The sequence below is a fragment of the Microchirus variegatus genome, assembly GCF_963457635.1.
Source record: "Microchirus variegatus genome assembly, chromosome: 3".
In the NCBI taxonomy this organism is placed as follows: Eukaryota; Metazoa; Chordata; class Actinopteri; order Pleuronectiformes; family Soleidae; genus Microchirus; species Microchirus variegatus.
Genome location: NC_139804.1, coordinates 26,402,770 through 26,546,948, shown reverse-complemented (window position 1 = coordinate 26,546,948; position 144,179 = coordinate 26,402,770). Strand labels below are relative to the sequence as shown.

The window sequence follows — 144,179 nt, the reverse complement described above, 5'->3', positions numbered from 1 at the left end:
TAATAAATAATAAACATGTATTACCAAAAAGATAGAATATATAAAGTACAATATATAAAGATATTAACACTGACATTGTGCTGAATTTTTAATTTTACTCAGTAACGGATAGGATTTATAAAGTAACTAAGTACAATACTTGAGTTAATACGTACTCAAGTAAAATACAAAATCCTGATTTTAAATTGTACTTTTAAAATACACAAAAAAAGTATTCAATACAGTAACTTGGGTAAATGTATATCGTTACTTTCCACCTCTGGATTTGAATGAACTTGGGGTGAACTCCGCTCATGATGTAGATCGTGTGGCTCTGTGTGGAGGACTGGTCTCTTGAGCTTGAAAGAATGAGTGGAGAACTAAAATACAACATAGCTGAGCCATGATGATAAGCTCCATATTCACTTTGAGATGTTTGGTGCTTATTTCCCAAACTCAGGAAACATGTGAAGATTGTTTATGACTCATGACTCATGCAGTGAATCCTACGCTTTGAAACACAGCTGAGACGCACATTCATCACCAACGTCTGACTCCCTGCTGAGGTCAAAGGAACGAACGACTGACTATCTATCTATCTATCTATCTATCTATCTATCTATCTATCTATCTATCTATCTATCTATCTATCTATCTATCTATCTATCTATCTATCTATCTATCTATCTATCTATCTATCTATCTATCTATCTATCTATCTATCTATCTATCTATCTATCTATCTATCTATATTGCATCTTTTATTACAGTATTTGACAATATTTGACTGTGCAGACCAGACAGACATTTTACAGTAGTACAAGATAATATTTGAGCCATTATATATCGAACATATTCCAAGGTCAATGGAAAATACATAATTTATCAACATGACCAGTCATTTGGAGTTGTTTCTAGTCACATGATGAAGTCCAGGATTCATCATTTTCGGTTTACTTCCATGGTTCACACTCTGTTTTTGGTCTCCACCGAGCTTGTAGAGTCCAGAGGTTGTTTTGCTTTTTTGAGTTTCTATTGAAAACAGTGATACGAGAGCAGTGACGTTAAATCAACATCAGAGGTACAACTGTAGGTCAGACTGAATCCGTTATAGCCACTTTACTACAGTTAGGTTTTCGCGCTAATGTGCGAGGTCATATGATTAATTTCCAGTACATGGTGTGTAATGTGGAAACACTTCATTTCATTGTGACTGGAGTAGATTAAGTACACAGTGAAGTAAAAACTACAGCATGTTTTTCTTGCGTAGAGTGTGGCCTGTTGTTTTTACTGTGGTGAGTGAGTTGGTATCCGGTCAGCAGTCAGTGTGTCCTCCCTTTGTCAAACATCAACGTTTAAACGAATCCCTGTTAAACATCATGTGCCGGCTCACTTAAAAAACCATCAATACTACAATACTTTAACAGAAGAACCTGCATGTTCTTCTCAGCAAATGGTTTAGATAATAAATACTTGTCAATAATTCACTTTGAATGTGTTTTTTTTTTCTCTCGTGTTTTCAGTCGGGTGTGGTTTGACGAGACAAGTGACTGAACAACAGGAGGTCAACTCGGGACACATGTGCTTCACATGTCTGGATGCATCAGCTTCCACTGGAGTTTTTAGAATGTTTGCCTTGGTTTTATACACTGCAGCAGCAGCAGGTGCAAACTCTGGCCATGTGCAGACTAAACTTTGAACCCCCGACAGCAGCAGCAGCAGCAGCAGCAGCAGCGGTGTATGCAGCAGAGTCATCTGCCCAGTGTGTGTGTACGAGCAGATCAACCCACCCCTGCAAATATTTACCTCAGGTCCAAGTCAGCACAGAGGGCATTTGGCAGAGAGAGGGAACACGAGTGTTTCCCACACTTATTCCACCCGACACGATGAGCTGTGAATCATGAAACATTAACCGTGTACACACTAGGAGTGGGTGATATATATATATATATCATCGTCCTTCCACGTGCAATAACAATATATTGATTATCACAGAACCGTTGTATCGTGATGTTATTGGTATGGTGGACCACCCTGTGCTCCCTCTCTCTCCCTGAAGGAAATCCAATAAATAAATGAACGAATGAATATCCTTCTTCCCTTTGCCTAATTTGCTTGCCGTAAAAAGGTCTTGACTCCTGAAAATGAACATGTACAAGAACCACTGTTTATATCATGTGAATATGCAGTAATACTTATACTTCACCTTTGTCGTACATACACGACATACAGTACATATGGCATTTCCGTTCTCTCTGACCCACAGTGCAAATATATAAATATACAATATTTTAAATAAATAAATATAATAAACACTCTCAGGTAAAAAAGAGAGTATAAATAGAGAAATGAACAATCAAGGCACTGTTAATATTTACAAAATTAGTATGAGTATTCGAGTACTACACTCTTAGAAATAAAAGTGCTATAAGGTTCTTCAGGTTGTCCTCATAGGAGAACCCTGTTTGGCTTCAGGTTGAACCTTTATGAAAAGGAACTCTTTTGGAGGGAAAGGGGTTTTAAAGGGTTCTCTGGATCAAAATGGTTCTTACTGGAACCATTAGTGTTACCAGGAACCCTTGAAAAAGAAGCACATGGTTCCATGTAGAACCTCTGCCCTTGTAGAAGGACCCTTTTGGAACCCTTATTTCTAAGAGTGTACATTCCATTTTATGCAATGTTATTTAATACATTGTAAAATAATTTCGTGTTTCCATAGTTGCACAGCTGACTAAGAAAATGCAGTTTATTGAACTTTTTAGGTCAATTTTAATTTAACAATTTCAAAATAAAATGCAAGCTGACCTGTGGCTTAACTTGTACTGTGTTACTCACGTTTACCTGCAGTTCCAGGTTTGTATTACATTCCTCTTCAATTCTAGTGTTTTTAAAGTTAATAACAGGTGATAAATGTAAGAAATAAACTTGTGGAGTGGAGTAACGTAATCACTTAAGTAAACCTTGGTAGAGATTTTAAATTGTCTCTGTTAATGAAAAGTGTTGCTGTTCTGGAGGCTTGTGGTTTCCCCCAACGTTTGTGTCACGATCACCATTCGCTATACCTTTAAAAACAAAACGTCCAGGTGTCACAGAGGCGCTGAGGTGCATGATGGGAGTTGAGTCAGTGCTGGCAGCTGCAGGAGTGCACACAGAGGAAATGAGGACAGGGGAGATAGAGGCAGCAGAGTGAAGTAACATAATCGCACACAGAGCATAAAGGTGACCTGACAATCGAGTGCCAAAAAAAAGCCCCAACTAATCGCGTACGACCGCCATGGCAACGTGCTCTAAATTCCTCTCCCCTCTGCTTTAAGTGCAAGTACAAATGATTGTTAATGCATTATTCACAAAACAGAGGCTTCTCCCCCCGATTTCCCTCCACTGATGTGCACCCTCTCTTGCCTTTGATGATATAACCACAGTAAAAGGGCAGAAAAGTGAGCGAGTACAGAAGCTATGAGCAGTTCAGAGGACCACTTTTCTCCCGGGAGCTCTACGCCCTCGTCCCAAAGGGGTAAAAAAAATAAAGAAAGGAACAAGAGTCTGACTCTTCCTGTCGACCAGCGAACAACAAACAGCAGCATTTACATATCAGTCGCATCCTCGTCTCTGCCCTGACTGCAGCTACACACGACACAGTCAATACACACTTCAATAAAAGGGGTAAATGCAGGGTATTTACACGTTTTTCTGCCTGTGTATATGTAATATATATATATATATATATATATATAATACTATTTTAATGTAACATGAAAACAGCCAGAGAGAATAACCTCAGACAGGCAGGGGATTTCTTTGAACTCGTGGATTGTGATACGGCAGCAGCAGTAACAATTGGATGAGCACGTTACGAGGGAAGATGAAAGGCAGTCAAACTTGTGGACGCTATAATTGGGCTGAAGCCTTTCATGAATCATACTGAGGCTTAATTTTTTTTTTTTTTACTGTTCAGTCGATGCAGTGATCCCCACATGTTGAACAGGCTTAAAATACAGAGCATCTCTGGATTCTTTACTCAGCTTAGCAGCGGATGATAAAAAAGCCAATTAACTTCGCCCGACTCTTTTGAGCAACGGGAGATTTCGGAAACATCCGTCGATGCATCGCGCACCTGACACAGAGCGGCACTTTTCAGTTTAAAGGACTCCATATTTGGAAAGGTTTAATGGTGGAAATGGCAATTTCGTGAAATTTAATCAAGGAACAGCTGTCTTTCTGGAATATGAAGGCCACAGTTTGTTACAATCTGTAGTCGGATCTCAAACCCTCTGACTCTGACTCACACGAACAGAAAACGTGAATGATAGATTGTGTTTTTGAGTTAAAAGATAATATATTCTCTTTTTTTGTTGTATCCCACTATGTAAGATGTTAACGGCTGAGCTACAGTATTTTTTATTTTTAGCTTAGTTTAGCACAGTAATCCATCCATCCTCTACCCAGTGGAAACGCACGTAAACACGATGAAAACATACAAACTCCACAGGCTCCTGGCCAAACTGGGAATTATATCAAGGACACTTGAAGGACAACGTTTGTATTAGTTATGGTGTTCATAAGGTTTATGAGTTTTTAGTGTTTTGCACGGCATTAAAGGATCAAAACAGAAATCACACCATAATAATTAGTGATCTTTATTTGCGTTTGTGGTCAAACGTGATCAGCTTTTGAAAGAACCAGGCTTAACTTAGCATTGATTGATTGATTGATTCATCTTCTACCACTTTATCCTCCACATGAGGGTCGCTGGTGCCAATCCCAGCTGACACAGGGCCAAAGGCGGGGTACACCGTGGATCACAGGGCCACATATAGAGAAAAACAACCATCCGCTCTCACACTCCAATTTGCCTCGTTGGCAAATCTGCAAGTTGTTAATTTGTCAAATTTGTGTTTAATATGTCAACAACTGCTTTGAATATTTGTTTGATACAAAGTATTGTGTGTTTACAGAGTATGACCAGATGAAATGCTTTCTAAACACTGATCCTCGCTGCTGTCCCAGCTCATGTTTCTCTGGAGTGTGTGTGCATATGCCCAGTGAGAAGCATGTCAGCTGTAAACAGATTAAAGTGTGTAATGGCCCAAAAAAACACCCGTGCGCCACTCTGCCATGCACGGGTAATTCACTTCAACCAAAAACTATGAACAGTTTGCAGCTGTTGGGTCTGACTTAAGGTCAGATCTTTGTATATTCTGGGGACGTTTATGTTCATTATGTTTGTTTGTGTGTCTAATTATGAGGCACAGACAAAGACAGCACACTGTATAAAAGGGCACATTTAAACATAGGCATGAGTGCAAAACGTGCGCATGAATACAAACGCTTGTGTGCATGTGTGCCAAGGTGTGCAAGCGTGCATGTGTGGGTCTTAATAGCGAGCAGTCACAGCTCCATAAAGGAGCCTTTGAATGGCCTGGCTCCCGCTAAATTCATAGCAGATGTGGGGGGAAAGAATATCCACCCAGGTTGAGTGGCCCTTCACTGTGAAGGCGACAGGAGTCCAATCCAGGGGAGGCAGACGGATGGCAGACGGGAGCCAGGAGACACACACGCACGCACACAAACACACACTGGGTGAACTCCAATCAGCCATGAGGGAACTCTGCACAGCACAAAGCAAGAGAGACAGAGAGACGCTTTTCTTTGAGCCACTCTCTGTTTTGAAACGAGAATAATTCTCCCTTGTTTCCCCCCCAAAGCGGGCAGGGTTTTCCATTCCAGCGTCTAAGTTCAGCCCAGGTGTGTATGCTTCAAGGATGGCCCTCCACAAAACTGGATCGTGCCTTCTGGTTTCCCCAAGACCCAGGGAGTCTGGAGCACTCAGAGGCCAGGCTTTGTGCCACCTTTCCTGGCTCCCACCGACGCCGGAGGAGGCTAGAACTGTGGCGTCGGTGAGACAGTGAGAGTGTGACTGTGCTCTCGTAACACTTCTTAGCACAGAGTCTGACAGATCGTCAGGTGGGATGAGACTTATGAAAATGTAACGGTGTAGTTTTTAAATATAAACAAACGACTGATACTTTAAAGCCGGCGTCAAACGAGTTCAAGCCTGTCAGCTCCAGACAAGTCTCAGTTTAGCAGTGTTCAGATCTTGTGCACACAGGAAGTGATTTGTTTTATGCTCAGATAAGTGGAGGCAGCAGCTCACTGTTTATACACAACGGGAATCCATTGAACTCCTGCACTTTTATATTTCAGCGTTCTTTTATCTCCCTGTTTTTATGAACTGTGACGTGTGCTGCTGCCTTTCAAAAGTTACACACTGCAGCTTTAAGTTATCCACGCATGTGTCACCTGGGGCAAGTATTTATTTTCAGATCGACCTTCGTCACAATATAAATCTGTACAAAGTAACAGCAAATACTTTGTGTGATGAGTAAAAGATGACTTAAACATACACTGTTTATACCAAACGAAAACAAAGCCAATGCCATAAAAGAACAGTCTCAGTCTTATCATTTGTTATAGTCTGACTAATACAAACAGACTTACAGTGAGTGAGTCTGACCTTTGTGAAATTCAGGACAAAAAAAAGGCAGACTGGCCTACATTTGCATTTTTTAAAAGTTGGAGAAAAACCTGGAGCCTTTATCAAGTGCGGATATTGACGCTCATTCACACACTTGTTTCTGCTTCCTAAAGGTAATTACAACTGATGGATGGGAGGTTTGACTTTATTATGTGTGCTGTTTTACACAAGGTGTGAGCACAATGAGCTTTTTTTGTCCTTTTCTTTTTTTTTAGTTTGAAGTGATGAAAAGAATCCATGCGCCATCTCATAAATGAAGGCCTGGCACTCTGTAACCGGAGGTGGCTGGTAAACACAGCATGACCTCGGTCTCACTTGTAAAACCGCTGCTCTGACTGACTGAGACTGCATTCAGGAGGTACTTACACAAATGCATCTTTGTGTTTCAGGGGAAAAAGGGGCCGCAAGATAAAGACATAAAAAAACAACAAACCCAAAAACGGTTGAAAACCACAAAACAGGATGAATTAATGCCCTATAGTGATGCCCTGGTTCCTTCCTGTCTGCTCTGATCCAGCTGATGATCTTCCATGCAAGGGTGCTTCTGGAAAACCAGACTCTGGAGAGTAAGCAGATTTTTTTTTTCTGAAAGCAATACGCCCTCCTCTGTGTGTGGGGGGCAACATGCACTCTGTCTGTAATCCAGGCTGTTCCATTTGACTGCAACTGAAAACAAACAGCAATAAGAGGAAGGCTTTCACACCCTGAGCACCTCCTCACTAGATAAATGACTCTTCTCCTTCTGCCTCTGCAGTTGTTTGTCCAGTGTTCTCCCCCGCTGCACACTGTCATTTGCCTCCTCATCTATAGTTATCCTTTTCCCCACTTCACTCCACGTTCACATGAAGCTCTGCGGATAGACAAAGCTAAAGGAGCGGGGAGGGGGGGGGGGCATCGCTTTCACTTTTAATTAAAACTTCACACCCAGATAAATGTAGCCGAGTATCACACCCACTCATATCACTCTATGAAAGGAGCCCACTGGGGCCAGATGTTTGTCTTAGTGAGGATAAATATCTAAGTGGCAGCTTTGTCTGTAAGAGAATCTGCTCCCTCTGTAGTTTTGTCGGATTAGCCGGGGTAAGGAAAACATGGAGATCGTGTTCCATGCGTTTCCCACTCTCTGGCTGTGCAGCATAAACACCACCAGTTCTTGGCCTTCCCTCACATCCGGCTTCTCAGCTCCTCCGCCGCTCTCCCCTGTGCCGGGGCTTCCAAGCGCCGGAGTTTGTTTTAGTAGCACGGCCCCAGAAGAGTGTTTGGTTGTGTTGTGTGTCACACTGGGTGAATGTTTGATTATGTTGAGTGTTACACAGTGCGAGTGTGCATGAGCAGAAAAGGAGGGGAACTCTAATCCCTCTCTGCTTTGTCCTCTGCTGCACAGCTTTAGTCTTCGCAGGACACTTCACACGGAAGCTGTGGAGGAATTCATGAAGCTGCTGCTGCTGAGAGACAGCTCTTTGAGCCGCGAGGGTCCTGTATGGTCTGTGTGCACAGAAAGATGAATGAGGGGGAAAAAAGGCTCTTTGAATGTGCATGACCAGAGAGGATGAATCAAGGCCACCGTCTCTGGGCTGGAGCAGCCTGTCTGTGGAGACTGTGTGCAATGAAGTTCATTAGAAAGGATACAGCTGTGATCACTGATATTGCTTTTTTCCATCAAAAGACAATACACTGATATATCTTAGTCCATCTATTATTTGTTTTTAAAAACTATTCAGGATGCTGGATCATTATGAATCCTTCATTTTTCCCCCCATCATAATGAATGTGAATTTTTACCAACACCGAATGATGATAACCGAAGCACTATTTGGGAAACGTGCTAAAATGTCAAGCTGCGCAGCAAAATAATGATCTAAAAATGGATTAAGATATTTTACATCCTCTGCTCGACACTGAGAGCAACAGAACTAAAAAAGGAGCTTAATTGTCGGTTTTGATCTTCTTTATCAGGATATCACATGTGGTGTTTGTGTGAGGATGTTTTTATTGTAATGTGTCATGAACACCTGGCCCAGTTGGGTTCTGGTTTGGGGTTACAGTCTGGCCCCACTCATAGGCACTTGAGCCCCCCCACCGTCATTAGCCTACAACCATGTTCCACTTAATGAGGCCGTACCCTGCGCTGTAAACAAGCCCAGATGCAACCCCAAAAAACACGCACAGGAAATGTCTCAAGACCAGAACAACACTTAGATCCTGCCAGCTCATGCATGATGGGGTGTGAACAGGAAGGCTGATCCTTGCAGGTTTTCTCCCTCTCTGCTTCACAAGCACTTATTATCCTGAGGGAAAAGGCCGCATGTGGTACTGCTGCTCCAGCGCTGGCTCTGCATGCCAAATCCTCACCGGCCGCCAAGATCATCACAGACCGCGCTTGCCTCGCTCCTTTTCCACAGCCTACAGTTACAGTATGTACACAAACCACAGTTTATTCAGCACTGTGTTGGACCTGGCATGTCAGCTTTGACACGCCACAATAGGAACAATGTCTGCCTCTGCACAAAGAGGATCTCTCATGCAACAAGGTTTTTTATTTTACTTGTAGGGGGGCTGAGACCTTGACAAAAGGTCCAGTGTTGGAGTGAGTGTGGCCCCAGCTGGTTTCCTTTACTACAGACTGGCTAATGTACAGTGATCAGCCTGAGTCAACAGTCCTGGCCAGAAAAAGGGGGCTTAATTGATGATAGGAATTTTTTTTCTCCTTTTTTTGTAGTCGAATGTGTTTGAACTGCCATGAAATGTCTAATTGAATTTTTTTCGTCCACAAAACACAAACAACCCTGGACAACGTCGCCGACATAATGCACACAACATCAGTTCATTAACAGGTTGATTTTGGAGAAGAGCAAGAACAGAAAGCAGCGCTGAAAAATGGTTTCCTCGGTTCATGTTATGATGGGTCCCCCCTACACACACATCACTCACCCCACCTCAGTCCACACACACACACACACGCACACACACACACACACACACACACACACACACACACACACACACACACACACACACACACACACACACACACACACTCCCCCCCCCCCCCCCCACCCCCCCACCCCCACACACACACACACATACACACACACACACACACACACAGTTCTCCCTTAATTAGACAATTACAACAGCCATACAAAGTGTGGAGCCGCCTCACAAAGGGCTTTTATACCTTCAGAAAGGCTCAGTCTGTTTGAGACCACATGTCCCAGGAATAGTTTCGCATCTTTGGACGCACAGCGCGGTTCTTGTGTTTTTTATTTAGTTTTGCAGATCAAATTTTCCTCCAATGTCATAATAGAGTTGTCCCTAAGACAAAACATTTGACAAAGTAAGATGAAAGTCTTCCCTTACACCGTTATTGGCTTCCTCTGTCTTTTTTGCAAATGCTGAATTATTGAAATCAGGTACATCAGCTGCTCAAAGTGATTACATGGCTGCTCCAAAGCCAACAGTGCCAGAGTGTGTGTGCACCACATTAGCCGGAAACAGTCAATATGAAACACAACCAAGTGTGAGTAAGAGGTAGAAGAGAGAGACAATAACAAACTTCAAAACTCCAACAATCAAAGACGGTGAAATGCAGTGGAGAATAGCAGATCCTTACACTGAGCCCGGGGGGTGGGAGGAGGGGAGGGGATCTCTGTGCATCAGCTCTGTGCCGTGGGGTGAGCCTTTGATGGCAAAGCGTGACATGAGCACATTTGGGCTGAGGGGGGGGTGCAGCAGTGACAGCGTGACAGCAGACACACTTTGCCAGACAAGTGAGCCAAGGATCTGAGTGGTTCTGATCCACTCCGGTACCAGCTGACAGACAATTTGTGCCAAAACTGTGACTCACATCAACTATCTGACTTCTGCTTGTTTTAAAAAAGCTAGAATCAAGAGCTGAAAGATGCTCAGCTCCCGTACTCTTACACCAAAATCATGTTTCCCAGCACGCTTTTCTTTTTTAAAGGCTGAATCTGAATCTGCTCTCTGCTGGAACTGTGTGACTGGTTCAATCGTCATTTAATTATTCAATCAGTGGCACAAGGGTTTTAAAGATGTTGAGGAGGGTCTGAGCAGGTTTCAGCGCTGAACTTTAGACCCACGTCCTGTCCTTCCACACTCACTCCCTTTAAAGTGTTTCTAAAAGCAGCCCTTGCTTGAGTTTGTGCTCTTTGTTGATGCTGTTTTCACTTTTTTCCCCCTCTCCCCATCCTTTGTAACTCCTGCTCCCTCTCTTTTTTTCTCCGGGGAGAGACTCTTTGGTACAAGAGATTAGAGCGGGTGCTGCCTAGCAACTGAATAAAAATGGCAGCTACAAAAGGGGCGCTCTCACTCTCCAACGTCTGACCTACATAATCCCGAGCCTCTGATCGTGCATCATAACAAAATGATGAAAGGCGTGCTGTGATTTAACCCTCAAACAAATACTTGCCATCGCTGACCCTCTGGCTCAAAGAGCCATCTCGCCTCCTGCGAAACACCAAAAGGTGACTTCTGAAATCTTGACGGCGCCTAATTAGAAAGGAAGAGGAGGCAGTGAACACTATTGGAAATAAGATGAATGCATTTGAAGAGATGGCAGCAGAGTGGCAAAAGAGATTAACTGTGATCACAGCAATGCTGTTGGCTTCAGAGAGCGCGAGCGAGTGGCGGAACCTCCCTCTGTTCACTGATTCATCTCTCCTTCAGCCACAGGCAGACAGAGCACAGGAATGAGTACAGAGGGACGAGAAAGCTTTACTTCAGCTTGTTGATCAAAGCACATGAAAGAACACATAGGGACTCGCATGAAATAATAATAATAAAAAAAAGATACAGCGGGGAAGAAAAAAAAGCTGGAAACTTTGTCTTGAAACTTCTCTCCCCCTCTCTCTCTCTGCAGTGTTTCATAACACGACTTGAACTGTGTTTAGACGTTGCTGCCACTTTGTGTCGAGCCACAGCTCCTGGTTTCATTCGACCCGAGAGCATCTTTGACTTCACTGCATTTTAACCAAAGTAACTGTGAAAGTAAGTGCATTTAATCTTTGCAGAGGAACCAGATCTAGATGTAATCTAGACACGTGTGTGTGTCCCTATGAACCCAAACTAAGATGTCAGTCAGTTTGGAAAGTGCTCTGCCAGTAAACTTTTCATGACATTCACTGAAATCCATCACAAAAGCTTATGTTTTTAACTGTAAATGTTGCCACTTTGAACTCAACTCGAAGTATAACATGTCAGTGTTGCTATGATTTGCCAATTTGCACATGGAAGTGTGATCCGTGAGCTTTATTTCATGCACCGTCCTGATAATGTGTTTGTCCTGAGATCTTTTAATTTCGAGCTGATCCCATGCAGAGCTGCAACTAACGATTACATTCATAATTGAGTAATCGTTTGGTCCATAAAATGTCATAAAACGTTAAAAAATGTTGATCAGTGTTTGTCAAACCTGGAAAAGATGATGTTCTTGAATGTCTTGTTTTGTCCACAAACCAAAATGATTCACTTTTAATGATTTCTTTGTTATATGGATCAAAGAAATTCACATTTAAGAATCTGAAACAACCAGAAATCTTGTTTTAATCATGAAAATGTGCTACTTGGATATTGACTGTGCAGAGACTAATGCAACAAGCTGTCTCTGAAAATGTAAAGGTAAACAGTGAACAAACAACCAAATCATGAACACAAACTGATTCTCCCTTTCTTGGTCCACAAGTGACATAAACCCCACAAAATTTCAGCCAAATCCATCCTTTACTTTGCTGCTCACAAACAGACAAACACAAAAGCACAATCTCTTTGGCTGAGGTAAAAACCAGATACACAAAGAGGACGATACATCTTTTGTCCAGAAAATAATTGCATTATTTAAACGATCTGTGTTTTGTTCGTTCACATTTACATATTGATCTGAGTCGATTCATATTCACCATCCTCGTTTATTTTAAAAAGGGGACATTCCTCTCAGCTCACAAAGTCTTTACCTTTTTGGACGGAGATGAAAGGAAAACGACATCTGGACATCTGAGGACGTCTGTCCTTCAGCTCACATCAGGTACAAAACTTACAGTATTTCCACTGCAATACATCACCACTGACCCAGTCATAAATCTGTCAGTCACTGAGGCTTCAGGTCTTTTCATTTTGTTTCTTTTTGTACGTGAACAAAAGCTGACTGTGTTTCGAACACAAATGAGCACATGTTAAATAAATGAATGAGACGTATTCATGTGAAGCCATTTGCTTTATTTTGATGCAGTGACACAGTGAATTAGGCGCCGAGTAGAAAAAGACAAAATCAGGTCAGTAACTTCAGGATCTTAGAGAGAGAAAATCAGAGGAACATGGGGAAGCATTTCAGTGCATTACACTGTATATCAGAATAGATAACACATGACTTTAAATGGAACAGAAAGTATTTCTTCTGCAGTGCTGCTGAACAATCCTCTGTCTCAGCCTGTGAGTGTGTGAGCTTTCATTTCCCTCATGTGATAAATGCTGCAGAATAATTTCAGCTGCTCCATCTCTTCAGCCACTTGAAACTATTTCCTCTTTTTCTGTGTTTTGCACCAAAAAAAAAAAAAAATCAACGTGAAGCCAAATTTGACAGAGTTTTAACCTCCAGTGCTGATCTGTCTCAGCTTTTCCAGTGTAAATGTTAATGTGGTGACATGGGTCAGCGTGTGTTTCTCTCTCCGTGTGTGATTTTACACGCGCTTGTGTCCGCTTTTAACAGCGGCGGCAGTGGCAGTATAGCGGTGTACTCTGTCGTCTGAATGGGAGTCTGGTTGCGAGGAGTGCTGAGCAGTCTGAACTCTGGTGCTCTCTGACTGCTGCATTTTCATGGAAAGCATCTCTTTGGGGGCCTGCAGGTTTTCAATACGCTCATTTACACATCAAAACAGCACAGGAAAGGGATAGTGCTCGGGGGGGGGGGGACTGCAGGAGAAGGGAGGGCAGTGTAATGAAGGATGCTTTATTTTCTCCCTTTTCCCCTCAGGAGTGGGCAGGGGGTTTAAGTCTACGGGGGAGGCTCATTGATGCCATAATGATTGCCTTTAATCAGACTCATGACCAGATGGAGGGGTTTTCTCCTCACTAGACAAAAACACGGCGCCTGCGTGCAAAGCGGGAAAAACACAGAGGTATTTATGTGCCCTAAAAAAAACCGAAACAAATTCCACCAATCCTGAGTAAACAGCCGTGTTCTCCGTGTTGCTGTAGAGTCAACAAATACAGGCTCACAATGAAATATCCCTGAGAATGTTGTGAGGAGAAATCATGTTGCCTTCTCTGGGAGTAGTCTCTCACTTTTGGCCCGACAGACAAACTCGCTGCACAGTGCGACTGACGTTGACACTTTTAACCTCCCTGAGCCAGAGGAGAAGAAAAACAGCGAGGAGACGCGGCCAAATCTTCTGAATGAGACTGAACACACTCGCTCCTGAGATGGGACGTTATTACTGGAAAAGTGGGGTCTTGTTGATTGGCTGGCAGCAGCACTGCACACCTCAGGTGTGTGTGTGTGTGTGTTGTGGTCAGGTATTACTGAGGACATTACTATGAGGACATCATAAGATGACATGTTTTAATCTCCATGTCCCTTTAATATAGGGTCATCTTTGGTTTAGGTTAGGTGAGGGTTCAGGTACATCTTTGCAAGGACAGGTTGTGAGGTTATAAAAAAACCCTGTCCCTTAAAACATACAACAACATAGGAAGCGAGGGCATTTTGATTTTCTGTCTCTCCATGGGTTAAGAGCTGGTTTTAGGATCAGGGTTAGGACTAGAATTAGGTTTAGGTCAAGGGTTGGGGTCAGGCATGTAGTTGTGATGGTTGAGTCCAAGAATGTCCACACGTGTCCTCACTAAGATAGCTGTACAAGAACGTATGTGTGCGCTTGTGGGGTGTGCTTATAAGGAAGGTGTTCCCGGCAGCCACATCTCTGGCGCCAAAACGAACCACAGCTCAAACAAACTCTGTTTTTGGACGGAGCCATTCTTCCTTTGCCTCTCTATCTGAAGCTCTGTGCAGCGTGATTCCTTTCCTCTGTGAGAGAGGAGCTAAAAATAGCCGCCAGTGACCTGGAAATGTAGTGACAGAATTCATATTTGTAGAAAAGGGAAAAAGAGCAATGTCTCAAGTCAGTCTTATTGCCATTTTTTCTTTTAAAAAGAAACAAACATTTGTTAGTCATATTAAATTATGAAAAGAAAACATTTTAAACAGAATGCTCAGTGGGAGGGAGGGAGGGGGGGCTCAAAGGTAAAAACAAAGGTATTGCTAAATGAAGACAAACTTGCCCTGGGTGACACCATCATGTCCCTAACCCTTTCCTTCCTATCTAATCAGTGCAGGTGGAACAAGCTGGTTTGTGTCTCACACAGCAAGTGTGTTAGGCCTCTCTGGGTCGTGTCACTGGAGTGCAAACTGGGGAGGAAGCACGCGTCCCCCCACCCCCCCACCCCCATCACCTCGCTCAGGCAATGCACCCATGAACTGGAACATGTGGCTGAAAACACCACCGGTCGAGTCTCCGGCTGAGATCGTGCTCCAAGCAAAACAGGCCCTTCTTAATAGTTAAATGTGATCCACACTGTGCTGAAGTCCAGGACAGGCAGCGCTAGCTCGGCCTGCCAAAGGCATGGACAGCGTCTACAGTGGCTGAGTAATGAAAACAAAAGCAGGGGGAGGATGTTGGTAGTTAACCCACATCTTGTTCTATACATCATTTAATTTAACTTAAGTGTCGCACGGATCCACGCAGTGGTTGAGTGGAAACGTGGTTCATTTACTACGGAGAGGGTCTTTGATTTGAAATGATGTGTGTTTGGTAAATGAATACTAACATGGAACGAGCTGCAGCGCATGAATCTTACTTTCTTACTGGAGGAATGCAAATGGTGGAAAAAATGAAAACAAAACAGCTCCAGCAGACCCCTCTGGAGATGTCAGTTAGCACACGCCTGCTTCACGCTGAGGCTGAGCTTCCTCTAATGTAATGTAAACAAACTCCTGGTCATCGCAGTCTTTCCATACTATCACGCTCCCTCTCGTGCTGGTGTTGCTGCTGGTGACACGGCGCACAGTTACGCACACTCATAACAAACAGTCAATTATCCCACTGTCAAACACAGTCATTTCTAGTGTGTTTGCCATGGAATTACTCTTTCTCTCTCTCTGTGTGTGTGGCTTCAATTTACATTACCACTGAAAATGTTACAAGTCATGTGATGTAGAAGCTATTTATTTTCACTTTTTTATGGACCATCTGAGAACGTGGTGGCTCTCGTGCACAGTAAAAAAACGAACTTTACTACACAAATGTTAGCTGCGAGTACCCAATTTAGAGTATTTACTTAATAAAAAATAATGTTATGCATAGTTTTTCTGTGAAACAGCCTGTAATTATTTGTACCTCGTGGTGGTTTGTGCAGGATTTATTGGCTGTATTGTGTCCATGGCCAAACAAAATGCCTTAAGTGTATCAAATTCAAACTAAAAAACGGAAATCTGGACCTTTTGTGTGCAGGCATCCCCTTGATTTATGTAAAAAAAAACAAAAAAACCACAGCCTCCAAAAGCTACAAACCACATAGAAACTTTGATATCAGGTTAATAATCCATCGACTCAATGAACAACCGCAATTTTGAGTGCCTGTGCTGAACTTTAAATCTGTCAGTGAAACCATGCAACGTGGCTGAAATCCACTTCAGCTTTTTGTCGTCTCGGATCAAAGCGACGAGTGTTTGCTCGAGGATCAAATGGAGCAGCGAGAGGGCGACAACAGTGGATCTGTGCGAGGATTAAAACAGCCATTAATTAAATATATTCCTCTGCAAGCTGCCTCTGCCAATTCTGAGAGCATGATGCAAACATGATCACTTGCCATGGTTTGTCACTCTATTCATCAGCGATTCTCTTTGAGGATTATTATTGGGGACGCCTCTGGGATGTGTGGCATGCACTTGGATGAAAACACGTTTGGTGGAAGACTCTCTGACACGCTCGCACACACACACACACACACACACACATGATGAAGAATGGCAAGGAAATTGGGCAGAAAAAAGGCTGGAATGAGCAATCGTTAGAACTATTAGGTCTCTGGTCGAGACGGTTGAAATGGTACATTTTCACTTGTCAGTCACTGGGAGACACATTGACCACAAAATAACACCAGGCAGAGAGAAAGTTGAACATGAACTCCACAAATTTATTTCATCCTCCAAAAATAAAAAGGGCCAAAAACCAGAGTTCTTATAAAAGGCACTTCATTTCCCTTGACCTTTAATAACATGTATCTAAACAACAACTCTGATAAGAGACAAGGGGGGGACTTTAAATTAAATATATTTACAATAAATAAAACATTTATACAGATTTATACAGTTTTAGCATGCCACTTTCAGGAAGGAGGTTATGCTAATATTTTCAAAGATGCCTCCTCCTATAACAGTCTATTTTTTTTCTCTTTTTTTGGGCTTTGCAACACTGGGCATGTCGACTGTGCGGAACAATAATGTGGAACAATACTGAACAAATTCCCTTTATGCTTTTCAATGCTGTTTAGGACGAGTTTCCCATAGTGACGCCTGTACCTGTGTGTCCCTTGGCAGCAGCAGAACAGTAAGCGACTGTTTGATTCATCCACTCTTCTTATAAAGTCTTTAGCAGCTCCTTACACAGGACATTATACGTGTATGTATGTGTGTGTATGTGCTTTCAGCATGTGTGTGTTGACTCTCAGACGTGCGTGGGGTTGTCGGAGTGCAGGTCAGTCTTGGCCATGTGCAGAACCACAGCAGGAGATTTGTAGTGGCAGTGTGTGCTACCGCAGCTCACGCCGCTGCACGGCTTCCTACTACTAGTCCTGTCCGTCAGCTTCCTGCTGCACAGGCCCTGCCAGGTCTGCAAGGTCTTTGAGCTCCACACCCACACGCCGCTGGTGATGCCCACCACCAGCGACATGAAGATCTTCAGCATGAACACGGCCACGGTGGGCACGGACTCCTGCAGCGAGCAGTCGCCGCTGTGGCCGCTGAACGAGCTGCACTTCAGCTGCAGCCCCCTCAGCTTCCAGTAGTCCATGTTGAGACGCTCGTAGAAGTAGCAGACGATGACGCAGGTGGCGGGGACAGTGTAGAGGATGGAGTAGATGCCGATTTTCACCATGAGCTTCTCCAGCTTCTCCGTGTTGGTGCCCTCCGTCTTCATCACCTTGCGGATGTGGAAGAGAGCCACGAAGCCTGTGAGGATGAAGGAGGTGCCGATGACCAGATAGCAGGAGAGAGGGATGAGGACGAAGCCGGTGAGAGCCCCAGAATCCATACTTCCTACGTAGCACAGTCCCGTTAGCTCATCCCCTGCCACCTTCCTCATTGTGAGGATGATGATGGTCTTTAGGGCAGGGATTCCCCACGCAGCCATGTGGAAGTAGTTGCTGTGGGCTTCGATAGCCTCATGACCCCATTTCTTCCCCGCAGCGAGGAACCAGGTGAGGGTCAGGATGACCCACCAGATGGACGACGCCATACCAAAGTAGTAGAGGATTAGGAAGACGATGGTGCAGCCAGTAGACTCCAGCCCCTCCTGGATGATGTACAGCTCGCCGTGCTCGCGGTCGCAAGCGATGTTCTCAGCGCCGGCCACCGAGCGAATGATGAAGGCCACAGAGTAGACGTTGTAGCACATGGAGAGGAAGATGATGGGCCGCTCCGGGTACTGGAAGCGGTGAGGCTCCAGGAGGAAGGTGAGCACAGTGAAGGCAGTGGAGACGAAGCACAGGATGGACCACACGGTCATCCAGATGAAGGCAAAGTCCTTGTCCTGCCTGGACCAGAAGACGTCCACAGCAGGGGAGCAGCGCGGCGCACACGACTGGCTCTTCTCCACAAACTGGAACTTGTCTGCATTCTCACAGGAGCCCATGCTGCCCGGCGAGCGGCCGCTGCTGGTGCTCGGCTGCCTGGGGCGAGGGGGCACAGGAAGCATGCCCTCGCCTTTCTTACCCTCCGTCCTGGTTTCGTTCTCGGGGGCCTCCATGCACAGAGCGTTGGGGTCGTTTCTAGTGGGCAGCTTGGAACAGTCAAGCGAGTCGGGCCAGGTGTAGCTGAACTTCTTCATGATGGGCGCACACCTCTCCCTGGCCTGCTCGCACATGGGTCTGCAGGCTGGGATGGAGGTCGACACTTTGTCCGTGCACATGGGGGCGTAGAGAGAGCACAGGAAGAAGCGGAGGTGCACGTCACAGCCGTACGCCACCAGTGGGGCAAACTCGTTGAGCTTGATGGCAGCCTCCTTCTGGTCATCGTGGTCCATGAAGTTGGGCATCCGGGTCAAGTTGTAGCCGATGCCCTGGCACATGGGGATCACGATGGGCTCACACTTGGCCGGTCTGCCTCGCTCCAGGTCATAGGAGCCAATCTCAAAGCTGGAGCCAGAAATCACCAGCAGACACCAGAGGAAAACAGACGCCTTTAACAGACAACCATCCATGCTCAATGTTTCAGGAGAAGCCCAGTGCTTTCTTTAAAAGACGACCATGAAAAAAGTCAAAATCACGGGGTCGGTTACAGTCTCAGATCCCCGCTATTTCCCCATGCCGAGGGGCAGGTCCAAGTGTTGCCTTTACGGTCCGTCAGAAAAACACTCCAAAAATAACAGCTGCACTCTCTCCCTCACACACACACACACACACTCACTGAAACACTGCTTAATAATTCAGTCTTAAACTGAGACGGTTAATCCCACGGAGAGGCGACAGTAAAGTCCATGACTGTTATCGGAAACTTCGACAAGCGACGGAGAAAGAAAAAAAAATCACCAAAAACAGGGAGAGTAAATCCTCGCCGCGGGTACAGCGGTTATCAGAGCGGCTGCAGCCCGGTCACAGAGCTCCTTCAGCGGCTCTCTGTCTCAGCGTGTGCCCGTCTGACGGACTGACTGTCTCGGTGTCTGTGTGTCCGTGTGTCTGCTGGCTCACACTCTTCGTCCTCCGCTTTCAGGCTCCACACTGAAGTTTGAGAGCCGCTCACAAGGACTTCAGTCAAGCAGCAGAGGAGGAGGAGGAGGAGGAGGAGGAGGCGGCTGCTCCGTGACGCTCACATTTCAACCGGAGCCGCACACACAGGAAAATTATCAGACAGATGCTGGAGGACGGTCAACATACCTCTGACATTTCTGCCCTGAATATCACTGACACACAACCACTGAGGCAGCAACACAATGTACACTTTACACCGAGTACAACTGTACCTACAGTCACAGTCACTGCAGTTCAACACTTTTACTCTAATACTTACTTACTAATACTGTAGGCCTGAATGTAACTGACAGGATAAAAGTCCTGTAAATGAAGTGGAATTCACCAGTCAAATAAAGCTAAGAGATAAGAGTAGATAAGATAGTCCTTTATTGTGGGGGAATTTACCTTGTCACAACAGGAAAGACAATAAAGATAAAGCTAAAGATAATAAATAAGATCGACAGTTACCAGCATATATACAGTATGGGTTCCATACACATTATGTACTTATGTAAAGTATATATATATATATATATATATTACTTCTTCACACTTTAACTCTACTAAATAGGTATACAATATTAGTAATGTGTCTACTATGCTATACGTATAATGACCTGAATATATGACAGAGACAACTGCAGCAACACTATGTACAATATTCAACAACAGGATTTTTAATGTTTTATTTACGTCACTATGACAATTCCATCCATAATTCAATACTGATACTGTAAATCTTTATTTCTTTCTTTGATGTAGAATGACAAAACTAAACTAAGTTATGTATACATAGTAAGTAGAAAGTATAAATACATGAAAATATATTTTTATTATTATTATAAAGACCTACAGTAAACAGGCAGTCTATACGGACGACTGGAAGGAAGATGAAGATTTTACTTATACATCAGTGTAGTTACATATTAAGTAATCATATTACATGATAAAACATGCATAATATTAAGTGGATACTGATGCATAAATACATTAACCACATTTACATAGTGTTGGGTAGTTCTTTTTAATAGTAATACATACAATGTATAACTTCATTCCAATGTGTAAAATGAACAGCAGGGTATACAGTGGTTACAAATGGAAATACTGTCAGAAAGAATTCACATTAATGTACATTTTAGTCTTCGTGATACTCCTGAGCAGTGACTAGTATGAATATGCAAATTGTAGTTTTTTTCGAACAATGAAGTGGAATGATGGTAAAGTATATAAATAGAAATAATATATAGAATTCAGTATAACGATCTCTAGGTTGGAGCAGATTACACAATCAACACAAATTATTGAATGGAAATAAAATTAATATTATCCAGCTGCAGCTGATCGGGGTTTCGCTGCCTTGCTAACGGCACCTCAGCAGAGGCCGGGTGCCTCAGGGTAGATCAGATGAGTAGTGATGCTTTGCAAAATCATCCCCAACACTGCAGGAGGATTTGCATTGCGATGATGAAAAAAGACATAACACGCAACAAATGAATGGAAGAGTGATTGTGCCGAGCAGAGGACTATTGTTTCCATCTAGTGGCAGAATAAGGAGAGTCTATAGATCTGCAGTAGAGTATTTGATCTTTTCTCAAACAGGGGAGGAACCCAAGGATTTTGGCCTCTCGCCCTGCAGGACTGAATTGGCTGCACTCATTTCATTTAAAAAAAGGGGATAATTCAGGTTGCTTGAAATGTGGTTGTATGAGGTAATGACACACCGTGTCAGCACCGACTCCACTGAGCGCGCTGTCATCTCCAAGAATCAGCCTCTACAATGTTTACAATTCAAATATTAAGCTCATGCTGTACATATTCTGGGTATTCTATTAATATTTGATATTTATATATATATATTCATGATTATTAAAACCTTATCTGCTGCAACAACACCGTAGATTTCCCCATTGTGACACAATAATAAAAGGACTATGTTAAGCACAATTGGGATGGGATTAGTTTTACATGGGGAGGTGGAGATTATGTCATTTTTTAACCACAGGACATCTGTAATATTAATGGCCAGTTTGCACGGTACACAAAATCTCCATACAACTACCAAAAGTGGGAGGAGTAAATGGATTTCCGCACCGCTGTAACCTCATGTCGTCATGTGCGTTATGCGGCATAACCGCACCATTTGGGAACAGATGTGTTTACCCATCGAGTGCTTCTTCAAGCACCTCCAAACCACTTGTAAATAGGATATAACAGAATATTTACTGCACGTCTATTCACGCGGGATTAGTATTACCTGGGATAATTTTTGCAGACCCTTTTACATAAGGTAAAAATCACAGAGAAGCTCCGATAATAATTACTTTACCCCGCCTCTTCATGTAAAACCCGTCCAAACAGGGCTTTATAGTGTCTTATCTTATCTTATCTTGGACATGTACAGACACAGGTCCTCGCCGGTAACATGGCTCCAAGCAGAGACACAAAAACAAACAGAATTTAGCCGCCTAATAAAATAATGTATATGCTTCAGTGTATGATATGTTAAAGAAATATATATATTTACTGCTTCTTCTTGCAGATGGGCAGTCTTTCCTATAGCTGAATTTTACAAATTGCTTACTCTCGTGCACCAAAGTCCATGCCTGGAAGATCAGCGATTTTACATCAGGGCACAGAGGAATTGTTGATACTGCTGCCTCCATCAGTAAGTTTTATCCTGTGACTTTGGTTCTTCAAATACTTTGTTCAGCTTTACCCGATGGACACATGTTAACAAAGTAGCTGGTTATTAGACTCCTTTTTTAAATCCAAACCACTTAATTTATTGATTATTATCAAGAGAAATTCAACAAATAAGATAAGAACTGTTTTTGAAAATAGTTTGGCCTGGTCAAACTTTCAGCAAGAAAGAGATTTTTTGTTTCCAAATAGTGAAATCTTACTTTAAGATGGCTGAATCACACATTATTTTGATCTTGTCCATTGGAGGGTGGAAATACTGGTGGTTAACTACTGCACTTTGCACTATCAGCCCGTAAATTTACCCCTGCCTTATGAAAGGAAATCTCCTTGTCTTATGCTTTCTTGCTGACAAATTGAGCTAGGTGAGGGCTGTGAGAGCAGCTTTATCAGATCTGGCTTCAGGTGGAAAAGAAAATCCCCTTCTACATCAAATTGAGCTTGATCAGGTGGAGGGGGGAGGAATACATTCCAGACACTGAGATGATATCTCATTGTACACCAACACTGGAGCTTTTGGTGAATCAAATAGAAACACTTTGACTGAAGGTCCATGACTATTCTTCCACTCTAACATTCTAAAATTCAACACTTCAAAGACAAGGGTTTATTGGAGAAGACCCAGAGAAGGTTGAGTGTGTCCTTCTAAGGACTCATATCATTATCAGAGCGAGATCTTTCTCCAAGGTATGAAGCACATATCACTATACATTATCATCCAAGTCACAAAGCCTCTCAAGGTGGGAGCACCGGCAAATCAAAATTTGACCCTCAAAGCAGTTTGGATCATAGTTAATGATGCTCTGTCTGTGTCTGTGGAGGTCAAACTAAAACAGTCACTCTCATGGTTTATTTACTCAAAAACGTTCTAAAATATTGGCAACAAGAAGGTTGACGTGGCCTCCATATCTGTATCTCTGTAGGTGAGGACACCGTCTTCCATTTAATTCAGCTTAGCTTTTGCAAGCTTACATATGCTATAGACCAGTGTTTCCCAAAGTGTGGGCCGGGTCCACTGATGGACCTTGGAGGTATTGCAAGTGGGCCATTCAGATGTGGCATCTAAAGCATTACATACATACAGTTAAACATGTTTTGTTTCTAAAGGAGTACCTTTATAGTGGAGAAAAGTAATGCAGTGCCCTATAATGGTGTGTTTCCACCATTTTTGGGTACCCTTCCCTTGGGTTACCAGAGTAACGGCACGGTATGGTCAGCTGATTGGGCGAGAGAAAAGACGATTATTCAACGTCCGCAGATTATCTTCATACAAAGCTTGACGTCTTGTTGAGCCAAACGGCCACAAACCCGAGAAGAGAAATAAAAGAGCTGCTGGAAGTCCTCCATTGTGGTCTGTTGTGTCGCTTTCGATATCGTTGTTCATTGTCGGGTCACAGGTACACAGGTTTGCTGTAGACACATTTGGCCAAGTACAGGAAATAAGCACGCCACCATGACTGCAGTGGCATACTGCAGTGCAGTGCAAGCGCTGCTTAGAATGTTCAATTTTCTACTCTTATAACAAGCTCAGACTACAGGTTTCCTCCTGTTTCCAGTCCATACAAGGCCTCAAGCTTTACGACAGTGATATTGATCGTTTTATCTCACCAACAACTGCAAATTCCCAAAATATCAATCAATTTCTTTAAGGTAACTAAAAATCTAAAGGCTCTCTAATCGTCCATGTATACCACCGTTTCAAGCCAAGTCTGTCACAGTCAGCTGTTTGTCCCTGTTACTCAGCTAAGCTCACGCACAGCTGTAGCATCAATAAGTATATGTCTGAAATGCTGCCTTTAAACCATTGGGCCCTCCTCTCCCTCACTGGGTTAATTTCAAATATTAACAGTTGAGTACATTGAGTGTAGGAGGCTTTTGATTTGTCCCTGCATTCCTGGGACGACGTGCATAAAGAATCAATGGCACCGTGCTGCTGATTAGTTCAGGAGACATAAGGTCTGACCGCACCACGGCTCTGCGTCCTGAGTCCTACAATAAGATACTATTGTGCTTTCTTTGTGTGTTTTTATTTCACCTAATTGTGTTATTTCTTCTTGACCTGAACAGAGATGGGGAAAGAGTATATGTGCAAGTATTTTGTGTTTTCATTTGGACACTCACTGGCTTCCACCACGGTTGTTTTAAGGGGGTCAGTGCTATTTATTTTGCCATTTGGTGGAGGAAATTGATATATGCTATTTATTTCTTCTCCTGTTAACATTCTCCCGCTGCCGTATGTCAAGCCTCTGTAGGTCTTTGTAATGAGTAGCCTCCACAAAGAACCCCCCGTCTTTTATTTCACGCATTCATCATGCAATCTGGTGCAGTGTGGGCCTTGTAATTACAACCTCTCACTTATTGGTTATCATATATCAGGCACAAAGCTATAAACATGGAGTGTAGAACAATGGGAGAGCCTGGCCACAACCCGGCATGACATTACTATGCCAGAGACACGAGCTGTCTGAGATTGTTATGGGTGTAACAAGAGACACCTCACACTTGAAGCAATGCATCTGAACCAGTGTGCTGCCTTTGACGCGGAGCATAATGGCAAATTGTTCAGCCGTGGATCATGCAATTACCTCTTTGTTCATATTGTGCAGTAATAATCTGTAATTTATGCAGTGCCGGGGCAATGAGCTGACACAGGAGACGAGTGAAAGTTAGCAGCAGCTGGTTTCTTGTTTTCTAATCACGGCTGCTATGGAGTCTGTTTAAGTGACATTGTTCACTTCTTTTTTTTAAATCCAGTTTGTTACTCACTGTAATGAGAGGACAGTGTGCACCGAATGTCTCAGTTTCACCGTTATGCAATTTTATGCTGAAGCTATTAGATGACTGAAGTGGAAGGGCCTGGTTCATTACCGAAGTCCATCTGTGTTCCTCATCCTCGTCCAGTGTTTTGAAAACAGATAATCTCATCTACAGCCTGCAGCAGTTAGTAGTGACACTGCTGCCATGCCCTCAACATATCAAGATTATGGGAATTAAAGGTTCATTGTGTAAGATTTAGAAGAGTTATTTCCACTGGCAGAAAAAGAATGTAAAATAATTATTCTGATGTTTTTGTTCGAGTTTTATATCAACTGAATATAAACACTGTTTTCATCACCACCTTTTAAGTTTTAATAACTGAAGGCTTTCATAGGTTCTCCTTTGCTTGGAGAAAATCTATTTATTGGCCATGCATGTCTGACTCCGCCTCTGTAGGTGGCGCTGTAACTCTCTATAAGCTAGTGCTTATTGAATCGGTTTCCTGTTGACCTTTACGTCACAGAAAAACATTGAGCGGCGAGCTGGACGATGATATGGATTAGGCTGTGCTTCTCTATGTTTCGTACCTGTTGTACATGTTACGTCGTCTCCTTCTATGTCCGGGTCAAAGATCAGGGAGGACACCAAGTCCGACTCAAGTCCGACTAAGCGCATACATACAGGAGTAATCGGACTATGAATCGCATTATCCAGGTATGTTAGTCAGACTAAGGCTAGCTCAATATTAGTCGGACTAACGTGTTTACATGACATGACCAAGTTATGGTCTTAGTCTGACTAAAATCTGACTTTTTTACCACTTGAATAGTTGATGTGTGATTCTGGACAGTGCAGTGATTGATTCAGTGTGTTTCCAAACACATAACTCAAAGTCATAAGTAACTGGAAAACGCGTGTGACAGCTATTTGTGAAATTACAGATTTCATACTGGCACTTTTGCCAGTTAATCTGTAAATGTTCTTTATTGTAAAAGGTCAGGTTTTGTTTTTACAACAGTTGTATAAAGAGTACAGTGCTCTTTTATCCAGACATTTATAAACTAAGCTTTCAACACTTAAGCTTTACGTTCATGTAGCGTGCTGAAGTCAGCAGTTAACATTGTAACAGCATGACTTTCAAGGTCAGTCGCTACTTGTTGCTAAAACAGTTTTTGCAAGTTGCCAGAGGTTGGCTGGTTTATAAAGGATATATTTATATAGATCTATGTTTGGAACAGAGAAAGGTTGCATAGTACTTAAGAGAAGTGAAGCACATCGGATCCTAACAGGGTCACGATTAGTGTAGTATTAGACCAACGTAAAAGCTTGGTCTACCAAGGTTTCACACCATGATTAACAGTGGTTATATTTAGACACAAGCCTTGAGAAGTTCAGGGATGAAGCTCAAATGTTTAGACTTTTGGTTCGACCTCCAGTTAAGATGTGTTTAGTGTCACGATGAAGGTCCCGGCGCTAACCTTTCCTCTGATTCCACAACCTGATATTCTCCCATTGCATTCATAACTGCATCAGAGCATCACCTGCCTGCACACCTGCCCTTTATTCCCCCCTATCATCCACCCTCTATTCAACACCACAGCTCACAAATGCCACACGATCTGTTAAAAACGTGAAGCACTGATATCAGGTTCTCTCTGACTTTTTTTTTTTCTAGCTCGCCTGCTCATTTTTGGTCTTTGTTAAATTTCCTGATATGTTAACCAGTTACTGACATTGGTTTTGAATCAAGACCGAGTAAAATGCTTTTTACACTTACTTCACAAAGAAATCGATTTTAAGCACACACATGAAAGGGTTGCCAGGTTTGATGGTAATCGCTGAAAATAAAGTCAGAAAGTATGAGAATATAGAATTACTTCAGCTATTCGTGGCAAGGATGTCTTGTAAAAATCAATCAAAACCAGGTGATAGTGAGATAAACTAATGTTAAACTACTTTCATGAAAACACAATGTGCCTATGATTCAAATGTATTAAAATACAATTATAATCACAATCACAAGCTTTACAAACGTATGTGCTGTGTATTATACATTAATACATCGTGGAGCGTTCACTATGGATTGTTATCTTCAGTTCTTCAGCCATGTCAGGAAAAAAAAAGGAATACACTTATGATGTGCTAGTGTATTTACGTACATTTGCGTGCAAAATGCGGATGTGTGTGTTTTCACTGGAAGGCTGACGCCGAACGGCTCAATTTTGGAACAGTTAAAACATCTCAGCTTTGTTTTTAAAGGCTGAAGTTTCTGGGCACACTCAGGTCCACTCTCACACGTCCTTGGGGAGCAATGCAGCCGAAAGCAATACTACCGCGCGGTCATAGTGGAGAGAAGTGGGGGTGTTTTGAATGGCTGAGGCTTTGCACAGAGGGAAAGTGGGGTCAGAGGATTTAGAAATATTTTAAGATAAAGTTTTTAAGGGGGGAAAAAGCCTTAACAATGACATTGTGTTATTTCAGTGGTCAGGATCTCTGTGGGAGGTCATGAGAAGAAATGACGTCTGTTTGCCAAATTTTACCAAAGGACGATAACGTTATATTCTCCAAGCTGGTAAGTGCTGGGATTTGACTGTGTTTCACTATGGGTTTGTGTGATTCACTTTAGTTTGCTCACCGGCCTGGACGAAGAACTAAAAATGGACTGAGGGGGGTGGTGGAGTGAGCAAGGTTAAAGGAACAAGCCGCATGCCTGACTTGAAATAACAGTTGCACTGACCGTTTATTTTGTCAAGGACTTTCCATTTAGGTTTACTATAGAATTTAAAATATGCTGTCTTGGCATTCGAGTTTTCACTATGCAAAATATGTGGGCTTTTAAGATGCAGCTTAAACTCACAGTATGCAATTTCTGTGTCTGAGTGGCGTCTGTCAATCAGAACAAAAACAAAAGACTTGGTTTGATGATGACAGGAAGCAGCGTGGAATCATGGGAACTGTTGTCCTGTTTCCTTGTTTTGTTTTATGGGGGACAGAACACGCACCAGAAAATGGCAATGAGTATTTGTGATCCACTGGTGATAAATACACACAAAAATACACACAATAAAACGAAAAAAAAACATGTGAGAACACTGGCTAACTAGTACTGAATAATTCATTTAATTTCTTGGGGGGTTTGCGCTGGACGACATCATTAAAAGGTGACAAAAATGATAACTTTAATAGAAATACAGATACTATGGAGCGTTTGAAAGGTTTTGGTTGATGTCAGTACATTTGTATAACAGTAGTTTAGTTAGATATTTGAGTACAGGAAATGCTACATATACCTTTAACGGTGACTGCACATTAATAATAAACGCTGCTGTAAATGTGTAGTCCCTGGACAGATGTTAAAATGTCACTCTGTGCCGAGTTAGGAATACTTATGTTACATTCAGAATAAGTTTTAAGACGATATGTTCAGCTTGAAATGAATTGTGTTGATGTGGACAGTACAAAGAAGATTATTCAATTTGTACACCATAGCTGCTGAAAGCTCAGAAATCACCAGTTCTGAAGTTTTCAAAAATGGCCGAGCCCATACGACCATTTTTTTAAGGGTGGTGGTAAGTTGATATGTTGTATCGAGTTTGTAAGCGTATAATTGGTCTTTGAGCACCGAGCATAATTTGTTAAAACTTAATGTAAGTGCACAGGTCTCGCCATGCAATGGCATCAATCTTCTCACCTCCCTGCGAGAAGGTTTCTACCACACAATTTGTCTGCAATTAAATCTAAAGATAAATCTCCAGAATCCACTTATACATAATCTTGAGATGGATAATAACTCAACAAGAATATATGGCAATGCATTTTATTTCAAATCAAAATAACAAAGATTTGATTGATTTGCACAAACACACTTAAAGGCCACACTTAAGTTGTTTCTTCAACTTTCACTAAGCAGCAAAACTCACCTTGACATGTTATTATGATAATTATCATTATGGACTGATTTGAAACGTTGATAATGTTTTTGGCCTGTGTTGTCCAGCTCTTGCAGTATTAGATTCTTGCGACCTTGATTTTTCTTCCACTGTGAAGGGAGTTAAGTTGTAGATGTTTAATAAATGTTGGTCCCAGTGCACCAGTGTGGAAAACCCTGCACGGAGCATAGGTTCAAATGCCAGCTCCTGCCAGACCCTCACATTTCTCCCTTGTCCTCCTCCTCCTCCTCCTCGGAAAAACCAATAAAAGTGAAGGAGGGTGGATTGCTCGGTCTTCTTTGAAAAGAAAATGGGGGAGAGGATTACTCCTCACAGCTGTTAATATTATATTAATACTAGTTGATTGTACTGTTATTGTGACTGCCTCTCTTCTTTTAGCGTCTCCTACTCCTACCTAATTCCCACTATTTTCTGCATTCTACATTTCTGTGATGTATGTGTTATGTTCCCACTCTTGAATTTTCTGTACATGTGACTCAACGTCGATCCGTCCCGGGAGAGGAATCCCTCCCGTGTGGGCTCTTCCTGAGGTTTCTCTGCATTTTCTTTCCCCCTGTACAAGGGTTTTTTTGTGGAGTTTTCCTCTCCCTCGATGAGGTGAGTGTCTAATGATAGAAGGTGTCACTTGCTGTACATACAGACATTAAAGCCCTTTGAGGTAAAACTATGTTTGTGATGTTGGTCTATATAAATAAAATCGTCTTGACTCGACGATGCACAGTCCTGAGGCCATACCGAAGAAGCCACACAGCCAGAGAGGTCACCTCCGTTACAGTCTCACACCATCCTTAAACCAATCACTTCAAGGCTGTGAATAGCAGGCCAATCAGCTCAATTAACACCAAAATGCTTTGAATCCGTGCCCTTCTGCTGCCCGTCACCACCTCTCTGATCTCAAGACTTGAGACGACACCGATGGTCCCCCGACCGACCACTCCTCCCCGCCCCAGCTGCAGCCCCTGCAGCCGTGCACAGCCCCTATCGAGCTATAGCCGCATAACTTCAGCCTAGACTCGCACACACAAAACAGCCCGATGCCTATTTATACATCACATCCTGGCAACGCACATGGGAAAACAAGACCCCTGCACTATCAGTGTATCCAGTGTTGTCTGCGTCTCACTGCTCTGTCCCCCGTCTGATGTCGGAGGAGACATGAGATATAGCTGCTTAGGATAGTTGAACGATGGCTGCTTTACATAGATGGAGATACCAAAACAACTTGATTATACATTTGGCAGCAAAGGAGCAGTTGTTGATATCCCAGACTCCGTATTCCCCCGCTGACATTCCGGTGCGTGTAAAAGGTGTCTGTCGTGTCATGTTATCAAATCATTATCAAGCTGGAATAAAAAACACCAGACTAGAATGATTCAACTCTGCCCTGCAGTGCTTTGTGCTCTGCTGTGAAATAAAAACACCTAAACTATTCTTTACCCACTCGATCTTTATTTGGATCATGATTCAAGCGAGACCTCGGTTCAAAATAGACTTTACAACACAAATAGATGGAGCAACCTGATAAAAATGTGGTGGCACAATATCAGGAATACTTAGCACATGAATAATAATTCTGTTTCTGTTCAGGAGTGTTAACTTGGCAGAAATAGATTGTAGTGATTAGATCAATGTACACCACATTTATAACAAAAAGAAGAATCTACCAAGATGCAAGAATAACTAAAATACAAATACAGTAAATTATACTGTACTGAAACAAATAAAAGCACAAATATACTTGTTGAAAGACACGACACCTGCCATCTGCCAGGCACAGAACATTTAAGACTCCCAGTGAAAGCAGAAACACTCTTCAGGCACTGGGCAGAAAAAGAAACCAGTCTGTTCACAGAGGGATCTCCCACCAGGACGGTGTCGCGTTGCAGACGCACATATGTGCAACTTGTTGCTCATGTTTCGTTCTCTCACTAGCAAATGACATTTGGTTTACAACAAACCAAAGAATATTCTGTGATGATCATGATGATGATGACGTACGCTTGTGATGTGTTTGTTTGTTTTGAATGTCAGTCCCGTAAGTTTTAGGAAAATAATCTGTTCAAAAGTGTTTGTATGTTTAATTTTGAAGTTGTGAAAAACCATAAGTACACACACTACACACAGTAATGTAACAGTACCATTTAAAGCTGCAGTACGGAACTTTTATTCACTTTTTTGATTATTCTGCCTCTATTTTTGGATGCAGCATCACATGCTGAGCAACACTGACAAACCTGACTGAGGGAGCGTTTGTTTTTATACAGTGGCAGCGCAGGGGTGGGTGAAGGCACATAAAATTCACTCCTGTTGTCTCACTTTACTATCTCAATGTTGTCTCGACATAAAATAAATCACATCCAGTGTGAGACGAGATCAAAACATGTGAAAGTCAGAGTCGCACAGAGCCATAGTCAGTATTCTGTAAACCGAATTGTTAGTGGTTGGAATGTTGCAGAAGTGTTTTTTACTAAGTTATATAAAATAAAGATTACATTATGCTTATAGATTTGTGGATTATAGACACCAAGAGATGCACCCAGTTTTTTTTTGTTTTTTTTAATCAGTGAAAACTGTAAGGACTAACTGTTGGTGATCAAACCCAGGCCAGTGGGCCCAGCATGGTGCAGCCGCCTGTCTAATGTTAATCACTGCTCTATATCTGTTTCCTAAGATAACAAATCCTGCAACAGTACACACCAGGAAGTTTGATCTCCCCCCCGCCCCAGTTGTTTAGTTTCAGAGGTGGACCAGCGGTGACGTTCAAACCCGAGTTGGGTTTAAATTCAATTTGTTGTCCTCCACTCACTGAGACACGGCCACGTTTGATTGCGCTGATCTCGCTTAATCTCGCTAATCTGCATATCCCCTTTCTCAGGGACTCGTTTGACGGGAAACACAACACGTGCGGGCCAAAGAGTCACCAGTCATTGACTCATTCTGTGCCACAGCCAAGTGTGTAGATGCCCTCTGTGGGGGGAGGGGGGAGGGGACAGGGTTTGGGGTTTCGTTATAATTATGATGATGAAGCACAAATATCTGCCGCCTTTTGCCGAGTGTCCGAGCAGTTTGATTACAAGCCGAGAGAGAGAGAGTCTGCAATGATGATGATGAAGCACAAATACCTCCAACCATTTGTCATGATTTCATGCGTTTCACCATTTCAATTACATGCCGTCAGCTGGAGAGAGAGAGAGAGAGAGAGGAGGGAGAAAGAGCCTGAGAGATACAGAGCGCATGCCAGAGAGAGAGAGTGCGAGTGACACATGTTCCACAGAGTGAGTGAGGGAGGACACATGGTGGGCCGACACAGGGATACACAGTCAGTCAGAGAGAGAGAGAGAGAGAGCAGAAGTGCATGTGTAAGAATTAAAGCTGGCAGTGCAGATAAAGTTGGGGGTTATAAAGAGAGTGAGAGCAGTTGGAGGACACACACACACACACACACACACACACACACACACACACACACACACACACACACACACACACACACACACACACACACACACACACACACACACACACACACACACACACACACACACACACACACACACACACACACACACACACACACACACACACACACACAGGCATATCAACTATCTCTGACCCTCCATTGGCTTCTTCCCCTCACCCCTCCTCCCCCTTTAAACCCCCCCATCTGCCTGTAAGCCTGGTCACTGGTTCGTTAAATGAGTCCTAAATATAACCTGTGGACAGATGAGGGAATCAGGTGCACTGTCCTCTGGAAACACTCCACATCTGAAGGGTCTGTGTGTGTGTGTTTCGTAGAAATGTTTGCATACAACTCTTTTGGACATTTTCTGGCATAAAAAGTGTCTTTGTCGGGACCGGGCGTGAAGATCAGCGCCTGGTTCTCATGAGGCAGAACCTCATTTCTGAGGAACTAGTTATAGTTAATGTCAAGGATAACACTTTGTTTAGGCTGTCCAGATTAATGGAAATCAATGCAGTGTCCTCAGGAGAAGAGCTCCACAAACCTGTGTGTGAAGGTTAGGTTGAGGGTAGGGTTAGGGTAAGGTTTGGGTCAGGGTCAGGATTAATGTAAGTCAATGTAATGTCCTCTGAAGTCATGGAAACCTTACAACCTGTGTGTGTGTGTGTGTTTTGGGTCAGAAATGACCATCTAACCCACACAATTCTGTCTCACGTGTGTGTGTGTGACTTAAAATTCACCATCATTAATCTATATTTTTTTAAGAGCAGTTGGAATTAAGGCAGGATCAATATAGAAAATAGTTGTCGAGTTTGCATGTCGTTTTAAATTCTCATGCTGTGGGATCACAGCTGCTGAGCTTATCTAATCACACGGAAACATTTGTTTGACATGTGACCTGAGGGAATCTCTCCATACGAAACTGCATTTATTGTCTCACTGTTTTTGACCCTACCCTGTATAGGTTTTCTTAAGGTCCTGGTAAACTTCTGCGTGTGCGGACCCAACGTGCATCGTGCAGCCCAGATTTTGGAATCATCACTTTAAATCTCAATATCAATAAACATACATGAGATTATGATGAATATTCCATGTACTTAGAATGGATTAAAAGTGAACATCATCTCATGTGAGAAACTGCTCTGATGTCCCTCTGGTGTGAGGTAAATGTTCATATATTGACAAGTGTAAACACATTCCAGACTTCTTCCACACTGCACCTCATCATCTCGTCTTCAGCCGGTCCCTCCTCCTCTTCCTCCTCCTCCTCCTCATGGTCACTACAATCATCAGTCTGTGGTGTAAGGTTAAACCTGTGCTAACAGTGGACAGCTAATAGGCTCATCCATCACAGAGGAAATGAGGCTCCCTCTCTCAGTCAGATCTTGAGCTCAGATGCACTCACACTCACTTACAGGCAAAAATGACTGCAAACTCCTCCACCAGGGTTTCCCTGTCTTTGTTATTCTAACTGAACAAGGGGGCCCTTCATAGTCAGTGTGATTTATCCAGTGTCTCGTTTCGGAATAATAATAATAATAATAAAAAAAAAAAGAAGGTCAAATATGAAGCGAAAAGAGCGCAGAAGGTTGTTTTAGTTTGAAACCTCCAAACCTCAGGCCTTGCTGAGCAGCATGAGCATGGAGCCCAGGCCAGGAGGTCACGAGGAGGCCGAGGAGTCCAGGCAGTGTTCAGTGCATTTCAACAAAAGATGTACATTGCTATGGTGCGTATGTCATGTGGTAAACATAAGGAAGAAACTTGCCGAGCCAGTCTTAATGAAAAATGCTTATTTAAATGTTTGTGTAGAAACCAGGATGAACAGAATAAATCCTCTGTATGTTCAACTCTTCTTCCTTATTATCTCTTTGACTAAAACTTTGCCAGGTTATTTGTTTTTGAACAGTTTTGTGATTCTTTTCATGGAGTATGAAACAAAGGCTCATGGTCCTGCAGTATTTCTCTTTGTGAATTTGAATGATCACACGTTTATTTTGGTTTATCACATCTATAAACACTAACAGGACCATGATCATGCCAAATAATTAACATCTAAAAAAGAAATGCTTCATATATTTTAGGGATTAGATTTTTGAAACGCAGTCTAAGGCTACGTTTACACTAGCTGGATATTTTTTAAAAACAGATATTTTTCCAAAATAACTACCCCAAGCCTGTGGATGGCAGTGTAAGAAGAAGGAGAAAGCCATACAAGCCAATCAGAATCCTCATCGACAACAACAATGACTGACCTCTGACCCTCTCAAAATTCTCCCACCAGACAGCAGTCCGCCCAAGTCGGACCCAAAACCGGCGATACTGACGGGGACGCGGTCTGGCTCACCTCCGAGTCCTAACGCGTCTCTGCTCTTCTACGTAATATAGGAGCTGTATTTGCGAATGCAAACATGTAAAAATGATCATAACCAAATGTAAAAAGGTTGCATTTTTGGAGCGTAGATTGCCTAAAACTCAGATTTTCTCTGTTTTTCTCCGTTTACATGCAAACACGAAAACAGAGTTTTTTAGAAAGAATGGTTTTCAGAGGTGAAATCGCCGAAAGGCACAACGCAGGAGAAAGTCTCCTTTTTTAAAAATACCCGTGCTAGTGTAAACATAGCCTAGAAAGAGGTTTCTGGGGACATTTTCACTTCAATGCAACACCTGCCAATTTGATGCCTGGAATCTCCCCGTGTTTGTGCATGGGTTTTCTCCAGGTTCTCCGGTTTCCTCTCACAGTCCAAAAACATGCATATTTGGGGATTAGGTAAATTGGACACTCTAAAGTGAGTGTGAATGGTTGTTTGTCTCTATGTGTCCCTGTGATGGACTGGTGACATGTCAGCTGGGATTGGCAACAGCGCCCCCACGACCTTCATGTGGAGGATAAAGTGATTCTTTATTGGTGATATTTTGATTTGAATGGGAAAAAAATAATACAATTTTTGTTTTATCACTGCACAAAAAGTGATGAGAAATTTTACAAAGACCTTTTGATGGTAAAAGGCATCTTTGCTTTGGTGCCAAATGCTGTACCCAGAAGTCTGTATGTTTTCCTAAAGAGCAGGAAAATCGCAAAACGTCGGCGTTCCTAAATTACTGTCACTCAAAGACTTTCTTTCTCCTTCTCTCTCTCCGTCTCCAGTCACCTTTCCTCCCACAGTCCCGCAGTCTCCGACCCTTTCCTGCTTCCACCAGCAGCAATGGGGGCTTTCTCTTGTTTCCTGGTGCTGGCACTGCTGGATAAACACACAACCTCGCCTTCATATAAAGGCTCAATTCTTCTCCATCAAGTTTTAAATATGGATACAAAGAGAAACTTGTATGTTAATTTTTGGCATATGGTGGTGGGGTCAGGGTGGGGAGTGTGTGTGTGTGTGTGTGTGTGTATAGGGGGGGGTGGGGGGGCGCTGTACAGGCCAAACAGAGTTCTGCCTTGTTCTGATATTTCTGATACTGCTTTTTGTTTCATGCAAGACCAGACCAGTGACTGACTTAGCGACTGAGCTGCAGTTTGTCTTTGAGCGTGCCGGAAAATGTGCAGTTTGACTCACATTGGCTCCGTCCAGTTACATGCTGATATGATAAGTGCTGGCAGGCTCTGCTGCGGCATAAAGCAGCTCTGTTATGGGAAGTTGGGCGACATGTGGAAAACACAGACACCAGCCAGCGATTAAGCAGCGACTTAATTGGAAAACTATAATAAAAAGGAGATCGCTTCTCCTGTGTGATGGTTTTCGCCGTCTAGTCCTCGCTAGGATCTTTCATCTTTGATTTGATGGTGTAATGGAGGTGAAGACAGAGCCTGGCTCCTGCGATGGAACATCAGAGATGACACAGATACTCTGGATGATTGTGATGGCCTCTAGATCACCTTGCCGCCCCACTGCCAACGGCACTACAGAGTGCGGAGTGGTGTTATCTTGTGCCGATTATTCAGAGGATTCAACAGCCTCCAGTAGAGTTGTTGCTTCAGACTTCAAAAATAAGACATGAGTGATGCAAACCCTGCTATAAAAATCAAGTTATATTTAGTATCATGCATTAATAAGGAATAGGTTTATGAGCTACTGACTGCTTTTTAAATGCCTTTGAATATATCAGCTATTAAATCCCTTAAAGCTGCAGTGGGTAACTTTGTGTGATTGTTTTTGTTTGTTTGTTTCTGACATAATTATTCTGCATCAGACTGGTCTTGAATACAATGGAAACAATGAGTGCATGTACATGCATGTTAAAAAGACAATAATTCAGTTTTCTTAATGTCATGTTAACATAATAGCCTGACTAAAATCGAGCTGGTCTTAGTCAGACTAACATAACTGGATAATGTGATTTATAGTCAGATTACTCCTGCATGTATACAGAGGATGATTGTGATGGCCTGTAGATCACAATCATCCTACAAATTAAAGCCAAAGTTAACGTGACGTCGGTATTCATGAAATCCGCTAGCGCACGTTATTGGCATACTCCCATATGCTAATAACGCGGACGGCTCGTTCACATAGCTGCGAAGCATTATGTTAGTGACACTAATGTGCACGCTATATGGGCCCCATAACCCGAAAAAAAACGCGGAAGTCAAAAACTTTTTTGGCATATGGGCTGGGTGAGCATTTTCATAGGAATGAACGGAAGCAAAGGGGCGGTGCTCTATCCAAACTCTGGTCCGCCTAAAACATAGGTCTTGGTTTGCTTCAATTGAACCAAATGCAGGGAGCGGACTGCAACGCAGGGCATTGTGGGTAAACACAACCAGAACGATAGCCGGGAGAAATGTCTGAGCCCACTGTTGCAGTACGTGTCGTATGTTCACATAAAACCATAGGATTTGCTGCAGCTCCATGTTTTGCTCTGATGTGGAGGAAACAAAAGTTGTCCTGCATTAACCAATCAATTAGCTTTCTTGTTCATTGTGGTCTTGTCTTCTCCTTCAGTCATTTTTGATGCAGCACCGCCTCAGGCAAGGAGGGGAATACAGTATTCAAAAGGTTTGGTTCGTTTCACTTAAGTGCAACGTGAAAGCAAACCTGACCGGCTGAATTTTGCATAATACCAATCACTGTTCTACTGAGAATCACAATTTCAGCTCATATTTCTTTAAAGGGTTCTCAGTGTTATAATAAACCACCAGGTCACACTGGCATTGGTTGTAGTTTGTTAGGCGCATAATCGTGCAATTTTAATATAATCTTGAGGCATAAGAGACTGAAGAACCTTACCAATGCAGAAATAGTGCAATTTCCTAAAAATGTTTTTATGAAATTGACAAACGGAGGCATTTGAAATGTGTAGTGAAACTGTTTTTTCACCTCATGAAGCTTTTTTCTGTTCATTTTTTTTGCACAGGTATGAGTTGGATATAGTACCTGATGTTTATCACCAGTGGAAAAGTTAGAGGAGGCAGCATCAGATAAGCGCTGGCTCCAGGAGTCTCTCTGGTGTGATTTTGCTGATAAAACAGGATGAGATGGGATTTGAGCTGGATCGAGAGTGTGACAGTGAAAATGGAGAGGGTTGAACTCCTGCTAAAAGAGATGGAAAAGTCTGTTGTCTGTGGAATTGATGTGAGAACAAAAATACATCAGTGTGCATAGTGTTCCCTGTGTACAAGGGACTTGATTAGTCTTGGCAGGTGACAGAATGACTATGAATATATACCTGTACTCTACGCTATAGAGTGGCTTTGCAGGCGTGCATAGGGACGTCTATGATGACTGGCAGTCGAGTGTAGAGGTAATAAACCCATTCATCCTCCTGTCAGTCAGAACATAGAGCTCACATTCAGTGGCCGCCAACAGACGCAGCCAGTCTGCTGAAGAGGACACATAAAACTGCTGTTTCTTTTGTCATCGTCCCAAAAGCCTATTTGATATTTTAATCCCATCTCACGGTGACGTCTCCCAAAAAACGAAAAACTCCAAGGACCTGGAAAAACAACACAAGTTTACATTTGGCTAAACTCTTTCCAGTTTGACTCGTTCCAATGAGAATGTTTGTATTTTGGTTGACGAGGGGGAAAAAAAACAGAAAAAAGTCCACATCGAATAGATCATAATTACTTAAGCCCAATCCAGACCAAACTATTGACAGTCACAGCTCCATTTGGATCCTTCAACTAGATTTCCTACCAGATAAAACTACAGACAGAGCTTTATTCAACAGAGCAGGTGTTTCCCTGCATATACGAAGTCTACGGATTATTAAAAATGCAATATCTGACCTTCATTTATTTATTTTCCTTTGTGGAAAAAAAACAACCTCTAAACTTAAGACTACAAAGTCTCCGTTTATTCATCATCACCATCATCATCATCATCATCCTTCATGTGCATTGACACAGAGTGGCTACACTGTGTATAAATATGTCCCAGATAACAAACACCAAAGGCCTGTTTTATCTGTGCAGTGACCTTTTGTAGCATTTTACCCACATTTAATCTGGTTGTAATTACATTCGTGCCGAGCAGAGAAAACGCCTTTTAACTCGACTTATTGTGCGTGTGCATTGGGTCAACTCGTTGCCCGCATCAAACACCGAGACATGTGGGAGTTTAGGAGACATACTGTAGGGAGGGTGATGTGCGATAACGCACCCCTATGACAAACTGTAAAACCAGAAAACTGATCTCACAGATAATAAAAGATCTAAAAACACTGGATTCAAGCTGGCAACTGTGACTCATAACAACCTCCTCCATGCAGCGGGCATGAAAGAAAAACCTTGAATGAATTTGATGTGCGGAGGAGTGAGAGATAGGGTCAGTGAAACACATCGGGATGGAAACAGACAAAGCTGTTAGTGTTTTCACTGAGACTCGTCCGGAATTTCATGTTGCAAATTTGGCAGCGAAAGCTGTGTACACAAACTAACACATGGCTCCGGCCGGCAGTTTTACAATTTAAGGGTCATGATTTATGTAATCACTCAGGATATTGGCAGATATTTTAAAGGAATAGCCCACCTTTTTGGGATTTTTTATTTTTTGCCAAGACCCCCAATTCAAGCATTTATGCTAAAACACATGAACTGCTTGCTGGCCATGTATCCAATATACAGATATGAGAGAGTGACGATGGTAAAAATGTAAAGGTCTATTTGGTCAGTTGATTAGCTCAACATATTGGCTGAGATTAAAATTCCTTAACAATAGAAACTAGGAAAGCACTCGGAGAGCGTAGACCTCCGCCAAGGTAGAGTTTAGATTCTCTGCCCGAGCCAAGGGTCAGGCCTTGATCAAGCATTTGTGTTTTTTCTCCCTCGTCTTGTTCTGTGGTATATTATAGCACGTCGTATTGTGTGAAGGTGTAAAAACCTGTGGCCATGAACGCATCATTAAAAAACCAGAAAGTGTATCGTCATTAGCAACATATGTGTTCATGGAAGCGGATCTCAGCGGCTCTGTTGTTGTAAATTAGACTGTGGCAGCAGGTACAACAAGCTCCTGCTGTGGGGAGGACGTGGTCGTACGTGTGCATTTACGGCTCACGTATTAATAAAAATGTCGGGTTTAAATCGGGCCCGTAATTACAGTTAATGTGTCAGGCCGGGTCGGGCTCGGACACAACGTGCACGGGCTCGGGTCGGGTCAGGCTTGATTTTTTGGGCCTGATCTAAGCTCTACACCAAGGCAGGTCAGTGCCTACAAAATACACCCTGCCGGCATGCCTGGGTCAGACAGCGAGTGTTGTAACCAGTGATAGCATCCACGAATCTGCCATTGTGGACATTTTCTGAAAATTTCATCCAAATCCATTTGTAACTTTTCGAGTTATGTTGGTCACTAACAGACATACAAACTCCGGCGAAAACATATACAGAACCTCCTTGCCGGAGGTCAACAAGAGAAATCTGATACCACATAATATGATTTTTGTGGAATATGTATCAGCACTGGGTTCAAATAATCCCACACAATGCTCCTGGTTTGTTCAGCCATCATTGCAATTATATGTAAAATTGGTGGCAGCGGTCAGAATTTTTTCCGCCGTCTTGTTTCGAGTGCACATGGATCGAAGGCAGCAGTAGAGAAAGCAAAACGTGCAGAGAGAGAATTTGTTCTGTTTTTGTTGATATCAGTACCTTCACAGTTGTGCTAACGTGGAGAATGTCAATAGTTCAAAGCATTAGCAGACAATTTACCCTCATATGGAATAATTAACTGAATCTCCTCACCAAACGTGTGGAACAAAAAGAATAGAATTTAGACATTAGCAGAGAAGAAACAGAAAATCTGACTTACTGGATTTTCCTTTAGTCTGCCAGCTTTGTTCATGCAAAGATACATATGTACTAGCCTTGAAACTACAGTTTTTGAGAGTTTGATTTACAAATTGCTGCAGGTACAAGCAGTTTATTTAAAGAAAATAGGCTCTTTTAGGCTCATGGCTATACAAAATTTAAAACACTTACTAAAACCAACTTGGTTAACTCTGTTTTAAGGTCAGAGCAAAGAACTGCGAGCACCGAGCTCTCGCCTAAGCATACAGATGAATATGCTCTGCTTCTTGTCTCGACATGTCAGTGTAGTTATATGATTTTGGGAGAGCGGCCTTTGTGGAGAGCATTAATAAACCAGAGCTGTCAAAATTCAATAATGTGCTTGACTGTGTTCTTGATCCTGCAAAACTCCAGTCAGCAAAGCAAACCCTCAGCAGTCCCAGCAGCAGCAGCAGCAGCATGGAGGATGAGCTGAAATACTGATTGCTCTCACTTCACATAAATCCCTTTATGCTTCATCTACCATAGGTTGTAGGAGACGCTTATGTCTCCAAGACGGAGGAATGACATTAATGTCGAATATGAATTTATGATAGATAACCATGTATTCGGAAAGTAACGTCCTGAGTTACAAAAAAGAAAAGGAGATGCAAATAAGATAATGCAACTTTTTAGCATGTGTGAAGATTTTGGTCAGAGATTGTCATATCCTTCAGATAAACAATTGTTTATCAAGCATGTTCACCCAGTGGAGCAGGTATAGCATCCCTGGTTGTTGTCGCCTGTTGATTTACAGCACGTGCCTAAAGCGTAGCCTCCTCCCGCCGCAGAGTCCCGGCCCACGGCTGAGGAGCTCTCAGCGAATCAGGGGCCTAAGAAGTCCGTGCAGGTCAGGCTAGGTGACACGATTCCACAGGGAGTAATACTGATGTCTAATAAAGCTCCAGCAAGTCTGAGAACAGAGAGGCCCCAAACCATAGGGGGGACTCAATCTGTCATGGCCCATCAGTGTAGCTCTAAAGCCCTGAAGTAGTTGCTTTCCTAACAGCTGGCTTTAGTGGTTGTTACTGTGCAGGTCTATGCTGCAGTGCCTGACTGATGAATGTCATTTGTGGCTCAGCTCCTTTGTAAGAGAACTTATGTTGTGTTAAATGACAACCAACAATATGGAAAAGTTAAATGGATTCACTAACACAACAATTCTGTAAAACAGGAAATTATGTTAGCGTTGGGGGGATTTATAGTGTGTAAATTGTATGTTTAAAAAAAAAAAAGTCCACTGACTCATAAAAAGCCAGAAAGTAAATTGTGCCAGGAAGCAGTTATGATGTGATTATGGTTTCTTGTCAGGGAGAAGTATAACTCTTAATGTAAATTTAACTTCAGTGGCTCTGGTCAGTGCAAATCCCCTAAAGAAGCGTTGCAGAAAGCGAGTACCTCGTCAATTCTGAAATTAACGTGTCACCTGATTCAACCATTGGTGGCTGAATGGCTAAAAATGAAATATTTTAACCAAAATTTCATTCTGTTCCGTCCATTTTACATCATAATGTGTGTGTTTTATGGACAAAGTGTGTAGCACACATGTAACTCTGGAAACCGTGGACTGTAAATAACAATGAACGCGTGACCATGTACTCTGTGATTAAATCCCCCATTCATTAAATGTGATTAAATCTATCACACAGATCCAAGGAGACAATGACTCAAATGCAGGCTCTGAGCATTTAATGCAAAGCTCAAGAGTCTTGACTGACAGATTGAGTAAGGTACAAAGGAATCAGTGCAAACAGCAAAGGCTCTAAGTGTGAAAAGCTGCAGCAAAACCCAGTAATCAGAAAAACAGTCAAGAGAGACACTAAGAAACCCCATGACAGACACAAACAAAGTGGCACAGACAAAGAGAGAGGCAGAGACTAAATAGACTCTGGGAGGGAAGACACAATTAGCAGCAGGTGTGATGCATTAGGGCAGGTGCAGGTAATCGAGGAGGAGGGAAACTCAGGAGGGCAGAGAGAGAAAACCACTGAAATGAGTCAAGATGTGAATTTGAAATTAAAACAGGAAAAACAACACGAAATAAGAAATATAGATAGATAAAAGTCAACTTAAATAAATAGGGTTGTGCCAACTTCATTGATAACATTAGGAAATTCAATTCAAGCCTTACTTGACTCCACCAAACTCTTTGTACAGGATAGGGTCATCTCCTGCTTCGACTAATGCAAAGTCTTCTGGCCTCTTTTCATGTAACTGCAAATGATCCAGAATGCAGCCGCCTGCTGTTCTGTAACAAACCTGAATTGGCACATGGTCTCTGAACGTCCATCATGGCAGTCTAAGATAGGGCACAAAAAAAGAACAGGACTGGTGCTGGATTCAACCTGTCAGAGTTCTCTGCACACTTTAAATCCATGGAGATTGACCAATATATCACAAAGCTTGACAGACTGAATATATCTTAACCTTGTCGTGTCCCTGCGTGCTTTTTACGAGTTTGGAAAGAGGCTATTACTCCAGACCTTCAGTATCTAATCCTGACATCTTCATCTTCAGAATAGCTCTAGGTAAATCTAGTCTGAGTCCATGATTTACCAAGAGCTAACCATGAAATCCGTCGCTTCGTCTTCCCCTGCTCGCTTTGAGCATGTTTCATAGCAGAGATTCACCTCTGCTGTCTCTCTGGATCTGTGGGGATCCAGCAAAAGGCTTTCCCATGAGCCTCTCTGCGGCTGTTTTGGCACACATGCTCACCACCTTCTTCACTTTTACGATGAAAACAGCTGAGTCGTCTGACATATTGCCTGATTTATGTGTTGTCTAGTATATACACATCTATAGAGGTGAACATGTTGTTTCCTTGCCTTCAGAATGACTCCTGGCTCTACAACCATATACTAAAGACTTATTTTTAACAACTTCATAATTCTTATGCTCCTTCGCGACCACTGCGTCCAGACTGTTCTGCTGATCGTGATGAACTCACTAATGCTATCAGAGCAGTGGAGTCTCTCTCTCTCTCTATCTTCAAGAAACCCTTGGACTCATCTATTTCAAGACCACCTTCTCTCCATAGCTGTGTTTCCATCACGTTATGTTGGGTTTTGTACATTATGGTACGATTTGAGATGCTAAAGTGCTCGGTCGGGCTTGTGTTTCAACGCAGAACCTTACCTTTACTTGGTAGGCGGGGTGTGCAGCAAGATACATAGCGTGATGCATGATGTCAACAAACTACGACATCGAACAATGACATCGAATGCGAAACAACAGACAACAACGGAGGACATCCAGCAGTGTGTTTGTTTTCTACTGGGTTTGTGGCTGTTTGTCTCAACAAGACGTCAAGCTTTGCACGAGAATAAACTGCCAGTGTTGAAGAAACACCTGTCACAACGGAATGACTGTTTTTCTGTTGCCCAATCAGCTCACAGTCGTGGGTCTAGCTCCACCCGCACCGTGCCATTACTCTGGTACCCCATGGGAAGGCTTAGGCTACCAAAATAACTGTCTCCAACCGTTCCATTTTCTGGTATACCTGGGGTACCAGAGGAATTATTTCTCACAGAAATGCAAAAAAATGTGTACCGTACCAAACAGAACTGTTCCACACTAACAATAAAAGACTTATATTTACATTCAAACTGAATTCTTTTCACAACCAGTAGAGTTGCTCCCTGGTTGCTATTCAGTATATTCTTACTTCCTGGTTAGCTGGTTCTTCCACATATTATGGTTTTGTCTGGTTTTTAAAAAAAACAACAAAACAACATGATATGGTCCAAAAATATCCAAACTCTTAAAACATATTAAAGGCAGTGATGCCTGGTTTCAGATCATTTACACTGAAAAACAAACTGCAAGTGGTTTCAAATGTAAACATAAAGGAACCACGTAAAAGTGCTTTAATAGACTAGTCTAATGCACCTGTAACAGCTTCTAGTCCCCTTCAGCCCTGACAAATGCTTTGCTTAATTGACTTTGTTAAAACCCTATTTAATTTAGTCACAATGGTGACCGGCTCTCTCTGCACTGAGTTTAACCAGCCAAGTTTTATCCATGTCGATTCCTAATGTGTTCTGTCATCAATGGATGGTAGAGCGACCACAGAGGGAGTTTGGCTCTGCTACACATTTCCTCCCATTGGCTCTGGGGTCATCATTACAGCCAACTGAGGACTTGAAAAATAAAAGGCAACTAGAGTGACATCCCAGGGCATTATGGCTTACCTCAGGTTTTATAACATGTTGTCAGGGTCAGGAGCATATGAACTACATCCCAGCGCAGAGGAAATGAAGAGCAGGATCTCCGGCTATCCGCCACAGCAGGACGATACGAGTCTCCAGCAGCTGACAGGTAGTGTTTGTATTCCAGCTGCTCACCAGCGCCAACTTAAACCAAAGCACTGTGCTGCACTTTCACCGGGGCCAACAGAAACATGGGGGCAGTTAACTGAGTTTTTGTATGGACTGAAGCTGCATTTTGATATCTGATACATTTGTCTTTTCATTTTCAGATTAATCACCTCAATGTGTTAATAATTTTCGGTGACGTACTTTGCTCATGATGTCTTTGTTTTTAAATGAGCCCTATAAATAACTTGACTTCATTATAATTCAGTTCAATGTGGTTATAGAGTCTTTCCATACATTACACGTCCAGTATAAATACTTCAGTGCCACTAGAAAGTTTCTGACCAAAATCATCCATTCATTATCTACTGCTTTATCGGAGGGTCGCGGGGGTTGCTGTGCCTATAACTCAGCTGACATTGGGCGATAGGTGGGGTCACACCCTGGTTAGTTCACCAGTCCACCGCAAAATGACCGAAATCAGTGTTGTACAAATTCTTTGTTACTGCACTTAAAAAAAAATCACTTTTGTGTTCTTTACTTTTGTATTTATATTTCTAGCAACCTTAACTCCACTACATTACCTCTAACTAACTTTGTTACTCGTTACTACCAAATAAAATCAGAATAAGAAGAAGACTTGGTAATTGTCTGTATTTATATACACTCTTAGAAATACAAGTGCTAAGTAGAACCATATATGGTTCTTCGGGTTGTCCTCATATGAGAACCCTTTTGGCTCCAGGTAGAACCACCTGAAACCCATTTGGAGCGTTCCACCAAGAACCCTTTTAAAATCCTTTATTCAGGGAAAGGGTTTTTCAGAAGCAAATGATTCCAGGTAGAACATCAGCCCTTATTTGGGACCCTTATTTCTAAGAGTGTAGAGCTTACACTACAGTTTTGCCATTCACCTATTCACACACAGCAACGTGGGATTGCTAGCAGAGGAATTGAACCCGCAGCCTTCCAGTTGACAACTCGCCCTACCACTGGGCTACTATGGCTCAATCTTTACACTTTTTTTATACTTTGACTTTTAAAACTTAAGTATATACCAGAAAATTATTTTTGATACTTAAGTACAGAAAATATAATATACTTTAAGACTTTTACTTAAATAATATTATTTAAAAAAGTGACTTCAACTTCTACCAAAGTAAGTTTCTGGTAAGATACTCAAGTATTCCTTTGAGGTACTTTATACTCAATCTTCAGGCTCAGTGAGAGTGGAGGGAGAATCAGCTCACTGCAGTCAGGTGTGTGTGCCACTGATTGGTGTTGATGAAGCCCAGGTGTGAGGAGTGTTCATATACTCTGAGTCTGCAGAAGCTCTGCTTCGACTCATTTGTCTCTCCTTCAGAGGCAGTGAGAGGTTCTCCCTGTGGCTTCTTATGTTGTTGGCGTATCTATAAACACCACCTCAGAACTGTGTTTGATGTCAAGTGCCACTTTTCCCAGTGTATAACTTGTGGTGCTGGAGAGTTTGTTGTGATTTCAGCCTTTTGGGTTATCATAAGTCTACTGGGCAGCTTTTCTGTTTCTTTTTGTGGTATTTTATAAAATACAAAGGCTTTCTGTCACCAATGAAGACACACGTAAAGTAATGTACCTGTCAAGATACTTATGACTTTGATTAAAAATAACTAGTACTGAGCCGTTTTGTGGAGCCAACTCTAAATCGCTGAAACGTCAGACCATTATGAACCCTCTTATCTCTCTCTCTGTGTGTGTCTGAAGTCATTTTAGCCAAAGAATTAGCTTTTTGTAGAAGTAAATCCAGAGAGTTGCCTTCAGCCGGACGATTTGAAATACTTCACTGTTTCTACTGCTGCATCCAAATGAAACTCGTGAACTCGTACTGAACAGATACATGTCATTTTACGAACAAGCAGAATTAATTAACTAGAATGTTGCATCTTTGATATTTCCCTTAGCAATCACTGTGAAGTCATATTTCAGAGTGTACATGGGACATGCCGTGAAGATTTAATATTCACTATGAATTATATGCTTACATTTCTACCTCCATACAAATCTGCTTTTTAGCTCAACAGCAAACACGTTTGTTTATTAATTAATTTATTTATTTATCGACTACTTGTGCTTGTAAGGTTCAGTCCAGCAGGAAAACATATTTCAGATTAGAGAGTATGCTCTGATCTCATCCTTCCATGCGGATTGTTATATTATATGAGATTTTAGGGGTGATGATGAGCACAAACATGATTGGGGCCTACAGGTGGATGCTTGAGTGGTCTTGGGGCTGAAGAACAGACAGAGATGTGAGAGTGACGCATGTATGTGGCTCAGTTGACGTACACGTGTTGCTTCATTCATTCAACTTTGTTTAGCTGCAGATTTTCCCCTGGTTATCTACTGTACATCCCTCCCTCTGTCCCTATTTTGTCTAATATAACCTGCTGCTCCTGGAATTCATGTCTGTTTAGAGCGAGTAAGCTGGAGCAAAAAAAACACTGACAACATTTAACCGATTTCTTCTCCTTCCTGTAAAAGTTCCACTTGTTACTCACTCGTTCCCACAAGTCTTGTTTTCTTACCCATTACTGACATTTAAGTACCAGCATGAAGAGGTTATTATTTTATTGCTGTCCGATTCATATGACCTTCTGTAGTAGGTCTCGCTGCCACCGCGAGTTCACCCAACACAACACAGAGAGCGAGGTAATGGCCGCTCACAGCTGTAGAAACTTCTGATAAATTGCTGCTACACACGTAAACAACAAACTGAAACGGTGCAGTGCTTTTGTCTGGGCCTCTATGGCCTTCACGTGTGAATTTCTTGGCTTGAGTACTTTTAAAACTTCTTTCTCTTGCATGTGCAGAGAAGAGAGCACATGATTACAAACCAGCACCACCTGTGTCCATCAGCTCACCTGCAACTACTTAATGACTCTACAAAGACAACATGCTCACCTCCACGCCATCATGTAAATCACAGGCTCTGTAACAACTTCTTTTGTTCTTTTCCTAAAATGCAACATAACAAAGAAAACAGTTTTATGCATTGAAATTGCCCTCACCCCCAAATTTATTCCAGTTCTTACTTGGGGATCTGGTTAATGAGTTATATTCTATTTCAGTCCTTTTTTTTAAAGGAAATAAAACCTACACTACACACACAAATTTAGGGATATTCAACAAAAAATATCCCTATGAAAAGTTCATGCTACAGTGACATTCTACCGTGAAAGCAGGTCATTTAAGTAGAATGATGCAATGGTAATTTCTTAATCTCAAACAAGGGACAAAACATCTCAATATCTCAATAACTTGATCAATTTTAAAGTGTTGTCTTGGTCGCATGTTGTCAAAATTAAAAAAGTAAAACACAAAAAAAGAAACATTGAACAATTGGACATGTGCATTCAAACGTTTAGAGAAGGTTAACTTAAGTTTACCTGTAAAGGTTATAGTGCATTCTGGAATTGAATCCAAAAGCTAAACATCCCTAACTTTTAACTAATGCAGAGATGTGTGTATAAAGACACATCTCTGTATTAGTTACTGTTTACACGTCTAATCTTATTAATCGAGGCAAGCTGGGACCATAGTGGAAAAGGGCCATAAAGGTACATTGTTTGCATCCTTATCCCATTTGATACAGATATCTGGTATGGCTCTATCATATGTTTGTATTGCAGTAATTTCAGGTTGGTATTAGTAGTTCTCATTTGTGCTTTAACACATGCCTCCTCCCACTCTTCCATTGAGATGTCTTCACAAAGGTCCTGTCTCCATGCCTTCCAGCCTCTCCACTTATCCATCCATTCATTTTCTACCGCTTTATCCTGCCACATTAGGGTCGCAGGGGGGGCTGTGCCAATCTCAGTTGACATGTGGGGTACAACCTCAACAGTTCTGACACGGTGTATATAATCAGAAAGAGATCTCATTCCAATTGTGAGCGGTGGTTTCTGTTGATCGTCATTCAGATCTGTGTTTATGTAAATATAAGCTATCTTTCTGGTTTGGCTTATCACATGTCTGCCCTTTTTGTAAACGTGATATGTGGAAATGGATATAAACATGGTGGGAGAAGGAGCCAACATGGTTTTCTTGAGATTTTAAAGGTATTCCAGATTGTTGGGTTGTAAATTAAATCACACTAAAGCACTAAAAAAACCGAAAGGAGGGACCGCAATGAGCAGAGGAGAAATAGATCTCTCCTGTGACACTTTATATACATGTCATAACAAATACCCTATTTATGACCACGTTAACACAGATGTTGTAATTTCTAATCAGACGATTATTTCTAACATGATTTAAATCAAATTGTAAATAAACTTCACAGTCAAACCTCTCACCCACAGATGCCAGCACAGGATGACCAGACCTCACTAATGCATGCTAATTAATTCAGAGTGGAACATGTGTTGTGTAAGGCATATCTCTTATTCCGCATATCGATACTAATGTTTAAAACATTTGACCTTCGAGGCTCGATAACATCGCGGAGCAAGATTAGTTAAATCTGGCTTCAGTCACTGTGATTGGACCAGCAACAAGGCCTCTGGAGCACATGTGCACCGCGCATCACGGAGCGTATTTGCAAGGGATTATCTCAATGATCTGCGATAAAGTTCTCAACTGTTTTCCACACACTGCTGTCATGGCCACAAGGGCATTCAGAGTTGGACAGAAACGGAGACGCAGTGCTAGGAAGTGAGCGAGACAGAAATAGTAAGCGAGCTTGACGAACACATTGACAAAGAGTGACAGAGGAACACTGAGACAGAAACAGAGGGAGGACAGAAGGCCAGGCTGAGGGAGAAATAAGCAGTGGTGGGTAGCGACAGGCTGCGGGTATAAGATGGCAGAGAGGGAGAGTGAGAGAAAGAGGAGAACAAAGAGGATATTGTCAGTACTGGGCGATAATCGTCTCCTCTTAGGCTGCCAGAGACAACAGGTGAGAGCAGTTTGACTCCCTGCAGGCTCCATGAAGCTTTCAGGGCTGTGTGTGTGTGTGTGTGTGTGTGGGGGGGACCTCAGGAGAACTCTGCCAATGCCAACTCAAACGGCAAATGAGGAGTGAGGGCCGCACCATCAAAGGCTTCTTTTCAGACATGCCAGTGTCTTGGCTGTGTGTATGTGTAAAAATAAATGCATATATTCACTGTGTGTGTAGCTATAGTGCTAACCCATCCTCCAAAAAAGGGCTCAATCACCTCACACTCGCAGTAATAATAATGGTGCAGTAGGTGCTCAAAGCAACAACAGAGGAGACTGCACTGGCTGAAAAAAAGTACACCTTTTGATGTTTTGTGTGTGCGTGTGTGTGTGGGCTTATTATGTGTTAACAATCTGACCGAGCATGTGATCCAGAGCAGCTGTTTGCAGAACTCTCACCTACAGGACCACGGAAGTGACTGCAACATTTCAGACGGGAGAGATTATTCTAGGAAATGCCAGGAAAGTGTTCTCACTCACAATAAATTCCATTATACACTGCTGTTAAATGACAACTATTGTTGTTATTTGACTGGATTAGTTTGTAATTGGAGAGAAACTGTGACAGGGAGTACACGGATGGTACAATACCATTTTTCAGTATCTGATATCACAAACTTGAATATCTGCCGATACGGATAATTGTCCAATACAGTCATGTTAGACTATTTATGAACTACGACGATGTTAACACCTTTGTGCTGAGTCATTTCAAAGACGTCATTCTCCAAAAGAAGAAATAAACAGCCCAACCATGACTCAGCTAAAAGGCCTTTGCTGTTTTTCATTTGCATTTTTACAGTCTGTGGATAGTGAAGCATCCACATGCTAATTCATTCAGAGTGGAACATGTGTTGTGTAAGGCACATCTCTTATTTTGTGATATATATAGTATATTAGTGATTTTGACCAATATCGGACCGATACTGACTGATACTAATTCCCATCCCTAGTATAGAATCAGTCAGGGTTAATCAGCCTTAGGCCTGGGTTATGGACATTGGTCAATGGTCAGCCAACACAACCAAACTCAACCTAAAAAAAGTTGCACATTAGTTAATATCTCGTACATTCTGCACCTGCTGAAGAGGAAACCACTTTCCCAGCAGGTGATACAAGTCTGTATTCATCATTGAAACTGGAAAAGGGAGACTGCCATCAGAGTCTCCAATCTGAGTCTCTAACATGAAAGAAAAAAAAAGATGAGTAAAAATGAGTCCTCATTTTTTCTTGACCTCTCAACTGCAGAAAAGAACCAATAAATCACATCACTGTGTGAGCTGTATGTCCTGTAAGTCCACTTGCATGAGTAATGAGACTTTTATAGCCTATATAACAATAATTCTATTGTCCTCACACAAACATTTGACAATGTCTTTGTCCATTTTCAATAACTTATGTTTGGTTGGACATCTGAAGACACATTTTTAGACATTTCAGTCACATTTCTTGTCTGTTTGCACTTTTCTGCAAATTAAATTTAAAAAAAAGTCTGTTTGTGTCTGTGTGTGCAGAAATAGAAAACAAGTTATTCAACATTTATTTTACAAAAACACCTCTGTCTCAGGTCACGGTACAATGGACAGTAAAACAAAAAGAGAATTACATTTTCAGTGTCTGAGTCCACAAAGCTGATGTTTACTTTTTTCTCTCTGGAACTGAATAGAACCAGAATACCACATCTCAGCTGAGTACAGACAAAGATTTCTGAGCTCCGATCAGATTACAGGTGATTTATCTTCAATAAATCAAGATTATTTAATGTGTCATACACACTACAATACATTCATATAAATGCACAAAAGGAATGAAACAACAATTACTGCCATTTCACATACACTGGCGAGTACTGCCATCTTCACCATTTTGTTCCTGTTGTGGTTCAGATGACTGGAAATGGAAAAGAGCTCCAGTGGAAAAGTGCAGAGCTCTGTTGTACAGGACATGGGGAGTGAACTATGCATGCATGGATAAACAAATGTCCTGGACTCACTGCAGACCATGTCAAGAAACATCTGGAGCCAGTGTGTGCATGTATTTATCCTGGCATTTTTGTGTATATGTGCATGCATTTGTGCAAGGGTGCTCACAGACCACATCCTCATGATCAACACGGGAAAACCCAGCCCATTTATCCTATAAAACGTCATTCTCCAAAGATAAAAATAAGGCTGATAAGGTTACAGTGTGGCATTTTTAGATTTGAGGCGTGTTACTCGCTGAAAGCATTCTCTATAGAAGTTATGGCCGCTGTAACTGGACTGGCAACTTGAGCTCAGATAGATTTCAAATGCCAAGAGATGGCCGCAACAAGAAAGAGTCTAAAATAGCACTCCCTAAAGTAGCCTGTCTGTTGAAATGAGATGTAACTGAGGATGAGATCAGAGATCAGACAACACAATACAATAGGTGAACAGTTTCACAACAACAACTGTGTAATGCACCAACATCAACCAAACTATTCTGCCTGTACCAGGAGCCAGGTCTGCTCTATGAAGGCCACCATGCTTTTTCAAGAGCCAACAATGGACAAACTAAACATCTTTTGAGCTTTGACGCAAACTGAAGGCTACAAAAGTTCTACAACACACATGGAAGGAAAAACTCAGTAGTAACATGCAAAATGTTGCTTAATTTACGCTCTACATTTAACACACACTCTCACCTGCAGCTTGTAAGTGGACAGTGGTGATAGTTAAATCACTGCCCGTTTTGCCCCTGACCTCCAGCTTCTCTTTCCTCTGTTGCCAAGCGACATCTGTCTTTCCCCTTTTTCCACTGATGTCCAGAGCAGTGAGGAAGTGACCGATGCTGCAGAGAGGCATCTGCCACTAACATCAACAGGGACGAACCAGCTTCCTTCCTAGGGAAAACATCAGCGGAGCTCTGCTCTACAACTGCTTAAGACATCTTAAGACAAACGTATAATGAGTTAAAGTAACTTTAAAAGATGGCAGCGGTGCTTCAGACAGTGTGCACCATTCAGAGCTTGAAGTCATTATCTTGATAGATGTATGAATGAGCCAAATAGATTCCATAGGGGCTTGCAGGACTCTAAACGGCTACTCACTAATGGAATTGTTCAGTATGGTACATATTGTTTCACGTTTCCATTAGGACTGATACCAAAATAACTGGCCCCAATCGTTCCATTCTTTGGTACCCTTCCCTTGGGGTACCAGAGTAATGTAAGGTCCGTGAGGAACTAGACAGGCTCCACCCATGACAGTCAGCTTGATTGAGCGACGGAAAAGCGTCACTCCCTTGCGACTGGTGTTTAACGCACACAGTCTCTTCTCATACAAAGCTTGACGTCTTGTTGAGATGTAACTAAACCAGCTACTAAACAAGGGGAACAACCATGATACACTGAGAGCTTCCTCTCATTAAAACTTTTCATGAGCACACCTTGGTTCATAATCCAACAGGTTGCAGCTGTCTTGCACGTCAATCACTTCCTGTGTGCAGTGCGGGAATGGTCAAAATATGCTATACTCAGACACACAAGCAGAGAGAGTCGAGTGGAACTGATGGACCAATCAGCATTGTCTGGACTACTTTGGCAATTACTTGAACGTCAGGGAGCTTTCACACCTATAGTTCGATTGCTTTGGTCCGCACCAGACAGAAACACTTTATAATGTAGCAAACAGACGGGGGTACGGTTTGCTTTCACATATGCATAGTTCTAAACGAACCAAAATAGACAGCGAAGAACCATCGGCACTGGAACTGGACTAACCCCCGATTTCCACCGGGCGTGTCACGGGAGCTGATCGCTGGTTTGCTGAATACGGCTGGCTCGCAAGGCAATTGATGCAGGGCAGAGGACGGCAATTCAGGGTAATCCCGTATGTAACGTAATTCCCACATGGCAAAAACCTAAACAGCAGCACTGAAGCTTTATCCTTAAACCAACATGCAGGTCAGCATGGTTTCATCTAAAAGGTTTGAAAATTAATACAGAATGAGTGCATGTGACAATTATTATATTTTAGTATGTGTAATTTATTTTAACTTTTTTGGATGTATAACCAAAATGTTTTACCTGACAGGCGTGTGGAACTTTAGTTCCAGTTTCCCTTTCTGAAGTGCCATGTAAGGAAAGCGGGGCTCCACATGCATCTAACTATTTTCTTGTTTTATGCACAGTCTTAAATAGAGACGACCTCAAAGAGCGCTTGTGGCTTGGTCTTCACAACACAGTGCAGACCCTGTTACACCACGAGTGACACATACAGCCATGTTTGACAGCACAGGAAAACTTACAACTCCCCTGAGATAAAGTTCAAAAAAACTCTTCCACGCCCGGTTGCTGCCTCTCACTCACCTGGATGGGGACATTTTCTATGATTTACGGACCCATAAACATGACATAATCTGAAAACAGCAGCGATGCCAGGCTGCTGTCACCATAGAGGGCTCTGTCCAGACTTCAGACTTGTCATCCTGACCATACAAGTCTTCTGCTCGGGACAAAATGAGTCACGGTATGAGGAGCGAGCGTGCAGCTTGGTTACAGTTCTGAGAGTAGTTGTCTCAGTTAATACATAACAGACCCGACCTTTGTCTGTCAACAAACTGTGGTCAGTTTACACACATCCTACACTTGTTCTAATTACAGGAACATACTGTTAGCCATGAGCAGCTGTGTGTGCGTGCACTCCAGATGTCTACAGATGGTGATGGGACACACAGACATGAGTGATATTGAGTTTGAAACACATAGCCGGAGTGGAAGTAGCAGGTTTGGGGAACACACAAACCGCAGAGATGGATTTTATCCTTTTTTTTTTTTTTCCTGCACCAGCTGTCACACATGCTCACAAATTACCCAATAAATACCAGCTAATTTAATCAAACTAGATACACACGGGTCTTTCTGTCACCATCCAACACTGGAGTCAATTTCTTTTATGCCACTACACACACACTGGCAGGCACAGATGTCCACACACAGCCAAAACCCACTCGGTCAGTGACCCTCAGGCATCATGTTGTTAACACATGCAGCCCCCCCATCATAGCTCAGAATTACAGGTTGTAAAGTGTTTTCCTGATACAGTATTCTGTATCACTTTATCCCTCTCCCTTCCTTTGAAGTGCTGATCCTTAGTCGCTCTGTAGCAGAGAGCTGAGGGACATCAAAAAGCTGTCGGCCGCCACCAGCTCACGCTCCCGGATGCTGCAGCTCATTTGAACTTTAAGCTGTTTCCTTGGGAATTTTTTCTCGAATTAGGAAAGTTTATTTCCTTGCTTTATTCCTAATGACAAGTGACCGGGGATAAGTGGCAAAGAGCTGATGCAGAAGCTGTAAAAGTTAAGGATAACAAAGGATTCAGAGGTTTCTGTTTTAGGCCCACACTCTGAAATACTGCAGCTGGCAGCAGGGTATGTGGAAAGATTGTAGAGCAGTTTATGTGATAAACTAGTCTCCCCCTAGTAGTTATTGTATTTAAATGTTGTAAATTCCTTGGCAAATCTGTAAATAATTAAGTATATTTACAACCAGCTGATATATAGTAGAGGAGAGTAGATGCAGTGTGGTTGCCTGCCTTTGTTTTGTTGGTAATCTGATCTTGAAAGTGAATTTTGACAAAGAAGTTTTTAGAATACAAAAATGTACCCTGAAAAAAAACCATGTGGCCCCCACCACCACACACCCCGCATATGAAAAATATTTTCCATTCATTACTGAGCCGTATAATACCACGTTCATGAATCAGGTGAAAACAATCTGTTAATGAAGTGAGATCACTTCCACTTCTTCCAATCCAAATCAACTCATTTCTTGAATTCTGCACAAGCACATCATGTTCCTGATTCTCATGCCAGTTCTGGTTCAAGACATTGATATTATTTTCTAGCAACAAAGAAAAAAAGAGTCTATGCGGGATTATATAGGGATTATCTGGTCTCACTGGCAGCAATTTCTTCTATCTTGTTAGAATTACATATTGAAGTATGAGAGCGAGATAAAACGACATACTTTTAATAGGAAGGGCCCAAACATGGTGAAGAGAAGTCAGCGAGACTGTTTACAAGTGCACACACAGTGTGTGTCTGTATGTACAGTATGTGTGTGTGTGTGTGTGTGTGTGTTTGATTGGGCTCTATCCATGACGTTGTCCAGCCCCTGGCAGTGAAAGGGGGTCTGAGGTCTGGGCGCCTTGGAAACTGCCCATTGGGCCTCAGTGGGGAAGAAAATCATGCACACACACGCTCTGTTTCTGTTGGACCGCCCAGCAGGAATTCACTTATTTGTGGAAATGTGAAGAATTCAAGCAATGAAGCTTAGAAAACTGAACATTAACCAAAAACTAAACACTTCCTGAGCTATCGCGGGGTCAGCCGGGTGCCTCGGGACAATGAGGATGTCGGGCATTATGATCCAGCTTTTGATTATCTACATTATTGTGAAACTAAATGGCATTAAGCACTGCCTCAGGGAAAAGATTTCAACAGCTGAAAAACAAGATTAAAAAAAAAAAAAGTATTATATCCGTGGTAAGTACGAAGCGGCGAGCAGCAAACCTCTTCCTCCTTCAATCTCTCTCCCACATGGCTGGCTCTCACTTTCCCTCGGCAGACAATGGCCTCTCTGTCTCGACCGGTTAACTACTTTCTCACCTATCTTTAATACTCACGCGCACTTTCACAGACACAAAAGCACATATATGGTCAGAAATCAGTGAAGTTTTAGCTTTTTTTCATCTATAAATACACCCAAGCGCATATGTGCGTACACAAACACATCAGTGGTGTGAAAGCTGAAGTGTGGCACATGTTCTTTGATGTGAATCCAGAGCATGGGCATGTAACAAATGCAGATAACACATTACAACCTGTCCTGCTTTGATCTCTAAACCCCAAACCTGCTTCTACACATGTACTACCATGTGTGTGTGTGTGTGTGTGTGTGTGTGTGTGTGTGTGTAGGCTGTGTGGACCAACTGTCAAGCAAACCTATCTTTATGAGGACATTTTGGCTGGTCCAGACAACTGTAACAGGCTTTTTGTGGATTAAGACCTGGTTTTTAGGGTTAGGGTCGGGCAATTAGTTGTGATGGTAAGGATAGTGGAATGCATTATGTCTATGAGTGTCCACAAAAAGGACGCAAGACCAGCATGTGTGTGTTTGTACTTGTATTTGTTGCCTCTTTGGGACATTTTCTGGCATTAGCGTTGATCTTGTCAGGACCAGTAGCTCCTCCTGGAGACCAAAACCTGGCCCTGATGAGACAGAATCTCATTTCTGAGGAACTTTAGGGTTAAGATTACATTGGTGGTGAGGTTATGGTTAGGCATTGACAAGTCCCCATAATGTAAATTACTACATTTCAAGGTGAAGAAATGTTTTAAAGTTAGGTTGAGGTCAGGATGAGGATTAATATTATTAGGATAGTAGTAATTATGGTTAAGGTTAGAGTAAGTCTCCAGGAAATGACTGTAAGTCAATGCAATGTCCCCTGAAGTCATGAAAACCTCGTGTGTGTGTGTGTGTGTGTGTGTGTGTGTGTGTGTGTGTGTGTGTACTGAGTGTACTGAGTGTACTGAGTGTACTGAGTGTACTGAGTGTACTGAGGGCTTATTAGATGTGATGCTGATTATTTATGCATCTTTATCAGCATGACCAGACACACCACAAGCGTGGAAATATGATCTGGCTGCATGTGTATCCACAGTATCTACATGCACAAAATATGCTGTGCATTGTTTTAAATGTTTCTTTTTTTGTTGTTGTGTTGTTAGAATTTGTCTTATTTCCCCTTGTCAAACATTTTTCTTTTGCATTCATCCCCCAACTCCTGTTGTTTTACACAGTAGGTACAGTACTTTCTGCCGCTAGTCATTTCTCGGTTAAAACAGTAAAAAAAAAAAGTTTGATGACAATGGGGGAAAACACATGATCTTGGTAATTGTCCACTTGTTGTCTTGTATGATTTTGCTGTGTGTTTGTACTTTATGGAGCTACTCCCACTCAACAAAAAAAAATATAACATTAATGTCATGTGGAAATGTTACATATCATAGCTTTAACTGTGATGCACACAATGTGTATCACTGCAGGCACAGTCTGTGTATTAGAGGGCAGCGTTAGCGTGTTGGGCCGTGGGGAACTAAACCCTGGTAGTGGCTTGTAAGCGCCTGGTAAAAACATGTTCCTGGAGACCCTCTAGCCGAGTTTGTCTTGTCATCACGTCGTCCACGGTGGACTCCCCACTCTGCCTTCACAGGCGACGGTGATCGAGTTGCGTCTTGGATTTCGATCTGAACTACCCTCTAATCTCATGACAGTCGAGCGTGAAAGGAACCACTTCTCAGGCCTGTAAGGTCAAACCCCCCCACACACACACACTCCTCACAGTTATTAGCACAACACATGTTTATATGTCCCTCATTATCTAAGTGGTCCATATCAATCAAATACTAGGGTGACCTTGTATCGTAATTCTGAACATACTCACGTGGTCCCTGCCACTTGTCATGTGAGAGACTCGGAGGATACAATGTAAAGAGTGATCTCTCTAAACTGTTATGTTGTAGTTCAAACATTTAATACACAAAAACATTAGAATGAAAAATATCAAAATGAATGTATAAATATCACAAAAAAACCTGTAAAAGAAATCATTACAAGATCAAATACCTTGCAGAAAATGTTAGGAAAAAGCATATGAAAATTACGTTCATATGTTACAAAAAATGAGTCGTATGATTGAGGTATAGCCCAGAGGTCAGAGGACACTGACCATGTAGTCACAAGATCTGCAGTTTAAGTTCAAGTTCAGTGCCATTTGAACCTTTTTCTTTCCTTGTTCTGCTTACACTCAAAGGCAAAAAAAAAAACATAAAAAACAATAAAAGTTGAAGTTTTGTCTATCATCCATCTGGAGATGAATAACAAAACATTACTCAAAGGTTTTAGCAGCAGCAAGATTCTAAGAGGACACACTTCTCTCTCCCTTTGCCTGAGTCTTTTTATTCATCGGAGAGAAAAATAAATCCATATGGATTTGAGATTTAATTACCTGTGGAGTTGAAATAAAGCTTAAACAGTCTATGTTATTGTGTTGCTATGCCTAATGTTATTTAAGTTGTGTAGAGCTTGTAAATTCGGCCTGATTTGTGGGGGTAATAAAGGAGGTTGGCATTGTCTTTTTATAATTTTAACACATGTAAGTGGAAAAAGTTTGTGTGTACGACAATTTGTCTCGCAGCACCCCCTTGTTAAATCTAAATAAGTCATCTGGTGCTTGTAAATGGACAAAGGGGATGATGAAGAGCACTGCGGGAGGTTGAAAGCACTTTATGGATGTCTGGCGTCACCTAGTGGTAAATGTGTGCTCCTGAGAGACTGAGCAACATCCGTGTGGCAGCACTGAGGTCATTTGAGACTGTCCACTCATCTGAGCAAAAGGCATTCATGGCATCTGTGCGGCCCCCTGCAGTCCTTCTAACAAAGGTGGCACATTACTGCAAATACTGATCCTAATCCTGCTGCTATTCAGTGACACACAGCCATTTTGCAGCCTGTTTACAAACACATGTAAACACTTAGGCCTGCCAAGATGGCTGAGTGATGTAATGGAAACTATGAATGCACTGGGATCTGCTGTCTCACCAGGAATAGAGGGCAAAGTATAAAGCAGCCGCTGCAGCACAATGTCGGCATGTGTTTCCACTCGGGCATTAAACTGAAAACAAAAACTGTGGTTTTATTTTACCCCTGAGAAAAACACATGCCCCCATCATGTATAGTTGTGACAACATTATAATAGTATCCAGGTCTTTGTTAGTTCACTTCAAAGAGGATTTTTCTTTGCTTGTTAAAAAGACACTCATTGACCACTTTATTAGGTACAGATGACACATAATAAAGTGGCAGGAGTTGCACCTGCTGTGGTCTTCTGCTGCTGTAGCCCATCTGCTTCAAGCTACAACTTCTTGTGTCCCACATTTTTTTTTTAAAAAAGAAAGAAAATTTAATATTCGACAAAGAAATTGATAAACGTGTATTTAAAGGCACTTATCTGCTCAGTGGTAAAATGAGCAGCACCTGAGGTCTCTCTGTAAACGTCCTTATTCACAGAAGGTCTGGTTGTAACGAGAGATAATTTGAGTTAAAGTTGCCTTTTCTGATATTACTAAATCAGTCTGGCCATTCTCTTCTGACTTGTGGCATCAACAAGGCAATTTTAACCAGAGAATTGGATATTTTCTCTTTTTCTGAACCACTCTCTGTGAACCATAGAGATGAGTGTGTGTGACAATCCCAGTAGATCAACAGTTTCTGAAACACTCAAACCAACCTGTCAGGCACCAACAACTATAAAGTTACTTAAATCACATGTGTCATTTGAACTTAAGCAGGCCGTCTTGACCATGTCAGCATGCCTAAATGCATTAAGTTGCTGACATGTGATTGGCTGGTTAGATTTACGTTAACGAGGAGTTGAAAAGTTGTACCTCAAAGAGTATTTCAAAGCCTTGTGCTGGTATTATATGTGAATTGAAAATGGCAGCAAAGTACTGTTCCATCACTAGATGTGAAACCTATAATATTATGCACATCTTGGATTTCCACCCACTCGCACAGTCCTGGCCATTCTGTGTGGATTTGTTGAGCTGGTCAAACACTCCGCTGTCAATCATCTCCTTCTGCCAGTGGATAGAGACGGCGCCTGTGCTGAACTCGGTGTAAAACTTCTCATCCTTGTCTTCAAGCTCAATTTCCTGGACCTCAGAGATGTTCCTGAACTTGTCCATGTCCTTGGTGTAGACCATGTTGGACTTTGGCACCCAGGGTGGTTCCACCAGCCCCGCCTCCAGTCGATGGAAATTGGTACTCTTGAAAAACACATGGTTTCGTGGGTCGTCGCCACTAATATTGGAAAGACAGGATACAGTACATGTTTAATGACTGGACTTGGATTCAAGATAAGATTCCTATCACTTGCACTTAGGGACCAAGCTCTGAGCCTGTGGTGACAGAGCTTTTTCCACAGCTGCTCCCTCCTCAAATACATCAATGACTGCACCATATTATCAGCGAAATTAGAGGAAAGCGTCCTTGCAGCTCAAGTTACACATGCCCAATCAGACATCTCCTCAAGAGATCTTCACCGATAACTCCATCACTCCAATTTTAGTGTCAGTGTGCTTTCAGCTCGCTAAGGATAACATCTCATTATCCTGGTCAGCCATAATAAATCAATAACACGTGATAAATATGGCCATTCATAAGCCATTTCTTTCCAGATTTGCCAGGAAAGAGGTCAGCAACCACACTATCTCCAAGATTTAGAGCTTTTAACTGTCTCTGGGGTGATGAACCTGACCTCTAGACGTGATGACCAGAGGTCCAAGAAATACATGGCAACATTTTTATTAACTTGCTATTTGTAAGTTGTAAACAGTGTCAACAATTAAATAAATTAAACTAAACATTGAGTGAACTCAACAAGTATGTATAAGATAAGCAATTCTTTTATGACCCCTTCAAATTGCACTGCCCTACACTCTTAGAAATAAGGGTTCCAAAAGGGTCCTTCTACAAGGGCTGAGGTTCTACCTGGAACCATTTGCTTCTGAAAAACCCTGTCCCGAAGAAAGGGTTTTTCAAGGGTTCTTGGTAACACTAATGGTTCAAGAAAGAACCATTTTGATCCAGAGAACCCTTTAAAAACCCTTATCTGAATAAAGGGTTTTAAAAGGGTTCTTGGTGACCCTCCAAAAGGGTTCCAGGTGGAACATTTAAAAAAGTTTCTACCTGGAGCCAAAAAGGGTTCTCCTATAAAGACAAGCCGAAGAACCTTATATGGTTCTACTTAGCACTCTTAATTCTAAGAGTGTATATACTTCTAATTTACTCTCCTCATTAGATGTATCATATCAAGAATACAGCATTTTTATGGGTACAAAGTAGTTTATGTTTTATGACCTTTGAGAAGAGTTTTTACTTACCAACACCCAAGGCGTTGCTCCACCCTCCTCTTGAGTAATTGGCTGATGATATCTTTGGTGGGAGCGTCAAATCGCTTGTGTTGAAACTTGCAATCGTCCTCCAGAGTGCGGCGAGTCACCTCCTCCTTCTGCACCTTCTCTCTAAAGTCTTTAAAAGGCAAACGGGCAGCCACCATCTCATAGATGCTGCAGCCCAGAGCCCACCAGTCCACAGAGGTGCGGTAATACTCCTGCTTCAGAACCTCAGGAGCCATGTAGCCGGTCGTACCTGCCTGACAACAAACGGCGAATTCACAGATACATCTTGGTTAGAACTTAAACAGTAATAGTCATGGATTAAAATTCAGGTGGCCAGGAGGAAACATGTAAAATAACAGTCCCACTGGGTCCTGATTCGGCCTCACAGCAAGAAGGTCAACAGTTTGGATCCCGCTTTGACAAAGGGCCTTTCTGTGTGGAGTTTGCACGATTCCCTCTGGGTACTTCAGCTTCCTCCCACAGTCCAAAAATATGCAAATTGGAGATTAGGTTACTTGGGCACTCTAAACTGTTTGTCTTTGTGTTTTGGCCCTGTGATGGACTGGTGACCTGTCCAGGGTGTACCCTGCCTTTTGCCCAATCTGCTCCCCCCGTAACCCATACAGTATGTGAAGGATGAAACGGTAGAAAATGGATGGACGGGTCCTGATTCGCCTCCTTTAGGCCAATTATTTCAGCACAGCCTGTTATTTCTGTCCCTATGAAAAAGAGGTTTCCAGTGATGTCAGTGCCCACCTCTAGTGGAGATGATTGCAGCAGTGTAGAGCAACAATAATTTCAGCATAGACATTCAGCATGGCCCCATTCGGACCAGTTACTCAGAATAACTTGGATGACTACTATGATTCTGCTTTAAAGTCAACCATTAATGAGATAGTTAAGGTTTAAGTCTGCTTTGTGCTAATCTGGTTCACTTCTTACCTGGGTAAATCACCTTAATCTTGTCTTGAGAATTGCTAGAAGGGGTCACAACCAGTAGACATGGTGCAACTGGCCATGAGAGGTTATAGCTAGACATTAATTTATTTTGAGTGGTCACAGGCCTGGAGGGTTGGGAACTGCTGCTATGAAAAATAAACATTATTCCCAGGCATTAAAAGTCTAGTGAGTAAGAATTTGTGACAAGGAGAGATTGGCCTCCACTTAGGCTCTGTTTCCCAAGTGCATTAGGGACCTACAAAGGTCTTTGCAGACCAGAAAAGTCAAGTAAATTATAACTCTAAAACGCAAAACCCACACTATGGCTGGTTTTTGCAAGGGTCTTGCCTTGAACACAAATCCTATAATTTATTTGCTGCACTGTCATGAGCCAGTGAGCTGTGAATGTGTACCCAGGGGAATTAGAATAAAGTACATCCTGTGACTTTTACTACTGTGACCAGATGAGTGATGCAAACATGCAAAGAGAAATTGCAGCCTACCAGTAAACCATTAGTATAGCCAGGCTTGCGGAAGCTATATCTGCTACCAGTAAAGCAAAGTTCATCCGGCTAATGCTCACACCTGCGAGTCAATCTTCCATATAATTCTAAAGAGGCAAAGAGACCTCCAGCTGGGTATAAGGTCAGGAACCTTTTAATAGGATTCATTTGGGTCACACAGGGGTTGTCTCTGTGTGCTGTCTTTCAGAGCAGGGCTGAACAAATCTATTCCTTCACGTCAGTAATGGAGCATGTTACAAAAGATAACTTTGGTCTTGTTTCATTTATGTGCCGGTTTAGTCGGTTAATCCCACCATCACACATCACACTAACCTTCTGGCAGATCGTTTTGCCCTTGGTTAGCTCCACAGCCAATCCGAGGTCTGACAGCCGACACTGTCCTTTACTGTCCAGCAGCACATTCTCAGGCTTCATATCCCGATACACAATGTCCATGGAGTGCAGGTGGAGGATTCCAGTGGTTATTTGGGCCACGTAATGAACAACGCGGTCCATACGGATGCCACGCTCCCCAAGCTCATAGATATGAAACTTGAGGTCTCCTCCATTCATGAGGTCCATGACCAGGCACAGGTGGGTCTTGTTGGCGTAAGCATAAACCAGGTTTACGATGAAGAGACTGTTGACCTTCTCCAGAATCCTCTTCTCCAAAAGGGCCATCCTCTCGCCACCTTTCTTCTTCAGATGCTTCTTTTCCAGCTTCTTGCAGGCATACATTTGGCCTGTGTGTTTCACCTGCACAGCACACACCTGCGACACAGAGGAACATCGCTTCAGAGCAGGTCTGTTACTGTATATGCCTGACTGAAAAATACCCCTGCTGCTTTTTGCTGTAACTTTAAAGTGCAAGATCACGGCCACAGTAGCCAATTACATTTTTTTAAACTTCAGCAACGCTTGTACACAAGTGTAACATTTGTATACTGTGTCCTCTACTTCCATGGCTAAATTTTTAAAACCACTTCTTATGCAGTCTATGGGTAAAGTTTTAAATTTTTATCAGTTGGACATTTTTGAACATATTTCTCAGCTGTCCCCATTCACATTAAGACAATGGATGAATCATGTTCTAGTTCGTTAGATCTCATAATACAAACAAACAAGTGTGGAAAATACTGTCTCATGTTCACAACACACTGAATCTGCCTCATTAGATAACTAATAATTAAGATGGACACATAAGACTCAACTCAACCGTCTTTAGACTTGGAAGTTCTTGTCTGGTGAAGAACTTGAAGAAGTTCAACACCTATGAGAGACTTGAGCTCTGCAGATGGAGGCATTGTCATGATGTTTCTCCACTAAAATGTCAGATTGTTCCCTTTATTTTGTGACATGTTCGTATTTGTCAGGTACCTACCTCACCAAAGCCACCTTTTCCCAGAGTCCTAAACTCATAAAAGTATTTATCACTGATCTTCTGCATTTCATACTCCTTCCACTGCAAGAACCTGTAAAAGAAGGGGCTTTTCAGGTACTCCGAGAAAGGTTTTCCTTTCAAAAAGTCTCTTGTGGCTTCTTTTATTTTGTCCATTATTGCCTCATCGATGTAATTGTTTCTCAGAGCACTGTCGCCTTTAAGATATGACACAATGCCCCTGGACTCAGGTTGATATAATTTGGTGAGGATGCTCTGTTTGACCTTCTCTCTGCCTTCATTTTCAGCAAAGCTCCAGCCACTCAGCTCCTCCACGAGCTGAGCTGCAACCACATACTGTGGGTCAGAGGACAAGAGGAACTGCCTGAACAACTTCCTTCCAATCGGCTGCTGCTGACACAGTGACTCGTACGGGTCTCCTGTAGCTCTCAGCACAGCAGAGGACTTCATTGGTCTGGGCAGTGTCAGGTTGAGCCATTGCTTTCTCAGCTCATTGCGATCTATGTGCTGAGCCTTCAGGTAAGCTGTGTTGGCCACCAGGTTGTTCCAACCCATCGGGTCATCCATGTCGGATGAAGTTTGTGGCATATCAGGAGGCAGTTCAGCAACAAAAGCACTCGAGTCTTCTCATCTGCATGTTCCGTCAGTAACATGCCCCGAGCATCAGCGTCCTGATCTTCCTCCACCTCTCTGAGCATTGCAAGTACCACTGTCACTGTAGGGATTTGTCTTTGCATGCTCATTTGTATATACCACTCAAGAGAAAGCAACCTGTGTGGTTTAACCTTAAGAGGCTTTAGGCTGGTCTATATTTAGGAGCTGCAATTTGCCTGTGTACAGTTACTGGTAGCATGACGTGATGAGGTGGCAGATTCTGGCATTAACATGTAAAAGGTGAGTCTAGCTTTTTATGAAATGAAGAAGCCACTGTAGAATATGCATAGTATGCATAACCCAAGCTCATGACACAAATAAATCATAAAAACACGACTAGTGTAGGCCTAATTGGATCTGTGAGCAGCTGAAATTTGAGATAACTGAGCTTGCAGGTTAATGAATGAAGGCAATGCATTAAATGTTAAGTTTGCTGGTTGAGACACTTCAAGGTTCATTGAGTGGCTATTCTCAATATGCTAGACATATGCCAGGCAGATATAGACTTGATGTAAATAAGCTTTTCCTCAATTAGTTTTACAGTAACATCTTTGCATTGCATATTGTAATGCCATCAGCTCTACTGGGTTATTTTTGGATAGATAAGCATATGTTTAAGAATGCATTAGGTTTCTGATTTTGTGTACCTGAAATTTGATAATATGAGCAGTTTATGGTTCGCTGAAAAACACACTGACATAAGGACTGGTTCTTGCTCACTTCCCATTTGGTTAACAAGCTTGCTGAAACGACCTTCCACTCATCAGCCTCATGCCTAAGTCAATTACCTCATCAGTCTTTCCACATTTACAATATACCTTCTCGACAAAATGGCTCCCAGTAGCAATTTAGAGGGAAAACTAAGCAATTCCATAAAACATGTTCTCCATGTCAATGCAGTATTTATGCGTCAACAAAGGGGGAAAAAACCATGAAACTTAATTCCTTGTCATTATTCTACATTTCACAAGTGTATCACATTAAGTCGGTTACATTTTTGACTTTTACAATTACACTGAATACATCAGAATGAACACATCAGAATGAACAAGGGGGTTAATCCTGAAACTGTCAAGTCTCATGTGGTATACTGGTTAATTAAGATGGCTGGCTTCTAGGCAGCCAAACTAGTCTACTTATTGACTTAGTGTAGTGGAGCCTTGACTGGTTTATTTCCATGGGTGTTTGGTGATTGTTGAATCTCTCGTCAGATCTATAGATGATGTCCTAAGCTAAAACCTGTGGAATATTGAATATAGCAGGAACAGAAGCACAATTAAGGTTATCTTGAGTGGATAAAGTACAGTCATCTGATCTCTGGAGACTGCTAGGAGGAGAACAATTATGAGCAGGTAACACCTCTCACCACTGACCGTGTCAGGTTTTTGAGTGGATAACATCACCCAAAACCTGTTTCGGATATCATTTTGTTGAATAAAATGAATTTAATGTGAAAGTTCTGTATGTGGACAGTTTGACAACAAAGCACAACATGTAACCCTATGATACACACTGTGCCAATTAAAATAATTTGATGAAAAAGCAAATGTTGACAGCTATTCACAAGTCTTTATTTTTAAAAAGACAGTCACGTGAGTTGTGCAAAACACGGCCACAGACAATAATATAATGTGACCTAACACTGCAACATGTTTCATCCGTTTCTTCGTGACTCCCGATCACACCAGCCACATTAACCAACGACTCTTCTGTGTTACTTTAATCTTGTCCATCGTCCTCTTTTGACACCAGGAAAACGCTATCATACATAGGGGGACAGTTGTTGGTGTCGGTGGCTCTGTGTTCCAGTGATCCTTGTCAAGTCTCTCACCACATTTGGGTGCATACAGGTGTCTTCTAGAGTCAGTCTGCCTCAATGTGGAACTCATTTGCCGATTCTCTGAACCACCCAGTCCTGCTGGCAGAGGGGGCAGCGATTGTTCTGCTTCACCCAGAGGGACATGCAGCAGTTATGGAAGGAGTGGTTGCACTCTCCCCAGACAACTGAAACATAGGGAGCGAGGTAATGGTTACACAGTTATGACCATATTTCACTTAATGGTGAACAAAAGTTAGATTAAAAAGTGAGATTAAGTGGCAGACATGTTCTTAAAGTCCAAATAACATGGTCCTCAGTGTGATAGGAGCTTCCACATATTTACAACAAGCTGTAAAGGAAGGGTCTTGTTCAGTAAAAGTTAAGTCATGAAAAAAGAGGATTCCAGGGCAGAGTATTATATGATATTGGGAAAATTGCTTTGATGTTATTAGGTTGTGTATGGGAGTGTAAGTGACATTTCAAACAATGTACTAAAATATTGATTTTGTCACCATGGGGGCTGAGCTATCTTAGACCAGGGGTCTGCAACCTGCGGCTCTAGAGCCACATGTGGCTCTTCAGCCCCTCTGCAGTGGCTCCTTGTAGTTTTGAATGAGATGAACACCTCTTATTGAGAGATCAAGGCGATAAATAATGTCATAATACGTTGCGCGTCACATCTTATGTCTACGTCAGAATGCAATATTAAAAATCCTCAACAAACTTGTGTGTGAAATATATGGGAAGCCATTCCCGACACTTATACGAGTCCTGTCTCAAGCATGAACCATCCAAATATTTCTCTATTTAATTTACCACTGTCATTAATATGCCACAAAATGGCTCTTTTCATCCTAAAGGTTGCAGACTCCTGACTAACACAAACATTGATATTTAACCTTTTATTTAAGTCTATTTTCCCCCATGTGCCTGCTAGAAGCAATGTTTTCAATGTGTTTCAAATGTGAGCCTCCATGTACCCACACTTTAAATAACTTTTACATCTGCTTAAAATTGCAGGTGGTAAGATGGTCGATTCTACTGAATAGGTTGCATCTCTTTACCAGTAATAATGTACACTCAATGGCTATTACCTTATACCTTACTTCTCTGAAAAAGACAAATTAATTATGCAGATCACTTAAATGAAAAACAGGCTCCAAACCAGTACATGCGAGATGTACCTAATAAAGTGGCCGTGAGCGTATGTATATCATTTCACTGTTTATATTCTGTTCAGTTAACCTGAATCAGTGCAGAAATCATATTAAAATGGGGGAGTATTTCAGAGGTAGCGAATAATGATCGAGTTACTGGAGTCACAAGTAATTGTACTCGGCTGCTCTCAAGAACATGGTGTTAAATGAAGACGACTTGACGACTTAAGAAAAAAGAATTGACACTCTGTGGAAGGTCCATGTTAGTTGAGCAGCGGGTTCAAGATAAACAGAGAGCGTTTCGCCTGGTAAACCACAATGACAGCTCGGTCAGAACAGCTAGTATTAGCCGAGCTGTGATGTGATCCTGAAAGGGTCTTACCAACACAATCCTCCTGTTTGTTTTCCGCCTGGCATCGGAGACAAGCGTCTGCAAAACAACACATATGCGTGTCAGTGAACTGGAATGTCGGCTACTCGTGGGAGTGGGTGTATGTACGCTGTTAGCTGCATAATAGACACTAGCTAAGCTAAGCTAAGTTAGACGTCTGACTGTGCCACTCACCCATCACCTGCACCCGACAGATGGCACAGGTGTCACATTCAACATCCCAGCTCCACATCGCTACAGCGTTCCACTTCTTCAGGGAGAACATCTTGTCTCCGCTCGACTTAGAGCTCGTGGAGGTGTTGTGGGAGAGGACTATACTCGGTTCGTCACCGTCATCCATCTCTGCTGCTCAGTACACAAGCTAGCGTTAGCCAGGCTCGGCTAACTATGAGCTAAACAAAATGGACGAACTAGCTCACCCACAGATTGGTAGTGCTAATGCTAGCTGGGATATCAACTGTCTTATGCCCGGAGTGACAGGAGGAGGCGCTGTTTTATAAGATTTGTATCAACACACCTCAAACTATTAACCCACAGCACTTTATTAGGCACATCTTACTGCGTGAAGAGTCGGCATTTACAACAGTTGTTTTCTATATTAGCTGTTCGTGTGTGTGTGTGTGTGTGTGTGTGTGTGTGTGTGTGTGTGTGTGTGTGTGTGTGTGTGTGTGTGTGTGTGTGTGTCCCGATTTGTTTTTTATAATGTGAAATATAGTATATATGTATATCTGTATATAGAGATATATATCTATATGTAGTTAATAATAATATTAATCTCAGTCAATTAAGGTAAAAAGACACCAACATAATATTATTTATTTATCTATGATGATATTTCACCTAATTTCAAAATAAAACTGTTTATTTTGATATGGAATGATACATTGTTTACAATACAAACCCACTTATGATGCAAAATGTAATATAATAAATACAAAAACATACATAAGTAACACATAACTTGACATAAAGTGGATCAATACTCCACATCCTTTTCCAAGTATGGCCTTATTCAGATTAACATAATCATAAAAGGCTACATACAGCATAAACGTAGCTGTCATGCTTCATAAAGTAGTCCGAGAAGACTTGCATATGTGCATCGTGAAATAGTTATTTATCTTACTCGAAGTAGTCATTAAAAGATGGGAAATGTGTCCAAGAATTAATGCATATTATGTGACTAATGTCTTTCCATAGCACTCTAAATCAGGGGTGGGGTACCTACAGCCGACAGGCAAATCAATTTGTGAAAACAAAAGTGCAAACACAAAAACTGTGATTAAAGAAAACAACATAAAACAGCAGATTAACACGTCCTTCAGGGTGGTCAGGGTGTGCACGCCTGCCAGGTCACAGTCAGGGTGAACGAAATGCATCATGGTGGCTGTCAAGACAAGAAATGTAGACGTTAAAGGTTAAAAGACAAGACAGTGTGGTTAGTTTGTGGCTATGCTGTAAAGACGCCTCGATGAAGTTGCCAATCTTTAGGGTTCATTATTTATTGGTATTTAAGCATAGCTGCATAGGGTGTTACAGACCAACAGATAACCAGCAAAGAAAAATAATATCATCACAAAAACTGTTAATTAAACTCATGGACTTTATAGAGAAATGTGCGTCTTTATTTTGGATGACCTGCTGCTGCTGTGAGCTCCTTACAAAGCTGACACCTGCACAGACTCAATTCTATGCAAGAGTCACTGACCCAAACCAAGAAAAGCAGCTGCTCATCACTGCATTCAGTCATCACATACCTCACCAATGAAAAACTGTTGAAGCTATGACATGAGAGAGGTTGCTGTGATAAAAGTGGGCTTAAATCTGACACGTGGAGCATTGAGTGGTCACAGACTGAAAAATATACATAATGAGAAAACATTTAACTAGTGTTTACTAGTGTAAATGCTAAAAGGTTCGTAATGTGGAAAAAAAGGGTACTTACCCAAGACATAATAATGAGATGCTAAGTCATTATTATGAGATACTATTTAGAAATTATGACTTAGTATCTGGTTGTGATTGTTTGTATGCGGCCCTGTGATGGACTGGTGAAATGTCCAGGTTGTACCCCGCCTATAATAATAATAACTTAAAATTACTTGCGTACCAAACCCACAACTATCGACTTCGAGAGAGAGAGGCACACACACACACACACACACACACAGAGAGGCACACACACACACACACACACAGAGAGAGAGGGGGGCAGGTGTGTGTGCTCCTCCTCAGCAGTGATAAAACATCGCTCTGAGACTATCATCATTGAAGTGGATCCACCATGAAAGTACAGATCCTTGGAGCAGCGTTCCAGGACAGACTGGAGCCAAAGAGCCAAACCACAGGTACAGACTGTGCAGTGATGTGGGGAGGTTAGTAGATGAGATGGTTATCTTACTGTATAAAATGGAGACTTGGACAGCAATAATTGTATAAGTGTATATACTGTATTAAATATATATAGAAACGTCAGGTACAAGAGGTGATTCCACATGCAGTTGTATTTGATATAGATTAAAAAAAGTTAGACATTTTTTATCCCTGAGTGAAAGGTGAAGAAAAAAATTGTGTTTTGGAATTTTTTATGTACTGGTGTTGCCAAACACTTCACAAAACTGAGGTAAAAAACATGTAATAGCAAATATGTGTTGTGTCTTGAAGTGCACAGTGCATTAATATTATCTACTGTATATTATGTTAAACCTTTGTTATATTGATACTATATGTTGTTTTTTGAGTTATTACCCAGTCCTACTGTATATGTGTTTGTTTTATTCTATGACATTATATCCTTCTAACACTATTTATTAACACTATTTTGTAAGAGTATATCAATATATACTGACATATCTCCTGACATGTAAAAGTATAGAAAGTGATGTTTAGTCCGTGTTAGTTTGTATGAAGCAGAGTGGGTTTATTAGTTACAGTTATACTGAGTTTTTAGAAGACATGAACATTAGATATCACTTTATTGATCTTAAGGCACTACAAAAAGTTAACTGGGCTGATTTTACTGACTTCAGGTATCAAGTGAAAAAGGCACTGAGACTTTGACTCAACTGGTCCATACTTTAAAGAGTTTAAAGCTTGTTATAATCATTTTTAGATGCAAATGAATGAAATAGACTTATAAACTGACAGTTTTGTGTGTATTTCTTTGTGCGAGAGAAAAGTTCTTTGGGGCAGTCCACACAGTTGTGTTCATCTTCCGCTCGGCTGCATCAGTGCAGAATAATTTCTGATGGTGATGGGTTCAGGATTAGCATGTTTGAGGAGGACAGGTTCACAGAAAATACATTGTCGTCCTTCCTCAATACAATAATCGATGCGCCAGGGCAAATATCAGTAATTAATTAACTTAATCATTTGTTTATTAATTAACAAATGAAATAATTCCTCGCAGCAGTGCTGCTCAAATGAATGAGAGGAAACTCAGTTACCTTAAAGTTACCTTTAAACTTTCTAATTTACATTCATGGTATTTGATCTGTACCCAATGGAGACATGGGGTTGGAATCATATCATGGCTTTTTAAAATGACATGAAATTAAATTTAAACATATTATATTAGGTTTATTTTGTTGCTTTTGAAAGGAAACATCCAGGGAGTCTGCCAAACCCTGAGCCCAGGCCAACATATGTTGTGGATTACTCTATTTTTTTTTTTTTAAATCTGCCAGTGTGTCATAAAATACAACTGAGAGTTTCTCTCTCAGGGACAAAGATGATGAGGAGGACGACGAGAGCGCTGTGGCTGGTGGTGGGCAACATCATTCTGTCTCTGCTGCTGGTCGTGCTGGGAGTCTACACGACCACACGCACCGAGAGCCTGAATGTGACCGGGTACATCCCTGGAGTTATTGTAAGTGGTTCTTTACTTGTTTAGTCTTTCAGATTACACATTTTAAAGGTCCCATATTATGCAAAATCAACTTTTTAATCATTTAAATCAATATATTTGGGACACTGGAGCCCCTATCAGTCGGCAAAGTGTGAAAAAAAATGACGCACTCATGTTTTTGTGGTCCTAAGTACAGGAGATAAAACATGCGATGTTGAGGGTGATTGAACTGCTGTGGTGCTTCATTCTTATAGTATTTTGACCAAAGCATGTCACACATGTTCATTAGGACACCAGGGAACTAGGTTAACTTTTTTTTAGAAATAGGGTATAATATGAATGCTTTAAAACTCATAAATGTCGTGATTAAATTAGCAGCTGCCAGAAAACCATCTGAATCTGATGTCTATTATGAATTTAAAGCTACAGTGCTTTAATCTTGTGGTTTTGATCTGTGCATTGTGGTCATTTTCCAGATGTTTGAAAATCAAAAAACCAACAGATTTTAAACCGGCTGTACGACTAACTATTGATGGATTAAATCAGATGTCAACACACCTGACTTACTGGCCAATCACAGAGCAGCTCAGAGAAACAGCAGAAAAACCTTGTACTAAAACTACTCTGCGTACCTTTGATGGAAAGATCACTTCTCCAACATTTTCATTCTCATATGACAGAACAGAAATGCAAATATTAAAAAAAACCATCAACTTTTTTCCCTCATAATATTTCCAACTACAACTTTAAGTCTAACGCCCCTGTGCCAGTGAATTTTAATATGCTATGTGTAGCTGTTAAGAGTGAATATTGTCATGTTTTTCATTTTCAAACGAGAACCAAAGGGACAACAAAGTGTTCCAATTAAAAAACACACCATGCTCTATTTCACTACATTACATCAAACCTGCTGTTCTCTTTTTCTCGTCTTGTCTGCAGCTGACACTTGGATCATTCCTCGGACTTTTGGGACTGTGCCTGGAAGAAAACCGCAAGCAGTTGGTACAGTATTCTGCTCGTCCTCCTGTATTTAGGCACACCGACACACTTTTCATCTTTAAAGTTCCCCCTCATGCTTCTCTGAGGTGAATCTGACTCAGCATCTGAGCAGTACAATCCGTACAAAAGCTGTTTGTTTGGTAAAGGTGGAAACCCTTTGTAAATAGGGCTGAACAATTTTGAATAAATATCCAATTGCGATTATTTTGAGAGGAATTGATTGCGATATGATTCGCAATATCAGAGAGAATGGTAATTTTTACATCATTATTCCCACTAGTGCAGTGCCCGTAGGAAGTATGTATTCCTATAAGACAATCCTGACAGCGCCCCTGCCTGGTGTTGCGTGATAAATCAGCGAAAATTAAAATTACTCAAAAAAACCGAAAATCAAGGATGCACACCACCAGGCCATGCTCAACCCATATCCAAAATCTTAGGTCGATCTGACTCAGCGAGATATGCCCGTCACAGACACAACTTGCTTTATAGATAGATTTTCATTTGGGAAACATATTTAAAATGATTACCGTGTGATATTTGTGCAGATCTGTGAGAGACAAAGATGTTCTCTTCAATCTGTAGAATACGACGTGTATAGATCTACACAATAATTCATCTAAAATTATATTTTGACACATTTTGGCTTTTTTTGGGAAGCTGTTTATACTTGGATTTAACTTTAACTTTTGAGATAAGAACTTGAGTTGGTCTTCCTTGAAGAGGAAACAGATCCAGTGTGGAATAATAGTAATTAATCTATTTGGCATGTTTCTGAAATGTGGTCAATTCATATTATGATTAATGAAGAGGAGGAATTAAGAGATAGAGATAGATAATTTTCACAAATACATGAATGAAAAGTAAGCAAAGCTTGTGTCGAAAAGATAAACCAACAACTTAAAAAAAAAAAGTTGTGGTACATTCAATAAAAATAATACTTAAGCTTAATGTTAAACATCTGTTGGAGAAGGGCACACATCAGCAGTGGGTCTTAACTTACAAATATGAAGCCAAACTCTACATGCTTTTCCCCGTGTTCCTCCTCTAGCTGACAGCTGCGATCATGTTCCTGAGCTTTGGGATCGTCGCTGCTTTCCTGTGTCTGGTGATTGATGGCGTCTGTATCATCTTAAACATGGTGAGTTACACACACTCACATGTTTACACTGTGACACGAGAGATGCTCTGATCTCGACTGTGATGTGATGACGGAGACAGACTCTTATGACCCCGCGGTGTGAGCCAACACCACTCTGTAGGCTTCACTGACACTTGGACACATGGGAGATAATGGTTCAGTCTTCAAATCAAACAGAAACGGATTTTCTTTGAGAAGCGGTGATTCATTATCCATCAGTGCAGCTCGGCACCTCCAGACATGATGACTGAGAATCTTCAGACACAGTAAATGTGATGGATGATCAGGCTGAGACACAACAGAGTAAACTCAAATCTCATAAAAGCACATAACTTCAGATAAAGGAGATATGATGTTATTTAAATTCTGGCTTTGTTTTTGTATCAAGCAGTAAAATGACTTCAAGCTGGGGCCCATACATAAATGCTCCACTTTTTTTCTCGCTGATATTTCTTCATGTGTTAACTTTTGTCAGGACATGCGTCCGCTGAGAGCAGAGCGATGTCAGTATTACGGCAGTGGCAACAGCTACATCTATGAGAATGTCTACACATCTGTGAGTAAAGACACGAGGACGCACTGTGCATGCAAGAAACCAGAGTGTTCTCTTCAGACTCGTCGTTCACTGCCAAAGTTTCCTGTGCATGAATTTTTAAAGGCATATTATGTAAAATCAACTTTTTAATAATTTTAACACTTATATTTGGGACTGTGGAGGTCCTATCAGTCGGCAAAGTGTGAAAAAAGATGACTCACTCATGTTTTTGTGGTCCTCCTCAGTCTAAGTACAGGAGATAAAACACACAATGTTGACTTCCGCATTCATTGCTATGTCACAATGAGACATTCCTGGAATTGTTGTCTCACGGAGCTCCGCTTTGTCCCTAAAAGAAAACGCGAGAGTGCAGGCGAGGGCAACAGTATCTGGAAGAGCGGAAGTCCGCGAAGTCTTCTATTCTTGGCTTCACAGTGCAGCACAGAGTTCTACACAAACTTCCAGCCTCAGAGGATTTACTTGTCCAGTGGATACATTTTATATATGACGGCAATGTGCAGTCAGGAAAATGGTGGCTTTTCCAAATGCTAACTGCTGTTAGCTCCCAGAGCCTCAGTGACACTGACGTAGTTTCCTGTGTCTAGGTTAACTTGGAGAAATAGGATATAATAAGTCTCCTTTAATTTAACTTTTTTAAACTCAGTAAAGGATGTGATTTAAAATGTCGTCAAGTTCAAGTAAAACAAAAAACCTACTCAATTACAGTAAAACGAGTAAATGTAATTAATAATATTTCACCACTGATCAGTACTATTTGTTTTCAGGTGCCCTGTTGGAATCTAAATGAGTCGTGTTCCATGACGGTACGAAGTGGAACGTGCTACTGCTGCGACCTGTATGACTGTGCCAAGTGAGACAACACACACACACACACACACACACACACACACACACACACACACACACACACACACACACACACACACACACACACACACACACACACACACACACCATCTCTAAAAAGCTCTAAAACTATCCTGAATATCAGTTCAGATCTGTCAGAAATCTCACAGGCTTTGTCTGGACATAAAATGACATCTAACAAAGTGTGTTGTGTTCTGCAGCGGAGGCTACCTCATCAACTACTATGAATTTGTGGGAGTACAAAGCTGCGAGGAGGTTCTCACTCTTTATATTTTGATTTGGACCCTCACCGTCCTGAACCTTGTGGCCTTCTTCACAGGGATTCTGATCACAGCTGTGCTTGGCAGCATCAAGGACATGGTGAGACAAACACTTCAACAACTCAGTAAAAAAAACTTTGTCCCTTTTATGGTTCTGTTGAAACTATGCTTTCTGGTGATCTAGTAGTGATTAAAACCTCCTTATTAATTACATTAATTACATCTTACCTACTTTTGTAAGTTACGGTTGTGATTTATTTACTGTGTTATAAAATGAGCTAGTGTCATAACTAAAACAAACAAAACCCTAGGTTATCTATTCATGCTGCTCTGTACCCAGAACTCAGCAGGACTATATACATTACATACTCTCTTGTTTTTCTTTCATTATACCCTACAATTTCCCAGCAAAACTATGTAAAAAACAATTTGATAATGAAGTCATTCATCTGTCAATCTTCTCACTGAATTACATCAAACGTGGAAACAATTTAAAGCAGCTAGGATGCAGAATTATTTTAGTATTTGGTCGTACTGGAGCTCAGGTGTGTCTTAATCTGCATCTCTAAAATGTGTGAGAGGAAGCACCTGGAAACACCAACACTAAAACCAGGTCTTAACCCTGAAAAGACACTTTAAAGTTGTGGGGCCCAGACAAAATGTCAAGGTCAAAATGTCCTCACAAGGTCAAAATACAACACACACACACACACGTTGTATAGCATTCCTAGTGAGGACATTCATTGACATAATACATTCTCTCGGCCCTTACCCTAACCTTTACCCTAACCCTAATCTAAACCAAATTCTAACCCTAAAATCAGGCCTTAACACTGAATAGGTAATTTTTAGGGTCCTCACTTCCTTAGATATATATACGTTTTTTATACATCCTCACAAAGACACCCATACGAGAACACACACAAAGCCAACCACATTGCCCCCATCTTTGATTTATTTATTATTATAAAATGAAACGTTTCATACGTGATGATTCTTGGTGGGTTGAATTTAAGTGTGTGTGTATGTGTTTCAGAGGAGCAGCCGCCCAGTGTGCGAGGACTCTGAAACCCCAGCAACTTCCCCCACGGCTCCTCAGCTAATGGACGCCAACGCACACACAGTTCACCGGCTCTACCCTGTCAGTGCACGGTCAACACACACACACACAGCCTTATGTCCCACATTCCAAATACAAGCAAATTAAAAGCATTTTATTATGAATGAATGAATGAATGAAAACGTGGTCTCAAATACAACCTTTCAAAGTTGCCGGCAGAGAAAAAATAAATACACTTCATATGAACCCAAAAGGCTTCACCTGATTCAAATGAATTGTAATCAGACTTCTGCAGAGCTTGTTTTATGAGCTGATGGTTTGAATCAGGTGTGTTGGAGCAGGGAAACATCTCAAACATGCAGGGCAGTGAGAAAACACTGTATTATGACATAGTTTGATTGAAACTATAATGTTTCACCAAACACAGGCGGCTGGTTTTAATATGAACCTGAGCTGTAATGGCACATTTAATTTCTTTGTCTCAGAGCTACAGCTGCCCAACACCCCTTTCCTAACATGATACCAGGTGCTTTTGTGTATTCAAATTAGGATGTCGAGACTCAACTTGCACCTAACTACAACATCAGCAGGATACCTCTGTGGGGGGTGGCCCCGGTACCTGCTGTAGACAAAGGAGTGTGAAAGCACAACCTGGAGGGGCAGACCCCTTCCCAGACAAAGAGATCTGGAAGGGATGTTCCCGAGGTATAAAGGTTTAGGTCTGACTATGCCCTGGGTCTTTCTTCATCTTGAACCACTCATGTGTAGATTGACCTTTTCTTTGCAAAGAAAATAAAACCTTGTCGGCCGAGAGCTGAAGTGAAAACAATCTGACCACACTGCAGATGAAGAAAGAAGATGTCTCTTTCATCTGGATATAATCCAAAATTGACAGTGAGATCCCATCTGGATTGAGCAAACATTCTGCGCAATCACCATCATCATAGATTGTGACATATTGTCATGTTTAATACCCACATAGACCTCAAGTTATTTGTCCTGTCGTCATCTTTGTTTCATTCTCTTTTCTTCTGTCATTCAGGACGCATCGATGTATTTTCCTCCGGCAGAAAACACAGACGCTTCATAGAATCTTCCTCCGTCATCGACTCCTCGTCCTGAGTCCAATCCTCCTCCCTTCACGCCAGTGACAAACCCGCTTCTTTTCAAAGTCCACGGCTTCTAGGAAAAAAGACCAGCTTTTTCACCAAATGCTTTGTTAGGTTATTAATGTTGTTATTATCAGTAGTTGACAATGTTTTCAATAAGGAAAGCAGATATATTAAGATGCTTCATGGACAGTGCTTCCTACTGCATTAAACTTTTAAGTTTGTAAAATATCCCACTCTATATTTGCTCTATAACAGAAGGTCTAATGTTGTTGAATGTTTTTTTTTTATTAAATACTGTTTATCAGTGATATGCATAACTCAAACCTAAATGATTAAATCATTTCCTGAATTTCAAAAATTCATTAAAATTATTCCTTAAGAGGTTTGCAAATATTTTCAACGGATCCTTGTTCAGGGCGATGCTGACTATAATGATGGTAAATGTCAAGTCATTCCGAGATACTTTTTGGTTTTTTTTGAAGAAAGTCAGCTCACTGTCTAAGTGCATCAGGGCAAATGGATAATTTCCTGAAATTCCAAAATTCCTTAAAATTATTCCTTAAGCGGTTTGCACATATTTTCAAGGGATCCTTGTTCAGGGCGATGACAACTATTATGATGGTGAATTTCAAGTCATTCCGAGATACTTTTTGTTTTTTTGAAGAAAGTCAGCTCACTGTCAAAGTGCATCAGGGCCAATGGATGATTTCCTGAATTTCAAAGATGCATTAAAAATATTACTTAAGAATTTTGTAAATATTTTCAAGGGATCCTTGTTCAGGGCGATGCCGGCTATTATGATGGTAAATTTCAAGTTATTCCAATATACTTTTTGTGTTTTTGAAGAAAGTCAGCTCACTGTCAAAGTGCATCAAGGCAAATGGATCATTTCCTGAATTTCAAAAATTCATTAAAATTATTCCTTAAGAGGTTTGCAAATATTTTCAATGGATCCTTGTTCAGGGCGATGCCGACTATTATGATGGTGAATTTCAAGTCATTCCGAGATACTTTTTGTTTTTTTGAAGAAAGTCAGCTCACTGTCAAAGTGCATCAGGTCAAATGGATCTTTTCAAGAATTTCAAAAATTCCTTAAAATTATTCCTTAAGAGGTTTGCAAATATTTTCAACGGATCCTTGTTCAGGGCGATGCCGACTATTATGATGGTGAATTTCAAGTCATTCCGAGATACTTTTTGTTTTTTTGAAGAAAGTCAGCTCACTGTCAAAGTGCATCAGGTCAAATGGATCTTTTCAAGAATTTCAAAAATTCCTTAAAATTATTCCTTAAGAGGTTTGCAAATATTTTCAATGGATCCTTGTTCAGGGCGATGCCGACTATTATGATGGTGAATTTCAAGTCATTCCGAGATACTTTTTGTTTTTTTGAAGAAAGTCCGCTCACTGTCAAAGTGCATCAGGGCCAATGGATCTTTTCAAGAATTTCAAAAATTCCTTAAAATTATTCCTTAAGAGGTTTGCAAATATTTTCAACGGATCCTTGTTCAGGGCGATGCCGACTATTATGATGGTGAATTTCAAGTCATTCCGAGATACTTTTTGTTTTTTTGAAGAAAGTCAGCTCACTGTCAAAGTGCATCGGGGCAAATGGATCTTTTCAAGAATTTCAAAAATTCCTTAAAATTATTCCTTAAGAGGTTTGCAAATATTTTCAACGGATCCTTGTTCAGGGCGATGCCGACTATTATGATGGTGAATTTCAAGTCATTCCGAGATACTTTTTGTTTTTTTGAAGAAAGTCAGCTCACTGTCAAAGTGCATCAGGTCCAATGGATCTTTTCAAGAATTTCAAAAATTCCTTAAAATTATTCCTTAAGAGGTTTGCAAATATTTTCAAGGGATCCTTGTTCAGGGCGATGCCGACTATTATGATGGTGAATTTCAAGTCATTCCGAGATACTTTTTGTTTTTTTGAAGAAAGTCAGCTCACTGTCAAAGTGCATCAGTTCAAATGGATCTTTTCAAGAATTTCAAGAATTTCAAAAATTCCTTAAAATTATTCCTTAAGAGGTTTGCAAATATTTTCAACGGATCCTTGTTCAGGGCGATGCCGACTATTATGATGGTGAATTTCAAGTCATTCCGAGATACTTTTTGTTTTTTTGAAGAAAGTCAGCTCACTGTCAAAGTGCATCGGGGCAAATGGATCTTTTCAAGAATTTCAAAAATTCCTTAAAATTATTCCTTAAGAGGTTTGCAAATATTTTCAATGGATCCTTGTTCAGGGCGATGCCGACTATTATGATGGTGAATTTCAAGTCATTCCGAGATACTTTTTGTATTTTTGAAGAAAGTCAGCTCACTGTCAAAGTGCATCAGTTCAAATGGATCTTTTCAAGAATTTCAAAAATTCATTAAAATTATTCCTTAAGAGGTTTGCAAATATTTTCAACGGATCCTTGTTCAGGGCGATGCCGACTATTATGATGGTGAATTTCAAGTCATTCCGAGATACTTTTTGTTTTTTTGAAGAAAGTCAGCTCACTGTCAAAGTGCATCAGGGCCAATGGATGATTTCAAGAATTTCAAAAATTCATTAAAATTATTCCTTAAGAGGTTTGCAAATATTTTCAACGGATCCTTGTTCAGGGCGATGCCGACTATTATGATGGTGAATTTCAAGTCATTCCGAGATACTTTTTGTTTTTTTGAAGAAAGTCAGCTCACTGTCAAAGTGCATCAGGGCCAATGGATGATTTCAAGAATTTCAAAAATTCATTAAAATTATTCCTTAAGAGGTTTGCAAATATTTTCAATGGATCCTTGTTCAGGGCGATGCGGACTATTATGATGATGAATTTCAAGTCATTCCGAGATACTTTTTGTTTTTGAGAATGAAGTCAGCTCACTGTCAAAGTGCATCAGGCCCAATGGATGATTTCAAGAATTTCAAAAATTCATTAAAATTATTCCTTAAGAGGTTTGCAAATTTTTTCAATGGATCCTTGTTCAGGGCGATGCCGACTATTATGATGGTGAATTTCAAGTCATTCCAGGATATATTTTTTGTTTTTGAGACTAAAGTCAGCTCACTGTCAAAGTGCATCAGGGCAAATGGATCATTTCTTGAATTTCAAAAATTACTCAAAAATATTCCTTAAGAGGTTTGCAAATATTTTCAACGGATCCTTGTTCAGGGCGATGCCGACTATTATGATGGTGAATTTCATGCATTTATGTCCTTTTGACTCGCTAATGAAGTGATTCACACTCATTAGGAGACCGGGGCCTGATTCTACCGGTTTAGAGTTTTAAAACGAGCTGTTAAAATTTCTGTGTTCTAAGGTTTAACAAAAATGTGCAAACCTTTCTGCTGCATGATTAGCAACAATTTGGAAAAGAAAAACATCCTGAATCGCCTTCAAAATCGAAGTCTTTCTCCCATTAATGACACATCAGCATCTAAACTAGAAGAGCTAGGGATCAAACCCAGGATCTCCCAGCTATAAGAAGACCCGTTTGACCATTGAATCGTATATAACTTGTAAAACGTCATTGACGTTAGTCAGTGTTTCTGACTGAAAAGCTTAGTACGGACTGTGTTTAATATACCTAACTAAATCTAAAATCTTTTTTCTCTTTGGGCCTAATTTTATCAATATCTTCTTAATTTACTAAGGAAGGTTCATGAAAAACGCATAACCCTAACCCAACCTGAACTGTAGTGTGTGTGTGTGTGTGTGTGTGTGTATTGACTTTTAAAAGATCATAATGCTCCATCAATCATACAGAATTATTGGCAAAGTGTTTATTGTAAAACGTTTCAAACGGACAGACACAACCATGTATGAAAAAAAAAACATTTCATGTTCATAGAACAAAGACACGGTGCTGAAGCTGTGTGGAAATATTCAGAAGAAAATGAGTTTGAGCATCTGCTTCCTGTCAGTGCGGCCTCTACAAATGAAAACCTTCAATGCTATGAAACCATCACGCTGATTCTTCTACTCTGATAATTTAAGGTTCAGTAGCAGAGGAGAAAAACTGTTTTGTTTTGCAATTTCTGTATTTGACAATAAATGTATAAACTGTGCCTCACCATTTGCCCCATCTCCCCGTGACCCTCATGTGGAGGATGAAGTGGCAGACAATGAATGAATAGATGTATACACTGTTGATGTGCTTTTTCTCATCTTGATAATCAATATATATAAAGAAAACTCAGTAACCCAAAGTACAATCAATTCTCTTTGACTTTAAACCAAATCTTTAAGTCATACTCAAGGAAGCGGCAAAGCTAAAGCACATCGACTGCCTCCAAACCACTGCATTAATCTCGTTGTCTTATGGACAATTGGTCGAGGCTGGGCTGATGTGTTCTCTTCCAACCAACTTCTCAAATTGGACAAAAAAGATATACGAGAAGAAAAGACCAACATCAAAAGCCTTTCAGGATGTTTGGACTCTCCATCCTCGTCTAACTAAGTATTATTCACTGATGATTAACTTTTTTTATTTAATTCACCATGTCAAAGAAGTCATGGATGTGACTGCGTTTGGACTTAAAATAATGGAAATGTTGAGTGGAAACTAAGCAAACATCATCAGCTTTCCTGTGCAAATAACTAAATTTCCTCCACTATTTTTTTCCCCTACACCAATGGATTTCAGCCCTGTTCATAAACAGACATAGACTTTATATCAGGACACTGTAATGACATAACATTTTAATAACATAATGGGAAATAAATCTAAAAAAAAATCTTTAAAAAAGTAAAAGCAGATAAAAGCCTGATTCACGGACAGAGAGGAAACATCTTCAAATGACGATAAACACAAACCAGAGAGCATGGACTGCAAATTTAGTGGCTTCTTTAGTAAAACTGAAATGATTCATACGATCAGTTTACATTCAGATCCAAATATCGTCCCAGTGCTTTTTTCTACATGTGTGTATTTTGGCTCTGATTAGTCAGGTCACTCACTCGAGTGGCAGCTGCAGCTCAGTGGGTCATCGCACACATGCACACACACACGCTCACACACACACACAATGTTCACATCACTGACTCGTTGTCGTTAAGCTTCGATCACATACACACACGCGCGCGCGGAGAAAACACAAAACGCAAACAAGCGGCCAGTCTGACAGACAGAAGTGCTGCAGAAAAAAAACAAGGTACCTTACCAGTATAGCAACGCATCAAATCAGTGTTTTCTTCAGAAATAAAAAAAACATTAAAAAAAAAAAAGTTTTCCTATAAAAATAGATTGTTAAATATACACGACATGCATGTTAGAAATATGTGACGGACCAAAGGCAAAAACAACTCACTTCTTCTTAAGCCAAAAAAAAAAAAAACAACAACAAAAACAGTTAACCCTGTTATTATCAACATTCAAGGTTTGTTGTTAAAATAAATTCAAGCATCATTTGAAACTTTCAGCACTTCATTGTTCAAAATGGCAAATGATGGAAAAGATTACAGGAAAAAAACCACAACAACAAAAACAGGATTGAGTGGAAATGATACAAAGTTGATGTGTTGTTTAAGTCGACTCATAAACCTGACTTCAAATCAGTTAAAAAAAACAACAACAACAAAAACTGCAACCTTAAACTCTGAGGTTTTGGTTTTACCATAATCATATAATACAATGAATAGCTTAAAAATCAATCAACCAACTATCACTTTTCTGACAGCTTTTACATTTTGCTGTACGGAGCATGACTGTGAGGATATGAGTCACTTAAACTGTGTGATTTACGACAGAGTATTAGGGCCAAAAAACGAAGGAAACAAACGCTAATCTTACGAGAATAAACTTGTAATCTTATGAGAATAAACTCTAAATATTAAAAAAGTGGCAATATTATGAGAATGAACTCGTACAACGTTACGAGAACAGTCGTGACGTTGCAAGAATAAAGCTGTGGCGTTAAGAATAAAGTCATAGTATTACAAGAATAAGGTTGGGATATTGCGAGAATAAAGTCATGTCGTTACGAGAATTAGTTGTAAAACATTGCAAGAATAAAGTTGTGATGTTAGGAGAATAAAGTCATAACATTGCGAGAATAAAGTTGTGACATTGCGAGAAAAAAGTCCTGATGTTAGGAGAATAAAGTCGTAAAACATTGCGAGAATAAAGTTGTGAAGTTGCGAGAATAAAGTCGTAATATTTTTTTTTTCTCGTCAGTTTGGCTCTAATACTCAGTCGTAGTGATTGTTACACAGTGAACACATCTTCTTTTTTTTTTGTTAGACAACATAATTTAATTTGACTGTTATGGCAGTGAAGTGCTTTGACTCGCAGCTTTGGAAAACTCCAAACTGGAAAAAAACAACATTAACAACAGGTGCAGCCGCAAATTATGGATATTTTAATAAATAAATAAAAATTCAATCAAAGACGAGGAAAAATGTTTTTGTTGGCTGTCTGTGATTGTTTGGGGGCTAATTTAGTGACGACGATCTCGACGCGGCAGCACAGACCTGAAGTACAATGTCACCGGTATGATTCACAAGCCACGGCGGAAACACAACTATACACCACAGTCATGTGCTATCAGGATTCAAAACTGAGCGCATGCAATCCTTTTCGCCTAAAGTCACAAAAAAGATCAGGATATGTTAGCGAAAAATGTACACATAAACCGTACATATATACACATATGTATATATATTCATTTTTAAATTTGTATTCAAAATACATACATTTTTTTTTTCAAGTCAAACCTATGAAATTGTCTTTGGTCAAGAAAAATATCTTAAAAACTACCATCAATGTTATTGTACAGGGAGAACAAAACAAAAAAAACACGTACGTACTCGAGATCATGGAACTGATCAAAGTGAAGGAGATGATACCAAGTATCAAATAATAATCTTCCATTTGGAGTGTTCCAAATATTTTAAAGTGCTTCTGCATTAAACCCTCAGAATTTCATCTGAAAGAAACATCCATCAGAGTAAGGCAGATCGGTTTTTTTCATCCATATCTACATTTGTTCGGAGGAGAAAGGACACTAAGAGTGGAGACATTTTTTAAAATGTACCCGGGCACAAGCGGAGGACGGCCCTCCACAAACGTGGTGATTATCAATCAACTCCGAATGCTAAAACACGGGGCAGAGTGTCCTCACAGCTGGTGATTATAAAACTGGGTGAATAAAAAAAGAGATAGCAGCCTATTCACACTTATTCCAATGATGCCTTTTTTTCATTCAGCTGGAGGTGTTAAGAGGACGTAAATCAAGAGGAGGAGTCCCTTTGTGAGAGGAGGAGGAGGTGAACATGAGGAGAGATTCTGGAAAAACTCACAACCCACCAACATAATAGAGTCAGGATGTCTGGAGGTCAGGGTGTATCTTGTTGTTCTTCTCCTGGACATGCAGCAGCTGCTCTCACTGGGACAACTCCTGCGGCTCCTTTGTAGGACACCGGTGTGTCTCCGCAGTGCTGATTTGGGATTTACTGACACCTGCTGGTGTGGCGGTCTCAAGACTACGACTGCTCGCCCTGGTTACAACGTTTTCCCAACTATCGGGTTGTCCCTATAGTGGAGAGGAAAACAAAACGGGAAGGTTATGTTTCTGTGTTGAGGTGCAGCTATGATGGGAGTGAGCCAAGCAGTAACTTATGTACTGTATTTATAACTTATGAGGGGTGTCCTGATGCAGACCTGAAGTATGGGATTGATTGATTGATTAGAGCATTTTTCAGTTGATTGAGAATCGGTAATCTCACCGTTTTATTGATAGTGACCAAGTCCTTTGAGTCTCTCTGTTGTAGAATGCTCGTAAGGGCATTAATTTGGTATAATTTAATCGATTATATTAACACTGGTAATATAATCGATCATATTTGAACTGGGGCAGTCAAACAATAACTTCTTTCTTAATCATAATTGACAACATGAATTTGCATGGAACAATAGGTTTTAAGTCCATATGAGTGAATATTGACTGCGAAACAAATGACTGCAAAGAAAGTTCCTGTATGAACATGACTTAGATTCATTTGATTATTTCAAATCAAAAGAACATGACATCTACTTCAGAGAGTTTAATGCAACAGCGTTAAACTTTGCAGGAGTTCAAGTATCGATGTCTTCTCTGTACTTAAATGTTTTCATTTCACTTCCTGACTGATTCATCTGCTGCATTTTTAACCACAGTTGCATTCCACTTTTCTTACACACATCACATCACACCATAACATCAGCTGTTACCAAGTCATGCACACACATGAATTAAAAACACACAAAATGAAGATCATACACACACAAACAAACATACATGTGACACATGTAGTGGAAGCAGTGCAGACTTACAGGCTGCCGTACTGTGCTGTGGTGTCGTTCCTGATGTTGTGCTGCCTCTGAAGTTCCTCCATGACGTTGCGGAGCTGTTTAAGTGTCTGAAATGTCTCTTTGGGTTCCTGAATGGTGAACTTAGAGTACTCCTCCTGCTCCCTCTGAGGGCCCTGGTACACCGCCATACTGGCACAGGCATCTGTGCAGAGGGATGTTGAACATGAGTAAATATCAGGGAGTCAGACTCCTCTACAGGTACTGGAAACGAGTCAATCGCCTTTATTTGAATACAAGAAAATCCACATGTATCTGCTGGTTTTGGTGTGAAAGAGATAAAATGTGTCATGGGAGGGAAATGCTCTTGGGTGTTCATGGGTTGGCTGCAGCTTTCTAATTTTTTATTTTTTATTTGAAAGGTAAAGGTAAAATGTGAATATGCAATGTGGTTCAACACTAATTTAAAGCTGTTTTAGTGTTTTACATTAAGAATGATGGAGGGCCAGCAAAAGCATGACAGAAACAATCCCCACTTCTCTAAGGTGGTGAGATATAGAAACTACTGTTGAAAGAGAACAGCTGGATGGATATGGTTGGAGTTGTCCTTTCAGAAAGCTCTGCAGGAGTGGGATAGGTCTGGGGAAGTAGTGACACGAGCAGTGTTTCAGCAACAGAAGTTACACGTAGGGTGGAAGGTTATGACGGATCTATCGCTATCTGATCACATAAAACACATTTTAATGCCAGGTGTAAAGGAGGTCTTTTAGTCATCCTGAGTCTCTGGCTGAATGTACTCATTTACAGGTCATGAACTCGACCAGTGATGTACAGCTCCATTAAATCCAATTTTGCTCTTGGGAAGTTTTGACAACCATCAAAGCCCACTGTGTGTGTTATGAACAGGCACTGACCCTCCATGTCCTGGAGTTTGGTATCGTTTGAAGAGAGGAGGGAGAAAATTCTTTCTGTTTCCCGGTCACAGTCGATATCAAGCTGCAGGTTGGCCAGCACGATGCTGAAACAGAAGACAAGCATAAGAGGATCTTCCCAGGAATGAACAGCGGATAACAAAATGTATAGAATTCTGTTTAAATTAAAAACACGACCAATACCACTGAGCCAGCCTTGGTTTTGACTTTCTGTGAGCTCTGAACAGTGTTATACAGAACAGATGACTCTTCTCTCATCCTGCTGTTTGTGGTGTAATGATGAGAACAGCAGGGAGGAAAGACTTACATTGTGCACGGCTTGCAGCCCGGTGCATTGTTACTCTGGTTTTTGCAGCACTGCCAAGCTCCACCGCTGTAATTCGACTTGTGGAATGTAGCCAAACGTCCTTCGTTGCAGCGAATGACTTGACCCAGGACCTCCAGCCAGTCACTGGCCTCGATGCAGTTCCCTGCTTGCACGTACAGAAGTTTCTCAGAGTGAACCACCTGAAACATCTGACAGACGAGAGAAACACTTATTTTAAAAAAACACAATTTACCTGTCACACTTTTAAGGTTAGATCATTAACGACTAAAACTTGACTCGTCTGACTTACATTTTTGCGGTTAAAGGCACTTTCATCCAGTTTCTCCACCGCCTGGATATTTTTGACATTGATGATGCAGAGGGCCTCTTTCCCTGTAAAGTAGAAATATTTCATGTTAATTTCAAGAATACAGTCTGACATACTATAACCCACGTGGTGATTTGCTGCTGTTCAACAATGTCCCCCATGTAAAATAAGGGAATATAAAGTGTATGTGAACGTCTGCACCTCTCAATAAGGCATTCAAAGGTACCATATTATACCCTATTTCTCCAAGTTAAACTAGTTCCCTGGTGTCCTAATGAACATGTCTGTGACATGCTTTGGCCAAAATACCATAAGAATGAAGCACCACAGCCCTGTTCAGAACGCTCAGTTTAGTAGTATCTCTTAAAAAAAGGCGAGAGCTAACAGCAGTTAGCATTTGGAAAAGTGATCATTTGCAGGCTCTAGCAGGCACATTGCCGTCATATATAACATGTATCCACTGGACAGATAAATCCTCTGAGGCTGGAAGTTTGTGTAGGACTCTGTGCTGCACTGTGGAGCCAAGAATAGAACTTTTCGTGGATTTCCGGTTTTCGGTTATCGTTGTCGTCACCAGCACTCTCGCGTGTTTTACGGACAAAGCGGAGATCCGCAAATTTTTCAACATCGAGTTTTATCTCCTGTACTTAGACTGAGGAGGACCACAAAAACATGAGTGAGTCAACTTTTTTCACACTTTGCCGACTGATAGGGCCTCCCTATATAAGGATTTAAATGATTAAAACGTTGATTTTGCATTTTAATATGGGACCTTTAATAACAGTGTATATGCTTAAGTGATTTACTGTTCTAAGAGTCAAGGTTTTAGATCCCTGAGAAAAATAATATGTACTCTGTTACTCTCTGTTGCCCGTTGTCTCACATGATGAAGGCTGAGGCTTGCAGGCACACACAAAAAACACATTTGGCCTCAACTGTTGACAAAATATTTACATAGTAGAAAAACAAACTCTCGAGATTTGACCTTGATATACTGATGGGGACGGAAAAGCAATTAACCCTCATTCATACAGAAAACCCATTAACCACACTCTGTTCTATATAACCAAATTTAGAAAGACAATAAACTCAGCCATTAAGTGGTTGGTCAGAGACAAATGCACCACTCAAACACTGATGCTGAGGCCTCTTGAGAGTATCTAGACCATTTCAGATTACTCAGACTGATATTAATTATCCATCTTATTAGGGGTTACCTAAGCTTTTATTCAGTATATACATCATTTATAGCCAAACTAACACAAAACCAGTAACACCTCCACTCTGTGCACAGTAGGTCTGGTATTATTACAATTAGAAAACACTAAGTCTTCTGCTTCTGTTGTTTTATCCCATAGGATGCCATATGTTTTCTAGTGCCATGAGGTTGGATTATGAATTGATCAAAAGAAAAAATGGTCTCACCTTTATGTTTGTGGTAAGAGAGCTCCCTGTTGGTCACTCTTAGCCATCTCTTTTTGAAGTTTTTCTTTCCAAGGCGTTTCCTTCCCTGGGCCCGTTTCTGCACTTCTCTATAAGGACATATATTTAAGGACAATAATTTAGTCATGGTTCTGCATTGAAAACAGAACAGTTAAGTTTTATAGACTGCTGCTTCACCGTAAGCTGTTGATTTGCACTCCTTAAATGTTTTTATTTATATTTATATTGCATTTCTAGTCTTTATTTGTCTAATATTCATTTCTTTTGCTCTTTTCTAAAAGCTGATGAGTGCACCATCAACCAGAAGAAAAGCTTTACCTGGCAATAAACCTCATTCGAATTCTAAACACTCACCCCTCCTTAAGAACCACTGCATCTTCCAGCCCACTGGACTCTTTGCTGACATTGGAGGAGATCTCATCAAGAAACTGGAAATCAGAATTGACAGGGCTTAGAAATTAAAATTACAGTCAATGGCATCAAAGTTTATATTTTGTAGTCCTTTGAGTTAAATAGGTTATATAGCCACATACCCTGGTGTTTAAGTGCTGCTAGCAGTATAACTGGGAATCTGGGGGGTGGGTGGCTCAACAGGCAAAAAATACAGGCTCGAAACATGTAACAAAATGTATGGGCTTCTAAATTTAATTAAAAAATTGTGAATATACTGTTTGTATAATTGACATATTTCACTAATCTCTGATGACATGTCTGTGAAGGTTCTCAGTCATAGACATCTTTAGTCGTTAGCTGTCGGCGTCTGGACTTCCTTGCGTTAAATTGAAGATGTATCATCCAAGAGGCTACTTCATTTCTGACTAACCAACTTCTGACTAAATCTAGGGCCACTCAGTGTCCGGGAAGTCTCCTCTTTCAAACTATCTTGTCTTCCCTGGCCAGAATGTGTACATTCTAATCCTCAAAAGAGTGTCCCTTGTCCTTCAGATGTAGGTGGACAGCTGAGTCCTGTCCAGATGAGCTGGCTCTTCTGTGCTGTACTATACGTTTATGCAGTGGTCGTTTGGTTTCCCTGCTTTTGAAGTGATGTGGTGTTTGTTGAAGATCCTCCTGAGTTTCTCAGAGGCTCCAGCGATGTACAGAATAATTGTTAACTGTGTTGCTTTTGATGAAGCCCCAGTTTGGGTAATCTCTGACGACCCATTGTGACTTAATACTATACGTTTCTTACGTACAGTTTTTTAAATTCAAATACATACCTTTTTAACTCGTTCAATACACTTGTCCTCTTGGAATGATTTGAAGAAGTCATACATGTAGGTTTCTTTGAAACTAGACTGTAAACAGAAAATAATAAAGACAGGTTCTGTTGTTAACTATTCACAAAAGTATATTCAACATTATTCTTTCCTTCTCATCCTTTACGCCGTTACATGAATTATTGTAGATCTTACTATTTTTTTTGACAAACTGCCCCAGCTGCCCAGCGTCTGGATGGTTTTTGAGATGAGAGTGAGCGTCCGAGAAATCTCAGGATCCTGAAATGGAAGAAAACAAAACGACAAAGGATAAACCATGAGTGAATTTGATGTAAATACAATAAATGGTCTGCTGTGGTTCGAGGGGGAAAATTCACTCACAGGATGATGGGAACGGAGTTGGAAGGAGTGTGGAGTGAGAACAGCGACAGCAAAGAACCGCAGGAACACAAAGCTGCTAACAGCCGAGTACTGAACATGTGGGTCAGCTGTGGGAGGGAGAGAAAAAGCATGGAAGAAAGATATTCACTTTGCTGTTCAACTCAAAAATGTACTGAGGAAGAAACTTAAATTTAGACTTGGCTCTTCATTACTTCAATCTGTTATTCTTCATAGTACTGCAGCAAATAGTACATTTAAATATAGAAATAGAAAAAAAATATTTAGAAATGAATCAATAAATTCTAAAATAATTATGTCAGATGATTGGAATCAACGCCAACAACAAAACTACTGAACTGTCTCACAGTCTTAGAGGAACAGGAATGTTAAGATGACACATTTTAGGTAGAAAGTAAACAACAATCCATATGTTCAGTATCTACAGTGTCCTTTTGCACAGATGCTAATCTTTACCTGGGAAACGTTTACAGGCCAAATGTCTCAGTGACCTAAAGACGTCACACATGAGTGGTGGGCAGCTCGAACTGGACTGGGTGATGGAGGAGAAGACCTTCTGGACATAAACCTGTAGGTTCTCCTGCACAGTTAAAAGAACATTAGTACTAAGTAGTAGTAATCTGTGAATACACTGATATACAGATAATGTTGTCTATTTATGTAACTTAATATCAGACAGTATGTTACTCTCAAAACCAAAAAAATAAGTATGATTTAACAATTGTATTTGTGGACAGGAGAGCAAGAGACATTTACCTTATTGACCTCTACGTTGTCCCCTTCCTTTAGTTTAACAGGGTCTATCTCACATGTTTTGTTGGATTCACAAATCTATATGAGATTAAAAGGACAAAACAAGAACAAATAGTGAGGAATCAATTAGAAATTAACTATTTTGGATTTCAAAGATGCCCCACCTGCACCTTAATGTGTACTTTTTGAAGAAATATCAAAGAACTCTCAAAAGAATTATATATAAAAAAACAACAACAGATGCAGTAAGCCCAATATCAAAAACCAAAAAAAAAGTAAGACACAAGAAAGTACTAAAAAGCTAAAAGCTGTTTTGAAAAAGGTTGATGGGTTCTGTAAAAACTCCACATGTGCTAATTACATCTGCACATCTGCTCGCTCACAGTGGAAATGCAGCTGTTAAACTGGAGTTTTCTATCTTGACCTCATTGACTCATGTCCTTTCTGGCATCTGGATGTGTGTGAGTGTGTGTGTGAGTGTCGTTATTACTCATACCTCATCTATTACAGGCTTTAGAGTAACCGCCAGGTAATTCTTTCCCACAATCTTCATCATGTCATCAATGCAGCGCGTTGCCAGTGAGTTGCCACGGAATATAGTGTTAGCCTCCCTGTGTGGACACAGAAATTCCACATACATCATGCAGACATTATCCTGACTGCAGTTCTTTTCAAAAAGGGTCATTTCACAGGTCTTTCTTCAAAGTAGTTGATTAAAGATTATTTGTGAAGCCCAAATTCCTACATCAAAGTTTGCCCTTACAATCTGTACATGAAGTGACATCCTCTGCCCTTAGATCTGTTGTTCAGGTAAGGAACACCTAATGAAAAAACACTCAACAGGGGGAAAAATTGTAGAAACCTAAGGAAAAGCCACAAAAAGGGGATCCCATTTCTAAAACAGAAACACGCTCTATAAAACAAAAAAGTACAGACACTTATTTGTAGTTACGGCTCCACACCTTACGCATCTAGGTAAGCCATTTCCATCCATTTTTAAATGTATTGGACTCGAACTTTAAATGTCTTTTATTTTCCAACACCTATTTGCAAAATAATTATAGTTGAAATGAAGACAGTCACTACGAAGTCAAATCCTGGTTGTCAAACCTTTGTGGGTTTAAGAATAACTAACTTACAATGTGTTAGGCTCATACTGTATCTGTTCATGTGTATACTTAGATACCACAGTGCCACCATAATGCGAGAGTACTCACTGAGTGTTGTCCAGCTCCAGCGCCGCCACAGCAGAGACAAAAGGCACAAAACGATTGTGGTGGAGCAGCAGTCGAACCATGGGCAGGACGGCCTCGTAGCGCTCTCGGTAGATGTCCCCCAGGATGTGTGCTGCTGACGCTGAGATGGGCTGAGGAAGAACAAACACACCAGATACAGAGAGAGGGGTTACCTTTAAAGACCATAATTATTTCCAAGAATATGTATTTTAATGATTCAGAAGCAGGGACCGAGGCGGTTGAAATATAGACAATGCAATTAAACATAGTTCCAAGACAGATCATTAAACTTATGTGCTCTACAAAGACTTTATAACTCCACATACAGATACTTCTTTCGGCTTCTCCCTTTTAGGAGTCGTCACCACGGATCACCTGCCTCCATTTCACCATTTACTGCAATTATAACAATTAGCTAACAATTGACTAAGCTCTGATATGATTTCAAACAACATTTAATGTGAAATGAATTTGATTTTGGTTGGGACAATTGAGAATAATGATGCAGTTACATCGCCATGAACGATCCGTTATAGATGCCTCAATGTGCACTAGATTCGGATACTGTGTGAAACTAGAAAACATACAATTGTGTACATTATTTCCAAGGACTAACTTCCACCTTTGGATTTAATTGCTTTACCTTCACATCTGGGGATTTGAGCAGCAGGTTGCAGAGTGGCGTGTAGCAAGCAGACGGCAGCACGGTGTCTTCGATGTAAGTCAGCTTCAGACGCAAGGAACCTAAATCGTCAGACTTCGATTTGCTGCCGTTTCCTTTAGGCTGGAGGAGATACCTGTTAAGACACCACAGAGAGACGGACCGCTGTGAGGAAACGACACTACATTGTGACGATTAACCCAGCGACTCCGCTATGAAAGAACCAAAGGTCAGCTGTCGCTGAGGAAAACAAAGAAACGAGTGTGTAGTGTGAGTCAGTCAAGTTTGTAGACTTTAGCTCACCTCCAGACAACTCTACAGTGGGTGACTTCCTATTGTCTGTGCAGTTCTGAATATGAATTAAAACAAAAAAGGGCATATAAGCCAAATGTGGAAGCAAAGACCTAGAACCCAAAGATGAGGAAAGATTTCTGCATATGAAATTTAAACATGTAAACCGCAGAGGTGTATAGTACAGAGTATGTTTTTCCCTCCTACTTCCACTTGTACTTCACTACATATTTTCAAGGCGTTTGATACTTCTTCATGTGCTGCATCATTACTTGTTACAATTACAAAATTGTTACAAGTTATTTCAAACCCACATTATCCCTGCCAGAGCTGTAATGAAGCTGGTGTTGAGGAAGGAGACAACCCTGGCCCTACTTAGAATCTAAGTTTTCATGTGGACATAGAAATAGAAGAGACATTGAAATGCCTACTCTGCCTCCCGAAAGATTGTGAACTACATAACACAATACCTCTACTTTTAATTTCAGTACTTGAGTAGTAAATTATAAAATAAACTACTTGCAATACTTAAGTACACATTTTTTTTGATAGAGTACTTTTACTCAAGTCCTGGTCTCTAGTACTTTATACATCTCTGGTAAAACATTTTTTCATGACAATAACACTGGGAGCGATGCGGCCAAAAATGTTGTCATAACAACGATACAATTGCATTACAATGTCAGAAAATCAAAGAGTAGGTTTTATACATTAGTGCATATAATTAATTATGTACAATAGATTATTAGGGATCGCATGAATCCACCTGGAGTTCTAGAGTTCTAAAGCAACACCAAGATAAAAAACTGCTAAAACTCCCAATAAAAAGTACTGTCACTGAAACCAATAAATAATCACACAACTTGGTCATTATGTTTCCAGCTGTTGGAACAACTCAGATGGACTGGATAAATCAAAATAATTGTTAAATTGTGCTCGTTTAAAGTGCATGCACTTCTCTCTATAAGCCAACAGATGGAGCAAAACACAAAAAGATAAAAATTAGAGCTGAACTGGGGGCTTGAAAAGCTGCAGCTATGTAACATAGCATGGTCCACGAGTTGCTTGATCTTGAAATCAAGGTTGAAATGCGCACAGATCTTTCTTTAAAGCCCTCACGTGTGATCGGCTGTGCTGATTTTCTGAAGCCAAGTGGTTTTCATGTGGAGATGGGAGATTTCCAGCATAAACACAAGACATGACATACTGCCACCATGCAAAACGCCACCCACACACTCGGCTCACGTCCCTCATGTACAAACAGATCGCTATCTGGCATAATCCCAAATCTGCGTAGACTGACGCAGAGCAAGGAAACACCCACACGAGGGAAAACAAAAACATTAGAATTGTGGGTATATTATCAAATCACCTTTTGTTGGCAAAGGAAAGTTAACAAGTTGTTATAACAAATAAAAAAACAGGGAGACTCCAGTGTAAGTGGAGCCACCTGACCTCCAGTTCAGACCTGAATGTGACGTCAGTCATGACGCCAGCATGACAGTTTCTGCCTGGTTTTGTTTAATGACAACAAACCTAATACATTTTTTTAAAGAAGCAAGCCCATCTGATTCTTATCACGAATACGATGATAAAGACGAAGGACATACTGTACTTCCATCAGTGTATCGTCTTTACAAAGACAAGGGAGACCAAGTGTCTCTGAACCAAGACACAAATACAGATAAACTCTGTCAGGTGTCCGACTCGCAGTTACACATTATCTTCAGAAATCTGTGCGAGTGTGTCTGACTTTTTCCATTTCATTAAGGTGCTTCAACTATGAAAAAGAAATACACCAAAATAATTTGGTTCTGTTAGATAGTTTCTTTTATGTGCAGGATCGATGTTAAGACAATACATTCTCATAACCGTAAGAGATGTAAATAGGGTAACTCATATTTACAGGTATGTTTAGTGAAAAAAAGAAAGAAAATCAATCAAAAGAAAATAATATTTTGACTATGTGCTTTAAACAGTAGAGCATTTGAACTCTGCCTTCATGAACAAGACTGTGTCACTGTAAGAAGTCTGGCGAGCTTATTGAATCAGGCGGATATGGCATGAGATCTGGAGTTAATAAGGAGTCATCTTTATGGTTTCTAATTAGATTTGTTTTTAAACAGTGGACAAATACCCTGGCCTCCACCACTGATTGTTGCAGTGTGTTGCATGTGAGCGTTTTGTCCTGACTTGGTTGTTATTGGGGAAGAAGATGTGTACAAGTGTGACAGGAGACATGAAAATTAAATTTCTTTGGTGTCAGGACGTGCTGTTTTATTTGTTCAAAAACAAATTATGGATTTTTGAATGTTTTTTGTGAATGTTTTTTGTTGTTGTTTTATTTATCTTGCTTGGTTGTTGAAGCACTTAAAACCATAGTATGTTTTTTTTTGTTTAAATTTAAAAACAAATGTAATTCAGACCACTGTCAAATGAGTTCACACACTGCTGGATTACAGCTATGTTAACGTCTTGTTGAGGCAACACTAACATTGCTCTCTGGAAACAGATTAGACACAAAAAACACAAAGAAGTGCCCATGAAAAGTTTTAGAAGTGAATTCTACTGCGTAAAAATGTGGTTGTTCAGCAGTTTGATGGAACAAATGTTTCACTGTGCTGCTGCTGTATACATACAAATGCTCCCTCAGTCAATCCTTTTAGTATCGCTTGACAGAGCCCGTTTTTCGGATGACAATTTAACATAAAGTTGAGTTGTTTCTGTACCCGAAGACCAAAGAGAGGAAGAAAAATAACATAACAATACAATTCTCCAAAATGTATGCACTGCACCTTTACATACATAAAGTGATACATGTCCTTACCAGGCTTTGTGTATGTGGTCCTTCTGCAGGATCTTGACGGGGACACGTGTCGCACCCAGAAACACATCCTGAGCCAGATTCTCATTGTTCCACACATCAACTCTGCAAAGGTGGAGGATGAGAACTGAAACAAGGCTTTTTATCTGTGAATATAAGGCAGTAAACTAAATCAAACTACATGTAAGACACAGCGTTTGTTGTCGCTGTGGGTGAGTGTGTGTGTGTCCAGCACAAACCAAAATCCAATATGACACAAGAGACAATATGTCGCTACTATAAGGGGTGCTTACCTCTGCTTTGTGCGTAAAAACCTATACAATACCCGCGTTATGACACCACCTCAAATCCAAACCTCAAAACCATGCATGAGTGTTTACCTTTGACTCTGTCTAGTCTTACCCAGTGAGCTATGAGTCCACTGTGATGGAAGCCCCACATATCCTTAACCAGAAACCAAGGCTCTCTATCAGTAGTCAGAACACACCAGATCCAAATTCACTTTTTTGTCCTCAAGTTGTTAAGAAATTATTTTACTGCTGTCAAGACTATTGAGGGAGAAAGAGACAAATAAAGTGAGAGAGCGAGAGAGAAAAGAAAAAACAAAACACTCACTTGATCTCAAGTTTTTCAATGTCCTCCTCCTCCACTTGGAAATGAGACTTTTTAGAATAGCTGCTGGATCGAGTGACCTAAGGATGAATATGCCACGGTTCAAATACAGGTTTCTTGCACAAACACTGTTCTTTTGCTCGTGTTTTCAGGTAATCTACCAAAAATGTAAATGTAATGTAATGTAAATGCTGATAACAAATTACCTCAAAAAAGAAGGTCTCTTCAAACTGAGGGTTGCTGGTTTTCTTCTTTACCTTCGTTTTCTTTTGGTCGGACCTTATGAGAAATATTAAAATATAACTGTGCACTGAAAGACACCATAAAACATATACATTTTTGTGGACCCACTTTTGAATATGGAGCTTCAATTAATTCAAATATTGAATTAATTTAAAGAGCACAATTATGTTTCTACTGAATATTAAAAGTAAAAGTGAAAGTGATTTCACATTTCCTCTTTTTGCCTTTAAATTGCTAAGTATTGGTTTTAAAACAGTATAATGTATAACATATACAGGAAACTGGTAGGAGTCTCTGTTTATAGTACGCAGTCACTGTGACGACAACTTCACCAAAAGCCAAAGTCATTGATCTGTGTGGCTATGGCAGAGTTACCTGGCAGGTCCGACGAGAGATACGGTGGCATAGGGGTCACAATTCTGTCCACTGATCAAAGGCAGCTCCTGGCACTCGATTATTCTGGAGGAAGCAACAAACTCAAGATATGAATACAATTACTCGAGAGGAAGATAACATTTTAAACTCTGATCATCATTTTGAAGTTATTCAGACTCTGAGAGAGATTTCTGACTGGTAAACTATTTCCTGTTGGTCCAAAAGCTTTTTCTGAGGAAATGCTTTTGCTGTTAACCCTGAATGGTTTGTATTATTATTATTATTTTAGGACACTGTTCAATATTGATTTTATTCTGGTCATTTTTTCTGGTTTACTATGACCACTAAACCACTGTACCACATTGTAAAAGACTACAAATACTTCTGTAGTCTCTGTTTTATATTTAGTTCCCAGGTCTTAATCTATCATACATTTACACTCTCCCCAATATAAAATATATCAATCCCATGGTGTTAGTGTTCATTTAGAAGTGGTGTCACGGTCTACTCTGCCCCTATGTTTGGCTCTTGTCACACAGGTATCACGGCTGTTTCAGGTGAAAACAAACATACACTGTAGGCACTCTAAACAGGATGTGGCTGCTAAGCACGGGTCACCAGGGATTAAGAATGAATTCAGACCCTCACTAAGTGAGGCCAGAGGGAGAAGTCATGCAGAGCGAATGTCAGGATGTTTGTGTATAATCTTCCATGGTGCCATGACAATATTCCCTATAGTCTCGCCTGTACATCTCATCATCTTTAACTCAGTCTTGTCTCACTCTCCTCTGACCATCTCTGGTGACTAATCACACTGCGGGCAGGCGACATGCGAGCACAGGTAACTGTAAGTGAGTGTATGTGGTGAGAGCTGACAGTTACATTGTAAGTTAAAAAAAACACAGTGATACTGTGAATGACGGCAGCAGAAAACCACAGCGGTTGCAGCACTAGAAGCGTACGCAATCTGCTCTGATGCATTGCTTCCTCCTCATTAACCAGCTCTTCAACTTTGAATGAGGGGTGTAAAAGCATGACATGTAAACAACATGGGGCCTGACATACACACACATAATATACTGTGTTGCGTGTGTGTGTGTTTCTACGCCCACATGCTCCACCTGATCCTTCAATGAGTGCTTTCTTTTGATGCTTCTGTGTGGTAACTTTTTGCACTTGTGGGACAGGTCACCAGTCCATCACACAGCCAACACATAGAAACCAACCATTCACCCTCACCCTCATTCACCCAATATACTGCATGTTTTTGGACTGTGGTAAGAAACCGGAGTACCCGGGTAAAAGCAACGCACACGGAAAGAACATGCAAAGAAATAATGTGACACACACACAAAACCGAAACCAGTCCACAAAGACCTAAGATTGCGAAGTGATCTTATCAATGACGATTGCTGTTTGGTAACAGGTTTGACAGATTTCTGACTGTTCTAACTTACCAATGTTTCAGCACACATTTTAAACTCATGCCTGTAATAATTGAGAAAATGTATAAAGTTGAAAATAATGTCACTGGCTGTGCATGTGTCAACTCAGAGCAGAAGACAGAGTCCATGAGTCATGAGTCAGTGAGCCATGAATGTTGTTATTGGCTCTTAAACATAGTACAATACGCATTTTTGATCGGGCAATTTTCATTGTGACGATTTAAATAGCTGAGGCTCAAAACTGGCTAAAATATTTGTTTTCATTCTCTGATTTTTCTATAGCTGGTTTAACAGATTAATGCAGTCTATCACATCACTGGTTTGAATTTCAACCTTAATTCAAATTCCCTTCAAAGTCTGACACTGCATGAGACATTCGGCTAATTCGGATCGCACTTGTTACTCACCGAACTACTAAGTGTTGACCTACTGAGCCGTTCTCTGTGATCACTTCATTCAATCGCATCTCAAGGTGAACCTTACCCTGTTGGAGGAGAGGAGAGGAGAGCAGTTACAAATTATTCAAGTCATGAGATCTCATTCTTACAACAGGCTACATACATAGAAGTTTCATGCTGAATCCTAAAATAATGTGGGTTGAAAAACAAGATGAAAGTGTAGGCTGTGTGTGCTTGTTAGAAAAGGACTACATGCCAAATCCCTCAGCCCACCGAATCACTGCACCTAATATTTATTTGACAAACAACATGTGAGAAATTATTCAACTGCACTGAAATGCAATGAGGGTTTTTTTTTTTACTCTGGTCCTGGACCTGTCGCTCCACCTCATTTTCATGTTGTTTCAGGTCAATGGAGGTAACACGTGTAACAAGAAGCCAAAACAACTGTGAATTTTGTCATCATGCAAAAGGATCTTTATGGGGTCGGATGTGGTAAAGGCTGCCGGTCTTGCCTTCGGAAATGTCAGAATGAGAGACACAGATACAGAGCAAGAGAGTAAGCAACAGAGAGAGGCTAAACAAAACACCCACACACTTGAACACTGTCTCTGCAATTCAGCACTTGGCAGAGATGGCCGAGTAGTTTTCTGTCTGATGCAAGATAGGCTTTTAAGCCAAAAGTAATATTACATACTTCGCAAGGATTTTAATTAGCCAATATATCAACAAATTAACACTCATACCACAAATCCCTATTCTCCCCTTTTTAATATGGGTAAAAATAATGTGCATTTTGTGTCAACAATTGCTTTTCTTTGGTAACTGAGTGAGTTCACTGGAATAAGAAGCAACAGTCCTCAGAGTTTGCACAAACAGCCTCCTGTTTGACTTGACAATGTTGCCAGAGAGACATTGCAATAACACCTCCATCACTAACTAATGTAACTTTGTAGCCGAGAGTGTCTACTTGAGAGTGAATCAGTTGCGCACATACCCAGAATAGTCTGGCGTGGGATAATAGCAACTACAGTCAATACGTTAGCTGTAGCAGCAATAAAAGTGGCAGCGTGCTGTACTTTCACCGAGCACAGTCGAACGTGATCAATTACAACAATCTCTGTCCTAATCCTATCCATGTGTGATAAGAATTACAACTGCCCTGAAGAAACCATCAATAAAGCGTGGACAGCACATGGAAACAGACAGTGGACAGTGGACCAAAAACACCTCATAGGTCAAGACTATGCAGTTGCAACAGACTCAGGATACTGAGTGAGTAATACAGCAGCACACTGTTTTAACCAGCTGCAGCCGATTTTACAGAGAGACCTTTGTCCTAATTTAAATAGCAAATTTGTCTAACAAATAGATCACACGCTCGGTGGCTGTCGTTGTCGATCCTGCAAACCCTTTTCTGAGCATTGATTTCATCAGAACATTCTGTATTGAGTTTTGATCAGGTAGTGCAGAATGACAACTCAAGACGAGTCAGTCATTGAAGCAGTGTGCAGTATAATTAACATAAAGTATGGTTGTTATTTTATGTGGTCCTTTGAATATCATTTATTTCATTTATTTTGTTTTTTGATTCTGTACTGTGTAGAAATGTGTAGAAATGTGTTCTCTGACATTTTACTCTGCTTAAGTTTAAGATTTGTAAGAAATTTATACTGCCATTACCTTTTATGACAATAGTTCTTTCTCTCATAATGTGATTGTGTGCTTATCACATTCGTTCTTTGTTTTGATGGTTTGACAGTAGATTTGAGATGCATTACAGTGACTGAAGCCCCACAGTGTCATTAATTTACTGGAGGGAGTAATATGCAATTTTGGAATGACATCAAAATGTTCAAAGTCTTGTGGCTTGTATTTCTTGCTTGTGTGTGTCCATAAATGTGCACTGACAACAACGACAGAGCCATGAACAGAGATGAACATGTTTGGTTGTCAAACTGTAAAAAAAAAAAAAAAAGATCTTATATATGTTTTTGTCGTTTTGCAATTCAATTCCTGTTTCCTATGTTGAGGGTGTTGTCTGAGCCTGTGGTGAGTAGTGGAGACTCAAAGCGTGAGCAAAATTTTTGAATTTAAAATCACAACACAGTTTGCTGTCAATCAAATAGCAAATTTAAATTCAAATGTTTGTGACTTATCACTTTAAAAAATGCAATTAATTACCTGAACTTCTGAGTTAGGATTTACAGGCTGAAGGCTAAACCAATGCTCCTTCCCACTGTATTTACACAGGTCATCTTTCCGGATTGATACCTTGCCTAATAAAACAAAAAAAAACACACACAAGTCATCCATTTAGAGTAAAATATGCATGTGTTAGTGCCTTATTTATGCAACTTACCAACAGGTAGGTCCCTTTGAAAAACGCTCTTGGCATAAATATGGAAGGACAAACACTGAAATGGACGTGGGATCTCAAAGTAGAAGTCTTCTCCATAGAAAGGGCTGTAAATAAAAGGTAGGAGTTTGAGTTACAAAACAATGTTGTGTCTTGTTTGGGGAAAAATAAAAGTCTTAAAAAATATGTATTTGATCAACTGGTTGGCTGATTATTGCAAGTACTAAAAATGTTATCTGATTTAACAGTACTTTGTGTTGTCTTGAGAACAAAATTCTTATTCACACATCAGCATCTTCTGCAGTTATCTAGCAGGGCTGCAGTGGTTTATGTCTGTATGCAGGAAGAGGTGTGTGTATAGTTTGACCCAGTTCTATACTGTGAAACCATATGATTATTGGTAAATGAATAGAATAGAATAGAATAGAATAGAATAGAATAGAATGCCTTTATTGTCATTATACAAGTTGTACAACGAGATTTACTTGACTTCACCTTGAAAGTGCATACAGCTAACAACGAAGAACAATAACAACAACAACAACAACAACCAGAGTATGGGTCAAGGACATTAAAAAGAAAAAGTGACCCTAGTTAACGTGAGTTAACTAGTTAAAGTTCCTTGTGTTCCTCATGATTACAATGACACAAGGATGTTTAACAACCCAGGTCTATGTAAATCTTATGTAGCTTTCCGACCTTAACACCGCAACATCATCACATTTGAGCAAAAGTATCATAAACCCAGGCTTAATTATGTTAATGTGCTGGGAAATAAACTGCCTGAGCAGAAGGTGGACATCGCAGGGTGCCCTCATGACTCATCATGGCTGAGGGAAGTGATCATGCCACGCCGTAGCTTTAAATCTGTCACTTTTACCCTCCAAACCAACACAATATAGCCCATGACATTTCTTGTTCCCCTTTATGTTTAACAGTGAACACAACATCAAGAAGGAAACCGAAATAAAAAGTAAACAAATAAATGAAAAAATAGAGTGGTGGTGAGGGACATTATTAAATACTTGAATGGACAATCAAAGACAAAAATCTTGTGCTAGATCATATGAGAAAACAAACAAAAACTATCTACTGGGACTTTGTACTTACAAGCTCAATCACGGCACTCTCTTGATGTTGTGAATCAAGCAAGACAAATATAAGCAAGGCTCCATCCATGAGTAATAATAAATAACCTTTCTCGGTATCCCAACTACGACTTTGCTGCACTGTGAGGGGTGAGTGGCTTTTCTAGCATGATGTGTACGGATATATAGCCTCATTATATACATATATATTTTACTTTAAATTTAAAACATTATCACAACATATACATGTTTCACACCAGCAATACACAGAAACACATAAGGACTATAATGTTGTAATAATTCACTAATATCAATATATATATCACTAAAATATCACTAATAATATTACTATATCATGAGATGTAGACTTTCATATTTTTTTTATTCGAACAATAATAATTTGGCATAAACTAAAATGGTGAGCTACATGCAGGTACAATCCACTGTTGAACTAGTCTCTAGTAGTTTACAGAGACAAAATCAACCAATCTATTAACCATGTCTACTGCACAAACACATTCTCAGGACAAGGGAACTAAAATCCTCCGGTTTCCTCCCACAGTCCAAAAAAAAAAAAGCAGGTTGATAGAATACTCTAAACTACCCATAGGTGTGAATGTCAGAGCTAATGGTAGTTTGTCTTTTTGTGTTGGCCCTGCGATGGACTGGCGTCCTGGCGACGTGTCCAGGACCCAGGACGCCAGTTTTCCGTGTGTCAGCTGGGAGCAGTGATCTCATTTGGAGCATAAAGTGCTAGACAATGGATGAATAACATATGTAAACAGATAATTAACTAACAAACACTAAACAACATGTGCAACAGTACTACATAACTAAGCAGTGTGGCAGTGGCCTGACTGCCCACTGAGAGCTGGCAGAAACACAGAGGACCCAAGCATCTGTGCCACTCAGTCCTGCCAATAACTACCTCACAACCAGGACCACAAGCAGGACAGCTTGAACTGACATAGCTGATTGTAGGTTAAGCACTATCTCGATGCAGGTACTGCCTGCAGATGGACCACCTGTCCCAAACAGACTGAGCAGTATTCAGAGAGTTGTACTGGATTAACAGTTCAAATAAACCCACAATACCTGACTTTTAAATGAATTCAGCTTAACCAATGCAAGTTAACAAAGTCTGGTACATTCATTTGCGGGGGAAAAGAAACTACCAAATAAATGGGTGACACAATTTCTTGGTATACACTACTGAAAAAACCCACATAAGAAGTGCCATTCAGAAAAAAGATTTGGAGTTATGTGTCATGTGCCTAATAATTATTTCGCAAATCAATTGAATGCATGTGTCAAAACTGATTTAGGACATAGCAACTACAAAAACAATCACTCACTACCACAACCTGGTCTTTCAGCCTCACCCCTCTACAATTTATGCATCTTGGATGGTGAAAAATATCTTTTGTGCCACTCCTGCACCAGGTTTGGCCAACACATCCAGCTTTACACCCACACATACTCCCCAACATTACAAGGAATTATACACTTGTGACCTGCCAAATCTGTACACATCCCAAACAAACACCTAATATACTATCTTCCCTTCTGTTCTCGGTATCTAAATATTGTGAGAACACCAGGAAGAACCACTTGACCACATCTGTTTGTATTTGCCTCCTTTATTCTAGGGATAAGCTACGATTTGAGCTTCAATACAGCATGTAAGCCATTTGAAACACAGATAAACATTGGGCCAAATTTCAATGATTAGTGAGATGAGATAAACAAAGGCTAAGGTAGCTGAGAATGAATCGTCGGTGAGCTAATCATTCAAAACAGAGAGAAAAATGGGGGAGAGCGTGGGAGGACACACTTCCTCAGAGACTGCAAAATCTTTTTGAACAGCACCGAAATCAGGAGGGGGGGGGGGGGGGCTGTTGTGAAATACCTAGAGAAGGCAGGCCCGTTTTTACAGAGAGATGTGCAATGATGTCGATAGAAATCTAAAAGTTTCCTGAATGCCCAACTCCCACACCTTTTTCTGAGCCACTTGTGAGCATAACCCTAACCCTAACTATTTGTAAAATGGCTTATTTCAGTCAGATTCACTTCCATATTTCCCAACTCAAACGCGACCACACTTTCACACAGACAGAGCTATGAACAAAGTACTGACAGTTTAGAAGATATTTTATTTTTCACATAATGAGCCAATGGTTAAAATTGTCAAGAGTTTACCATTACTTGTTCCACCGAAGAGATTTTCAAATAATCAGCTTCATTCATGAAAAACTACTGAGGCTAACTGCTATGTTACAAAGTCTCTTAACTTAATACTTGATTCAAAAGAACTCCTTAATCAAAAGCAATTATCGTTTAACATAGAAATTGATGCATGTGAGGAATGCACTGGTATTCAATCATCTTTAATGTGAGATTACAAATATTACAATTTGAATAAATTCAATTGAGAAGGAAATGAAACAAATGTGATACTGGACCTGAAACCTCCGTCCATATATAAATTCAAGAATATTTGGATTTAGATGACAAATATTTGTCAGTATCATTCAAAAACATGTTATGATAAAAACACACAACTGTAGAGGATGATGCGTTGGTCATTTTAAACTTCCTGCAACTATTTTGTGAGTTTTCCAAATACTACTATACTACCATTTTTAAGAAAGTTATGGAAAACCGTTTTCATTACAAGTACATTATTCATCTCAAATATGCTAACGTACAGACTAGAGCAAGGTGAATCAAGGCTACATATGTTATTGTAATGTGAACATTATTAAACATCTGTAGACAAGCAGCTGTAAAACTACAGATGCACTACAGAAACATTGAGTTACTTGGTTAATGGATGTTAAAGATTATGGGCTTTTCCTGCTCACCTGACACTTTTGTCAAACACCTTGGTGCGAAACACCTCCTCCTGATCCAGACTTATGGTGCAAAATGTACAGAGATCCCTTTGTCGATTAGGACCCGAGACTGAGCCCAGGTTCTTAGCTTCACCTGAGGAAACAAAAGAAGGATGCTGTTATGATCTCGACTGGCATCGGAACAGAATTAAAAGGAAAAACATGTCATTATCAGTGCTTTGAGAAAACATTTGCATCTATATTGGATGTAGTGTCAGACAGTGACGGATGACAGATGGCAGAGGTTTTTGGGAATCCCTATCCATTTAATAGCATTTGTCTCTGTGTATTCTTCCAGTATAGTTGTGAATATGAATTATATGTTAGAGAATGAGTATCGAGCAGTGAACATGAATATATTAAAGTGTTTCTAACAATTTAAGTTTCAGATCTTGAAATTTTACTCACAGCAATCCTAAAATTAAAACAAACCTAAAATTAGATCAGTGAATTCCATTTTAATTGAAGTCAGAAAAAATGATAATAATTCCCTAAGGAAAAGTAACTTCCCCGAAGCTGGCGCAGTCACTACAATTTAATCTTAATCAATAAAAACACACATGATTGTAATAATACACATCTAAAATATGCTTTTGTTTTTTAACATCCTCATGTTCACATGGGTTCTCTGGCTCTTGCCAGTTGCAAGGACAGGCTGCAGAGCGGATGTAGCAGAATTAGACAAGGCTCATATGTGGTTAAAAACATGAAACACTGACTTCCTCAGCATACCCAACAGTGCAGCGCTGATTCACAAATGACAAACACCTTTGTCACACACTCTCAAACACCCTTCCACTGCATCGCAGGAAGGCCCAGATTGCATTGGCATGAGTGTTTGTGCAACACATGCATAAAAGTGCACTAAATCAATGCCACGAGTGGCAATCACTTACATGTCGCACTATCAATAACTTCCCAATCAGTCAGAATTAGACTGGTGGATTACAGAAAGCAGTCTAAATAGTTACCCTATGCCCTGCTGGGAGCCTAATTAAGAAAAGTCAACAGTGAGCCCAGCTCTCTAACAGGCTAATCTTAGCGATGGCCAGTAAAAACCGCTCAGTTGTTACTAAGCTTGGATCAGGGTGACCTGGTGGGAGTAGTGCACAGAAGAACACAGTCGTAAACAGGTACAGTATACTCAGTGTACTACAGTGACTAAGCTGACTTCTCTTCAATAACATATCCACTAAAACAGAAGCATAACACCCCCTGAAATATGTGACCCAAAGTTCAGAGTGTATGTAGTGATTGATGCGTCTATTCACTAATGACGGCATGATTTTTTTTGACAGTGTAACAAACAAGTGCACATTTACAAGTGTGCACACTTCCAAACAAAGTTGTGAGAATAGAGCTTTACGAAGTGTCACCACCATTGATGTAGGCCAGAGGAAAAAGGACAAAGTGTGAACGGGGAAGAATGGAGTTTCGTAAGACTGCAAAGTGAGTTACATGCCATCACACTTCCTCTATTTTGTTCTGCAAACCATTTTCTCATTAATTCATAGTAGTGAAACTGACATTTGTCCTCCTGATGTGCGCATGCCTTTCACACTAGTTAACCTGTTTTCATTGGTTACATTAAGCAGTGGTGTCCGTTTTCTCAAATACATTTCACATGTAAAACAAAACTTTTACCAATGATGTCAATAATAAAGTCTCTTCTGCTTTGACACCAGCCTATATTAAACTGGACTTTGCCTGGAGTTTGACCACATTGAACTGTTGAAGTTGAAGCACAGCTAAACTAAGTGAGAATAATCAAATCTGCTGCCTTAGATGTAACATTGTGTTACTCATTGACTCACTGGTTATTATGAGAAGCAGCTGGATGTGTGCAATTTGCATTTAAATGTTTTAGCAATGGTTGAACTTGAAAACTGATATACAAATACTGGACCTGGAGTTGTGTGGACCAGCTCTGCCTTTAAATGTTGATGAGGAAACTAAGGTGTTTCACTCGCTACCCAATGCTTCCAGTTTGCATTGTTATTAGATGTGTAACTGTATATTATAGTATAATATACAGTTACACAATAGTTCATGCTGCAGGCAAAACAACTAACTGATAATTAATTAATGTAGTGGCAAATGATAACGCACATTAAGTTATACATTTTACTTAAGTACAGAATCCACATGCAGATCAGACTCACAGCCCTGACACTGTGTTGACACAGGAGTTAAACCACTGTGGCAATGATTGGCACTACTAAATCATGGTATTTCAGTATTAGTTATGGTGTTTTCAGTGTCTAACTAATTATGTGACGACAATTGGTCACAAATGACTCAACTTTGTTTTTTAAAAAGCCATAATTTTAAATTAACTTGGGATTAAGATGCCCTTCAGGGTCAGTGCACTATACCTTAGCAAAAAAGATTAGTCCAATGAAAAAAAAAAACCTTGATTAAGTAAGAACACTACAACAAGAAAATGGTTCTAAGTAACCACCCCCATGACTCAAGACCTTATCCAAATTATGAAAGAAATTTACGTCATGAAGAAACTCATCATGAAAATTCTCAACAAAGTTGCAGTTAAGTTAATTCCAGTCATGTTGGACTAAACGGGCAGAATAAATTACAGACATCAAACATGGATTCTTCATTCAATAAATTAAGTTATAAAGTCAGTACATTGTCCTACTCTTTATCTGCTTTAGTGAACCCTCATCCCCATAGTAAAACACCTTTATCATTTTATTGATTTATTACCAGTCATTGGATGGTAATATATGAATGAAATGACTCTGGGCTCTACAGGTTGTCCTAACTCTAATAGGTTACTTTACATTTCTATTATTATTTCTAGTTTGTTGTTATTATTATACTTATTTCCAGGTGGTATACAGATATTTTTGTTTTGCCCCAATTAAATTTAGTTTAAACACATTCTGAGAAATATAAAGCACGGGATTACTCTTGAATGTCTTTCAATATAATCAAATGTTAAATACAAGTCTTTGTAAAATAATTTGTGTTCATATTTATTGTTATTATTCAACATGAGGTGAGTAACCTGACTGTGAGATGCCTGCAGTGAGCAGAAGTGGCTGGCAGCAGCTAGCCTGGTTGCTGTGCCACCAGCGTAAACTTAGCTTAACTGGGCAGCTCCGGTCTACACACAAACTCTGGGTGGAATAAAAAACCTTGCCATTTTAAAATACCCATAAAACACCCGGTGTGCTCGAACAGCTTATCTGGAGGCCGTGGGCTGCCGCTCGATGAATGAAATCATTCACAACAAGCCGCTTGCTAACGTGCTAGGCTAACTTGGCATTAGAGCGACCAGCAAAACTGGATGTCTCTGCCTCCCTCCACACTACCGTTGACTGCCGCTCGCACGCCGCGCCCCTCCGGCTGCCTTCCCCGTGTCGCCGCTCCGTGGTTCTGGTGCGACCTCTCCCATCCACCTCCCCGCTGCGAATGACGACAATTACTGGCTCGACAAACGCGTCAACTTACATATTTTCCCCCGCAGGCTCTGTAAAATCCGAATCCTGGCGTCGTCCTCTTCCGCCATGGTCAGAGCTGACTGTTGTCGCTGCGTTCAGCACTGTGTTATCATCATATCCGTTTATGAATGCAGGCAGATCGGAGGAAAGAGACTGCCCCACTGCCGCGTCACGTCACCGCTCGCTCTCTCTCCCTCTCTCTCTCTCTCTCTCTCTCTCTCTCTCTCTCTCTCTCTCTCTCACTCTCTCTCTCTCTCTCTCTCTCTCACACACACACACACACACACACGCACACACACACACACCCACACACAACGATAGCTCCAAACGGCGGCTGCTGCTGGACCAAACGTCAGGCTTTAACTGATGTCGAGCGCTTGACCTGAGCTGCTGCTTCAGCCTGGAGATGGACGGAGCTTTTCTGCGGAATTAAGGTGTCCTTATGCTTTTGTGAATTACGCACTACGGCCCTAAAACAACACCCATTTATCTGGTGTGCTACTCAGGGGCACCTCTAGAAATGTTGGACCCCACAAAAGAATATGACAAACACATAAGCTGCAAGGTATCAGTTTCTAAGTTAAACAAGTCAGAGTTTAAGTATTTGTAGACTGGCTCTACTGTAAAGCCCTGTTTCTTGCGTTTCCATTCGGTAAATATTACTACTAGTATGAAAATAGCAGTGTTGTAATGTAACGAAGTACAAATACTTTGTTACTGTACTTAAGTAGAATTTTCACATATCTGTACTTTGTTATTTATATTTCTGACAACTTTTACTCAACTATATTTCCTCAATAAAATGTGTACTTTACTTATACATTTCCCTACTAAAAATTTCAAGTTGAGTTGGTGACCTGTTTGTTGTCGCTAGCTGTTTATAGCGGCACTAGCTGTTAGCCACTCAGTTGTTAGCCGCATATTTTGGCCCCAAGTGGACTTAAAACACACCAGCGGCTCGTTGTTTACCATTCCAAACCATACCATACTGTATCAAAACGAACTGTACCACGATGGAAACAGGACTTAAGCTATACTTGACACTGCATTATGCAACAAACAGAGGGTTTGGCTCCTATACTCAATCCTACCTTTCCCAAGCATGTCAGAGAACTACAATGGCCTTCACATACATGCGAGAGAGAGAGGATGTCGGTCGTCTTTGTTCTTCTGATTGAAAATGCAAAACACAGCACAAAATGGTGGCACAAGATGGCAGCCTCTGTAAAGCAAGACCCTTGCCTGCAGCTTATTCCAATGGTAAAAATGTATATATAATATTTTTAAGAGGTTATACACAAACATACTTATGGGCGACCTTGAGTGTCTCGGCGACCTTGAGTGTCTTGAAAGGCTCCTTAAAATATAATGCATTATTATTATTATTATTATTATTATTAATAATATTTTTTGCCCATGAACCCTCCTAGATATTACAAACTGGACCTTTAATTACATCACAGCTACTTTGTCTAACGCCTAAATAGTTTGTTAACATTCTCTCTCATATCTGAATGTCTGGTTAATGTGTCAGTCAGTAACTCTGTACTGGCCCTCATGGTCACAAAAAAGACACGGGGTATCAGTATGTTGTTTGACTTATCTGTATATTTGAGTATTGTAATCTTAATCATAGGGTTCTTACTATGATGGTTACAATATATTGATTAATGATGGGCTGATTTACTTTAGGACAACCAATCCCAAAACTTTAATAAAGTCCAATAGCCACTGATATTTGAAAAGTTCGAAAGGCTGCTCTAGAATAACATAAATAACATAATGTCACCATTGTTATTACTTAATAATAAGAAGGGAGAATATCCCAGATTACTGTTTCTAATAATAATAATGACAACTTAGATTTATATAGCACTTTTCAAAAAAAACAAGGAAGCTTTACAATACAAAAGAAGCTTATGATACGCCTGTTACATCACATGGCCAGTATTTGAGAGAAGCAAAGCATTTAGAAACATCTGGAAATTGTGTTTAGAGGCCCAACTCTAACAAGTGATGCAGTTTGTGTGGAAGAAGAAGGGAATTAACTTCTCACATGGACTGCAAGTCCCTGAAGGTCCAGGAGGAGCGAAACACATGGCTTTGTATTTATGAACGTACGTTTGAGTATTTGAAACGCACTACTTTAAATTTCCTTTTTTTCATTACACTCTTAGAAATAAGGGTTCCAAAGGTATCCTTCTACAAGGGCTGAGGTTCTACCTGGAACCATTAGCTTCTGAAAAGGGTTCTTGGTAACACTAATGGTTCAAGTAAGAACCATTTTGATTCAGAGAACTCTTTAAAATCCATTTCCTGAATAAAGGGTTTTAAAAGGGTTCTTGGTGGAACCCTCCAAAAGGGTTTTAGGTGGAACCTAAGCCAAAAAGGGTTCTCCTATGAGGACAAGCCAAATAATCTTATATGGTTCACACTTAGCACTTTTATTTCTAAGAGTGTAGTGTCATTATCAAGAGTATCAATAAGTGAGCTTATAAGTGAGAGGTCACAAAATACTGTGAACTGATAAAGAGGCATTTACTGTAGTGTATTAATTTGATAAAGGAGGACAGGATGTAACTGTGTAGCATATCAACATTTATTTAAATAATTTTCTTTTACAAGTTTTATACATGTTTAACACACAAAAGTGAGTAGCTCAATGATGCCATGTGTTCATTAGAAAGTAGACGTCTATCAATGGTGCTTAGAAGTGAAATGTAATTATCAAAGTATTTTATGAACAGATTAGCATAGTCAGTCTATAAAGTGCAACTCACCATGCCCAGTTAATTCAGCGGCAGATTCAGAGATGTGACAAAAGGTTCATATTGTTTTACTTATTTTAAAATGTGAAAATGTCACCACACCGGAACAGCTTTCCAGTGCATCAATCATTTGCTTTCTTGAGGTTGTCACTGGGTCTGCCTTATATGCATAGACAATGGACAAAGCACAGTCTCTGTCAGAAGATACATAAATGAAGAAACATCGTCTACAAAGGTGGAAAAAAACACTCAATAGTTTGAGTGTAGGAGGGAAGAAATCATAGAATCCACTGACATTACGTCCTCATAATGTTCGGTGATGTCCATTTGGAATATTTGTTTCGCTGCAAATACAACTTAACACAATTTACAATTCCCAACTAAAGGTGCAGTGGCTCCCAAATCACATTTCATTCACTTTCTCTATTGCCGATTGTTGAACCCTGTCCTCAACAATCTTTAGAAAAATGGCTCCTCCTTGCAGACCCATTTATCTGACTTGTGTACAGAAACATGGCCTTTAGTCTCGGAGTCATTTTTCCTGAACAGTTGGTTGTGACTGTTGGTTCTTGGTCCCATCACAGTATCCTTGTTTCTATCGTTGTCTCTCATGCAGGCCGGCTTTTTTGGGATGAGATGCATAGAAGGTTGTGGATTGATGCTTTTTTTTGCCATTTTATGTTTTACTTTTGGCGATGCATGGGGAAGCAGCGGGTCACTGCAGGGTGATAATGGGTTTTTTATGTTGGAATATAACATGTCCTGGTATGAATTTAAAGACATAAAATCAGTTGTATCCACGATTTTAGGGTTCATTTTATCAATGGAAAAAAGTCCATCCTCCTCCATTTCACTTTTGACTTCAGCGTCCCCTTGAGTGTCACTGTCCTCTGTTTTGATGGTGTCCTGTTTTATGTCTTCACTCAGGTATTTAGAAGATGGTGTAAAGCTGTCCTCATCCTCATTTGTTCCTTGGTGTTTTTTCTCATGACTTCTCTTGGTGGCAAGGTAGAGGAAGCGCTGAGGACAGAAGGAGCAACGATACTTCTTTTCTGGGTTGGGGCTCCGTGGTATATTGTCAAAGCAGGAACCACTTTCCATGCAGCTGTTGCAGATGTAATCACCACCAGCAGGGGCCTCACCTGGGGGACCTTGTTTACCGCAGGTCCGGCAAAAACATGGGTGAGAGCCGACTATGTGAGCTCTCAGGCCGGTCTCTGTGATAAAAGAGCTGTCACAGATGTCACAGTTGTAGGAGGCCCTCGGGCTGCAGTTCTTACTAAGACTACGCTTCACCTCTGCACTACCACCCGAGAGGTTCTTCTCAGTCATCCAGCTGCTCTTATCAAGGTGGGCCTCAGTGGCTGCAGCTCGATCCAGAGATGTGTCAGAAAACTGGTGAAACAAGGCATTTCTGTGCTTGAATCTCAGCCTCTTCCGCTTCTTTTTAGCTTTGTAGGAATAGTAGGGACGCCAAAGTACATCAGCAGTGTCACAGTCATTGGGGTCATCGTACACTTGCTGCTCAGTGGAGGAGGTAACTTCTTGTCTGAGGCGGATTCTGGGGCTCTCTGAGCTTCCTGTCATCGGAGCACACTGACTTTGGCTCTCCTGCTCACTCTCATCTCGAACTCTCCTTTTCTTACGGGGGAAAAGCTTGGATCCTTTGATTTGGCGCCGAATGATGGCTTCGTTGCCTATTTTTACTGTTATCTGACAGAGTGGCATGGCATCACCATCCACAGATGGCCCTGGACATGCAGGTTTAGCAATATAGGTTTCAGTCTTTGACCTCCCCATTTTGTCACGCACTAGATTCTCTGTGCTTGACTGAAGTAGCTCCTTAGTCATATCCTCAACTCTTTTTGCAGAGGCTGACAGTTCACCTAACTTTTTTACAGCGTTTAAAGACTTTAAGAACGGCACATTATGACCAACGTACTCTGAGTTCATTAGCGCCGGAGGGTCCTCTTTGTGAGTCTCAATATTATGTTGCAAGAGCAAGGTACTGTTGTGGTCAGTGATGGTGGAATCTCCTTTCTCAGCCTCTTTTCTTGAGGCTTCTTGAGTTTCCAATTCATGAGTCAAACTTCGATCACTGTTTTGGTCGCATAGCTTGTCAAAGCTGATGCGAGGAATGACAGGGGCCACTGTCTTTGTTGTTGCCATGAATGTCAGAGGGAATGACACTTGGTCAGGGCTGATCAGTCTGTTTTCATCCAGTGAAGGAGTGTCGCTGTCTACTGCAGCTTGGTTGCCTCCGTCAGAGCTCTCTGAATAAGTCTGACTGTACGTCTTGTATTTTCTCTTTCTAAACTTCATAGGCAGAAGCCTGTAGAGCTTGATTGGGTAAACGCTGGCTTTCAGCCCACCACTGGCAGACTTTTTCTTAACAGATAAACTGGGATCAATGCCGTGAAAAGCCTTCTGATGGTTCTTCAAGATATAGTATGTCATGAATGTCTCCAGGCAGAAAATGCACTGATAGCGTCGTTCACCCGTGTGCCATATTTCATGCTTCGTTCGGTACTCTGCCAAGGCAAACACTTTATTGCAATAATGACAGGGATAGGCCCTCTGCCAGGAATGTACATTCTCATGCCGCTTCAGACTGGATATAGTGACATAGACCCTCTTACACACACTGCAGTTGTATCTCCTCTGACTGCCCCCTGGCCGCACCGCCCTTGTGCCCCGTGGGGGCTCTAAATGGTCCATTTCAAGGGGCTCTGGGCTAGAAGGGGTGGAGAGGTCAGCAGGAGGAAGCTGTGTCCCGATGCTCTCCTCGTCTGGTATGTCATCCAAATGAATGTCCACCTCTTTGACTGGTATGTCTGGAGTCTCGAGTTTATGTCTCTCTTTTACAGCCTTAGGACATATCTGCTCATGGTTGCGCAGCCGTTTTGGGTGAATGAACTTCCTGTGGCAGAACTTGCAAAACAAATGACTGACAAAACGCTTTTTATGTAATTCTGAGTGAACTGTGAGAAGAGCTTTATTCGTAAATATCTCTGGACAGTGCTCACAGCCATAGATTGAGATGCTGTCTTCTGCGTGAGGGGAAAGGGTTGGTGGCTCTAACTCCTTTTGACCATTGTCAGTGTCTGTCGGTTCTCCTGGTTCTACACTCTTTTCTCTTTCTTCCTCTGAAAAAAGTGAAGGTGGTGTCCTGGCTGCGGCAGGTTCTTCAGTAACACTATCAGTTAATGTAAGTGCTACTTCATTTGGTTTGTCTGTCTGTGATTCAGCTGATGTTGGAAGTATTGTTTTACCCAAAATGCCTCTCAGCATGTGGCGCTTTTTAAGTGGGCCTGTGTTCCTGTTAATGAGCTGCTTTGGCTGTGAGATTGCAGGCTTCTTGTTTTCTGACTGACTGCTATCTTTGCTTTCAGTAGATTTGCTGACTGCATATGAGTGCTCTGAGAGAGCGTGTGTGGTCTCATTGTTCCCACTGAGGCAGGACGTTGTAGGGCAACTAGATGGAAGCTGTCCTATATCTGGGGACTGCCTCTCTCCATTGGTTTGAACCAGGGGGGTGAAAGGATTATTCCCAGGACACACTTCAGTGATAGAGAAGGCATTGGTGATGCGTGGCCCTCTGGCACTGTCCACCTCCTCAGGCCTGGAAGCTTCATTCTTTGTTTTGTTAAACACCAGGCCTGAGCTGGATTTAACACATTCATTATGTTTGTCTTGTTCTGCAAGCTTCTCTAAAAAAGGAATTCCAAGTTTTTTTCCAGCAGCCACTAATCTCCCAGTGTCCTCTGCACCAGGTGACATCACCTTTGAGCAGTAGATGAAGTTCAGGATGCTGGCAAACACGTCTGACTTCAGGTCCATCAGCTCCAGCACTTGGCCAGAGCTCCATGTTTCAGAAGCTGTCAGGGCGTTCCTGAAGTAACCACTGCAGGCTGCCAGTATGTTCTTGTGGGCCCGAAATTTAACATCCTCCACCACAATGGTGACATCACAAAAGAGGCCTTGTGAGCGCTGTTCATTGAGCTTGCTGAGCACAGTGTGAGGGTGAGCACTATCCATCAGGTTCTGAGTGCATGGGCACACCACAGTCATCTAAAAAAAAAAAAGAGAGAGAATTAATTAATTACATCTGTTTACAAGCTCCAGGATCTGACTGTTTTGATGTTGTTTAAAAATAGTCTGACACTGCTGTGCTTTAGTGTTCAAACACTAGATGGCAGTGATACCTTAACAGTTGTGCTTCAGTGATTACAGTCTGCTCAACTCATCAACACATCAGGTTTAAGAACAACAACAAAAAAGCATGCATGATTTTTAAAGCTTTAAGACAGTATATTAAATTAATATACTGGTTGCTTTCATAATTCTGTTAACATTTTATATTATTTTTATCCTTTTTTCTGAAGGAGATTCCTAATTTAATTGGGCTGTCAATTAAAGCTCACTGATGTAATACTGTCATGACTTTTATTTTGATATTTGAACATGGTGTCACCCCTGTTAACATGTAAAATGTAAAACAGTGAATTCTTGGGGGGAATAACAAAGAACCTTAAACACATTTATGGTTGAAGACCCACTTTTCCATAAAAGAACATTGTTTTAATCACAATATGATGTTTGTGATTACTTTAAAAGTTGGGCATATCGTGACTTAGTGTGATGCAGTCTTAGTTACTATAAGTGCTCTAGTTTTCTATCTGTCCCATTGTTTTTTTTCGATGTGAATTTGTTTTTCATAGATAAAATGTGAGTGTCATTAGCAACTGAATTTGCTTGAGCACTAAATCCATAACACAGATGTCAGGAGACTTTAGACTCTGTGCAAGGAATAAATAAGTAGCAGCAAGGGAAGACAAGTTCTGTATGTGACTCATTCAGTTGTTATTACTAACCATAATTAAGTTTGCATGATAATCTATTCAGCGTGATACCATGGCTTTGCTCTAGGTCAGGTTTAGTTGTCATGACATCTGTACTATTCTTTATATAAAAAAAGACATGCGTCATATGCTCCCTCCTTCATTTGTATATCAGTTGGCAGTGGAGCCATCTCGTCTCAACTCTAACGAGAGTTAATGCATGCAACGGTGGCAAGGAGGGCCTAACTTGTGCAATGATGGCAAAATATTGACTTTTTTGGGTTTTTCAATGTAGCTCTAACACAATAATGATCTGCTCTGTACAGAATTCCAGTCTGATCTGATCTGACGTAGTTTGTCTGATATTGTCAAACCAGTGGTCAGTTGACTGCAAACAATTTTCTGCAACTCTTCTTCTTTCTCTCCGCCTTGAAAGCGGATGTCTCACCCAACATGGTGTCATATCTCCGGCTTACTCACATCAGTATCAGTGTGGTTTTTGTCGACACTGAGTCATAGCATGAACGAAGCACGATGGCTGCACACGTACTCTGTGAATGATGACTCATCACACCTGCACCAGAGCTGTTTACATGTAAAATTTTAGCCCGCGCAGAGACACATTAGCGCTTCTCTACTCATTTTTCATCGCCATTTGTGACCTCAGTGAACGCCATTCAGAGACTGTACATTTCCACCCTGATTTTATGCATGCATGCTTTGGCTAAATGTCATTCGCCGATGTATTTGTTCATGCTTCCCTGCTGTAAACCGGTTCTTTGCGCTGTGAACTTTCATAGTGGAAAATAGAGGGTTTAGGTTTGTGATCTTTATGCATCTGCTGTGCGGTTTAACTTTATATCTAATTTAGCATTTACATTTTTGTCTTTGATTTTTTTTAAATGTTTTATTTTAAACATAGTAAATTCACAGCTTTTAGTTATATCATTTATTAATTAATTTATCAGCGATGCAATATCAATCGGTTTGGTCTTTGTGCAAAAAATACAACATGGCCACCATCCTTTAAAGCCTCTCGTATGGCTGAAAACACAACCAGCCTCCTGTCCTCTTCCTTAGACGGGCCTCCGTTGTCATGGCAACATGCTATGGCGCAGCACTTATTGGGATTCAGCTAGATGGCGAGTGACTGCGTTAGCTGTCCCCTCTTCCTCAAATAACCTGCCTTGTCGAAGAACCTGCAACACACAGCGGTCCACAGAGCAGCCGAGGTTCGCCTTTGGCTCGGCTAACATACTTCACACGTATGTGTATCCGTCTTTGTCTGCCACAGAAATGCTACCCAAAAGACTTTCTCATCCGATAACAGCAAGTGATGTGCCATGCTTTACAATAACTTCTCAGTTTGTTCCATTACCAGACACAGATTCTTCATTTCTTTTCGTTTGCATTTGTACTTGACGCTTTCATGTTTAAAAAACAACAACAACAAAAACTCTACCAGTTGCTGTGGTTTGTTTCAACCACATGCTGAGCGGAAATTTTGAATTTGTCATCACTGAAAATGACTTTGCCACACCCATGTGTCTGACTTTATCTTCAAAGCTCCTGAAATTATTCTTTTTCTTTTTTTGTAAATAAAAAACCCCACATACAAACCACAAACCAAGAAATGTATAGCATGGAGACAGTCAAACAAAGAGCGAAAATGTCAAAGCAAAAGCACTTCACGCACCTCTGCAAAGCTTACTTCCGCAACAACAACAAAAACCTGGTTATAAATTCAGGGAAACCATGCAAAACATACCTTAGTAAATCAGAGAAAATGATGCAGAGTGAACAGGAAACAGAGTCATGCAGTATTCCCTCTATACAGCCGACTATACATGAACAGTTTTGTGAGAGCAAGGCGAAAGTAGTTGCTTTCTGTGATGGTCGCTGAACGCTGGTGTTGCTTTTTTCTGACGTCTTTCTTCCTCTCCCTCCCTCTCTGTGTGCAGATGACTTCAGCTCCAATGTCCTTTGCTTCTATCCATGCAGCCCAGGTCCTGGATTAGAACAACACTGTCCCAATTCTGTCCCACTACGGCTCTCCAGCTGTGTGGATAACTCACAGATTCTACAGCATGTAGCTAATCCAGAGTATGGGTCTGCCTTTGTGTTAGCTGGGCAACTGAAGCGTTCACACTGTAGCCACTGAGCAGGAAGCGGCAACTTTTATTAAGCAAGGCAGAGAGATGTGAGGAGAGCGGAGAGATGCTGGGTGCTACATCACCTCAGTACTCGATGCTACAGCCAGGGAAAACACTCAGCTGCATTGCTGGCATCAGCGTACAGTTAGACGTCCTCTGCTGTGCAAAAAAAAAACGTGGTATTAAATCCCTCACCAGCTAAAGCCTCATCCATCTTGATGACCAAAAAGAAAATTGTCTTTTGCACAAAAATGTTTACATTTTTGAAATAATCTGCAGCCCTCATGGAAACAAAATGCACATCGAATGCATAACGATACACCATCTGTTTCGTGCTTGTGCGCTCAGTCTGTGTCTGTGCAGCAGCATAATGTATTAGACCAAAGCCCTTCGTCTGTGCTTACGCAGTCACTGTGGTTAGGTAATGCAGAAGCCGAGAGAAGATGGCAGCGACGACTGTCCTGCTGTGCATCGCAGCAGTCACAGGACAGATGTTCATCAGTGCTCTTTTCTCGCCGTGGCAGCGACAATGCAGACTGAATGCAAGGCTGAGGGAGAAAAAAGAGAGAGCCCTGTTTTCAGCGTGGACTCTGGGTATGCCTATAAACAGGCTGCTGGTTGATGCACAAGCAGCAGATGCGTCAGCACTGCAGACAAGGGGGAGGGGAGGAAGCTGAACCCGACATGGTACTGTGAGACTCTAGCTAGCTTCTGAGGATGGAAGTCACTCTTCTATTTACAAGTGCAGATTGTGTATGCCTTCTCCTCAAGCTAGCTGAAACCAACTTCAAACCAGTTTCAGTGCCATGAAGTTGACCTCAAAAGACAAATAACATGGGTCGTGATGCATGCACTTGCTCATTGTGTTCAAGAAGGCAAACAGGCTATTCAAGTGTTTGCTCTTTCATCTCTTAAACTACACTTGATCATCACACTTCATTTTAACGCCTCTAGTGTCCTGTTCTCTTTTCATATCGCCTCATGAATACACAGTTCAGACCTCAATCAATCTTTTGACCGGCAGCAAAACCTGCCCTCTGGACGTCATTGAATTAGTATGGGGAGCAGCAGTGTGACGAAACCAAAACAACAAACTAACAATGACATTATCTTTCATTATCTTTGGTAAAGATTCCTAATGTTTGGGTGGCACCTGCTGCTTTTCTACACACCACATAATCCCTTAATTGTGTGTTAATAATCCCTTGTTAAACAGTTTGTATTCATATTCTTTTCAGGGTTTGTTGAGGAAAAAATATCACATGTAATTGCACATGAAATGTTTATGCTCAACAATGGAATTGTCTTAAACATTTCAGTACTACATACTATGTATATAGTATGTTATTTCCACTAGAAATACTGCAGTTCTTGAAGTTTGATAAATGATAAATAACCAAATGATAGATAATGGATAATAGTGGATACATAATGATGGAAATACAGGGGAGAGATTAACTGCTGTTTCAGTGAAGGCTGTGCACCTGGGGTTGTGTGAGGACTGGTCAGTGAAATTATATTTCTGAATATTTCTCCACAATATCAAACTACTTATATGATTAAGTTACACAAAAAGTTCTGTATCTGACTGGAGTATTTCAAAATTAAAATTCCCCCCAGATATGATGAGATTATAGAGTGCCTCCCCTATGTCTTAGATAAGACACAATATGGGTTTAAAGCACTAACCTCCCACTCCAGAGATGACCATGATCAGCCAAATACATAATATTGTATCATGAATATAAATCGTACACCTCTAATTCAAATGGTCTTTACCTTTTCAAGGTATATACTGTATATTCTCTTCCTGATGTCACAGCTCTGTCCATTAATAGCAGCCACCTGGTGGCCACTCAGTGGTATTACATGAAAAAGTGGCTGCAGTGCTACTTCTATAACTTCTATGCAGCTGATTTTCTGAGAATAATCTGAGACGAAAATATCTCCATAACAGGATTCTAGAGCCACACAGTGATGTAAACTGAAGTAAACTGAAATAAATTAAACCCCGACTTCACATGGTAATAATAATATATTACCATTAAATGGAAAATAGTTGTTATTACTTTACTTTTCTAGGAAGAAACAGGATCAGGAGGATCATTAAGTTTTTGTTTGTCTTCCTAATTTACCTTGAAATGTGTGTTCCAGTCATCATCAGACCAGTAATTCTAATCCGTCGTATGTCTATGGGAGTTTCCCGACATAAAATAATCACTTATGGTAGGTACACAATGTATTATTACCTTATTCTTTTGAAAAGTATCACCTCGTCATCCACAGCGTGGATGTGCTGAAAACCACAGGGCAAAGATGACAGGCCTCTGTGCCTCTGATGATCAGCTGTGGCCTGTAGGGGCACTGATCAGCAGGGAGGCACAGACTAGGCTGAGTAGGCCTCAAGGCCTCATTCTCAATGCACTCACACTATTAGCATACGGAGACACGCATCCCTTGCATCACTTATGTTGCTGCCAGAACAAACACTCATACTTTTGAGCTGCCTACCAAAATAGTTTCTGTGCAGAAGGTCCTGTTGGATCTGGCTGTGCTGCTGTGGATGTCTCTCGGGTGTTTGCATAGGAGGAGGAAAGCAAAGCGTCTACTCGGCTCCTGTTCTCGCTTCGGCCTAGATCAAGCCTTTACCATCTTCCTTCTTCATTGCTGTCTGTTCTAGCAGAGGTTCCTTGTTCCTGCTGTGTATGTTTGCCTTCTGGACCTGGCTGCAACTGCTGCGTCACTCCCGCAACATCACTGACCCACAGAGAGGAGCTGAGAAGGAGGGGTGGTGTGGAGATTGTGTGGAGGTTAAGAATAAGCAGGAAATTAGTTGCACTGCCCAGCACTACACCAGAAAACAAATGGATGAGGCTTCTGCTCTGTCTGAGTTTGGGGGCTAGTTGCTGCTGTGGTATTCAGGAAGTGAGTCTGGGAGACAGATCCTTTATTGTTACGTAATGAATATTTTTCTCTCCCAGACCAGACTCAGCTGGGAAGGCGGTATCTGGTGTTCAGAAGCTAATAATAGGCCATAGTACCTACCAGCCAGGGTTGAATGTGGGCATGTCAGATGACTCAGACTCTGAGCAGTTATCTGAGCATTTCATGTTAAAGAGGCTTGTCATTAATGGCAACTTACACAATGTAAAATGAAACACCCCGTGATTACCTTGTGTCTTTCTCTACAGCCTATTTAACAGCTCTTAATAAGAATAAGAACAAGAAAACATTACTGTTAATTTAGTATGATGCTAGTTTTGTGAACAATTGCTGTACCATAATATATCTGATCCACTAAGTTATCTGTTCCAAACAGGGAAAAAAATGCATACCTTTGTCTTACATTACCTTAGCTTGCTTGTACAGGTTTCAGCTGAGGAAGGACAAGGTGTCAACCCAGAATAAGTGAGTTGTAATCTAGGCCTGAGTATGTAACCAAAAGAAAAGCACTTGTTTTGCACACGTTACTCTAGGGTTTATTTACTTGATCCTCCTCCTCCTCACATCATCTGACTCTACTTTCCCTTGCCATATTGCTCCCTCTACTGGCTGCACATGTAAACACAGCACAGTGACAATAGAAAAACTCTGGTCATCTTTTATGTTGGATAATAATGGGTGTTCAGAACTTCAGTAGAGGGCGCAAGGACCATTCAGAAGCAAATGCAAACAGGAAGTATACATGGAACTTACCATTGACCTTGATATGATGTCAGCAGGGCTGTAATTGTTGACTATTGCCAATGTTCTTCGAGACTTTGCACCGTTGTGGAAAGTATGATGTTCTGTTTAACTTTCTAGGGTTAATCTCTAGTTAACCTTACTGGCAAATAGAAATATTTCTGTATTTCCTATTTATTTAAGTATTTGAACACTATACACCGATCATTTCCAAATCATTTCCAAACAACAAAAAGACAAGTGATATATGTACTTGTTATAACATTTTGTTGCAACCTGTCTTTTCCTTCTTTTTCTCTTCTTGTAATCAACATCATTCTGTGGGAAATGATGTTTATTCTTCCATTCATTGTCTACCGCTTTATCCTCGACATGAGGGTAGCTGGAGCCAATGCCAGCTGACATAGGGTGAAAGGCACGGTACAGCCTGAACAGGACGTCAATTTAGAGTCTCTGTTTAACCTCTGCATGTTTTTGGACTTTGTGGGCAAACTGGACAAGCTGGAGAAAAACAACACACAAAGGTTCTTGCTGTGAGGTACCAGTGCTAGCCACTACGCCGTTGTGCTGCTCATTAGACCAGTTTATTATTCAGAAAACTGCACTCTAAATGCACTATAAAGTATTCTAACTTAATTAAGAGTAATATACACATTGTCAACTATTTGCAAAATACATAGCTTGTAAAGGGGCCACATGGTTGGTGTAGTGGTTAGCACTCTTGCCTTTGCAACAAGAAGACCTGGGTTCAAGCCCCAGTTGGGACAAGGGCTTTTTTGCATGGAGTTCTCTCCGTGTGTCCAAAAACATGCAAGATAGGGATTAGGTAAATTGGACAACCTAAATTCACCATTAGTGTGAGTAGTTTGTCTCTATGTGGCCCTGCGATGGACTGGCGACATGTCCAGGGTGTATCCCGCCTATCACACCTATGTCAGCTGAGATTGGCACAGCACCCCCGCGACCCTCATGTGGTAGAAACTGGATGGATGGATAACTTGTAAATAACCGCATCAATCTATTTATTACTTGTGATAATTGTTGCCATCTACAGTCATGATTGTACATAATATTCCAAAGAATTGTAGACACTTTTGAATCATTTGAATACATACAGTATATTTTAAACATTACACATTTTACAAACCAGGAAACACGGCCTTGTATTTCACACCGTGGGAAATGTATATTTGCTCCTTGTCCACAGTCTGTAATAATGAAAGGCTTGGCACAGAAGATGGAACCTTACATGCTATTCAATTTCCTGAGTTGGAAACCCTGCTGTTTGGGTATAGCACCTTAACAATGGAGATACAAAGTAAACACCCATGATCTTTTTATAATGTAAAAAAAAAAAGCTTAGTATTTAGATGGAACTAATAGGTGTTGGGTGGCATTAATGTCCAGTGTGAAATATGATCAAGCAATGATCTTAATGTCTCTAACAAAGTAAATTATCTTTGGCATTGTTTTACTGATGAAATTATGATGGTGATATTTACAGGCAGCACTGCAAGTTGTATGGTCAAGCAAATATTTTTACAGGCAGATTGATTCTGTTTTGATGCCGTGAAAATACTTTATATCTGTTTTAATTGTACACAAATGTATACTGCACAATTGTGGACAAACTTGCATGCACAAACTATATATACTGTGTATTATGATGCTCTGAGATTTCTACCTAAGAGGCTTAGATGGTTTAGTGTCAGTGTCTGCACGAGTCAATACTCTTCAAGCTGTATTCAGTAATCTTGTGTTTGAATTTATTTCACACACTGACTGGAAATTATATACTTTTCATTCCCTGCAGCACAGTATTAGACAGAATGTATTATCCCTAGTGGTAAGTTTGCTTTGGACTTGATAGTGTCTGCAGTATAGTAACAGCATACAGTAGGGCTGAACGATTTTATATAAATATCTAATCGCTATTATTTTTTTCTATTATATTATATGATTCTCGGGAATGGTAATGTTAGCATAATTATTCCCATTTTAATAACATATTTAAAGTGATATTTGTGTGAAACAAGTCAGTTTGTTTAATATGATGTGTATAGGTGTATAGGTCAGGACAATGTTTAATCGAATATGGTCATTTGACACACATTTTGGCTTTAAGGAACATTGCACCGCCTGCGATAGGAAAATTGCATAAAGCCATTTTGAGATTTTGATTAAATTTCGATTAATTGTTCAGCCCTAGCACAGTGTGCATTCAGGTGCATATTTAAATACATCAATAAAACAACAAATACATCAGATTTGGCACTGTTTGATGTCCGTCACAACAATGGAGACATTGATACCAATTTCTCCCTTTAAGTGTGTACACTCATGTTTGCCTTCACAACAGTTGATGCCTTTGGCAGGTGCTCTATTGAACTGAGATCAGGTGACTTTATGCCATTTCAGTGAACATATTGTCATGTTTAACTAAAAAAAATTGAGATTACTTATGCTTTTTTCGTGATTGAGGTGTATTATCATGTTACCATCAGAAGACGGTACGCTGTGGTCATAAAGGGAGGATATGGTTAGCAACAATACTCAGGTAGGCTGTGGAGTTCAAAGGATGATAGTTGATATCAATGGGCCCAAAGTGTATAATATATCTGTCGCACCATTACACAACCTCCATCCTGAACTGTTCATATTGTTTACGGCATGTTTTGACACTACCCATCTACCTTCCAAATATAGATGGAATTGAGAATCATCATCAGACCAGGCAACGTTTTTCTAACCATCTATTTTCCCATTTTGGTGAGCCTGAGTGACTTGTGTAGCCTCAGTTTCCTCTTCATAGCTGCACCAGCTGTGGTCCCATGCTGCTGTAGTCCATCTGCTTCAAGGTTTGGGTTTGTTGTGTACCCAGAGATGGTCTTCTGCATACCTTGGTTGGCCAGCGGGTCACGACCCAGCGGACTGATACATCATATTTGTGACAAGTCGATGTTGCCAATGGCTTCAGTGTTGCATCGACCACCATTTAATAAGAACAAAATTACGTCTCCACATGTTTTGTCTCAATAAGGTGGCGCTTTACGGAGCCACAACAGGCATACCGTGTTGTGTTGTTGTTTCAGAAGACGCAGAGGCCGAGAGCTGAACATTCTGAAGTACAGTAAGTAGTCCGTGAGCGGATGAATCACGCGGATGTATACTGCGGTTATAGGCCCCTCAGCTGATGCGAAAGTAGCAGGGGGAGAGAGAAAAGAGGAGCCCGTGCACTGTCTTGGTACAACTACAACACTGGAACAAATAGGTAACAACATTATATACGTACGGCAGAAAATTTCCGTGACATGTCAGCCAACGGTCTGTTGGGCCTTGGAGGTTATTCAGTGTCGAAATACATCGGAAGAATCACGATTTAGAGCTACGAAAATATCTCGAGTCCCCGTTCCTGCTTTCCTGTTTTTTTGTGTCTAAAAGGTATCAGAGGCCATTTCTCTTCTGCTAGCTAGCGTTAACGTGTTAGCCGCTAGCTGGACAAGTTGTGAATGTTAAAAGAATTTAACAAAACAGTTCCAAAATGATTAAATGTTTAAGTTGTAACCAATCCGCCGCTTAAAAACAAACACTAACTGCCACCCAGCAGAGGTGGCAAAGCGTTTATCGGTGGTAACGAGGCTTGCTAATATTAATTACCCTGTGTACCAAGGTTAGCTGGTTCTAGCAATAACGCTCTTGTTTGGTTTGACAACGCTAAACGTCAGATACGTGACTGGCCTGTACGAGCTAATTCGGTATTGATAATGTCAGATGTTTTCATCCACAGAAATACCCTGATTAATAACATGCGGGGACAACATCCCCGCAGTCAAGTGTACATTTTCTGTTCATGTATTGTTGGCAAGTGAACGGTCATTGATGTAACGATCTTACTTAGCCGAGCTACTGTTAGCCTGCTAATAATTAGCATCGATATGTGTAATTCTGGACTTAATTGGGCCACTGAAAATGCATCACTTTGGTTCATAACCAAACTCTCCTTTCATGTATATCATTTGTTGACATGTTATCTGGTGGTAATCAACTTGTCCCTGTCTGGTTAGCGTTAGCATAAACGTTAGCCAGCGCTAAAGTACAAGGTAGACGTTGGCCTTTTAAGTCTGCTTTGAAAATATCAGCGATCCCCCTACAGCCAGCTATCATTAGTTAGGTCGGCTTGAGCACTCTGCATTGGCGTTGACAGTTCTCGAGAGAGTGATACTGGATTTGTCTGGTTGCCTGTCGACTTGACAGCTGTATACTTCTTATTTGATTTGATGAATCGACAGAGACGGTGAGCTAACTGACGCACGAGACAAGTATGTTTTCTTTAAACTTGATCGTCTGCCATACACTGAGCACAGTGTGTCATGGCAGTGAGAATACCAAGTTAGCCTGCTAGCTGTATAACATTAAACCGCTTTCGATATACGGTCCAGCACTTGCTGCCAGTTAACGTTGTTGTTATTTGTCAGTGTGGGGGCTGGTATTGGCCGGTCTGGGAGAAAATACACAGTTTCATGCTACAAACAAGGTAACCATTCGTTTTGGCAGTGCGTTTCGTAGCTAAATGGGCTGAGACACCGGTACGCCAACTACGCATTTCCATCGAGCCTTTGCTACGCTAGCCGACGTAACTTTAACGTGTCCCTGGTATGTTATTATCAGCCTTGCAGCGTTTTACTGTCTTTACATATAGCAAACACTGTACACTAGCTTCGTTTTGGATTGCGTATTGTTTTAGAAAGACCTTTTGTGACTGACCGACTGCCAAAATGTACGAGACTAGCTAAGATATGAGTGGCTAAACATGCTAACGTTAGTCGGCGGTGGTAGACAACTACGTCAGTAACACAGGCCTCTGTAAATCGTAGATATAAAAAGTGGTCACTGCCGTGCTTGTGTTTGTGTTGTAGTGGAAGAAACTATGTACCCGGGTACGTTTCGTTTCGCCGTTCATTTGATGTGTTTAACTTATCCTATTAAGCGAGTGTGGTGCATTAGTTGTCAGAATGGACGAATAAACAAAGACGAGGATGCACACTGTCAGAGTACAGGCCTGAAAAGGCCCTGTGAGCTTGCCAAGTATGGCGTATTTTTATGATCAATGATGTCATGATTTAAACCGTAACCAAATGGGTTAATTGATCATCTTCTATTTCAAGATGACATCAAGTATTTGGGTGTTGATTATGTAGCTTCTGTGTGTTAATTGAAAAAATCATGCTTCCCTGTCTGTGTTCAAAACACATCAATCACTCCTTTTTATCAGTTCCCTCATGTCAGTGACTCATGGGAGGTATGTATAAATTAAACATCTTCTCATGTACACAGGATTTGTTTCTATGTAGTATTATTAATGTTATTGACTAATGTAGATGTTTAAAGGAATTGTGTACATATTTTTCAAAAGAATTAACCATTGGCAAGTGTTCCAATATTGATGAATATTTTAGTTTAATGGCGTATACTAATTGACTGTTTTCTCAACTTACAATCTTGTCCATGGTAGATTTATTTAGATGCGTCTGTGACCTTGGCAATTATTACCAAAGTAGTACATAAGGACCTCGATCATATGCACTACAACGATTTCTCAACTTTTATCAGTGTTGTTGAGAGACATTCAAATAATGATGATTGTGGTTAATAGATGGTGGCAAACCCACTTTAAGTGCTGTTACAACTATTGTATAATTAACCGATATGGGTAATAAGAGATTAATATTGTTATTCAGTGCTTTAATCTAAGTGTATTTTCTGTTGTGATAATTACAGACGACTACAGACTTTTAGTTTTAGTGTATTTTTAACCTAAACTAAGCTTTGTAGATCTCTTTCATCTCACAAATATGATAACGCCTAGATTTATAAAATACTGTTTTTCATTGTATTATTACATGTAGTGTTTCTGGCAACACATTTCTTTATCAGTGATTAGATGGGTGGTGAGAGTTTGTATCCTGAAATGTATGATCCTGGGCCTAGTTATGATGACACATTTCTGTGCATGATAATGTCAAATGTGCTATATGGATGAGCTAGATTGATGGTGACGAGCTGTTAAATCATGACCAGTTGGTGAAAATTAGTATTCTAATGTGTTTATTTCTCTTTAATTTCAGTGAATGGTAGTGTCTAGAAAGGGTATGTCCCTTCAGGAGAGAGGTGCCAATGTCCAACCGGCCTAATTCCAATCCAGGGGGGTCACTGCGCCGTTCACAGAGGAACACTGCTGCGGCCCAGCCACAAGACCACACAGTCGCAGGAAGGTGAGTCTACCTTTTTGTGAAAATCTCAGTCAAAAGTTAGATCATAATCATAGTTTGCAGATTTCTGTGAAAGTTCTCAGTCATCCAGGTCATAGTCATCTTCAGGCGATAGCTCTAGGCAACTGGACTTGCTTAAATTGAAGACATCTCACCTCTCTTTACCTGTTGATGAGAGATGAGACGACTTAAATTCAACTCAAGTTAAATCTTTTTTATTAAGGAATTGAGTGACAAAAGAAGGCCGTCTAATAAAATTGATGTTTGTGCTTAGGTCAAGGGTGACCGTGAATTGAAATTTATATTTGATGCACAGAGGTTGTATTGACCTCTTTGATCAAAGACGAAGCCTTTGTCCTTTTATCATAGTCCAAATGATGATTAACACTTTTGGGTGCTACTCCAGATGTGTTGGTGATTAAAGGACATGGAAACAGGCATTCAGTTAGTCAAATTATTTGGGGGTTGATTAATATTATTTTATGTGACTAAAGTACAGGAACAAACAATGTCACTTGCTCTTTAATTTCCAACCTTACAGGTTGCAGTCTGAGCAGGTAAAACATAAAGCAAATTCCCCACCTGAAAGTAGAAGACCTAATTCTAAGGCTTCCAAAGCCACAGCCAGCACAGCCACTGGCCAGTCCATTGGGCACAGCTCAAGAAGGTACCACTCTTTTCTACTTGGTGCTTCGTGTGTGTGTGTGTGTGTGTGTGTGTGTGTGTGTGTGTGTGTGTGTGTGTGTGTGTGTGTGTGTGTGTGTGTGTGTGTGTGTATGTGTATGTGTGTATGTAGGGTTTGTGGTTTGTACTTAATTGAATGTCTTTTAATTTATTATACGCCTTTGGCTTTTGTTCAAAATCTGATTGAGGATGTTGAATGTGGCATTCTAATTTATCATTATGCCTTGATTTACAAAAATGACCTAAAATATTTTTGTTATTCCTCTTGCTCCCTAGCAGTCTTACTCAGTCCGTGGCTTCATTTGTTTTGCAAGACGACTCGGAGGCTGCAGGAACATCTGAACAAGAGAGACCAGGCCACCAGTCAAACAGTCAAGGCACTCGAGGGTTAAAACGAAGCGAAGCTCCTGACCAAATAAGTACCTTTGCACCAACCCCTGCCAAGAAGCCCAAATCACTCCCACCACCCCGAGAAAATACCTCAGAAAACAAGAAAGGCCCAGCAAAGTCCAAGAAGAGATCACTTGCTTCAGAACCACCTACATCGTCAGGTCGTGGTCAGAGCAAGAAGAGCGGGCCCGCTGGGGCCTCATCAGGCCAGAAACGGAAGAAAGTGGACCCTCTCCCCGGTCTAAGTAGTACCGCTGGGTCCCTCCCCAATCACACAGAGGGCAGAACTGTAAAACCCACCAAGCTGGCGTCAAAATCGGCCGCCTCAGCCAAAGCTGGGTGTAGCAACGTGACAGACTCCTCCTCCTCTGCCTCCACCTCTTCCTCATCTTCCACCACAGGCACCAACAGTGCCACCACGCAGGGCGCCAGAGTCAAACAGGGAAAAGATCAAACCAAGGCACGTCGCTCTCGCTCAGCCTCAAGCCCCTCCCCACGCCGCAGTACCCGTGAAAAGGAGCAAGCAAAATCTGCCAGTTCTTCAAAATTTGAGTGGGCAGCACGCTTCAATCCCAAAGTTAACTTGCCAAAACCCAAACTGTCCTTGCCCGGATCGTCCAAAACTGAGACCTCCAAACCTGGGCCCTCAGGATTACAAGCTAAACTAGCAAGTAAGTCATATTACCTGTGTATTGCTCCCCTTTATTCATTTGATCAATGTTCATTTTATTCAGTGATTGAGTCATAGCATCTCACTTTTACACCTTTTTAGCATTTAATGCCATTTAATTTTGTATTTAGTGTTTTACATTCAGTTAAATGTACCCCTCTTCTAGTGGTTGGAAAGGTTGTCGGTGTGAGGGGAGAAGTTTATCTTTGAATAAATAAGAAAAAATAAGATTATGACTGGCTTGATGAGGGATAGCACATTATTCTCATGTGCTTAGTTTACACCTCTGGGATTAGATGTCACAGGACCTGTGATCTGAGCAGTGACATAGCATCAGTTGCCACCGAGCTGGGGCACGTCACCAACTAAAGAGATCAAACCCTACAGATAAATGCCTTAACTCCAATATAATTGAGTACACATAGTTGCTTTAATGTCAAAAAGCTGTGTCCAGTTATCTGTGTGTCTTATGTACACATTGTACAAATAGAGTTGGCATGTTTTCACAAACATTCAATTCACATTTGTGGTGAGTGTGGATGGACTTCACTGAGCTGATGAACAACTGGCTCATATTTCAGACAGAAGCACCTGTAGCTTGCAACAGGAGAGTAGCTCAATACTTAAACACTGCTGGTGGCTCAATTGTCATTGTGAACCAAATGTATTGTTACAATGTAGATGCATAGGACTCTATTTTAACCATCTGTTGTATGAATCAAATGCATTAGGCTGTTTCCTGGTTCATTTGAGCTATTTTAGTGGCAGGAAAGAATGGTTTAACAGCACTGTGGTTGGTGTCTACTCCCTTTACTTTTTAGTATACCTTAAACCTAACCCTCCAGCCTCTTATTCACTTAGAAAGCCAGGTAGCTCTCACATAGATGATCTGTGTTTGTAACGAGCACTCTATGCCCATTCTGCTCCTGCAATCATTGGAACATTTTATCATCTTGCTATTGCACTTTTAAGAAGTTTAAATACTCTGCCACTGACAAGACCAGGTTTTTGTTGGCCAAGCCATCATGCTATCACCTTTCAGTGCCTCAAGATAGCAATGTGCAAGGGGGCAGGGTACAATGTATTAAGATTTTACACTACTAGTTTGAGAACATCGTGTTTGTTTTTCATATTTCATTGAGTTTTCGGCAGGTGTGTTGTATTATAAATATTATATCGCATTATAGTATGTATCCTATTGCACACGTGTTCAGAAATATCAATCATGCTTATTTATCAGTTGGAGTCTAGCACCTGTTCTGAAAACCTTTTATTCAGATTGTGTGAAGTAAAAGCACGCATTCATAAATCAAAATTCTCAAATGCATCAGCTTTAAAAATGTCATGTAATCATCACTCAATGAAGCACTGTAGTTAAATGCAACAATATACAACCAAAGGAAAAAAAAGTAACTGTTGGTCTGTTCTGATAATACCGACGAGCAGTGCTACAGTCTTAATTAACTATGTCAGTGCTGCAGAGTTTTATTCCCTGGTGTGAAGATGAGTAAAAGGCTGGCTCAAAATTGTAGTAGAAATTTGATGTGCATGTTGAGTTGGGCCCAAACTCTAAGGTCAGTGTGGGGTTAGGCTTTTCTAGGTAGGTGAAAGGATAGAAACTGAGGTGGGCTCTGTGCCATGGGCTCTTGGCCCAAATGGAGAGACCCCGCCCAAGTTGGCATTGGTGTGTTAGCCCACCAGCTGACCAGGGTTATGTTTGAGGGCAGAAAAGGGCTCACACACGGTTTCTCTTTAGAGGAAAGAACTTCAACTATTGGAATATCCTGATCTATCCACCTGTGTTAAATTTTATCTGACACATAATGTAACTTTCAGCTGTAATGGTGAGTAGATTTATACAGTGCTGTTGTACAGTATGTGAACTATTATTATTTCTGTATAGTTTTCCATAGCTCAAACCTGTTCATGTTAATTTGGTAACCTAACTTCAGCCTCAATGTGACTGATGTGAAGAATATGAAGATTTAGGATTGGATACTGTCATCTTTAGATAGTAACGGTTACATTTATTTGAGGGATTACTATTAGTCAGACACATTTATATTCCACTAAAGTCTAAAAATAACCCACTTGTTCTTAAATGTATGGACTACTTGGCATTAATTTGTTGAAATACTTATTTTTATACTTCTGATTTATGAGTCATAGATCCAGCTTGAAGGTTGCCCTGTCATAGGGCCATGGTTGGGTTACTAATAATATCCTTCTAGTCAGTGGAACAGGCAGCAGGCAACACGAGAGACTTTACTGTAGAGAAGAGTAACAATAATTATGAATCCGTTTCAACAGCTTCATGATTGTTTTCTGATGAGGCTCGGCAGCCAAATAATACTTAATGGGTTAATAAAGTATTTTATTAACACATTCACCACTTACTAAAATTACTAATCTTAGATTTTTAACATGTTATGCCAGATGCATTGTAATAGCCACTGAAACTAGCATTTGCCCTCTGTTTGGAATATGATAGTAAAAGTTGGGACAATTCTTACATTTCATCTTTTGAGTATAGTATAGTGTATAGTTTGGAGTAAAAAATAACAGTGTTGGTGCTTTTTAACCTTTAGGTTTGAGGAAATCCACTAAGAAGCGCAGCGAGTCTCCTCCAGCAGAGCTCCCCAGCTATCGGCGGAGCACACGCCAGAAGACCACGGGCTCCTGTGCCAGCACCAGGTACAGCAAATCACACCGATTACACTGAAGACCATAGTGTGTATATTGATGCCTGAAATTTGGACATAAGTTGATCTGTTTGTCAGTGGATGGATTTAAAGGCACCATCTGTAACAATGCGACCAAAAACGGTTACTACACTCTAAAGTGGCATGCGGGACAAATTACCACCACACACCCAATATATTTATTTTATGCATCACAAGCTCATTAATGCTTTATACAATAATAAGGTAAATAATGTTGAGACAATCAATTTTACCACCTTCCTGACACAAGTCCACCTATTTAACCAATCGGCTACCGCTGTTATTCTCTCTATGCATGTCAGAAGAAGACCATTAGGTTAGATTAGAAAGTGACTAAAAGACGCATCTCTGTGTCATCTGAGCTGCCGCCGCAGCCTCGCTGAACAGAACCAGCCGCAGCCACTGACATAACAGAAACGCCGGTGGAAGGTGCGGCGGGGGTTGTGGCTCCGGACAGAACCACCACCACCGCCCCATGGTGGATGGCGTTGCCCGGCGCGCAGCTGCCGGTGCGGCCGACGACAGAAGAACCAGTCGGTTCCCGGTGGGCAGCTGCCATACCCGCTTCGGTGCTACAGTACGGCAGCCTCCAAAACCGAGGGAACAGTTCAAAACAGAACTCGACAGTCGAGCTAACTTAGTTAGCCAAGCTGAACTTACCTGTCTAGTTGAAGAGTAGCCCATTCTGCATCAGTTTTGAAATTCCACTCGGCTTTAAACTCTCTGCACCGTTCAAAAGCATGTCCTATAGACTTTGCCGCCAGCTTTATCTTGCCGTTTTTGACATTCATACCGATGACTTTAAGGTTTCCTTGCGTTTCATTTAAATTGTAGCGACGTAACTGGCAACCCATGGTTGCTCAGCAGCTGAGACTCTACCGACTGCTATGATTGGTAAATGGCGCCTCATGCCAAAACATAATTTCAAAACATAAACATAACTTTGCGGGCAGAAAAATATTTTTTTTAATGCAAATATTTTTGTTGTACTATTTTCGTTGATGAGTTCAGTTTGTTATATGAACATTATTCCTGGTCCTCTGTGACATATTAGGAGGATTTTATGGCCAGTTGCTTTAGACTTATTACATAACGCACCTTTAATATTAGAAATGTCTGTCAGCATAATTCCATAGCTCCACAAACATAAGCTTTCAAAATAATGCAATATTGTGTCAACAAAAACTGAACTTTCGTGTTCGTTGTTGTTTTGAATCGCATACAACATGCCCAATTCAATTGTCCATAATTATTTGGAAGTGTTGATAAGATCTTTTAATACATGCCGTTTCCTGTGCACAAATCTTGTGAGACATGTGAAATGAGAAATGTAAGATAAGATTATCTACCCAGGGTGGCAGGTGAATTTGTTTGTCTTCCATTTTCACCTCCAAACAACATATTACTGTTGTCTTGTTCTGATGAGCAAACGGGGCATGGATACAGGCAAGGCCGCATTCACAGCACCCTCTGCAGGACAACTTATTACTTTTTAGTGCCTTAGGGCGATTGTAGGATAGAAACTGAACAGATTATGATTTTGATTTATCATCTACAACTCTGCAGTAGATTTGCACTGTATGGTCATTGTTAAAAATATTTTTTAAATGATGCACCTGTTTAGAGGGATCCAAATTGTATACAATTTGCAACATAAGTTCTGTAAAAACCTTATACTTAAAGGGCCACTTCACCCAAAAAATCAAATTTTTTTTAAAATTAATTTCCAGAGATAAATGTGTTATCCGATCATCAGACTGTGGATATGAGATACATGTCTCGTTCCCCCCAACAACAGGAAGTAGGTATTGTAAAAAAAAACAAAAAAAAAACATCAGAGAAACACTGCTCTTTACTGTGTTTCTGGCAAGTTTTATGAGTAAATGATTTGATAAAATAAAATAATGTGGAGGTCCCTAATGAATAATATATGTAATCCGACTCTGTAATAGGATGTGAATTAAACAAACAGCACCATCATAATGATTTTAAGTTCATTCTTCATTTGATCAGGTGGGAAAAATGGGTGAAAATGCCCTTTAACCTAGCAAAGTTGGGATGGAAACTGAAATAAATCAAATCTAAAATTTAATTCAATTGGGACCTTGTAAGTTCTTAAACTTTCAGAGCCTTGGCTAACCGCAAGGATTCACAGGGGTCTTGATCGTATGTTTTTAAATGAATATAAAATTTTAAAGAAAACATCCAAGGCTAACACAGATGTATATTAATGTCAAAATTTTCATCGACATCAACAGTCGGCGGGGCTCAGGCCTAGGCAAGCGCGGGGCAGCCGACGCTCGCCGGCAGGAGAAAATGGCCGACTCCGACAACAATCAGGATGGGGCCAACTCCTCAGCCGCTCGCACTGATGAGGCATCACAGGGAGCTTCAGGTACTTATTATTATTATTATTATTATTATTATTTTTATTATTGTTATTATCAACATCACTTTTTCCATTCTTCTTTATCGGTAAAAACAGTGATTTCCCTGATGTGTGTAGTTTAACACGTCCAAAGCCCACAGGTTTCTAGCTTTTTCTTAGTGGCATCAGAAGCCACCAATTTCCATTTATCTTTCACTGAGGATTACATTTTTACACTGTTTCTGTCCAGCTTCAAGCTCAGTTGCTGGAGCAGTGGGCATGACCACCTCTGGAGAAAGTGAGTCTGATGACTCTGAAATGGGAAGACTCCAAGGTTTGTCAAATCCTCCTTGTCACTATATTAATCCTCTTAACACTAAAATAAGCGGGCATGCCAAGGATATTTGAACCCGGAGAACTCACTAAAAGCATGATTAACACTATTTCCATTGCCACTGGTTGAGATGTTTTTTTTTCTTGTCCACCTGTGCATCACTCGTGTGAGATATGATGTTAGTATTTGTATCTTCCACTTCATTCAAACTCAATGGTGAACAATTTTAAGTCTTTAATATAAAGTGAAAGAAGATTAAATGAAAATTGTTGAGTGCTGTCCCAAATTGTAAAAAAAAATAAAGTTCACCAAAAACATTCATGGCTACCAGCTATGCTAAAGTCCAAAAGATGAATGCATTAGTGTGTTCTTAGTGTTGTGCTTGAAATGATGGAATTTACATCGCTGCCAAAAATGAAGGTGATGAGGAACAAATAAGGCTGTTTACCTAGGACTTGCATTCCCACTAATGCCTGAATGCATTGCAGAGTCATTTGACATGGGAGTGAATGCAGATTAAACACATTCCTACTGATCAAAAACCCATTAAAACCTGGGATTAAACAGGCTTTTTGACCAGTGGGAATGTGGTGTTATTGGACATTATAATTAATGTACAGACATGCCTGATTTTTACAGTTTTATAGTTCTAGATTCAGGTATAAAGACTATACCTAAACAGTCCAGTGATCACTGCAGTTGCTCTCTTAAGCCTGGTTTATACATGCTGTAGTGCATTGACACAAATTATAGCATCGCTACCAGCACATTGGGTGCGAGGATTCCAAAATGATTTGCACATCTCTGAAATTTTGTAAACATACAAGTGTCCGAGGGAAAACTGGCTGAGTAGGTTTCTATTATTAAGCAATTTATTTGAGCGGCAGGGACTTCCCACCTCTAGCACACTTCTATTGTATTGCTTGATTGTAGCTTATTAGACGTGTGGTACAAAGGCAAAACTAGTAAGTAAGTGAATGTGTTTGAAAAAAGCTATCTTTTCCAGTGTAACCATTGTGTCTTGCATGAACCATAAAAACCCTGTTGTAATGTTGTCTGTCTGTGTGTTTGTGTATGTGCCGTCTTCGGAGGTCTGCACCTCAGGGCCTCATGGGAGTATAACCAAGGCTTTAACCAAGACTGTTTGTGTCCTTTTAGCTCTATTGGAGGCCAGGGGACTCCCCCCACATCTTTTTGGGCCCCTGGGACCCCGCATGTCTCAGCTGTTTCACAGGACCATAGGCAGTGGAGCCAGTAAGTGCAACTGTTTTCACCTCAAAACAACATATTACTGTTGTCAACGTTTTTCTCCTACAACAGTGTTGTTCATGTTCATGCTCCAAATAACTCTGCCCCCTGTTTTCAGGCTCCAAAGCTCAACAGTTACTGCAGGGCCTGCAGGCTACAGGTGATGAGTCTCAGCAGCTTCAAGCAGCCATTGAGATGTGCCAGCTGCTGGTAATGGGCAATGAGGAGACACTTGGTGGATTCCCTGTGAAGAGCGTGGTGCCTGCTTTGGTGAGTCTTGTTCTGGACTGTTTTTGTCTCTTCTGGAGCTTTACATCAGGAAAACATTTTCAGTATTGCTTTGTAAAATATGAAAACCGTGATATGAAATGGAAGTTTGTTTCTTTGTTGTCTATGGAATTTTGGATCAACCACTCATGTTTTTATTATTACCTTTTTCCCCCCAGATTACACTGTTACAAATGGAGCATAACTTTGATATTGTGAGTATGATGAACTCCCAATTGTAGTAGATTTTTTTTATCTTGTGTTTGATTCACTGTTGTGACACCACTGGTTTTGTGCTAACCTTTTGAACTGTGTACACAGATGAATCATGCCTCTCGTGCACTCACATATATGATGGAGGCACTGCCTCGGTCCTCTGCTGTGGTGGTGGATGCTATTCCTGTCTTCCTGGAGAAGGTAAGATGATGCAATCTCTGTCCCCAATAGCCTGTCAAACCCTGTTAATAAGCTAATGCACTATTCCTCCTTATTGAATGCAGCTTCAGGTGATCCAGTTCATTGATGTTGCAGAGCAGGCCCTGACTGCCTTGGAAATGTTGTCAAGGCGACACAGCAAAGCCATTTTGCAGGCTGTAAGTGTATTTTCATCAGGGTCACAATCCTCAGCTTTCCTCTGTTGTGGCCACAGTTTTAGACCATAACAATGTTTTAATTTAATCTTACAGGGTGGACTTGCTTACTGCCTCCTCTACCTAGAGTTCTTTAGCATCAATGCTCAGAGGAATGCTTTGGCCATTGCAGCCAACTGCTGCCAGAGCATTACTCCAGAAGAGTTCCACTGGGTAGCTGATTCCCTGCCATTGTTGACGCAGAGACTCACACATCAGGTATGTTTTATAACATGATTTTGAGTTTTTTTTTATTATTATTATTATAATTATTTATTTAGTTTAACACATTGTAAAGATTAAACTAATGGCTGTATTTGTTCCACAATCTCAGGATAAAAAGTCTGTGGAAAGCACTTGTCTCTGTTTCGCCAGACTGGTGGACAACTTTCAACATGAAGAGGTTTGTTCCTCCTAAGTTTTTTGAGCACGGTATTTTTGTTATTTCCGTATCATCTTCCCCATTTCATGTCCAACTATCTAGCTAATGAGAACGCATGTGTCTGTGATTAAATCAACAGAACCTGCTTCAGGAGGTGGCATCACGGGACCTGTTGACCAACATTCAGCAGCTGCTGGTAGTGACCCCCCCTGTACTCAGCTCGGGGATGTTTATCATGGTTGTGCGCATGTTTTCCCTTATGTGCTCCAACTGCCCCTGCCTGGCGGTCCAGCTTATGAAACAGAGTGAGTAACTGGCACATGCACAAACCAAAGCATTTTTACAATCAATTGCTTCTCCCCTAAAATTACCGTTATGTGTGTTAATTTAATCACACTGTAAATACTAACTAAACAGGGTCTAGTACATAAATGGAATAGTTGGCAGTAGATGAAAAATCTTTATATACTAAGGCTCTAGCTTACGTTTTGCATTGATTGCTCTGGCAACTATACACAACACAGGCTTTACAGAAAGACATTAGGGAAGATGAAAGTCCAAGGCCTAGAGTAGACAGACGATATAAGAAAACATTTTGTCGCATTTTAAATATTTTTGCGCTAACTCTAGAGCCTTGTATACAGCATTCACTCACAGCAACAGTAAAGTGTCGATTGTGGTTTTCTGTGACTGTAGCCTGCCTGCTTCGAGATTTGAGGTGTTGTGTATATTCAAAAGTGGTCTTCTGTGTACTGAAGTTGTAATGAATGGTTATTCAACGTGCTGTTGCCTTTCTATCATCTCAAACCAGTCTACACACTCTCCTCTGACCTCTGGCATCATCACCTAGAGAACTGCTGCACCGTGGATTTTCTGTGGAAAAAAGACCAAACATGCGACTAACTACAGACTTTTCTTTGTGATTGCATTTTCTTAACAGACATAGCAGAGACACTGCGTTTCCTTTTATGTGGTGCATCAAATGGCAGTTGTCAGGAGCAGATTGAACTGGTACCCAGGAGCCCCCAGGAGCTCTATGAACTGACCTCACTCATATGGTAATATTCTTTTTCCTGTCACCTTTTACTTACTTACTCTTATGGTATGGTTTATGTTTCACACTGTAAACTTCTCTTACATTGTACTGTGCACAACAAAATGCAATGCTGTACTCGCCATTCTTCTTCTTACAGTGAGCTGATGCCCTGCCTACCTAGAGAAGGCATTTTTGCGGTTGATTTAATGCTGAAGAAGGGTAGTGCTCAGACGACCGAGGGTGCAATCTGGCAGTGGAGGGATGACCGCGGACTATGGCATCCTTACAACCGCATTGACAGCCGCATCATTGAGGTATGAATGAATTGGGCCATTGAAAATCACAAAATATGCCATTAAAGCACCATCTGTGAATCATGTAAGTTATGCTATTGTTATGTGGTAAGAATCCATTTATGATACCAACTTTGGGTGTATTTGGTGACTGTCTGGTCCTACAGACAGCCCACCAGAACGGAGAGGATGAGATCAGCTTGTCAACTCTGGGCCGTGTCTACACAATTGACTTCAACTCTATGCAGCAGATAAATGAAGACACAGGAACAGCACGCGGTATACAGAGAAAACCAAATCCTCTTGCCAACCCCAATACAGGTAATTCAAGTCTTAGCTCAGAGTTCAGTGTTTCATTGCAGTTTCATGGTAAAAAGTATTGAAGCGAAGTTGTCACTTGTACTGTTATGTCTGTAAGCTAGATGTTCATTTTTTTTTACCTGAGACAGAGCAGTCAGTCAGTTGCTGTTTTTGTCCTGTTTGAATATGTGAATACTTCTTCATCTTTGAGGGTAAAAACAAAAATGTCTTCATTGTCTGTCTTAAGGGAGTCACCAGGAGGTTCGCCGAGAAGACGCTCGAGCCCAGTTGATGAAGGAAGACCCAGAGCTGGCCAAGTGCTTTATCAAAACTCTGTTTGGGGTCTTATATGAGGTTTACAGCTCATCAGCTGGCCCTGCTGTGAGACACAAGTGCCTTAGAGCCATCCTCAGGATCATCTACTTTGCTGATGCTGAGCTGCTGAAGGATGTGCTGAGGAACCATGCTGTGTCCAGGTAACTGTGTACCAGGCTGTGTGCTCCTTTTAACACAGACCAAATGCTCTGTCACTTCAAGTAAACTGACTAGCATGTTTCTGTGCTTGTTTCTACAGTCACATTGCCTCCATGCTGTCCAGCCAGGACCTGAAGATTGTTGTAGGTTCTCTGCAAATGGCTGAGATCCTCATGCAGAAGCTGCCTAATGTCTTCAGTGTCTATTTCAGAAGAGAAGGTAGATTGTAATCACAATTTGTGAGCTCCTCAGATTAGATGACCTACAGTGATTTACTTTTTAGCTTGAGCTTCTAAACTGCTTGCCCAACATTTAACAGTATTGTATCGTTGCAATCCTACCATTTTATGTACGAGACCACCTTAGCTGGGGCATATTCTGGCTGCAGTGGAAAATTAGATTAAAGAGATGAGAATTACTTGAAAAATGACATTTTGAGAACCTTTTTTGCAGTAACCAAAAACAAATTTTCTCAACATCTGAAGCTTTAAGGCCATGAGTCAAAAGGAGTCGAGCAGTTTAGAAACATTTTATCTTTACAACAATATTACTGCTAGTTGTACATTTTTTTTTGTAATTAAAGCTGTTGACAATTCTTTTCTCCTCCAGGTGTAATGCACCAGGTTAAAAACCTGGCAGAGTCTGAGACCTTTCTAGTTACTAGTCCCCCTAAGGCTTGTCCTAGTGGTACTGCAAGTCTGTGCACTACCACCATCAGCACTGCATCGACCACATCTGCTAATAATGCTACTCCAGACCTGGGCTCACCCAGCTTCCAGCACAGCATGGACGACTCACTGGACCTCAGCCCACAGGGGTGAGTCAGATATAACTTTGGATTGGCTTCTTACAGACTTGATTTACACATATTTTCAGCACAGGCCCAAATTCAGCTTTATACTGGAAACTAAGCTCATCTTTCTATTAATTCATGGAGCGTCTATCTGGTAATGGCATTAGTGTCCAACAGTTCATTCGACAGGCTTCAAACCGGCAGATTACTTACTAAGGGCACCAGTGTGTGCAGTGCCGACTTTGGCATTGTTTGGACAAGAAATGCATGAGATGTTATAAGTCCGACAAATAAATCGCTTAAGGAACTGCTTGAATCTTCTTTGTTTTAAAAAAACATACCAGTGTGCGCAGTTTCATAGCACGGCTGCGCTAAACCGCCATGCCATTGTATACGCAACACAAACGTCGGAGGACACTCGAAACGATTAGTGCTAGAACTGTGTGATAGAAAAGCCACTAATGGCATATCTGTTGAACAGAATTGACAGTCTTCAAATTTGGTGGGTGACTTATTGGGGCACCAGTGTATGCTCGTGCTGACTTTGCAATTGTTTGAATAACAAATGCAAGGGAAAGTGTATGGGTGCTGTTTTACTCATAAACACAAATTATACTTGTGTCCAATGTGTACAAATTCTATTAATCTAGATCTTGTTGCACAAATGACATATGTTTGAGTCATTTACCTTTGTTACTCTTAATCAATGTGTTGTTTTTATTGTGCGTGTGTGCTAGTTCGTCTATAAGAATCACATTTTCCCCAAGACAAATATATTAATGATGTTTTCCCCTCCAAAGGCGGTTAAGTGATGTCCTCAAGAGAAAACGACTACCTAAAAGAGGGCCAAGAAGACCCAAATACTCTCCCCCAAGAGATGATGATAAAGTTGACAATCAGGGTAAGTTAAAGTGGCAGGATTGTTTTGATGATGCATCAACTTACAACATGGACACCTGTCAAAGCCTGAGCAGGCCTGCGTCACCTGAATTGGCACTATGGAACTTCTGGTCTTGGGTCCCTGCCACAAAAAGAACTACAACATTCTACTTTACGCCATTCTTAAATGAACAACAGTATCTATGAATATGTTTTTGTGAAAATTAGCTTTTTGTTCTGGTGTTAAACATATTCAGACACATTTCCTTATCAATAAGGTCATGTTTAACATTTAACAATATGAGCTTATCCTTTTGTAAATGGTAGACAGGACATTCTGTTGTTCACTGACTTGTAGGAGATCAAGGGGAAAGAGCATTTTGTGATCTTGGTTATATTTTTAACCCATAGATAACCCTCTGCCTGGGTTCTTTACAGCCAAGAGCCCTACCAGTACTCAGTCACCCAAATCTTCCTTCTTGGCCAGTCTCAACCCCAAGACTTGGGGTAAACTGGGCACCCAGGCCAACAACGCCAACTCTGAGCCCTCACGCACAGCCGGGGTGAGTGGCCTGGCAAGGGCCCCTCCGAAGGACTCTATTTCAAATAACAGGTAGAGTAATGAGGTCTATTGGAGATATTACATTTTCTCCCATACTTTTGTATGATATATTCTTGCAGCTGATGTTGGTGTTTAGATACAAATAAGTTAAATGTGTATGTTTCATTATTATTTTGCAGAGACAAAATAAAGGCCTGGATCAAAGAACAGTCAAGTAAGTTTGTGGAGCGCTACTTCAACTCAGAAAATGTGG

At 40.9% G+C, this 144,179-nt stretch overlaps 7 protein-coding genes across 11 annotated transcripts in view; 2 read left to right on the top strand and 5 right to left on the bottom strand.

The window, feature by feature from the left end:
* Nucleotides 1-16,774: 16,774 nt before the first annotated feature.
* Nucleotides 16,775-19,480, bottom strand: fzd9b (frizzled class receptor 9b). The gene has a single exon (XM_083886190.1). The coding sequence runs from the start codon at nt 18,997-18,999 to the stop codon at nt 17,248-17,250; it is 1,752 nt and encodes a 583-aa protein (XP_083742316.1). The 5' UTR covers nt 19,000-19,480; the 3' UTR covers nt 16,775-17,247.
* A 16,662-nt stretch (nt 19,481-36,142) lies between these two features.
* On the bottom strand, nt 36,143-65,341 carry grk7b (G protein-coupled receptor kinase 7b; the record flags this gene model as incomplete). Its single annotated transcript, XM_083886921.1, has 5 exons — nt 36,143-36,210; nt 60,541-60,833; nt 61,916-62,187; nt 63,709-64,146; nt 64,757-65,341. The coding sequence occupies 5 exons, from the start codon at nt 65,339-65,341 to the stop codon at nt 36,143-36,145; spliced, it is 1,656 nt and encodes a 551-aa protein (XP_083743047.1).
* Nucleotides 65,342-66,982: 1,641 nt separating this feature from the next.
* On the bottom strand, nt 66,983-69,210 carry rnf7 (ring finger protein 7). Its single transcript, XM_083886679.1, has 3 exons — nt 68,970-69,210; nt 68,787-68,834; nt 66,983-67,432 (listed from the first exon to the last, which is right to left on the bottom strand). Exons 1-3 carry the CDS (start codon nt 69,133-69,135, stop codon nt 67,314-67,316), a joined length of 333 nt encoding a protein of 110 aa, XP_083742805.1. The 5' UTR covers nt 69,136-69,210; the 3' UTR covers nt 66,983-67,313.
* Nucleotides 69,211-71,079: 1,869 nt separating this feature from the next.
* On the top strand, nt 71,080-78,615 carry LOC310925052 (transmembrane protein 255B; the record flags this gene model as incomplete). Its single annotated transcript, XM_083886920.1, has 9 exons — nt 71,080-71,143; nt 72,518-72,663; nt 73,582-73,644; nt 74,693-74,782; nt 75,258-75,338; nt 76,103-76,188; nt 76,406-76,565; nt 77,502-77,606; nt 78,568-78,615. 9 exons carry the CDS (start codon nt 71,080-71,082, stop codon nt 78,613-78,615), a joined length of 843 nt encoding a protein of 280 aa, XP_083743046.1.
* Nucleotides 78,616-86,125: 7,510 nt separating this feature from the next.
* rasa2 (RAS p21 protein activator 2) lies at nt 86,126-110,253 on the bottom strand (the record flags this gene model as incomplete). The annotated part of the gene is made up of 24 exons (XM_083886321.1): nt 110,190-110,253; nt 106,686-106,809; nt 102,737-102,840; nt 102,559-102,653; nt 100,384-100,460; nt 98,532-98,615; nt 98,120-98,192; nt 97,917-97,993; nt 97,305-97,406; nt 94,169-94,322; nt 93,508-93,656; nt 92,787-92,901; nt 92,294-92,368; nt 91,994-92,117; nt 91,520-91,626; nt 91,334-91,417; nt 91,139-91,216; nt 90,276-90,349; nt 89,904-90,010; nt 88,461-88,543; nt 88,151-88,359; nt 87,826-87,929; nt 86,936-87,116; nt 86,126-86,156 (listed from the first exon to the last, which is right to left on the bottom strand). Exons 1-24 carry the CDS (start codon nt 110,245-110,247, stop codon nt 86,126-86,128), a joined length of 2,469 nt encoding a protein of 822 aa, XP_083742447.1. The 5' UTR covers nt 110,248-110,253.
* A 2,635-nt stretch (nt 110,254-112,888) lies between these two features.
* Nucleotides 112,889-117,023, bottom strand: zbtb38 (zinc finger and BTB domain containing 38). The gene has a single exon (XM_083886615.1). The coding sequence runs from the start codon at nt 117,016-117,018 to the stop codon at nt 113,407-113,409; it is 3,612 nt and encodes a 1,203-aa protein (XP_083742741.1). The 5' UTR covers nt 117,019-117,023; the 3' UTR covers nt 112,889-113,406.
* Nucleotides 117,024-126,660: 9,637 nt separating this feature from the next.
* Nucleotides 126,661-144,179, top strand: part of trip12 (thyroid hormone receptor interactor 12) — a 25,568-nt gene continuing 8,049 nt past the window's right edge. Inside the window, exons 1-24 of one of the 5 annotated variants that reach the window (XM_083887212.1) lie at nt 126,661-126,755; nt 129,751-129,897; nt 130,436-130,561; nt 130,855-131,639; nt 134,227-134,332; nt 136,620-136,756; nt 136,980-137,063; nt 138,222-138,317; nt 138,430-138,581; nt 138,758-138,793; nt 138,900-138,995; nt 139,079-139,171; nt 139,265-139,426; nt 139,542-139,610; nt 139,729-139,894; nt 140,530-140,647; nt 140,783-140,939; nt 141,086-141,239; nt 141,466-141,694; nt 141,793-141,911; nt 142,302-142,509; nt 143,286-143,386; nt 143,776-143,977; nt 144,106-144,179. The exon at nt 144,106-144,179 is cut by the window's right edge and continues 68 nt beyond it. In XM_083887212.1, the coding sequence (XP_083743338.1) occupies nt 129,800-129,897; nt 130,436-130,561; nt 130,855-131,639; nt 134,227-134,332; nt 136,620-136,756; nt 136,980-137,063; nt 138,222-138,317; nt 138,430-138,581; nt 138,758-138,793; nt 138,900-138,995; nt 139,079-139,171; nt 139,265-139,426; nt 139,542-139,610; nt 139,729-139,894; nt 140,530-140,647; nt 140,783-140,939; nt 141,086-141,239; nt 141,466-141,694; nt 141,793-141,911; nt 142,302-142,509; nt 143,286-143,386; nt 143,776-143,977; nt 144,106-144,179 (3,568 nt within the window). In that variant the 5' untranslated portion in view covers nt 126,661-126,755; nt 129,751-129,799. Of the gene's footprint in view, nt 126,756-126,804; nt 126,897-129,750; nt 129,898-130,435; nt 130,562-130,854; nt 131,640-133,353; nt 133,483-134,226; nt 134,333-136,619; nt 136,757-136,979; nt 137,064-138,221; nt 138,318-138,429; nt 138,582-138,757; nt 138,794-138,899; nt 138,996-139,078; nt 139,172-139,264; nt 139,427-139,541; nt 139,611-139,728; nt 139,895-140,529; nt 140,648-140,782; nt 140,940-141,085; nt 141,240-141,465; nt 141,695-141,792; nt 141,912-142,301; nt 142,510-143,285; nt 143,387-143,775; nt 143,978-144,105 lie in introns of those variants that run through there. The other 4 variants (XM_083887213.1, XM_083887214.1, XM_083887211.1 and 1 more) reach the window with 4 other exon arrangements.

Excerpts from the sequence above, each read along its gene's own strand:
- fzd9b (XM_083886190.1), bottom strand. The coding sequence starts at position 18,999 with ATGGATGGTTGTCTGTTAAAGGCGTCTGTTTTCCTCTGGTGTCTGCTG.
- rnf7 (XM_083886679.1), bottom strand. The coding sequence starts at position 69,135 with ATGGATGACGGTGACGAACCGAGTATAGTCCTCTCCCACAACACCTCC. Across the intron at positions 68,835-68,969 it reads CTGTCGGGTGCAGGTGATGG|ACGCTTGTCTCCGATGCCAG; the intron begins GTGAGTGGCACA and ends GTTGTTTTGCAG. Across the intron at positions 67,433-68,786 it reads CAAACAGGAGGATTGTGTTG|TTGTCTGGGGAGAGTGCAAC; the intron begins GTAAGACCCTTT and ends CCTATGTTTCAG.
- zbtb38 (XM_083886615.1), bottom strand. The coding sequence starts at position 117,018 with ATGACTGTGGTGTGCCCATGCACTCAGAACCTGATGGATAGTGCTCAC.